The 107,845-nt window shown below is 41.6% G+C and overlaps 8 protein-coding genes and 3 long non-coding RNA genes across 13 annotated transcripts; 7 read left to right on the top strand and 4 right to left on the bottom strand.

The window, feature by feature from the left end:
* The first annotated feature begins 1,234 nt into the window (after positions 1–1,234).
* Positions 1,235–15,436, top strand: LOC133956945 (rhamnose-binding lectin-like). Its single transcript, XM_062392315.1, is given in 18 exon segments — positions 1,235–1,302; positions 1,938–1,970; positions 2,069–2,128; positions 2,461–2,596; positions 3,711–3,820; positions 3,914–3,958; positions 4,065–4,197; positions 4,314–4,417; positions 12,165–12,239; positions 12,675–12,707; positions 12,806–12,865; positions 13,196–13,331; positions 14,589–14,615; positions 14,617–14,693; positions 14,787–14,831; positions 14,938–15,070; positions 15,187–15,300; positions 15,418–15,436. Coding segments are annotated over 18 exon segments (1,371 nt in total). The 5' UTR covers positions 1,235–1,271.
* Positions 5,382–5,893, top strand: LOC133956806 (uncharacterized). The gene is made up of 3 exons (XR_009921173.1): positions 5,382–5,458; positions 5,539–5,716; positions 5,799–5,893. It is a non-coding gene; the product is annotated as an uncharacterized LOC133956806 (long non-coding RNA).
* A 4,153-nt stretch (positions 15,437–19,589) lies between the features above and the next one.
* Positions 19,590–20,860, top strand: LOC133956805 (uncharacterized). The gene is made up of 4 exons (XR_009921172.1): positions 19,590–19,633; positions 20,301–20,333; positions 20,432–20,491; positions 20,824–20,860. It is a non-coding gene; the product is annotated as an uncharacterized LOC133956805 (long non-coding RNA).
* A 285-nt stretch (positions 20,861–21,145) lies between these two features.
* Positions 21,146–22,816, top strand: LOC133956943 (L-rhamnose-binding lectin SML-like). The gene is given in 7 exon segments (XM_062392314.1): positions 21,146–21,183; positions 21,969–22,001; positions 22,003–22,073; positions 22,167–22,211; positions 22,318–22,450; positions 22,567–22,680; positions 22,798–22,816. Coding segments are annotated over 7 exon segments (453 nt in total).
* A 9,237-nt stretch (positions 22,817–32,053) lies between these two features.
* LOC133956940 (uncharacterized) lies at positions 32,054–44,535 on the top strand. The gene is made up of 22 exons (XM_062392312.1): positions 32,054–32,158; positions 32,778–32,810; positions 32,909–32,968; positions 33,269–33,404; positions 34,678–34,787; positions 34,881–34,925; positions 35,032–35,164; positions 35,282–35,385; positions 35,514–35,535; positions 37,969–38,020; positions 38,123–38,207; positions 38,343–38,449; positions 40,467–40,482; positions 41,542–41,616; positions 42,176–42,208; positions 42,307–42,366; positions 42,563–42,698; positions 43,677–43,786; positions 43,881–43,925; positions 44,032–44,164; positions 44,281–44,384; positions 44,476–44,535. The coding sequence occupies exons 1-22, from the start codon at positions 32,128–32,130 to the stop codon at positions 44,499–44,501; spliced, it is 1,656 nt and encodes a 551-aa protein (XP_062248296.1). The 5' UTR covers positions 32,054–32,127; the 3' UTR covers positions 44,502–44,535.
* Positions 44,536–45,127: 592 nt separating this feature from the next.
* lrrc47 (leucine rich repeat containing 47) lies at positions 45,128–51,288 on the bottom strand. Its single transcript, XM_062392235.1, has 7 exons — positions 50,689–51,288; positions 49,579–50,034; positions 49,381–49,497; positions 49,074–49,189; positions 48,349–48,451; positions 48,101–48,190; positions 45,128–47,170 (listed from the first exon to the last, which is right to left on the bottom strand). The coding sequence occupies exons 1-7, from the start codon at positions 51,256–51,258 to the stop codon at positions 46,946–46,948; spliced, it is 1,677 nt and encodes a 558-aa protein (XP_062248219.1). The 5' UTR covers positions 51,259–51,288; the 3' UTR covers positions 45,128–46,945.
* Positions 51,289–52,274: 986 nt separating this feature from the next.
* On the top strand, positions 52,275–82,448 carry cep104 (centrosomal protein 104). Its single transcript, XM_062392507.1, has 22 exons — positions 52,275–52,389; positions 52,904–53,022; positions 53,142–53,306; positions 53,544–53,682; positions 54,814–54,876; positions 58,050–58,126; positions 58,582–58,762; positions 61,779–61,934; positions 62,062–62,283; positions 63,303–63,521; positions 64,593–64,760; positions 66,205–66,378; positions 67,881–68,057; positions 71,236–71,436; positions 73,016–73,111; positions 73,330–73,417; positions 74,273–74,345; positions 74,429–74,537; positions 74,659–74,797; positions 75,991–76,058; positions 78,470–78,557; positions 80,383–82,448. The coding sequence occupies exons 2-22, from the start codon at positions 52,910–52,912 to the stop codon at positions 80,511–80,513; spliced, it is 2,847 nt and encodes a 948-aa protein (XP_062248491.1). The 5' UTR covers positions 52,275–52,389; positions 52,904–52,909; the 3' UTR covers positions 80,514–82,448.
* Positions 60,684–63,200, bottom strand: LOC133957080 (uncharacterized). Its single transcript, XR_009921186.1, has 3 exons — positions 63,135–63,200; positions 61,729–61,916; positions 60,684–61,245 (listed from the first exon to the last, which is right to left on the bottom strand). It is a non-coding gene; the product is annotated as an uncharacterized LOC133957080 (long non-coding RNA).
* Positions 82,449–82,673: 225 nt separating the features above from the next.
* On the bottom strand, positions 82,674–84,946 carry b3gnt7l (UDP-GlcNAc:betaGal beta-1,3-N-acetylglucosaminyltransferase 7, like). The gene has a single exon (XM_062392508.1). The coding sequence runs from the start codon at positions 84,658–84,660 to the stop codon at positions 83,425–83,427; it is 1,236 nt and encodes a 411-aa protein (XP_062248492.1). The 5' UTR covers positions 84,661–84,946; the 3' UTR covers positions 82,674–83,424.
* A 2,249-nt stretch (positions 84,947–87,195) lies between these two features.
* c7h1orf174 (chromosome 7 C1orf174 homolog) lies at positions 87,196–92,940 on the top strand. Of its 2 annotated transcripts, none has more exons than XM_062392512.1 (4): positions 87,196–87,517; positions 89,404–89,475; positions 90,058–90,429; positions 91,390–92,940. In XM_062392512.1, the coding sequence occupies exons 1-4, from the start codon at positions 87,509–87,511 to the stop codon at positions 91,528–91,530; spliced, it is 594 nt and encodes a 197-aa protein (XP_062248496.1). In that variant the 5' UTR covers positions 87,196–87,508; the 3' UTR covers positions 91,531–92,940. The 2 variants fall into 2 exon arrangements, with proteins under 2 accessions (XP_062248496.1, XP_062248497.1); XM_062392513.1 differs by lacking the exon at positions 87,196–87,517 and adding an exon at positions 87,745–88,746.
* dffb (DNA fragmentation factor, beta polypeptide (caspase-activated DNase)) lies at positions 92,238–98,054 on the bottom strand. 2 transcript variants are annotated; one of them, XM_062392511.1, is made up of 7 exons: positions 97,865–98,054; positions 96,414–96,540; positions 96,102–96,287; positions 94,731–94,810; positions 94,464–94,637; positions 94,019–94,119; positions 92,238–93,436 (listed from the first exon to the last, which is right to left on the bottom strand). In XM_062392511.1, the coding sequence occupies exons 1-7, from the start codon at positions 97,952–97,954 to the stop codon at positions 93,187–93,189; spliced, it is 1,008 nt and encodes a 335-aa protein (XP_062248495.1). In that variant the 5' UTR covers positions 97,955–98,054; the 3' UTR covers positions 92,238–93,186. The 2 variants fall into 2 exon arrangements, with proteins under 2 accessions (XP_062248495.1, XP_062248493.1); XM_062392509.1 differs by having other exon boundaries at positions 97,720–97,967.
* Positions 98,055–107,845: the final 9,791 nt, after the last annotated feature.

The raw sequence follows: 107,845 nt of genomic DNA, 5'->3' as shown, positions 1-107,845 counted from the left end.
GAAATCCTGCATGCTTGAAACACCTCGTGGAGGTCATTGTCTTGTCACTCTCATGTTGTCCTCTATCATAAGGAAGTTAACTGCAATTTCCAAAAAGCTACACGTCACACAGGCAGTGGAAAGGTATCAAGTGACATTTCCTGGTTCCTACCTTGTCTTCATTTAATATTAGGGTGTGTATATTTATATGTTTCATTCAAACAGGTTTCTTGACAGGAAATTCTTTACAGACCATGAGAAAGAAATGAATGCTCTTTCTATTCAATTCAATACGATTTGAATGGTATAGTGCCCAATCATAATATATATTATCTCAAGGTGCTTTACATAGAAGATCTTAAAAACTATAGAGAAAGCCAACAGTTTCCACAATGAGCAAACACTTTGACGACTGCAGAGAGAAAAATGGGGAGGAGAGGGGAGATGGGTGGAAAAGAGGGGCGAGAAGAGAGTTAAAAAGATCGTTAGTGACATGGCAGAAGCGAGACATATATATATATATATATCTATAGATATAAATATATATGAATAAATCAACCATGAAACCAAAATAAAAAACAATTTTACACTGTAGTTAAGAATCTATTGATACAAACAGCTGAGGTGTTCTCAGAAGGTGGCTGGGAAATTTCCAATCTGACTGGTTTTTCTTAATAGTTCTATTTCCTGGACTGCAACCAACCAGTCTCATTGAAGATCCATAGCAGTGACGGAAAGTCTTTGGTTTCAATGAATCTACCAGGAAGTCGAGGGGTAAAATAGAGAGAGATACAATAGGTGCTGCAGAGTATTGCAAGAGCAACAATTTACCCAGAGCATATTGTTGCAAAATGAGAGAAATTGGTTTATTCGCAGAGTTATTTCTTCTGTTCCTTTTGAACAGTGAGACTCAGATCAAATACTTTAAACAGTTCATTAAATAGTCCCACAACCACATGGACTGAAACAATCATGGGGACTAACTCATTAAAATATGACTCTGCAGTCTGTGTACACCTTAAATAGAAAGGGGACTCCATCAAGGAAGATAGACTCAAAATTCTAAGGCCTGCATGGGGGAAGAAAGCAGATTAATCAGAGATATCATTGAGGTCATTCTGGTAAGGCTTGAAAAACCTTCCTTTGCCAGGAAATCATCAAGAAACATGCAGTTGCATAAGACCAAGCACTTTTTTTGCTCAAAGGGGCGGAGACAGTTGTCCACCAAGCACAATAAATACAGGTGAGGCTGTCCCGTCACCATCATTGCTTGGACGGGATCTTCCAAAATCATGCTCCACTTCCAACTCAGCACCACACTGTGTGAGTACACATCTGACCAACTAGAAGAATAATGATGTGGGTTTTGTTTCTGCTGTTTCTTAAGAGGCTTGGAACTTTGTGATAGGAGTCACTTCTCCTGAGGGAACATTTGATCCACACAAAAAAGCCTGATGGAAGGGCTATATAGTCGAATCAACATTTTTTCAAAAGCGTTTCCCATTGACATGAATAATAAATGTTCTTTTACTACTAAAAAACTACTGTATTCTGCTTTTTGACCAATTGTAAAAAACCCTTTTTTTTACAGTTTACGTGTTGTGTATTTTGTGTGTGTCTGTTATGAGTTTACAATGGTGGTCTATGGGGGCAGGTTATGAAGGTGATTGGTAACTAACTTGCTACCAGTTGGATGTAAGCTGACTTCCCTTGCTGCCCTACTGCTTTTTTGGGATGAAAACGTTTTCATCCATGTGCTTGTTGTTAGCCAGGGTTGTAATTGTGTATTTGTTTGGCACAAATGATTGGTGTGTCGCTTTTTTCCTATTGTTTTTCTGGGAGCAGATTTTTTATTAGTCAATCCAAACCTCATTATCTTTGAGATCTTAAGTAAGTCACTTTGTAACTTATGCTTGTGTTTTTTTCTGATACATTTTGACCATTTGTTTCTTTTCCAGTGCTGGCAACAATATGTTTGTTCCAGACAACAGGTAAACAAATGAGAGACTATGTTCTAACAATGAATTTAATTTCTTTATGTGCCTTGGACACATTTCAATTTGTTCTTTCATATCTATTATTTCAACAGTCTCCATGGAGACAGTCATCACCTGTGACAATGGCAGTAATGTCCAACGCTTGAGATGCGGTATGAATCTTCTATATCTTGGTGTCCACAATCAATATCACACTTGTTCTTGGAGGCCATAATAAACACACTCAGCTATTGTCCAGGCATTGAAACATTTCAAATGTTGCACATTAACAGTGGCTATTAATCTGCAAAGTATTTACGTGTCTATTACGAATGTCACTGAACCCCAATTATTTTTTTTGTTTAACACACAGGTCATCATGATAATGAAACGTCTTATAACCTCATAAATTATGACCTTTACATTTTCTGCATGTTTTAACCAAATGTTTGAGAGCCCATTTGTTTATTTCAATAGTTCATAGGGTGACTATATTTCATGACAGATACCGGAGTGGTCCGTGTGGACGCAGCCCTGTACGGACGTTCAAACAGGGAGACCTGCAGTGAGGGCCGACCTCCACAACAACTTGCCAATACAAGCTGTTCTCAAAAGGGCACCGTGAATGTCTTGAAGAATAGGTACTCATTTCATTAACATCTGAATTTCCTGTCAAGAAAAATAGATTTATCTGTTCTTCCTTATAAATGACTAAGTTTAAACCAATATTCACGATTGAATGATCATGTTCAATAGTTGTTTTCATTTTGTAAGATGTAGATGCTCTTTGGAATATAATTGTGTAACCAACTGCTTTTATGGGAGTTAGATAGGGAGGTACTGTAGGAATGAGGAAAGTGAATAACTCCATTATGGGAATACTCATGGTGTGAGGGAAGCCCCTTGAGCACCTTAAAGGATGAAATAATGGTGTGTATCCACAGCCTGGGTCGGCTCATCAGGAAGTAATGTTTGGAGTCTACCTACACTTCAGCCCAGAGAAGGAGGAGTAATGATATTAATGTTGATGCACAATTGAGACAGTTCTGCTCTAATGAAGATTTCCCTCCCAAATTATGGGCCTGATCATCAGAGATCCCAATTAAAGAGTGATAAATAATACTAAATATCGACCACAGTCCTAAACACCGCAATTATTTTCCGGCTTGGTAAATCACATTTCACACGTTTTAACACGTGAAATCCTTCAGCAGATCCTATGTGTACTGTAAATGTACGTGAATGCTGCTGCCAGTGAGTTAATGGTTCAAAAATATCTCAGGTTCTTGGAAAGAATAGACCATTCGACAACATATCATAAGAATTATAGGTTTTTACAATACATTAAGAATGAATACTCTGAGAAATTAACGCAGCAGATTAATAGGGAAGATAAACGCTGTGGCTGTTACCCATTTAAGGGCACACCTCCTTCTGAGGCTGCATTTGAAAGACAAAGGTGTCATAGGAGCATAACTTGGCTGTCCTATATCAAAGGCTCTTCAAAAATGCATCTTTCCATTCCTAAGCCATGCAGGTTCCATCAATAGCTGCCCTGTGGACACCATTTACTGTGCGTTTGGTCTCGTTGTGACCACATTTTTTGAAAACTTTGAAAAACGAGTCTTCACCAATGCACAATGAATTCTGGGATAGGTTGGGCAAGGAAGGATCCACCCGCCTGAGCAGTATCTGTCGCCTCACACCTTCCTTTGCTTTTGCTTTGTGCTAAAAAAACACGCTCTTCTCCTAAAGGTGTGATGGCAAGAAGGTGTGTGAGATAAACACAAATATCGTCCGTACCTCTGACCCCTGCTTTGGAATCTACAAATATCTGGAGACCAACTACACCTGTGTCCCAGCAAGTCAGTCACACACCTGCACAAAGCCAATCACAACTCAAAGCTGTAAATACGTTTGGAAGTGTGATGTCTAACGGATTTGTGTTACTTTAACAGTTCGTGTTGTTGCATGTGAGGGGTCCTCGGCACATTTGTTCTGTGGTGAGATTAAAACCAGTTTTCTACTTTGCATTTATGATGGTCAATGGATGAGCTATATCGAAAATTTCTTGCCCTACTTATTGCTTCTCTACTTTCTTTGTGTCAGATGTAGGGCAGGTGATATTGGTGATAGGAGCTGACTACGGACGCCATGACCAGACTACCTGCTCCTACAAACGGACCGAAGCTCAACTTAGGAATGTGGACTGCTCCGGGCCCACTAGCAAGGTTGCTGACAGGTACAGTTGTTCAGCTTTTACTAAATACAGTATAATCATTTGCAGACGGAGAGGCTGTGATAATAGATATGAAAATGCATCACCTCAAAAACACATCTGTTCCTCTGCATCCACAGCTGTAATGGGAAAAACAGCTGTACTGTCGATGCAAGCAACGGAGTGCTTGGAGACACATGTGTAGGCACTTACAAGTACCTGGGGGTGGCTTACCTGTGTGAATGTAAGTCGCTGTATGTCCGGAGAGAATCAATAATACAACATTTGCGAAGGAAAAAAAGACGTTTAATAGATAATTGATTGTTCTTAATTGAATTTTTTTTTTCTTTTGCAGATCCTGTGTAGACTCTTGACATGTAAACATGCTGAAATTACATCACAATAAACATTTGCAGAATAAAATAAATGTGTCACCGTCTGATTTTGTCCACTGGCCTGAGAAAAAAACTTGCATCACCCAAGTCTTTTCAGTTGAGTATTCTAGAACACCAATATGGTATATTTAGGCCCATACAGGTTGTTCATGTCACGACTACGTCGAGCACTGGGAAGGAAGATATAATTTCCCATTTTTTACTTTCTACAATCAATTTTAAATGTAAAGAATGGGTCATATAAGCAAAACAAAACAAAAAGAACATATGAAACTACCATAATTAGCACATTGGACAGCTACTTCAGAATGCCTTGTCTTTCTCCTTTAGTACTTAAACACTGTGTTGTAATTAATAACAGGACTTTGATGAGTTTGTGTCGGAATCTTTCTATTAGAAGGAGAAACCACAAAAGCCTGGAAAGAGGAACAGTGACAGGTCACATGTCCGCCAGTTGCTACTCTAAGTCAAACTGATTGACCTGAAGAGTTTACTTTACCCTCAACATTACAAGTTAATTCACAAAATACTCCAAATACAAAACATACTCAGATATAGTACGACTACTCCCAACATTTCAGTTTCTTTTGCCAAGTACATAAAATATCTTCCTCTGATAAAGTTAACATTTTCTTGGCTTTTTGAATTTATTCTCTGCATTTACTTGTTATTCTTGTAATGCAAAAGGAAAAGGTTCTTCCTCTCCTAAGTTTTCCATTTGAGTGTCTTTAAACTAGTCTGATTACATTAACTCCAGTAATTTGAACACTTGCAGTCCCTCATGTTGCTCACACATGTGCTCTTTGTTTAGCTTCCCCCGATTGATAAGCAGAGAAGAGAAGATGATCCTGTCAAGCCCATTCCTCGACCCAGTGCTACTCCCAGTCCATGTAAGATATGCATTTTAATCACATATTGTTAACAATCTGAGCTCCTTCTCGTTTAACACCTATCAATGCTCATGTCACAGCACCTGAAGGGAGAGCATAAGACAAAAGCCAGAGGGCAGAACACGACGGAACAGTATTCAGGTGAGCACCATTTATCTGTTGTGCACTTTTCATCACTAAAGTTGATCACTAAAGCTGGAGAGAAGATTCAAGACGTTCAACTTCATCATGGAAGTCAAGACCAACCTGAAACAAAGAGTGAGAATAATTTACCACAGCCTCTGTGCATGAAACCACATGTAAAACCTTTGTGGCGCTAACAGTTCTCTTCACATTTCAGCAAATCAAGCATGAGCTGTCAGCTTTGTCCTAGAAAGACCACTCACGCTATGACTGCTGTGTGGTTATCATGCTGTCCCATGGGACTAAGGTAAGAGCTGTGCTGCATTTAACCACCATAGTAATCGTTGTTAATAATATTAAAGAACAATTTATGATAAAAGTTGGTGCATCTCCCTCAGATTACCCTCAAAACAGTCGGTAGGTGATTTGCTGGTGGACGAGGTGGGAAGTTATCATCTTAATCGGAAACCTTGTTACGATTTTTACTTCCTCTGGATCACATGTGTCAAACTCAAGGCCTGCGGGCCAGATGTGGCCCGCCTGATCAGATCTATTTACTATTAGAGCTGGCCCGCCAGGAGTGTAATGCTAGCCTGGATGCCAGACGAACGTAGCCCCGCCCACAACATTTGAGGTTGGGAAGTTCGGTCTGGAGTCGCTCCGATGGGGAGAAATTATGCCCGGTTCAAAAGTGACTGGACCAATCAGATTGTCAGGGCGGGCTTTATTCGATGATTGAGAGATGATCAACAGTAACGTAATCAGACACGTCATCAAAGTGCGCTTGGGTTGAATTCGTATTCAACAAACATGCCTGCCGCTGGAGAGCTGAGATGTTGAGATGCTGCCATTGAGTCTGTTTTAGAAGACATCGACAGCGCATTCATTTTGAAAGAGGAACAGAGAAAGCGGAGGCGACGCCAAAGCGCTGCGCCGCCCTAATCCCTATCGCGCCGGCGATTGGCTGTTCACACCGGACACTGAAGCGACACTGAACCGCCGGGCAGCGCTAATAATATCACCCGTTGATCCAGTAGTATTCAAGCATTTACTTACTTGTTGCTCCAACATTAAGCAACAGCGTCTCAACACGTCTTTTTTGGTGTTGTCTTTATACAACATGTGCCGAGGATCATACCCCTTCCCCCCTCCCCCCTCTCTCTTTTTATCTTTATCCCTGCTTGTGTGGCTGTAGTGGATGGGGGACATTTAATAATGTCATTGGTAACTCACAATGCGTCACCTAACATACGTCACATACTACGTTGCTCTGATTGGTTGTAGGTCTATCCAATTGAGACAAGAGGCATTTTTTTTCTGGTTCCATTGAAACACGCCCCATAATCACAGCCCAATGGAGCGGTATCAGACTCACATTCTTGAGAATTCCTGAGGGTTCATGAACAGGTCGGGATGGGGCACGTGACAGTTCTAGACCAATGGCTGGGGGGGTTGTGCGGCTCTCATTGGCTGATGAGTGGGCGGGTCAAGGGTGATTGACAAATCCCAGAATGCACTGCCTGTGTGTCAGCACGTCGATCGCGACCTGCGAACGCTATCCCTCTCCCCAAAAAATTGGTGGGGAGGATCCGAGAAAGGTTAAGGAGGAAAACGTCACAAGTACACCAGGAGTCATTGTGTGGCAAAGCCTTGAAAATGGAACATGTGATGAGCATCATGACATTAGCGGTTAACTTTATCAGAGCCAAAGGTTTAAATCACCGCCCGTTCAAGTCTTTTCTGGAGGAGTTAAATTCAGAATATGGTGACTTTTTTACATTACATTACATTACATTTAATTTAGCTGACGCTTTTATCCAAAGCGACTTACAATAAGTGCATCAACTCCGAGGGTACAGACCCAGGACAACAAAAAATTAGGAAAGTACAATTTCATCAAAATAAAGCAAAAGTACAAAGTGCTATAAGTCAGTGCCATTGTAAGTGCTACTAAAGTGTTAGTTTCAAAGAGTTGTGAGTTGTTGTGTTTTTTTTTTTTTTTATTCAAGGTAAAGTCGGAAGAGGTGTGTTTTTAGTTTTCGGCGGAAGATGTGTAGACTTTCAGATTTCCGGATGTCGATGGGGAGCTCATTCCACCATTTAGGAGCCACTCGGTTGCTAGCCATACTAGCAACTCTGCCCTATCACACAGAGTTGCTATGGCTAAGCCAGGGAAAGGTGCTGGAAATATTTTTCCAGTTGCGTTGGGAGTTCTGTGAGTTTATGGAAAGCAAAGGGAAAGGCACAACAGAGCTCCGAAATAAAACGTTTCTGTGTGACATCACGAGCCACCTGAATGCGCTCAACCTGCAGCTTCAGGGGCGGGGCCATGTCATCACTGACATGTACGCTACAGTGAGAGCTTTTAAAACCACGCTGCGGCTGTGGGAGACGCAGATACTGCAGATAGAGCCATAAGCAGTTAATGAACCAGATTTTATTACTTTTATATTTATTTAAGTTTTATTTATATTTCAATTATTTCCTAATTAATGTTGTTTTATCAGCAATACTCTGTAGGCCTTGTTAGTTCCAGGTTCAATATGTGCACTAAGGTTCTTTCAATAAGTTTTCAATAAACGTTGAACCCTTCTGGCCCTTGACTTGTAGCAATTTTTTAATTTCGGCCCACTGTGTATTTGAGTTTGACACACCTGCTCTAGATAGTCAAGTTTGATCGTCTTCTCGGTGCTCCCCCAGGGCCGTTACCGACTCCGGCGGGACCGATCCGAGGACCTCACTCATGGGCGGTGTGTACAAAGGGCAGGGCCTCAGCAGCCTGTGAAAACTTTGAGAACCTGCTGCTTTTGCGGCTGAACAAAGCCTATCGGTAGTGTTGTTGTACATACAGGAATTAGTCCAAAGGTCTCAAGGTCTCTTCCAATAAAGGTTATTGATAACATTCCACTGAAGTTTTACTTTTTGCACTATTACAATACTTATTGGCAACTAGTTATCATGTCTTCCACTCCATGAAACGCATGTTAATGCTCAGTAGTACACATATGGTACTTTAATGTGTTTACATAAAAAAATTCCCCTTACATTACTTTTACTTTTACACTTTAAGTAGTTTGGAAACCAGTACTTTTACACTTTTACTTAAGTAAAAAGCTTGAATTGATACTTCAACTTCTACAAAAGTATTTTTAAACCCTAGAATCTATACTTCTACTTGAGTAATGAATGGGAATACTTTTGACACCTCTGCCAATCATAATATATATTATCTGAGATGTCCTGTCATTTTAGTTTGTTAATTTTAGTCTCATCAGTGTGTTTCCTGTTTTATTTTGTAGTATCTGTCCCTTGTGTGTGTTTCGGTCTTTACTTCCTGTGGTTGATTGTCATGCCCAATCCTCATGTGTTTCACCTGTGCGTAATTGCCCCTTCCTTTCCTCTGTATTTAAGCCTCTGTGTTTCCCTTTGTCCTCGTCGGTTTGTACTTGTGGTTGTGCTACTCGTCTCTACACGTAGTCTTCTATAGGTTTGTTTTGTACTGCTGTCTCGTGCAGCATTCCCCTGCGGATCTTCTGTGTTCCTTGTGCGCCTTGACGCTCAACTTCTGCTCCTGCTCACCAGAGTAATCACCTGTGTTTTTCATCCCCGGGTTTTTGACTTTCCAGTAGTCACCGGTTATGTTTTTGTCTTGTTTAAAGACCCCTTTTATATTAAATACACCTTTTTGTTATAACCTCTGCATCCTGGGTCCATCTCCTCCACCAAACCGTAACAGAACAAACCAACCAAACTATTGACCCAGCAGAGGTTAATTTATTTTTTGTTTATTTTGAGTGTCTGGTATACGAGCTGGAGGATGGATCCCAAGACCCTGCGGAGACCCTGAGGGAGATCTTGGTAGTGGAGGCCTGGCTGAAGGATCGACCGTGGGTGAGCCACACGGTGCCATACCTCCCGGAGGTGCAGGAGAGGTTGAGGAAGCTGCGCAGCCATACAGTCCCTTCCTCTAACCCGTTTTTTGGAACCCGCCTGGCTTTTGGTGGACCCCGCAGCAGTGTTAATTTTGGCAGCTATTTTTGATTTAGTCTTAGTCTTAGTCTTTTGACGAAAATGCATTTTAGTTTTAGTCACATTTAGTAATTTTATCCTTCTTAGTTTTAGTCTAGTTTTAGTCGACTAAAACAATTCAATTTTAGTCTAGTTTTAATCACATTTAGTAGCCACATTAAACTCCTTTTCTATAAAAACATATAGCTGGAGCCTAATAGCTAAAAAATATATATTTAATTTTAAATGTGAAAACAAAAAGGGAGAGCAGGTCAGACTGGAGGCGGACACAGAAACTTCAGTTCGGTACAAACCAACTGCAGCTTCTGCTCTGATCAAGAAGCTGAGGTGCTGATCTCTGATCAGCTGAGACCAGAGAAACTCTGTTTTCACTGTTTCCATAGTTAAGAGGCAGTGAGTCACTGTGAGGCTTCCTCGCGTGTTCTAGCCATAGGTTCTAGCTCTGATCTTGTGTCTCTGAGCGACTGCGGGGGGCAGAGCCTCGGGACCGGTGAGCTCTCTGGGAGCACACAGACTCACTCGCCCGCTTCTGATACTTCATGATGGCCTGATACGATGATGTTAAAAATTATTGTGACTTAGTCAATCACCAACATTTTCGTCTCGTCAACGAAAGTTAAAAATAGATTTAGTCAGTTTTTATTTTCAAAGATCCGTTTTCGTTACGTCTTCGTCTCGTCTTCGTCATGGAAAAAGGGTCGTTAACGAATATATTTCGTTATCGTTTTCGTCAAGGAAATTAACACTGCCCCGCAGCCTGCAGCAGAGGTCTGCGGTTGGTGGCAGAGGTCGGAGCAGTGCCCCCGCATCTCCAAGGCCAATGTATGCTTCTCCGTTTTGACGGACACGGACAGATAGGACCGCCTTCTCCAACGTGGAACGCCCTCTCCGTGCCTCTCCGCGGCTCCTCGGAGAGCTTTTCGTGCAGCTCTCCTTTTTCTAACTACACGTCGAAATGGCGGAGAGCCCACGGATAGCCCTTGGCTGTGATTGGTCCACTAACACCAGGATTTCGGAATGGAAACTTCCTGTTCCATTCCCTACATCACAATAAACCAAAATCAAAACTAAGACTCAATGATTAATGTGACAAGTGTGTTAAGCCAGAGGCGTTGTCCGGCTGACGGTGGCTGGTTAGAGCACTTACGGCATGTGTGTACGGTCACATACGGTTATAACGAACTTTCATAACGGGGCTAGCGGGCTAGCCACCATGCTAACTGCGGTGGGAACAGCGCAAAAACCCGCTGACTTTAATCCCACGGCTCATGACACTGTTTCTCAAACACCGTCAGGTTAGAAGCAAACACTTTAGATCGATACTAACTACCGGTAGTAGTTAGTATCGGGTGTCCCTGCTGACTGTGTGTGGAAGCTGGGGGGAAGCTAGCTGCCTCTGTGTAGCTTCAAGCTGTTGCAGCTGTTGAATTAGCAACGCAGTTCGGAAACAAGACCGGGGAACCGCTGCGTTAAGACACGATAACATAAGCATTATGACCCGCTGGGTGTCACTTTATTCAGCAAAAACTGTCGCGTCATCAACATCCTTTTTCTGTTAGTTGTCATCGTTCACTGTGTGAGGAGCCGGGAGGACGTAAATAAACCAGCGTGGACTTCTTCTATATACCTCATGAGGTAGGCTTCTCTAAGCTCGACTTCAGTTGCGCCATCTACTGTTCTGGCGGTGAATTGTTTTCACAACAAAAAGGCTCGTAGAACTATAAATCAAAAAGGGTCCGTCCGATCCGTCCGTCCGTCAGTCCGCAACGGACTCGGAGAAGCATACAGCATATAGTATTTAAGGCCAATGTATGCTAGCATATAGCCTTTAAGGCCAGCTCGCAGGCACCACACTCCAGCCCCAGCCGTAGTCCTGTACGCTGGAAGCGGCGGGGCCTTTTGGGGACCCCGCAACCTCAAGGGGTTAACTGTGGCGGGTTGCGGACGTTGGAGAGGGGGGATCCACAGCAGAAGCCACATCCAGTTCCGACTGGGCCCAAGCCAGACCCAGTCCCTGCTCCGCACCGGAGGCCCCTAGCTGATGTCTCTCGCTCTCCGACGTCAGTGGTCCTCACAGCGTCATCTGTTTCAACGCCTGCTCCAGTGCCTGCTCCGCGCCGGAGGCTCTCAGCTGACGTCCCCTGTGTTTCGGTGTCGGAGATCCTCACACCGGCGTTTGCTCCAGTGCCTGCTCCGCGCCGGAGGCTCTCGGCTGACGTCCCCTGAGAGAAATTGGTTTATTTGCAGAGTTATTTCTTCTGTTCCTTTTGAACAGTGAGACTCAGGTCAAATCCTTTAAACAGTTCATTAAATAGTCCAAAATCCACATGGACTGAAACAATCATGGGGACTAACTGCTTAAAATATGACTGCAGTCTGTGTACACCTTAAATAGAAAGGGGAAGGAAACAGATCAGAACAGGAAAAAACCTTCCGTTGCCAGGAAGATGAGTGCAGAAATCATCAAGAAACATGCAGTTGCACAAGACCAAGCACTTTTTTTGCTTAAAGGGGCAGAGACAGTTCTGCACCAAGCACAATAAATACAGGTGAGGCTGTCCCATCACAATCATTGCTTGGACGGGATCTTCCAAAACCATGCTCCACTTCCGACTCAACACCTCACTGTGTGAGTACACATCTGACCAACTAGAAGAATAATGATGTGCGTTTTGTTTCTGCTGTTTCTAAAGAGGCTGGGAACTTTGTGATAGGAGTCACTTCTCCTGAGGGAACATTTGATCCACACAAAAAAGCCTTTTTTAAAGTTTACGTGTTGTGTATTTTGTGTGTGTCTATGGGGCAGGTTATGAAGGTGATTGGTAACTAACTTGCTACCAGTTGGATGTTAGCTGACTTCCCTTGTTGCCCTACTGCTTTTTTGGGATGAAAACGTTTTCATCCATGTGCTTGTTGTTGTAATTGTGTGTTTGTTTGGCACAAATGATTTTTTTTTTTTTATCAATCCAAACCTAATTATCTTGGAGATTTTAAGTAAGTCACTTTGTAACTTATGCTTGCGTTTTTTTTTCTGATACATTTTGACCATTTGTTTCTTTTCCAGTGCTGGCAACAATATGTTTGTTCCAGACAACAGGTAAACAAATGAGAGACTATGTTCTAACAATGAATTTATTTTCTTTATGTGCCTTGGACTCATTTCAATATGTACTTTCATATCTGTTATTTCAACAGTCTCCATAGAGACAGTCATCACCTGTGACAATGGCAGTAATGTCCAACGCTTGAGCCGCGGTATGAATTTTCTATATCTTCGTGTCCACACTCAATACTACACTTGTTCTTGGAGGCCATAATAAACTAACTCAACCATTGTCCAGGCATTGAAACATTTCAGATTAGCACATTAACAGTGGCTATTAATCTGCAAAGTATTTACGTGTCCATTACGAATGTCACCGACCCCAATTATTGTTTTTGTTTAACACATACGTCATCATGATAATGAAACGTCTTATAACCTCATAAATTAGGACCTTTACATTTTCTGCATGTTTTGACAAAATGTTTGAGAGCCCATTTGTTTATTTCAATAGTTCATAGGGTGACTATATTTCATGACAGATACCGGAGTGGTCCGTGTGGACGCAGCCCTTTACGGACGTTCAAACAGGGAGACCTGCAGTGAGGGCCGACCTCCACAACAACTTGCCAATACAAGCTGTTCTCAAATGGGCACAGTGAATGTCTTGAAGAATAGGTACTCATTTTATTAACATCTGAATTTCCTGTCAAGAAAAATAGATTTATCTGTTCTTCCTTATAAATGACTTAGTTTAAATCAATATTCACGATTGAATGATCATGTTCAATAGTTGTTTTCATTTTGTAAGATGTAGATGCTCTTTGGAATATAATTGTGTAACCAACTGCTTTTATGGGAGTTAGATAGGGAGGTACTGTAGGAATGAGGAAAGTGAATAACTCCATTATGGGAATACTCATGGTGTGAGGGAAGCCCCTTGAGCACCTTTAAGGATGAAATAATGGTGTGTATCCACAGCCTGGGTCGGCTCATCAGGAAGTAATGGTTGGAGTGTACTTACACTTCAGCCCACAGAAGGAGTAATGATAGTAATGTTGATGCACAATTGAGAGAGTTCTGCTAATGAAGATTTTCCTCCCACATTAAGGGCCTGATCATCAGAGATCCAAAATAAAGAGTGCTAAATACTACTAAATATCGACCACAGTCCCAACCACCGCAATTATTTTCCGGCTTTGTAAATCACATTGCGTGTGCTAAATTAAAATATTTGCATCTCCTCCTCCCATTATTTTACGTACCCTGGTAAAAACGGCAGATATTGAATTTTCATTAAGGCAAACAAACTAAATGGATAGCGCGTGTTATTCTGCACGCAATCCTCAGTGGTCACCGTTAGTAGATCAGTTTGCATGTTTTTTTTCGGGTGAAATCAAGTTTGCACACGTTTTTACACGCGCAATCCTAGCAGTGAGTTAATGGTTTAGTGTCACTCTGAGCTGTGAAAAAGATCTCAAGTTCTTTGACAGAATAGACCATTCAACAACATATTACAATACATTAAGAATGAATACTCTGAGAAATTAACGGAGCAGATTAAGAGGGAAGATGCACGCTGTGGCTGTGTCCCATTTCAGGGCACACCTCCTTCTGAGGCTGCATTTGAAAGACAAAGGTGTCATAGGAGCATAACTTGGCTGTCCTATATCAAAGGCTCTTCAAAAAGGCATCTTTCCATTCCTAAGCAATGCAGGTTCCATCAATAGCTGCCCTGTGGACACCATTTACTGTGCGTTTGGTCTCGTTGTGACCACATTTTTTGAAAACTTTGAAAAACGAGTCTTCACCAATGCACAATGAATTCTGGGATAAGTTGGGCAGGGAAGGATCCACCCGCCTGAGCAGTATCTGTTGCCTCACAGCTTCCTGTGCTTTTGCTTTGTGCTAAAAAAACACGCTCTTCTCCTAAAGGTGTGATGGCAAGAAGGTGTGTGAGATAAAATATCGTCCGTACCTCTGACCCCTGCCCTGGAATCTACAAATATCTGGAAACCAACTACACCTGTGTCCCAGCAAGTCAGTCACACATCTGCACAAAGCCAATCGCAACTCAAAGCTGTAAATACATTTGGAAGTGTGATGTCTAACGGATTTGTGTTACTTTAACAGTTCATGTTGTTGCATGTGAGGGGTCCTCGGCACATTTGTTCTGTGGTGAGATTAAAACCAGTTTTCTACTTTGCATTTATGACGGTCAATGGATGAGCTATATCGAAAATTACTTGCCCTACTTATTTCTTCTCTACTTTCTTTGTGTCAGATGTAGGGCAGGTGATATTGGTGATAGGAGCTGACTACGGACGCCATGACCAGACTACCTGCTCCTACAAACGGACCGAAGCTCAACTTAGGAAGGTGGACTGCTCCGGGCCCACTAGCAAGGTTGCTGACAGGTACAGTTGTTCAGCTTTTACTAAATACAGTATAATCATTTGCAGACGGAGAGGCTGTGATAACAGATATGAAAATGCATCACCTCCAAAACACATCTGTTCCTCTGCATCCACAGCTGTAATGGGAAAAACAGCTGTACTGTCGATGCAAGCAACAGAGTGCTTGGAGACACATGTGGAGGCACTTACAAGTACCTGGGGGTGGCTTACCTGTGTGAATGTAAGTCGCTGTATGTCCGGAGAGAATCTAAAATACAACATTTGCAAAGGAAAAAGCTGCATGGTATGAAAAAAAGACGATTAATAGATAAATGATTGTTCCTAATTGATTTTTTTTTCTTTTGCAGATTCTGTGTAGACTCTTAAACACAATAAACATTTGCAGAATAAAATAAATGTGTCACCGTCTGATTTTGTCCACTGGCCTGAGAAAAAAACTTGCATCACCCAAGTCTTTTCAGATGAGTATTCTAGAACACCAATATGGTATATTTAGGCCCATACAGGTTGTTCATGTCACGACTACGGCGAGCACTGGGGAGGAAGACTTAATTTCCCATTTTTTACTTTCTACAATCAATTTTAAATGTCAAGAATGGGTCAAATAAGCAAAACAAAACAAAACAAAAAGAATATATGAAACTACTATAATTAGCACATTGGACAGCTACTTCCAAATGCCTTGTCTTTCTCATTTAGTACTTAAACACTGTGTTGTAATTAATATCAGGACTTTGATGAGATTGTGTCGGAATCTTTCTATTAGAAGGATAAACCACACAAGCCTGGAAAGAGGAACAATGACAGGTCACATGTCCGCCAGTTGCTCCTCTAAGTCAAACTGATTGAGTTTACTTTACTCTCAACATTTCAAGTTAATTCACAAAATACTCCAAATACAAAACATACTCAGATATAGTACGACTACTCCCAACATTTCAGCTTCTTTTGCCAAGTACATAAAATATCCTCCTCTGATAAAGTTCAACTTTTCTTGGCTTTTTGAATTCATTCTCTGCATTTACTTGTTATTTTTGTAATGCAAAAGGAAAAGGTACTTCCTCTCCTAAGTTTTCCATTTGAGTGACTTGAAACTAGTCTGATTACCTTAACTCCAGTAATCAGAGCTTACTGAGCAGAAAATGGTAATGAACTGAAAAAAGGAGGATGCCTCACTCTCTCCCTCTCTCTCCCACTCAAACACACACTGACAACATGTCAGATTGATGATCAGCAGCTCCAGGAGGAAATCCTACCAGCGTCAAAATCATTATGGATGTTTTAATGGCTAGTTAAAACATCCATAATGATTTTATCGTCATCCGCAGTTAGGAAGGATCCAGTATAAATTTGGTAGATGCCGCTTTCAATTTTGCACGTTCACACAAGAAGCACAGCATTTTCGACTGCACCAGAGATACACCCCCCCTGTAATTTTCACGCCACATTTGGTAAAAGACCAGCCCCAGTAAAAAATAACAAAATGCCTGCTGCAAAAAAAGTAATGTGAACAATAAAGGATTGATTAATGTTGCTGCTTTCTGTGAGTCATCGGAAATTTTCACCAGCATACCTCATGTCACAGTCTGGTCATTTTATGCAAACAGTGAGCACAGAAACAAGTGGGATACAATGTGACTCCACAGCTGCTACACTGTCAGGGGGTAGAACCATTAGAGAGGAGACCTCCAGCTCACCAGCAGTGGCAACTCTTAAAACAACAATTTTATTGTATTCTGTATGAGCACAAATTGTGTTATTTGATGTGCTACCTCTGAGTTGTGACTAACGGAGCTGGTCTCACTCACTGCACTTTACCCTGATCTCCAGTAGAGGGTGTTTGTGTGTCAAAGAGTAATCACCGTCTCACAGATACTGTTTAAGTAGCCTCTATGTGTATTGTGGTTCCCTCCGCTACCACCAGGGGGCTTAATGGAATTGAATATGGTTTATTTTTGTTTGCAGTTCAGTGACCTCACAACAACACATACGCTTTCTACTCTGGAACTAAGACTATTCTCAGGTTCTCTGGTAATTTAAAAAAAAAACACAAAGCTGTATCATCATATTCTCTCATATTAAAGTTTTTTTTTAAATCCATACATTAGTCAAAGGGGATTGACCCACTAAAGAAACATAAGACAAGAGGAAAACATTAAATAATTCAAATAAGGTGCAAGTACAAAGCAGCAAATAGGTGTGTTTCAAATCAGATGCTGTCACAGATGTTGCTGCAGTAAATTGAAAACCTCAAATTAAAAATAACATTAAAAAAGTTAAGTCTCTAACAATGTATTAGCTATTCCGTTTGAATGATTATTAGGGGGTGTTGTTCGTGGTAAATCCTGTAATAAAGTAATTGAACCTGATGTACTACAGAGTTACTCAGGGATAAGTTATTAATTATTAACTGTATATGTATATTTTATTCTATTTTACAGAACCATTCTCAGTCAGTTCAGTGGATTCAGTCATTCATCGTAGATGCATATTCATGCTGAAGATTGTAAATGTACTGATGCTCATCATCACTCAATTCTATATAAAGAGCCAAGAACTGTTTACAGCATCTGATTTCACTCTCTTACTGTCGAGGATAAAATGGTCCCAGTGGTTCACAACATTTTAACATCCAACAATCTCCAACAGAGGATAACGTAATACTTTAATACTGAGTATTAACCGTTTGTATGCCTTATTGTAATCACAGTGAATTTCCTTTCTATTTAAAAAATCATTATTTAGGTGGAAACTGTAAAGCTACCTCAACGAAATACTGCATGGTTGAAACACCTCGTGGAGGTCATTGTCTTGTCACTCTCATGTTGTCCTCTATCATAAGGAAATTACCTGCAATTTTGAAAAAGCTACACGTCACACAGGCAGTGGAAAGGTATCAAGTGACATTTCTTGGTTCCTACCTTGTCTTCATTTAGTGTTAGGGTGTATATTTATATGTTTCAGTCAAACAGGTTTCTTGACAGGCAATTCTTTACAGACCATGAGAAAGAAATGAATGCTCTTTCTATTCAATTCAATACAATTTTAATGGTATAGTGCCCAATCATAATATATATTATCTCAAGGTGCTTTACATAGAAGGTCTCGAAAACTATAGAGAAAGCCAAGAGTTTCCACAATGAGCAAACACTTTGACGACTGCAGAGAGAAAAATGGGGAAGAGAGGGGAGATGGGTGGAAAAGAGGGGAGAGAAGAGATTTAAAAAAATCATTGGTGACATGGCAGAAGTGAAACATATATATATATATATATATATATACATACAGTGAGTAGTGGGTGACACATACTGAGAAAAGAAGTTTCTCAGTTTGTACAGAGAGGTTAACAATAAAACAGGAAATGAGACAACAAACATAACTCTATATTTCCACTCTGTGACGCCCGTAGATTTCCATATTGCTGCCATCTCCTTTAATTGACTGACAGAGACCATTGCATTATTGCTGAAGAAGTTTAAACATGTAAAATTTAAATTAACCATGAAACCACAATAAAAACCAATTATACACTGTTGTTAAGAATCCATTGATCCAAAAAGCTGAGGTGTTCTCAGGTGACTGGGAAATTTCTAATCTGACCGTTTTTTCTTAATAGTTCTATTTCCTGGACAGCAACCAACCAGTCTCTTTGAAGATCCATAGCAGTGACGGAAAGTCTTTGGTATCAATGAATCTACCAGGAAGTCGAGGGATAAAATAGAGAGAGATCAATAGGTGCTGCAGAGTCTTGTAAGAGCAGCAATTTACCCAGAGCATATTGTTGCAAACTGAGAGAAATCGATTTATTCGCAGAGTTATTTCTTCTGTTCCTTTTGAACAGTGAGACTCAGATCAAATACTTTAAACAGTTCATAAAACTGTCAACCAGTTCCACTTAGAGGAGCAACTGACAGACATGTGACCTGTCACTGTTCCTCTTTCCAGGCTTGTGTGGTTTCTCCTTTCATATAAAGTTTCCAAGACAATCTCATCAAAGTCCTGATACTAATTTCCACGCAGTGTTTAAGTACTATAAGAGAAAGACAAGGCATTTTGATGAATCAGTCCAATATGCTAATTGATATATTCTTTTTGTTTGGTTTTGCTTATTTGACCTATTCTTGACAATTAAAATTGATGTAGAAAGTAAAAAATGGGAAATTAAATCTTCCTCCCCATTCTTTTTTCTCAGAATTCTGAGAAAAAAGTCAGAATTCTGAGAAAAAAGTCAGAATTCTGAGATTAAAGACAGAATTCTGAGAAAAAAGTCCGAATTTTGAGTTTAAACTCAGAACTCACTTGTTTTTTCCACAGTGGCCCTAATCCTCTTTCGTAGAGGTCATTCTGGTCTGGCTGGAAAAAAACTTCCTTTGCCAGGAAGATGAATGCAGAAATCATCAAGAAACATGCAGTTGCATTAGATCAAGCACTTTTTTTGCTCAAAGGGGCAGAGACAGTTCTCAACCAAGCACAATAAATACAGGTGAGGCTGTCCCGTCACCATCATTGCTTGGACGGGATCTTCCAAAACCATGCTCCACTTCCAACTCAGCACCACACTGTGTGAGTACATATCTGACTGACAACTAGAAGAATAACATGGGTTTTGTTTCTGCTGTTTCTAAAGAGGCTTTGAACTTTGTGATAGGAGTCGTTTCTCCTAAGGGAACATTTGATCCACACAAAAAAGCCTGACAGAAGAGCTATATAGTGTTACTATGTATTTCATACTTTCTGATCGAATCAAAAAAATTTAAAAGCGTTTCCCATTGACATGAATAATAAATGTTCTTTTACTACTAAAACTACTGTATTCTGCTTTTTGACCTATTGTACAGTTTGTTTTTGTTGTTTTTTTACAGTTTACGTGTTGTGTATCTGGTGTGTGTCTGTTATGCATTTACAATGGTGGTCTATGGGGGCAGGTTATGAAGTTGATTGGTAACTAACTTGCTACCAGTTGGATGTAAGCTGACTTACCTTGTTGCCGTACTGCTTTTTTGGGATGAAAACGTTTTCATCCATGTGCTTGTTGTTAGCCAGGGTTGTAATTGTGTATTTGTTTGGCACAAATGATTGGTGTGTTGCATTTTTCCTGTTGTTTGTCTGGGAGCAGATTTTTTATTAGTCAATCCAAACCTAATTATCTTGGAGATTTTAAGTAAGTCACTTTGTAACTTATGCTTGTGGTTTTTTTCTGATACATTTTGATAAGTTGTTTCTTTTCCAGTGCTGGCAACAATATGTTTGATCCAGACAACAGGTAAACAAATGAGAGACTATGTTCTAACAATGGATTTATTTTCTTCATGTGCCTTGGACGCATTTCAATATGTACCTTCATATCTATTATTTCAACAGTCTCCATGGAGACAGTCATCACCTGTGACAATGGCAGTAATGTCCAACGCTTGAGATGCGGTATGAATTTTCTATATCGTCGTGTCCACAATTAATATTACACTTGTTCTTGGAGGCCATAATAAACACACTCAGCTATTGTCCAGGCATTGAAACATTTCAAATGTTGCACATTAACAGTGGCTATTTATCTGCAAAGTAATTACGTGTCTATTACGAATGTCACTGAACCCCAAATCTTTTTTTTGTTTAACACACACGTCATCATGATAATGAAAGGTCTTATAACCTCATAAATTAGGACCTTTACATGTTCGTCATGTTTTAACAAAATGTTTGAGAGACCATTTGTTTATTTAATTAGTTCATAGGGTGACTATATTTCATGACAGATACCGGAGTGGTCCGTGTGGACGCAGCCCTGTACGGTACTCATTTCATTTACAACTGAATTTCCTGTCAAGAAAAATATATTTATCTGTTCATCCTTATAAATGACTAAGTTTAAACCAATATTCACGATTGAATGATCATGTTCAATAATTGTTTTCATTTTGTCAGATGTAGAGGCTCTTTGGAATATAATTGTGTAACCAACTGCTTTTATAGGAGTTAGATAGGGAGGTACTGTAGGAATGAGGAAAGTGAATTACTCCATTATGGGAATACTCATGGTGTGAGGAAAGCCCCTTAAGCACCTTAAAGGTTGAAATGATGGTGTGTATCCACAGCCTGGGTCGGCTCATCAGGAAGTAATGGTTGGAGTGTACTTACACTTCAGCCCAGAGAAGGAGTAATGATATTAATGTTGATGCACAATTGAGACAGTTCTGCTCTAATGAAGATTTCCCTCCCACATTAAGGGCCTGATCATCAGAGATCCCAAATAAAGAGTGCTAAATAATACTAAATATCGACTACAGTCCTAACCACCGCAATTATTTTCCGGCTTGGTAAATCACATTTCACACGTTTTAACACTTGAAATCCTTCAGCAGATCCTATGTGTACTGTAAATGTGCGTGAATGCTGCTGCCAGTGAGTTAATGGTTCAAAAATATCTCAAGTTCTTGGAAAGAATAGACCATTCGACAACATATCATAGGAATTATAGTTTTTAAATACATTAACAATAAAAACTCTGAGAAATTAACGCAGCAGATTAAGAGGGAAGATAAACGCTGTGGCTGTGTCCCATTTCAGGGCACACCTCCTTCTGAGGCTGCATTTGAAAGACAAAGGTGTCATAGGAGCATAACTTGGCTGTCCTATATCAAAGGCTCTTCAAAAAGGCATCTTTCCATTCCTAAGCCATGCAGGTTCGATCAATAGCTGCCCTGTGGACACCATTTGCTGTGCGTTTGGTCTCGTTGTGACCACATTTTTTGAAAACTTTGAAAAACGAGTCTTCACCAATGCACAATGAATTCTGGGATAAGTTGGGCAGGGAAGGATCCACCCGCCTGAGCAGTATCTGTTGCCTCACAGCTTCCTGTGCTTTTGCTTTGTGCTAAAAAAACACGCTCTTCTCCTAAAGGTGTGATGGCAAGAAGGTGTGTGAGATAAAATATCGTCCGTACCTCTGACCCCTGCCCTGGAATCTACAAATATCTGGAAACCAACTACACCTGTGTCCCAGCAAGTCAGTCACACATCTGAACAAAGCCAATCGCAACTCAAAGCTGTAAATACATTTGGAAGTGTGATGTCTAACGGATTTGTGTTACTTTAACAGTTCATGTTGTTGCATGTGAGGGGTCCTCGGCACATTTGTTCTGTGGTGAGATTAAAACCAGTTTTCTACTTTGCATTTATGACGGTCAATGGATGAGCTATATCGAAAATTACTTGCCCTACTTATTTCTTCTCTACTTTCTTTGTGTCAGATGTAGGGCAGGTGATATTGGTGATAGGAGCTGACTACGGACGCCATGACCAGACTACCTGCTCCTACAAACGGACCGAAGCTCAACTTAGGAAGGTGGACTGCTCCGGGCCCACTAGCAAGGTTGCTGACAGGTACAGTTGTTCAGCTTTTACTAAATACAGTATAATCATTTGCAGACGGAGAGGCTGTGATAACAGATATGAAAATGCATCACCTCCAAAACACATCTGTTCCTCTGCATCCACAGCTGTAATGGGAAAAACAGCTGTACTGTCGATGCAAGCAACAGAGTGCTTGGAGACACATGTGGAGGCACTTACAAGTACCTGGGGGTGGCTTACCTGTGTGAATGTAAGTCGCTGTATGTCCGGAGAGAATCTAAAATACAACATTTGCAAAGGAAAAAGCTGCATGGTATGAAAAAAAGACGATTAATAGATAAATGATTGTTCCTAATTGATTTTTTTTTCTTTTGCAGATTCTGTGTAGACTCTTAAACACAATAAACATTTGCAGAATAAAATAAATGTGTCACCGTCTGATTTTGTCCACTGGCCTGAGAAAAAAACTTGCATCACCCAAGTCTTTTCAGATGAGTATTCTAGAACACCAATATGGTATATTTAGGCCCATACAGGTTGTTCATGTCACGACTACGGCGAGCACTGGGGAGGAAGACTTAATTTCCCATTTTTTACTTTCTACAATCAATTTTAAATGTCAAGAATGGGTCAAATAAGCAAAACAAAACAAAACAAAAAGAATATATGAAACTACTATAATTAGCACATTGGACAGCTACTTCCAAATGCCTTGTCTTTCTCATTTAGTACTTAAACACTGTGTTGTAATTAATATCAGGACTTTGATGAGATTGTGTCGGAATCTTTCTATTAGAAGGATAAACCACACAAGCCTGGAAAGAGGAACAATGACAGGTCACATGTCCGCCAGTTGCTCCTCTAAGTCAAACTGATTGAGTTTACTTTACTCTCAACATTTCAAGTTAATTCACAAAATACTCCAAATACAAAACATACTCAGATATAGTACGACTACTCCCAACATTTCAGCTTCTTTTGCCAAGTACATAAAATATCCTCCTCTGATAAAGTTCAACTTTTCTTGGCTTTTTGAATTCATTCTCTGCATTTACTTGTTATTTTTGTAATGCAAAAGGAAAAGGTACTTCCTCTCCTAAGTTTTCCATTTGAGTGACTTGAAACTAGTCTGATTACCTTAACTCCAGTAATCAGAGCTTACTGAGCAGAAAATGGTAATGAACTGAAAAAAGGAGGATGCCTCACTCTCTCCCTCTCTCTCCCACTCAAACACACACTGACAACATGTCAGATTGATGATCAGCAGCTCCAGGAGGAAATCCTACCAGCGTCAAAATCATTATGGATGTTTTAATGGCTAGTTAAAACATCCATAATGATTTTATCGTCATCCGCAGTTAGGAAGGATCCAGTATAAATTTGGTAGATGCCGCTTTCAATTTTGCACGTTCACACAAGAAGCACAGCATTTTCGACTGCACCAGAGATACACCCCCCCTGTAATTTTCACGCCACATTTGGTAAAAGACCAGCCCCAGTAAAAAATAACAAAATGCCTGCTGCAAAAAAAGTAATGTGAACAATAAAGGATTGATTAATGTTGCTGCTTTCTGTGAGTCATCGGAAATTTTCACCAGCATACCTCATGTCACAGTCTGGTCATTTTATGCAAACAGTGAGCACAGAAACAAGTGGGATACAATGTGACTCCACAGCTGCTACACTGTCAGGGGGTAGAACCATTAGAGAGGAGACCTCCAGCTCACATTTCCTGGTTCCTACCTTGTCTTCATTTAGTATTAGGGTGTATATTTATATGTTTCATTCAAACAGGTTTCTTGACAGGCAATTCTTTACAGACCATGAGAAAGAAATGAATGCTCTTTCTATTCAATTCAATACCATTTTAATGGTAAAGTGCCCAATCATCAGAGGTGTCAAGTAACGAAGTACAAATACTTTGTTAAATTACTTAAATTTTGGGTATCTACACTTTATATATATATATACACTTTAGCATTTATTTTTCAGACGACTTTTTACTTCTACTCCTCACATTTTCACGCAAATATCTGTACTTTCTACTCCCTACATTTTTTAAATAGCCTCGTTACTTACTAAGTTTGGCTTGTTTTCATTCCGGTTTATCATCGTTCAAAAACACACACAAAAATTCGAATCAGGCCATGCATTCGAATCAGGCTGTACAGGTAATGATCCTTCCGCAGGTTCACCTACGGAAACCTTGTTACGAATTTTACTTCCTCTAGATCACATGTGTCAAACTCAAGGCCCAAGGGCCAGATGTGGCCCGCCTGATCAGATCTATTTGCTATTAGAGCTGGCCCGCCAGCAGTGTTATGCTAGCCTGGATGCCAGACGAACTTAGCCCGCCCTCAACATTTGAGGTTGGGAAGTTCGGTCTGGAGTCGCTCCGATGGGGAGAAATTATGCCCGGTTCTAAAGTGACCGGACCAATCAGATTGTCAGGGCGGGCTTTATACGATGATGGAGAGATGATCAACAGTAACGTAATCAGACACGTCATCAAAGTGCGCTTGGGTTGAATTCGTTTTCAACAAACATGCCTGCCGCTGGAGAGCTCAGATATGGAGATGCTGCCATTGAGTCTGTTTTAGAAGACATCGACAGCGCATTCATTTTGAAAGAGGAACAGAGAACGTGGAGGCGACTCCAAAGCACCGCGCTAATCCCTATCGCTCCGGCTCTTGGCTGTTCACACCGGACACTGAAGCGACGCTGAACCGCCGGGCAGCGCTAATAATATCACCCGTTGATCCAGTAGATTAAAAGCATATACTTACTTGTTGCTCCAACATTAAGCAACAGCGTCCCAACATTGTCTTTCTTGGTGTTGTCTTTATACAACATGTATACTTTATACACACCCCCCCCCCCCCCCCCCTCTCTCTTTTTATCTTTATCCCTGCTTGTGTGGCTGTAGTGGATGGGCAGAGGGGGACATTTAATAATGTCATTGGTAATCCGGTGTGAACCCGGCGTTAGTAAATAACTCAAAATGCGTCGCCTAACATATGTCACATACTACGTTGCTCTGATTGGTTGTAGGTCTATCCAATTGAGACAAGAGGCATTTTTTTTCTGGTTCGGTTGAAACACGCCCCATAATCACAGCCCAATGGAGTGGTATCAGACTCACATTCTGACTAGAATTGTGAGTATGACCACGTCAGGCTAGTGTTATGCAAGTTCTCAATACAAAATGAATATTGAGAATTCCTGAGGGTTCATGAACAGGTCGGGATGGGGCACGTGATAGTTCTAGACCAATGGCTGGGGGGTTGTGCGGCTCTCATTGGCTGATGAGTGGGCAGGTCAAGGGTGATTGCGTGGGGAGAGCGTGGCCTAGGGCAGTGATTCTCAAATGGGGGTACGCGTACCCCTTTGGGTACTTGAAGGTACTCCAGGGGGTACTTGAGATTTTTTTTTAATATATTTAAATTAGCATCCATTCAAAAATCCTTGAAATTTTTTTATTTAACAAATATTCAATAAAATATAAGTGTAAGTTCATGAACTAAATTTTATATTCAGTAGGCTTTTCAATTTAATTATCATAAAAAAACAGTCTCCCCCATACCGATGGTTTGACCCAACCTGGCACACGCCACCTGTCATCGCCTGTCATCACCTGCCTTGAAAACTTCAACAATGGAGTCGAGTTGAAGTGCAGCAGCAATGCTGCTGAAACACGGAGGGACAAGCGCCAAAGAAGGCGAAACCAGAGCAGAGAGCCTTCCCTAAACAACACCGTGAGAGCTTGTGCCTCTTCGGAGGGGCGCTAAAACGTAAAAGTTTTCGGTTGTGAAGTTAATGATTCATAACAAGAAGTCCGCGTCTCTACCGGTACCCTTTCAAAATAAAAGCATGTAATACAAAAGCGGAAATGAAATTGTATGACCTTAAAGCGAGCAAATATTTCACAATAAAATAACAGAAAGACGCTTCAATAATATTAACAATAACATAGATTGGGTTATTTTCACTTTTAGTTTTTTTCTGTGGGGAGAGATTAGCCAACAGTGGCATTAAGCCACCACTTCTTCAGCGGTATCTCCAGACAAAACATGAAAGTCATGTTGGTAAGCCACCTGAGTTTTTTAAGAGGAAACTTTCTGAATTCAGGTCATCTCAAGACACGATGCGAAAAGCCTCCCCGAAGCAAACGGAAACAAGCTACCTGTCAGTATTCTTTTCGATCCTTAAAGAAGATATTTTAAGATATATTAAAAGAATATATTTTGAGCTAATCTTTTATTTAAAACCAAGTTAATGATTTATTTTTTGGGAAGAAGTGTTTAGCTATAATTAAGTTCATGAGTTCAGTTTGAGAACATATCTTTATTATGATCCCAAAAGAGGTCACTTTAAGTTGATAATTATTTTGAGGTGCACAAATCTTTATTTATAATGAGATTATAATAAAAGTCTTTAGTTATTTTTATATCTTTTTATTTCGAAATAGTTCAAGAGAGACCACTGCAAATGAGCAATGTTATGGACATTGATGGAGTTTTAAATTTGAATGTGTCTAGTTACAAGGCTTAATAAATCACATTACATCTTTCTTTCAACCAAAAATGCTTTGCGCTGGTTAGGGGGTACTCGGCAGAATTTTTTCTTCGAAGGGGGTACGTCACTGAAAAAAGGTTGAGAACCACTGGCCTAGGGGATAGAGCGGGTGCTCTGCAACAAGAAGGTTGCCGGTTCGAATCCCACTCTATCCCAACTGCATGCCTAAGTGTCCTTGGCAAGATACTGAACCCCTAGATGGCCCCTCATAAAAGGATGAGTGTTCTAAAAATGTAAGTCGCTTTGGATAAAAGCGTCAGCTAAATGTAATGTAATGTGATTGAAAAATCCCCGAATGCACTGCCTGTGTGTCAGCACGTCAATCGCGACCTGCAGACGCTATCCCTCGCCCCAAAAAATGGCTAAACGAAGGGTGGAATTTGAAAACAGGAGTTTTCAAGACAGGTGGGAGCTGCGATGTGCGGTCAAAAGAGTGGATTGGTGGGGAGGATCCGAGAAAAGACAAGTACACCAGGAGTCATTGTGTGGTAAAGCCTTGAAAATGGAACATGTGATGAGCATCATAACATTAGCGGTTAACTTTATCAGAGCCAAAGGTTTAAATCACCGCCCGTTCAAGTTTTTTGTGGAGGAGTTAAATTCAGAATATGGTGACTTTTTTACATTACATTACATTACATTTCATTTAGCTGACGCTTTTATTCAAAGCGACTTACAATAAGTGCATCAACCCGAGGGTACAGACCCAGGACAACAAAAAATTAGGAAAGTACAATTTCTTCAAAATAAAGCAAAACTACAAAGTGCTATAAGTCAGTGCCATTGTAAGTGCTACTAAAGTGTTAGTTTCAAAGAGTTGTTAGTGTTGTGTTTTTTTTTTTTTTTTATTTAAGGTAAAGTCGGAAGAGGTGTGTTTTTAGTTTTCGGTAGAAGATGTGTAGACTTTCAGATTTCCGGATGTCGATGGGGAGCTCATTCCACCATTTAGGAGCCACTCGGTTGCTAGCCATACTAGCAACTCTGCCCTATCACACAGAGTTGCTATGGCTAAGCCAGGGAAAGGTGCTGGAAATATTTTTCCAGTTGCGTTGGGAGTTCTGTGAGTTTATGGAAAGCAAAGGGAAAGGCACAACAGAGCTCCGAAATAAAACGTTTCTGTGTGACATCACGAGCCACCTGAATGCGCTCAACCTGCAGCTTCAGGGGCGGGGCCATGTCATCACTGACATGTACGCTACAGTGAGAGCTTTTAAAACCACGCTGCGGCTGTGGGAGACGCAGATACTGCAGATAGAGCCATAAGCAGTTAATGAACCAGATTTTATTACTTTTATATTTATTTAAGTTTTATTTATATTTCAATTATTTCCTAATTAATGTTGTTTTATCAGCAATACTCTGTAGGCCTTGTTAGTTCCAGGTTCAATATGTGCACTAAGGTTCTTTCAATAAGTTTTCAATAAACGTTGAACCCTTCTGGCCCTTGACTTGTAGCAATTTTTTAATTTCGGCCCACTGTGTATTTGAGTTTGACACACCTGCTCTAGATAGTCAAGTTTGATCGTCTTCTCGGTGCTCCGCCAGGGCCGTTACCGACTCCGGCGGGACCGATCCGAGGACCTCACTCACGGGCGGTGTGTACAAAGGGCAGGGCCTCAGCAGCCTGTGAAAACTTTGAGAACCTACTGCTTTTGCGGCTGAGCAAAGCCTATCGGTAGTGTTGTTGTACATACAGGATTTAGTCCAAAGGTCTCAAGGTCTCTTCCAATAAAGGTTATTGATAACATTCCACTGAAGTTTTACTTTTTGCACTATTACAATACTTATTGGCAACTAGTTATCATGTCTTCCACTCCATGAAACGCATGTTAATGCTCAGTAGTACACATATGGTAATTTAATGTGTTTACATTAAAAAATTCCCCTTACATTACTTTTACTTTTATACTTTTATACTTTAAGTAGTTTTGAAACCAGTACTTTTACACTTTTACTTAAGTAAAAAGCTTGAGTTGATACTTCAACTTCTACAAAAGTATTTTTAAACCCTAGAATCTATACTTCTACTTGAGTAATGAATGAGAATACTTTTGACACCTCTGCCAATCATAATATATATTATCTGTGATGTCCTGTCATTTTAGTTTGTTAATTTCAGTCTCATCAGTGTATTTTCTGTTTCCTGTTTTATTTTGTATTATCTGTCCCTTGTGTGTGTTTCGGTCTTTACTTCCTGTGGTTGATTGTCGTGCCCAATCCTCATGTGTTTCACCTGTGCGTAATTGCCCCTTCCTTTCCTCTGTATTTAAGCATCTGTGTTTCCCTTTGTCCTCGTCGGTTTGTCCTGGGTCCATCTCCTTCACCAAACCGTAACAGAACAAACCGACCAAACTATGGACCCAGCAGAGGTTAATTTATTTTTTGAAAAAGTTTATTATTTTGAGTGTCTGGTGTACGAGCTGGAGGATGGATCCCAAGACCCTGCGGAGAGCCTGAGGGAGATCTTGGTAGTGGAGGCCTGGCTGAAGGATCGACCGTGGGTGAGCTACACACTGCCATACCTCCCGGAGGTGCAGGAGAGGTTGAGGAAGCTGCGCAGCCAAACAGTCCCTTCCTCTAACCCGTTTTTTGGAACCCCGCAGCCTGCAGCAGAGGTCTGCGGTTGGTGGCAGAGGTCGGAGCAGTGCCCCCGCATCTCTAAGGCCAGCTCGCAGGCACCACCCTCCAGCCCCAGCCGTAGTCCTGTACGCTGGAAGCGACGGGGCCTTTTGGGGACCCCGCAACCTCAAGGGGTTTTCTGTGGCGGGTTGCGGACGTTGGCGAGGGGGGATCCACAGCAGAAGCCACATCCAGTTCCGACTGGGCCCAAGCCAGACCCAGTCCCTGCTCCGCGCCGGAGGCCCCTAGCTGATGTCTCTTGCTCTCCGACGTCAGTGGTCCTCACAGCGGCGTCTGCTCCAGCACCTGCTCCAGTGCCTGCTCCGCGCCGGAGGCTCTCGGCTGACGTCCCCTGTGTTTCAGCGTCGGAGATCCACACACCGGCGTTGGCTCCAGTCCCTGCTCCAGTCCCTGCTCCAGTCCCTGCTCCAGTCCCTGCTCCAGTCCCTGCTCCAGTCCCTGCTCCAGTGCCTGCTCCAGTGCCTGCACCAGTGCCTGCGCCGCGCCGGAGGCTCTCGGCTGATGTCTCTCTTTCTCCGACGTCAGTGGTCCTCACAGCGGCACCTGCTCCAGTCCCTGCTCCAGTGCCTGCTCCGCGCCGGAGGCTCTCGGCTGACGTCCCCTGTGTTTTTCGGCGTCGGAGATCCTCGCGGTGCCAGCTCCAGTTCTTGCCCCACGTCCGGGGTTGAGGTCGGAGCTCTTGCCCTCTGCCCCTGACTGGTCTTCGGGCCACCTGCTCGAGGAGCTCCCGTGTTGGGCTCCTAACCGCCCTTCCGAGCCTCAGAACTCTGCCCTTGAGCGGCCACGGTGCAGCCCTCCCGAGCCTCAGAACTCTGTCCCGGAGCGGCCACGGCGCCATCCTCCCGAGCCTCAGAACTCTGTCCTGGAGCGGCCAAGGCGCCGCCCTCCTGAGGAGCTCCTGTGCTTCGTCCCTGGCCGGCCTCTGGGCTGTCCACCTGAGACATTGTGCCAGGTTCCTAAGCGGCCGCAGTGCCGTCGGCCTGAGACCCTGGGCACCTCCCGGATTCCCTCCTCCGGTTCCCCCCTCCCACCCGTCTCGGTTATGGACCGTCTAGAATCCGGTCCTTGATGGGGGGGTACTGTGATGTCCTGTCATTTTAGTTTGTTAATTTCAGTCTCATCAGTGTATTTTCTGTTTTCTGTGCTACTCGTCTCTACACGTAGTCTTCTATAGGTTTGTTTTGTACTGCTGTCTTGTGCAGCTTTCCCCTGCGGATCTTCTGTGTTCCTTGTGCGCCTTGACGCTCAACTTCTGCTCCTGATCACCAGAGTAGGCACCTGTGTTTTTCATCCCCGGGTTTTTGACTTTCCAGTAGTCACCGTTTTGTTTTTGTCTTGTTTAAAGACCCCTTTAATATTAAATACACCTTTGTGTTATAACCTCTGCATCCTGGGTCCAGCTCCTCCACCAAACCGTAACATTATCTCAAGGTGCTTTACATAGATGGTCAAGACCTTAAACTATAGAGAAACCCAACAGTTTCCACAAAGAGCAAACACTTTGATGACTGTAGAGAGAAAAATGGGGGGGAGATGGGTGGACAAGAGGGGAGAGAAGAGAGTTAAAAAATTGGTTAGTGACATAGCAGAAGCGAGACATGTGTGTATATATATACACAGTAAGTAGTGGGTGACATGTCCTGAGAAAAGATGTTTCTCAATTTGTACAGAGGTTAACAATAAAACAGGAAATGAGACAAAACATAACTAGATATTTCCACTCTGTGACGCCCGTAGATTTCCATATTGCTGCCGTCTCCTTAAATTGACTGACAGAGACCATTGCATTATTGCTGAATAAGTGTGAACATGTAAAATTTAAATGAACAATGAAACCAAAGTAAAAAACAATTTTACACTGTAGTTAAGAATCTATTGATACAAAAAGCTGAGGTGTTCTCAGGTGACTGGGAAATTTCCAATCTGACTGGTTTTTCTTAATAGTTATTTTTTCTGGACTGCAACCAACCAGTCTCTTTGGAGATCCATAGCAGTGACGAAAAGTCTTTGGTATCAATGAATCTACCAGGAAGTCAAGGGATAAAATAGAGAGAGATCAATAGGTGCTGCAGAGTCTTGCAAGAGCAACAATTTACCAAGAGCATATTGTTGCAAACTGAGAGAAATTGGTTTATTCGCAGAGTTATTTCTTCTGTTCCTTTTGAACAGTGAGACTCAGGTCAAATCCTTTAAACAGTTCATTAAATAGTCCCACAACCACATGGACTGAAACAATCATGGGGACTAACTCCTTAAAATATGACTGCAGTCTGTGTAAACCTTAAAAAGAAAGGGGAAGGAAACAGATCAGAACAGGAAAAAACCTTCCGTTGCCAGGAAGATGAGTGCAGAAATCATCAAGAAACATGCAGTTGCACAAGACCAATACATTTTTTTGCTTAAAGGGGCAGAGACAGATCTCCACCAAGCACAATAAATACAGGTGAGGCTGTCCCTTATCCATCATTGCTTGGACGGGATCTTCCAAAATCATGCTCCATTTCCAACTCAGCACCACACTGTGTGAGTACACATCTGACCGACAACTAGAAGACTAACGATGTGGGTTTTGTTTCTGCTGTTTCTTAAGAGGCTTGGAACTTTGTGATAGGAGTCGTTTCTCCTGAGGGAACATTTGATCCACACAAAAAAGCCTGATGGAAGGGCTATATAGTGTTACTATGTATTTCATAGTTTCTGATCGAATCAAAAAAAATTCAAAATCGTTTCCCATTATCATGAATGATAAATGTCTTTTACAACTAAAACTACTGTATTCTTCTTTTTGACCTACTGTACAGTTTTTTTTCCGTTTTTTCAAAGTGTACGTGTTGTGTATTTTGTGTGTGTCTATGGGGGCAGGTTATGAAGGTTATTGGTATCTAGCTTGCTACCAGTTGGATGTAAGCTGACTTCCCTTGTTGCCCTACTGCTGTTATTGTTGTTGTGCCAGGGTTGTAATTGTGTGTTTGTTTGGCACAAATGATTGATGTGTCGATTTTTCTATTGTTTGTCTGGGAGCAGATTTTTTTTTTTTTTATCAATCCTAACCTAATTATCTTGGAGATTTTAAGTAAGTCACTTTGTAATTTATGCTTGTGTTTTTTTTCTGATACATTTTGACAATTTGTTTCTTTTCCAGTTTTGGCAACAATATGTTTGTTCCAGACAACAGGTAAACAAATGAGAGACTATGTTCTAACAATGGATTTATTTTCTTTATGTGCCTTGGACGCATTTCAATATGTACTTTCATATCTGTTATTTCAACAGTCTCCATGGAGACAGTCATCACCTGTGACAATGGCAGTAATGTCCAACGCTTGAGCTGCGGTATGAATTTTCTATATCTTTTTGTTCGGAATCAATACTACACTTGTTCTTGGAGGCCATAATAAACTAACTCAACTATTGTCCAGGCATTGACACATTTCAGATGGTGCACATTAACAGTGGCTATTTATCTGCAAAGTAATTACGTGTCTATTACGAATGTCACCATGCGTCATGATAATGAAAACGTCTTATAACCTCATAAATTATGACCTTTACATTTTCTGCATGTTTGACAAAATGTTTGAGAGCCCATTTGTTTATTTAAATAGTTCATAGGGTGACTATATTTCATGACAGATACCGGAGTGGTCCGTGTGGACGCAGCCCTGTACGGACGTTCAAACAGGGAGACCTGCAGTGAGGGCCGACCTCCACAACAACTTGCCAATACAAGCTGTTCTCAAAAGGGCACCGTGAATGTCTTGAAGAATAGGTACTCATTTTATTAACATCTGAATTTCCTGTCAAGAAAAATAGATTTATCTGTTCTTCCTTATAAATGACTTAGTTTAAATCAATATTCACGATTGAATGATCATGTTCAATAGTTGTTTTCATTTTGTAAGATGTAGATGCTCTTTGGAATATAATTGTGTAACCGACTGCTTTTATGGGAGTTAGATAGGGAGGTACTGTAGGAATGAGGAAAGTGAATAACTCCATTATGGGAATACTCATGGTGTGAGGGAAGCCCCTTGAGCACCTTAAAGGATGAAATAATGGTGTGTATCCACAGCCTGGGTCGGCTCATCAGGAAGTAATGGTTGGAGTGTACTTACACTTCAGCCCACAGAAGGAGTAATGATATTAATGTTGATGCACAATTGAGAGAGTTCTGCTAATGAAGATTTTCCTCCCACATTAAGGGCCTGATCATCAGAGATCCCAAATAAAGAGTGATAAATACTACTCAATATCGACCACAGTCCCAACCACCGCAATTATTTTCCGGCTTTGTAAATCACATTGCGTGTGCTAAATTAAAATATTTGCATCTCCTCCTCCCATTATTTTACGTACCCTGGTAAAAACGGCAGATATTGAATTTTCATTAAGGCAAACAAACTAAATGGATAGCGCGTGTTATTCTGCACGCAATCCTCAATGATCACCGTTAGTGGATAAGTTTGAATTTTTTTTCCCGGGTGAAATCAAGTTTGCATGCGTTTTTACAAGCGCAATCCTGGCAGTGAGTTAATGGTTCAGTGTCACTGTGAGCTGTGAAAAAGATCTCAAGTTCTTTGACAGAATAGACCATTCAACAACATATCATAAGAATCATAGGTTTTTACAATACATTAAGAATGAATACTCTGAGAAATTAACGCAGCAGATTAGGAGGGAAGATAAACGCTTTGGCTGTCTCCCATTTCAGGGCAAACCTCCTTCTGAGGCTGCATTTGAAAGACAATGGTGTCATAGGAGCATAACTTGGCTGTCCTATATCAAAGGCTCTTCAAAAAGGCATCTTTCCATTCCTAAGCCATGCAGGTTCCATCAATAGCTGCCCTGTGGACACCATTTACTGTGCGTTTGGTCTCGTTGTGACCACATTTTTTGAAAACTTTGAAAAATGATTCTTCACCAATGCACAATGAATTCTGGGATAGGTTGGTTAGGGAAGGATCCACCTGCCTGAGCAGTATCTGTCGCCTCACACCTTCCTTTGCTTTTGCTTTGTGCTAAAATGATGCTCTTCTCATAAGGTGCGATGGCAAGAAGGTGTGTGAGATAAACACAAATATCGTCCGTACCTCTGACCCCTGCTTTGGAATCTACAAATATCTGGAGACCAGCTACACCTGTGTCCCAGCAAGTCAGTCACACACCTGCACAAAAACCAATCAACTCAAAGCTGTTAATACGTTTGGAAGTGTGATGTCTAATGGGATTTGTGTTACTTTAACAGTTCCTGTTGTTGCATGTGAGGGGTCCTCGGCAAGTTTGTCTTGTGGTGAGATTAAAACCAGTTTTCTACTTTGCATTTATGACGGTCAATGGATGAGCTTTATCGAAAATTACTTGCACTGCTTATTTCTTCTCTACTTTCTTTGTATCAGATGAAGGGCAGGTGATATTGGTGATAGGAGCTGACTACGGACGCCATGACCAGACTACCTGCTCCTACAAACGGCCTGAATCTCAACTTAGGAATGTGGACTGCTCCGGGCCCACTAGCAAGGTTGCTGACAGGTACAGTTGTTCAGCTTTTACTAAATACAGTATAATCATTTGCAGATGGAGAGGCTGTGATAACAGATATGAAAATGCATCACCTCGAAAAACACATCTGTTCCTCTGCATCCACAGCTGTAATGGGAAAAACAGCTGTACTGTCGATGCAAGCAACGGAGTGCTTGGAGACACATGTGTAGGCACTTACAAGTACCTGGGGGTGGCTTACGTGTGTGCATGTAAGTCCCTGTGTGTCTGAAGAGAATCTATAATACAACATTTGCAAAAGAAAAAACTGCATGGTATGAAAAAAAGACAGTTAATAGCTAAATGATTGTTCTTAATGAATTTTTTTTTTCTTTTGCAGATCCTGATGTCACTCCTCATGAGTAAACATACTAAAATTGCATCCTAATAAACATTTGCAGAATGAAATAAATGTGTCACAGTCTGATTTTGTCCACTGGCCTGAGAAAAATACTTGCATCACCCTTGTCTTTCCAGTTGAGTATACTAGAACACCAATATGGTATATTTAGGCCCATACAGGTTGTTCATGTCACGACTACGGCGAGCACTGGGGAGGAAGACTTAATTTCCCATTTTTTACTTTCTACAATCAATTTTAAATGTCAAGAATAGGTCAAATAAGTAAAAAGAATATATCCAACTGCTAGAATTAGCAAATTGGACTGCTTCATCAAAATGCCTTGTCTTTCTCGTATAGTACTTAAACACTGTATGGTAATTTATAACAGGACTTTGATGAGATTGTGTCAGAAACCTTCTATTAGAAGGAGAAACCACACAAGCCTGGAAAGAGGAACAGTGACAGGTCACATGTCCGTCAGTTGCTCCTCTAAGTGGAACTGGTTGACCAGAAGTGTTTACTTTATCCTCAACATTACAAGTTTATTCAAAAAGTACCCCAAATACAAAACACTCAAATATAGTACTACTACTCCCAACATTTCAGCTTCTTTTGCCAAGTACATAAAATATCTTCCTCTTATAAAGTTCAAATTTTCTATGCTTTTTGAATTTATTCTCTGCATTAACTTGTTATTCTTGTAAGGCAAAAGGAAAAGGTTCTTCCTCTCCCCTTGAGTGTCTTTAAGCTAGATTGATCATTTTATTACAGTTAATCCAGTAATTTGAACATTTGCAGCCCCTCATGTTGCTCACACATGTGCTCTTTGTTTACCTTCCCCGATAGATGTCGGTAAGCGGAGAAGAGAAGATGACCCTGTCTAGCCCATTCCTCGACCCAGTACTACTCCCAGTCCATGTAAGATATGCATATAAATCCCATATTGTTAACAATCTGAGCTCCTTCTCGTTTAACACATAAGGGAGAGCGGGGTAATTTGAGACTGTTGTGTCAAAACAAATTGAATCAGGTAGAAAAACTTATATCATACATGTTGGTGAACTTCCAACATATAAAACCATGTGATTGATGCTAACTGAATATTAGCCTGAATTGCTAAGAGATGTTGTTTTTTCTAAAACGATGGCTGTGGGGTAAAGTGGGACAAATGCTGTGAAGCACGAGTTAAGTTTAGTCTTAAACATATTCTAGTGTTATATTACATTATATATGTTTTATTTTTAATGTCATAAACATTGTAGAAAAGCCATCATGCCAAGAAACTATACACCAGGAAGACAACCTGGGGCCAAACACCCCTCGCAGAGATGGAGAGTGCAGCTGCTGAGGTCATGCAAGGAAAGAAGTCCTTAAGAAAAGCTGGAAGGGATAGAAATATTGATAAGACAACCCTCAAAAGATTCATAAAGAAAAAAGAGAAAGGGAAAGTAAAATCAGTAGCCTGGGGTGCAGTAGCTGAGGCAAAGAGAATATTCACAGATGAGATGGAGGAGGAGCTTGCCAAACACTTGAAACAACTAGCTGACCAGTTCCATGGCCTTGCTCCAGTTAAGTGCCGTGAACTGGCATTTGAATACGCAGAGAAAAACAATATCCCTGTCCCTGCCAATTGGACAGAGAAACAATGTGCAGGTAAGATAGGGTGTGCAAGAGATCACATGAATCATTATAATCATAAATGTGCTTAATTGACCAATCCCCATTATTCTGTTACTAGTCCGATATTAGTTTTGAAATGTGTGGTTGTCAATCTAGCTGTCAGGATTTTAACTATTACAACATGTTGAAGAGGCAGTGGTCTAGTGGCAGAAACTTGGACTATGGGCAGAGAAGGTCTCTGGTTCGTCTCTGGTTCGACTCCACGGAGAAACAACAACAGACGAACCTGGATTGATCTGTCCAAAAATCCAAGAGTCTCCCTACCCTGTCTAGTGCCCCTGAGCAAGGCACCTTACTCCCCCAACATCTGCTCACCGAGCGCCGTACATGGTCGCTCACTGCTCTGTGTGTCCTTCACCAGATGGGTTAAAAGCAGAGGTTCAATTTCCCTACCTGCATGAGTATGCCTGTGCATGTCTGTGCATGTGTTTGGGACTAATAAATGCATCTTAATCTTAATGTGTTGTTATGGTAGTTTTAAAGTGGATAAAGTAAGTGGATCACTTTACCCCCTTGATTTTTCTGGTCTTGTGTCTCACTTTACCCCAGCTACGGGGTAAAGTGAGACACAAGTCCACTTTTTTAAAAACAATCATATTTTCACTGCCCTTTTTTCACACACTTCCATTGCTAGGAAACATCCTGAATTAATGTGAAATGTGTAGATTTGACTGATATGTCATTTTAGCTTGCCTAGAGGGGAGCAAATGTAAAAAATGTCTCACATTACCCCGCTCTCCCCTATCAATGCTCATGTCACAGCCCCTGAAAGGGAGGGCATAAGACAAAGGCCACAGGGCAGAATACGACGGAACAGTATTCAGGTGAGCACCATTTATCTGTTGTGCAATTTACAAACAACAGAAAGACAAACACCGCTGTACAATCTGTAGAAACTTCCCTTTTCCTTTTACTCCCCACACCAGGGCTACAAAATGGACGCCAGCCCATGTGGACACTGCCCCATCATAAACAACGTGGAGTTTGATCCTCAGAGCGAGCTGAGCAATCGTAGAGGCTCCAACATCGACTCCGAAAAGCTGCAGAGAAGATTCAAGTCAAAACCAACCTGAAACAAAGAGTGAGAATTATTTACCTCAGCCTCTGTGCATGAAACCACATGTGAAACCTTTGTGTCGCTAACAGTCCTTTTCACATTTCAGCAAATCAAGCATGAGCTGTCAGCTTTGTCCAAGAAAGACCACTCACGCTATGACTGCTGTGTGGTTATCATGCTGTCCCATGGGACTGAGGTAAGAGCTGTGCTGCATTTTACCACCAGAGTAATCCTTGTTGATATATTACATTTCATTTCATTTAGCTGACACTTTAATCCAAAACGACTTACAATAAGTGCATTCAACCATGAGGGTACAGACCCAGAACAACAGGAATCAAGAAAGTACAATTTCTTCAAAATAAAGCAAAAGTACAAAGTGCTATAAGTAAGTGCCATTTAAGTGCTACTAAAGTGTTAGTTACAAAAGTTGTTTTTTTATTATTATTATTCAAGGTAAAGTCGGAAGAGGTGTGTTTTTAGTTTTCGGCGGAAGATGTGAAAACATTCTGATGTCCGGATGTCGATGGGGAGCTCATTTCACCATTTAGGAGCCAGGACAGCAAACAGTCGTGATTTTGATGAGGGTTTAGCTTGTAGTGAGGGAGCAACGAGCCGATTAGCCGAAGCAGAGCGGCGTGAACGGGGTGGGGTGTAACGTTTGACCATGTCCTGGATGTAGACTGGACCTGATCCATTCACCGCATGGTACACAAGTACCAGTGTCTTGAACCGGATGCTGGTAACCAGTGAAGAACAATTCATTATAAAAGTTGTTGCCTCACCCTCAGATTACTCTCATAACAGTCGGTAGGTGATTTGCTGGTGGACGAGATGGGAAGTTATCATCTTAGAAAACCAAAATGACACCCAATGCTGTCACAGATGTTGCTGCAGTATATTGAAAACCTCACAGTAAAAATAAAATTAAAATAGTTAAGTCTCTTACAATGTATTAGCTATTCCGTTTGAATGATTATTATGGGGTTGTTGTTGGTAAATCCTGTAATAAAGTAATTGAACCTGATGTGCTACAGAGTTACTCAGGGATAAGTTATTAATTCTTAACTTTATGTGTATATTTCATTCTGTTTTACAGTATCATTCTCAGTCAGTTCAGTGGATTCAGTCATTCATCATAGATGCATGTTCATGCTGAAGATTGTAAATGTACTGATGCTCATCATCAGTCAATTCTATATAAAGAGAATTCTATACTGTCGAGGATAAAATGGTCCCAGCGGTTTACAACATATTAACATTCAACAATCTCCAACAGAGGAAAACGTAATACTTTAATACTGAGTATTAACCGTTTGTATCCCTTATTGTAACCACAGTGAATTTCCTTCATAATTTAAGTGGAAACTGTGAAGCTAATTCAAGGAAAGACTGCATTCTTGAAACACAGTGTGAAGGTATTTGTCTTGTCACTCTCATGTTGTCCTCTATCATAAGGAAATTACCTGCAATTTCCAAAAAGCTACACGTCACACAGGCAGTGGAAAGGTATCAAGTGACATTTCCTGGTTTCCTACGTTGTCTTAATTTAATATTAGGGTGTATATTTATATGTTTCATTCGAACAGGTTTCTTGACAGGCAATTCTTTACAGACCATGAGAAAGAAATGAATGCTCTGTCTATTCAATTCAATACAATTTTAATGGTATAGTGCCCAATCATAATATATATTATCTCAAGGTGCTTTACATAGAAGATCTTAAAAACTATAGAGAAAGCCAACAGTTTCCACAATGAGCAAACACTTTGGCGACTGTGGAGAAAAAAATGGGGAGGAGAGGGGAGATGGGTGGAAAAGAGGGGCGAGAAGAGAGTTTAAAAAGTAGTTAATGATTTGGCATATTATATATATACAGTGAGTAGTGGGTGACACGTCCTGAGAAAAGATGTTTCTCAGTTTGTACAAAGAAGTTAAAAATATACAAAGATAACATTATATTTCAACACTGTGAAGCCCGTAAATTTCTATTTAGCTACCATCTCTTTTTAAATTGGCTAACAAAGACTGTTGCATTATGGCTGCACCAGTTTAAACATGTCAAATGAAAATGAAAATGAAACCAATATAAAAAACAATTTGACACTAGTTAAGAATCTATTGCTCCAAAAAGCTGTCATGTTTTTGAAAGGTGGCTGTGAAATTTCCCACCTGACTGGTTTTCTGAGTAACTCTATTTCCTGGTCTTGCAGACCAACAGTCAGACTGGTTGGTCTTGCAGTGACGGGCAGTCTTTGTTATTTTTGAATCTTCCAGGAAGTCAAGCGTTAAGAAAAGGAGAGGACAACAGGTGCTGCAGAGTCTTGCAAGAGGAACAATTTGAGTTATTTCTTCTGTTCCTTTTGAACAGTGAGACTCAGATCAAATCCTTTAAACAGTTCATGAAATAGTCCAACAACCACATGAACTGAAACAATCATTGGGGCTCAGGCACGTGCAAAGACGTTTTGGGGGGCAGGTGCTCAAACCAAAAAAAAAGGGCACCCATTGCCAAAATTATTTGTGAAATTAAAAATATGTTAGGGTTAGGGTTACTGATGTGATTGGCTCCTCTGGACCAGGTAGGGTTACTGATTCTCCCTCATATGTTTTACTAGTTGATGGCCTGATCCAAGATAAAAGGGGCTGCTACCCTGAACTGCTTGATGCAGTTCCCTGTCCTTCTGCTTTTGGAGTCTCTCTTTTCTTGGCATTATGCTGCAAATTTTGTAAATGAGATAAATCAATGTTATCAAGAGTTACTTACCTAATCTCTATAAAGCTGATAACACAGTACACACATTTTTTTTTACTGTTTTCTGACAGAGTTGACGCATGAGCAGCATTACACTAGTAATATACCACAATATACCTCACCAGACTGTCATGTAGTTCAACTTAAGACCCAGCTTGTGAGCGCCGTGGAGCATGTCGGGGCGAAATTCTCACAAGAACTCAAATAAATGCCCTGCCAGATATCAAAACACATTTGGGGGGTATTCATGACATAGAGAGTATTTTTTATTCTTAAATATTGATGAATGAAGAAAAAATTGGGCTCCAGCAGAAGGGCACTTTTCTTCTAGATTCTAAGGCCTGCATGGGGGGAGAAAGCAGATTAGACAGAGATAGCATTGAGGTCATTCTGGTCTGGCTGGAAAAACCTCCCTTGACCAGGAAGATGAGTGCAGAAATCATCAAGAAACATGCAGTTGCATAAGACCAAGCTATTGTATTGCTCAAAGGGGCAGAGACAGGTCTCCACCAAACACAATAAATACAGGTGAGGCTGTCCCGTCACCATCATTGCTTGGACGGGATCTTCCAAAACCATGCTCCACTTCCAACTCAGCACCACACTGTGTGAGTACACATCTGACCAACTAGAAGAATAACGATGTGGGTTTTGTTTCTGCTGTTTCTTAAGAGGCTTGGAACTTTGTGATAGGAGTCACTTCTCCTGAGGGAACATTTGATCCACACAAAAAAGCCTGATGGAAGGCTTCAGTGTCAAGATATATTTCATACTTTCTGAGCAAATCAACATTTTGTCAAAAGCGTTTCCCATTGAAATTAATAAATAAATGTTATTTTATTACTTAAACTACTGTATTCTGCTTTTTGATCTATTGTACATTTATTTTAAGTTTACATGTTGTTTTCGTTATGTGTGTCTGTTTTGGGTTTAATATGGTGGTCTAGGGGGGCAGGTTATGAAGGTTATTGGTAACTAGCTTCCTACCAGTTGGTCGTAAGCTGACTTCCCTTGAAAATGTTTTCATCCATGTGCTTGTTGTTGTGCCAGGGTTGTAATTTTGTGTTTGGCACAAATGATTGGTGTGTTGCATTTTATGTAAGTAACTTTGTAACTTATGCTTGTGTTTTTTTTCTGATACATTTTGACAATTTGTTTCTTTTCCAGTGCTGGCAACAATATGTTTGTTCCAGACAACAGGTAAACAAATGAGAGACTATGTTCTAACAATGAATTTATTTTCTTTATGGGCCTTGGACAAATTTCAATGTGTTCTTTCATATCTGTTATTTCAACAGTCTCCAAAGAGACAGTCATCACCTGTGACAATGGCAGTAATGTCCAACGCTTGAGCTGTGGTATGAATCTTCTATATCTTTTTGTTCGGAATCAATATCACACTTAACCCTTCTTTTTACAAACGTCATCATGATAATGAAACGTCTTATAACCTCATAAATTATGACCTTTACATTGTCTGCATGTTTTAACAAAATGTTTGAGAGACCATTTGTTTATTTCAATAGTTCATAGGGTGACTATATTTCATGACAGATACCGGAGTGGTCCGTGTGGACGCAGCCCTGTACGGACGTTCAAACAGGGAGACCTGCAGTGAGGGCCGACCTCCACAACAACTTGCCAATACAAGCTGTTCTCAAAAGGGCACCGTGAATGTCTTGAAGACTAGGTACTCATTTCATTAACAACAGAATTTTTTCTGTCGAGAAAAATGACTAAATTTGAATCAATATTCAGGATTGAATGATCATGTTCAATAATTATTTTCATTTTGTCAGATGTAGATGGGAATTGGAATATAATTGTGTAACCAACTGGTTTTATAGTAGGTAAATAGGGAGGTACTGTAGGAATGATATTAATGTTGATGCACAATTGAGACAGTTCTACTCTAATGAAGATTTTCCTCCCACATTATGGGCCTGATACTGATGCCAATTGAAGAGTGAGAAATTGCGAGTGCATTTGAACGGATTGTGCGTTTGGTTGGCGGGTGCGTTGTGCAAATGATAACAGGTGCAAACATGGTAGTTGCAGTGGAATTTAAACGCGTTTTAGCGAGCGTTACTGGTTTGCGCCCTGGAGCATTACGGTAGAACAGAGTGACCGCAAGCTCAAAGGGAAATTTAGTGTCCATGGAATTGGAGGTGTTAGTGGAAGATGCAAACAAGCATGTGGAGATCCCTCTGGCCAATAGTGAGCAGCAGGAACAGTTCACTTCCTGTGGCACGAGCGCTCAGGCGCACACGCGGCAGCAGGTCAGCGCTGTACACAAGCAAAAAAAAAGGTTAAAAGAGGTTTCAGATAACTTGTCTGTCCTATATCAAAGGCTCCTCAAAACTACCTCATCCCATTTCTGAGCAGAGCAGGTTCCATCAATAGCTGTACCCCATTACAGGGCCCGGCGCCTTTGAAAGACGCGGTCTATCCTGCCCAAGAAGGAGGTGGTGTTCATGGATTTGCTTTGAGTTTGGTATCGTTGTTTGCAGGCACCACTATCACTTTGCAAAAACGAGTCTTCACCAATGCACGATGACTGCTGTTATAGGTTGGTTAGGGAAGGATCCACCCGCCTGAGCAGTATCTGTCGCCTCACACCTTCCTGTGCTTTTGCTTTGTGCTAAAAAAAACACGCTCTTCTCATAAGGTGCGATGGCAAGAAGGTGTGTGAGATAAACACAAATATCGTCCGTACCTCTAATCCCTGCCCTGGAATCCACAAATATCTGGAGACCAACTACACCTGTGTCCCAGCAAGTCAGTCACACATCTGCACAAAGCCAATCGCAACTCAAACCTGTAAATACGTTTGGAAGTGTGATGTCTAACGGGATTTGTGTTACTTTAACAGTTCGCGTTGTTGCATGTGAGGGGTCCTCGGCACATTTGTTCTGTGGTGAGATTAAAACCAGTTTTCTACTTTGCATTTATGACGGTCAATGGATGAGCTATATCGAAAATTACTTGCACTGCTTATTTCTTCTCTACTTTCTTTGTGTCAGATGTAGGGCAGGTGATATTTGTGATAGGAGCTGACTACGGACGCCATGACCAGACTACCTGCTCCTACAAACGGACCGAAGCTCAACTTAGGGATGTTGACTGCTCCGGGCCCACTAGCAAGGTTGCAGACAGGTACAGTTGTTCAGCTTTTACTAAATACAGTATAATCATTTGCAGATGGAAAGGCTGTGATAACAGATATGAAAATACATCACCTCCAAAACACATCTGTTCCTCTGCATCCACAGCTGTAATGGGAAAAACAGCTGTACTGTCCATGCAAGCAACAGAGTGCTTGGAGACACATGTGTAAAAATTTACAAGTACCTGGGGGTGGCTTACCTGTGTGAATGTAAGTCGCTGTGTGTCCGGAGAGAATCTATGATACAACGTTTAAAAGCTAAATGATTGTTTTTAATTGAATATTTTTTTTCTTTTTGCAGATCCTTTGCTGACTCCTGACATGTGAACGTTCTGAAATTACATCACAATAAACATTTACAGAATAAAATAAATGTGTCGCTGTCTGATTTTGGCCTGAGGAAAATACTTGAATCACCCAGTTCCTTCCAGATGAGTACACCAGAATACCAATATGGTAGATTTAGGCCCATACAGGTTGTTAGTTCAAAAACATCTATTTATTTTATTGTACAGCACTTTGGTCAACTCTGGTTGTTTTTTAAACGTGCTTTATAATTATACTTGATACAAACCCTAAATGAAGCCCTGAACAAGTTAAAATCATAACTAGTGTTTACTGCAAATAATTCTTTGACCAGCAGCTAAACATCTGCTGCAGAGGAAGGGAGTGTGTGGTTAATGGATTCTGTGCCGGCCCAAATTCAGATGGATTCAGCTGTTTATGCCTAATCCTGCTGACACAGGATTATGAATAATGTAGAATGAGGGAAAACAGAAGCATTTAAGAATTTATTCAGCCAGACATTAACTGCTGCTGCTTAAAGGGGAAATACCAGGTGTTGATGAAGAGATGTAAACAACTTTAAGTAATGTGAATATCAATGTTGGGTCGTCAGTTTGTAAATAATAATACAAAAATAACAGTATTTAAAAAATGTCCTACTGATCAAGTGGTAGTGAAAAAAGATTTTTTTCTTTAATTATAATAGCATATGGTTAAAAAAGATGCACATTTATCATACAAGTGATGATTACAAAGTAAAAGCATGTTGGGTGAATTCAGGTAATGTGGGACACCCACTCTTCAGTTGGATTATTTCCTGTTCCTACAGTCGATGGTTCCAACACAATCTAAGATTATTGCTAAGGACATAAATGTGTCATAAACAAGACAAGCCTCCTAATTGCTATCAAATCATGTTGGTGACGTATTCAAGCAACCAAAAATGCATCGAGTTTAAAAAAAATTGAATGATCATGTTGGACAGCATTCTTGGTGTAATCTGGGACAGTGAAGTTCTTTAAATGGAAGACATATATTAAGGAACTTCCCGAAGTAAAAAGAAAAGATAATTATCAGACAGGAGTTAACTGAAACTACAGTCTATCCCTGTCAGTTTTAAACTTATTGTTTACTAACTAGCACATAATCAGTTTGCTCTCTGGCACAGATATGATCCATAAAACAGTCTCTCCTGTGGACTGCAGCCATTAGTTTCACCAAACGTGTGGAGAACACAACAGTGATCGATGATGAGTCTCTCACCGGCAAGGACTCTGTTCCTGAGTAGCCCCAGTAGAATGGTGAATTACGGAATGAATAATCTCATACCTGCTGTTGATTGAATTTGAATTGATTTATTTAAAAATGTACCACACCTTTAACAGAATGAATTAATTCAGAGTTTATTTATTTAGGCTTGGGTTCTTTAGAGAATAAAGAATATACATAATATACACATTATATATACATTAAGCTTTCTTTCCTTTTCTCATAATGCTTTAAAAAAAAAATATTATCCCAGATTCTGGCAGAATTGTCTTTTTTGGCACTGAGAAAAATTATAGTTGTGTCATGTCTCCTCTGAGTATGAGATCTCCAACCTTTCTTCTAGTGCTGTTAGAGAAGATTACCCAAATTCACCCTACATTTTGTTCATGTTGTAAAGGTTCCATGATGAAATCAATGAAGCCTTTATTAGCAAAACTATTTATGAATGTGTAAAAGAATCTCCAAATGCTTTATTTTTTGTGCACGTGGATCTACAAATCTGTACCTAGAATTTGTGTAAACAGATTTCAAAACGTGTAAAAACAACCTTTAAATGTGTATTTAAAATCTTTGTGTGTGTATAATTGGATTTGCAAATATGTACAAAATCCATGTGTGTGCGTAACTGGATTTGTACAAGAAAATATATGCAAATACGTATTCAGAAGATGTGCAAAGAAAATACCATCAAATAGGTATTCAGATTTGCAAGCGTACTTATATCTGTAACTCTGAAAACAGATCTGTAAACGCATAAATGAGATGAAGAGCCACCTAGTGGGATGAAGGCTGCAGCTCCAGAAAACACAGAAAAATCTCAACACATATTCCCAGATCTGCCACAGCACAAGTGTAGCAGAAATCACGTGTAAAAAAACTCTGCTCAGTCGCCGCCTGAGTAGAAACTGAGGACGTATCTGTACTTTGAGCTCTTTAGGCAAAATACTCTCTCTATATATGCTTTTACAGATATGAATACATTGCAAATCCCATACTTATTTGAAGACATTTGCCTTACACATTTAAAATCCAACTTTTCAATCCGATTGCACACACGAAATCTGAATACGCATTTGCAGATATTTATTTGCAAACGTCCAAATCCAATAAAAGACATGGATTATGAATACATGTTTGCAGATTTCCTTAGTACATCCTTGCAAATCCAGTTACACACACATTTTAAATACAGACGTCGCAGGTCGTCCACAGCACGTCTACCAAACGATGGTCAAATTGCTGACGTCGCTGGAGGAGAGGTCGGTCTTCGACGGGTAGACGACCTTCAGGTTCCCGTCCTGGTCGACGGTTCGGACCTGCTGGACGATCAGTTCGCTGGAGGTCTCGACGCTGGCCGCCGGCTCGGGCGGGCCTTCCCCTTCCCCGTCTGACCCCGCCTCCTCGCGATGCTCCGCTGTGAACTTGTTCAACTCTGCCATTTTCTGAGATGAAACAGAAAACAGCCTTTAGACGCCTGCGTGTGGTCTGGGGTTTCTTGCCTCTATGAGATAAGAGTGTAACAGTACATGGCTTTGTGTCCTGGATACACTGCATTTCATGTCTGAGATTTGGGTCCAAAATAAACACAGAGCATCGAATGAACACAGGCGGAGGAGGGAGGTAGTGGCCAAAACAACCACAACACAACCCACTCCAGCGTGAATACACTCCACTTCCAAAGCCTAGTTTTAATGATAAGTATGGACATGTCTAGTTATATTGATTGGAATAATGAATTTAGTATTTTTCTGTGCACCTTCATTTCAATTAAGCATTTAGGACAAAAATGCATTGTAGTGTGAGAAGTACTCGAGCACTGTGTACTGCTTATAAGGGAGCATATGGGAGGGACTCACGTCTTCTCATCAGTTTAATCTAAATCTTCAGTGTGGAAAAGCCACAGTGTTTTCAGTTTCCTTAGTGAAACTAAAACACATTAGGAGCTCTTTGATGACCTCTACCTGCAGGTAACAACATCTATATATCATATATATCAGTCCTTTTCATAAGCTTGTTTCCATTTTCTTAAAATTAGGTGTGAGGCCCTTTTCAGACCTGGTAAGATAATCCGTCCTGAGAAATCCATATTGAAAGGATAGTTCACTGAAAAATGGAAATTCACTCATTACCCAATTACTACTATGCCCATGGAGGGGTGGGTGAAGTATTTGCACTCAGTGATGACCAATTGTGATTGGATCACTCAGGACCGGATGTTAATACCAGGTCTGAGTCTCACTTCCACACTATGTACCCATGCTGTCAATGCTGCTTGCCTTTGTCCCAAGTTGCACCTAGGAGTTCCTGTCAAACTCAGTCTGTAATGACAGAAAAATAAAAAATGGAGAGGAAGGAGAAAAGGAGAAGCTTACTATGATCAGAGCGTCCATAATGTCTTTACAGGTCTGCAGGCTGGTTGAACTGGTCACTTCCAAAAACAACTCCTTGGTAGTCTTCTTGATCTGTAAAGAACAATCACATGATCATGTTGTTACACCTATGATATAATGAAAAGAGAAAAAAGTTTTTGGGTAACAGTACAAATATGTGGCTAGCATACGTATATGATATCATATGATTAAACATGAAACCCTCTCCGAGAAGAAGAAAACACACACACCTTGGTGTTCTCACTGTTGGTAATAGGTGGGAATGAGATCACACGTCCCTCTGCGTCTACCAGGCAGGGATAGAAGGCTTTTCCTTGCAAAAGCTGCAGGTATCTGTAAAAGAAATGAGAGACTAGCTGACAGGGACAACATTTTGAAAAGAGATGCTCTCCATCTCTGACAGGGATGGAAGCCGTAACACACAGTTAAGATTCTTTAATTTTTGCAGGTTTCATTTAAGCCGTTTTATGACAGGTCCTGAGGAGGATTTCCAGAGAATTGGGTCTGGACACTTTCTCCGCAGTTTGCTTTTCACTTAAGCACAACACAGCGGGAGGTTTCTGCTCAGACGCGTTCACAACAGAAAACTAATTCTTCGCAGGCAGGCCGAGGCCAGGTGTGATCATGTTAATTCACGTGACTTTGTTTACGGCACATCTACACCGGCTCTAATCACCACAGACCCTCTTGACATCTTCGTCAGATGTTTCCTCTGTATGTGACGAGTAGTGCGGTTTAAAAAAAAAACAGAAATCAGACTAAAGCTGTGGTTCGATACACCTCTCCTGCCTTCATGCGCTCAAACAACAATGGCCGTATACAGACTACATGACAGTTTTATTTTGAAAATGAGAGTATCTATAAGGTTTTAACCGAAGAGCGTCCCAATTTACTCCAGAAACAGCCGGAAACTGAGAAGATATCGAACTCTTGCTGTACGGTCGGTTGTACTAACTTGTGGAGGCCAGTAACATTCTGCCGTTTCTTCTGCTTCCTCAGCTCGTCGGCCTCTAGGTGGAGGTGTCTCATCAGCTCCACCGCCGTCATCTCCTTCCGGCCCAGTGACACAATCTGTAGGACATCATGTTCTTGAGTGACAATCCCAACGCACCACATTGCAACTTAAACATAGGAACCAGCAGACTGTTCTTTCTGTCATTACAATTCTTTGATTTTAAGCAAAGGAGATATATGTTACTGTCTGTGTGGCCTCAAAACTGATTACTCAAAAATAATGAACCAGTATTTCTGCATCTGCATACCTTTAGCTGGGTGGGGGGTTTGACCTCGTACGTCAGGGGGCCTTTGAGAAGCTGCACATCATGAGTTGCAATGGTTGCCGTGGTCCTTTTACCACACAAATCGTCGTGAAGCTTGGTCTAGAAAAACAACAGGGAAGTCTTTTAGGTTATTATCAACACGGCCTGCGCTCTGCCACCGTGTGAAGGTCTTGATCTTACCTGAGCCACGAGGAACCGTTTGAGAGAATTCCCAGACTTCAGGTTCATGCCTCGGACCACGCAGCACACCAGGTAGGGCCGAACATCCTTAACTTCCGCCATCACTTTGACCGTGAGCGCTGTGGGCGCGTCCGAAACGTGGAGAATCCTCACCACCATCTTGTTCAGTTCTTCCACCTCATCGGGTTCGTCTGCCGCCTTCTTCTTCCTCTGCTGCTGCCTTTTCTTTTTATCGACATTGCGTCCGCCCTCTGCATCTCCTCCTTCCTCTCCCTGTCTCCCTTTTCCTTTTCCTCTGAGGTACTCGAGGATCGACTTGGTCTGGCAGCCGTTGACCATCTTTTCGAGGCGTTTGTCGTTCAGCTTGTTGCCTTTGAAGTTGATCTCCTTCAGCTTGGGGCAGTCGCTCAGATCACACGGGATTTCCTTCAGCTTGTTGCCAGAGAGATCCAGAACCTGGGAGGACAGGAAAGAAGAGGACAAGACCGAATGAGTTTGGCACCATGTGTGGAAACACAACGACACACCAGAGAATACTGCTTTAAAGGGTGCCTGGATACATTACTGTCCAGCAGGGGTGTATCAAAGAACTTTGGGGGGCAAAGAAAACACAAGCTGAGGGGGGGCCCTACACAATTGTTGTGGCTGTGAATAAAAGTAAGATATTCTTTGAGGCTATAAAAGAAAAATAAACTGTATTTTCACTTTGTCAAACAAACAAACATGGTTGTTCTCTTCTGAAAGAGTCAGTAGGTGATGCACAAACACACTTTCTCCTCTTGTTTTTTGTATCTTATTAGTGATTTACACACTTTCTTAATCCAGTAGTAATACCCACCCCTCCCAGGTCTGAGTGTTGGGATTTTGAATAAAAGGTGACAGCCCCATTGAGTCAGCTCTGCCTACCTGCCTTCCAGTCTCCTGGGTGGGGGTTACCCACCAGACTGTGTTTAAAGGTCTGACACTTGAGGGGATACATTGTATATTACCACTTGTTAATCATCGTCAGCTACAAATAAAACTATTCAACAATACAAACGACAGCTCCTCTTAAATTCGGCGTCACATTGATGCACCCAGGGCAGTGTGGGGCTGTGCTCTTCGGCCCACCTTCAGAGCAGACAGCTTGTGAACATCTCCGCTCAGCTCCTCGATGGCGTTGTCGGAGGCCACCAGGGAGCTGAGGAGGTCCAGCTTCTCCGAGTAGAGGTCCGCGGGGAAGCGGGTGATGCGGTTCTTGGAGACGTTGATGGTGGAGAGCTTGGTGCAACGGCTCAGGCCGGCAGGCAGCTCCTCCAGGCTGTTGCAGCTCACGTTGAGGGTGTTCAGCTCGCTCAGCTGGGTGATGCCCTCCGGCAGAACCTGCAGGTTGTTCACCGACAGGTCCAGGACCTTCAGGGACCCCAGGAGGCTGATGACGTCCGGGAAGGAGGCGAGCTTGTTCCTGCACAGGATGAGGCTCTGCAGGGTGGTCAGCCGCCGGATGTCCTCGTGGATCTCTGTCAGACTGGGACACTGGCTCACCTCCAGGTAGTTGAGCAGCGTGAGGGAGTAGATGGACCTGGTGAGTCCGCCATGAGAGGAGATCCTCGTGTCCACACCGGGACCCTGTAAAACCAGCTCACGCCTCCTCTCTGTCTTAGCTTTCTCTATCTCCGGCCAAGTCTCCATGTCATCCATGCTGCCTCGCTCCGATGACTGTGGTGAACACTGTGGACCACATGATTTCCGCTTTCCCCTTTCAAAATACAATATTATTTGTGTCTCAAAATAACCATGATCATCGGTAGGTGTGATGATGAGAATGAATATTACCAAGAGTATCATTCAATTACAGCATTATGGGCTCTTACTAAAAGTCCCTTTGTAACTTTACTTTTAGTATCTTCTCATATTTAGAAGAATTATTCTATATTTTAGTTTTTAGAGTGATGAAATCAATACTCTAAAATGAAACATATATTGAAGGGAAATGAAAAGGGAAATTGTTTATTTACAAGCGTGTGTATACAAACATTGCAGCAAAAATACCAAGCTTAAGTGACAGTGCAGTTAAATAAGTCATTGTGGAGATTAATAAATATGAATTATACTGTCTGGGTCCCGAAAACCATTAGAACCTTTCTCAGTGGGTATGTTAAAATTATAATCAACATAAATATATAGGAGAGAAAACAAAACAAGACTAAACAGTTTATTGATGCTCATAAACGTTGTATATTTGTTAAATTCATATAAAAATCCTGTGGAGTATTGTATTGCCATTCTGCATTCCTGGTTGTTAAATTTGCCATACAGAGTCAATGAGTTTAGAAGGAAGTCTATGACACAATCTGGGAAACAGTAAACTAAAGGGATTTGAAAGCTCAGTTACACGTTGTAGCTTTATTTTGCTATCCAGTTTTTACTTCCTGTGCCATCATCACCTGATTGGACGTTTAGGTGTTCATGACTCAGAGGAAGAGGAAGAAGTAGTAAAAACGTGTCAAACAACGTTTTCTTAATGTTTATCTATATCAACACCGCGGTAAGGTGTAGTCACAAGCGAAATCAACCAGAGGTTTGAGTACGTTTAAAGAAAAATAAGCAATTATATCCAAAACCATAATTACAACTACATCACCCACAACCCCCTGCGACAGGTGGGAACTCCCTCCACTGCGCATGTCCGCAGGAGTTGTTGTCAGCGGTGGTTATGGAGATGAGACGGCTCCATGAGCTGTCAACTGGTCGGTGATGTTCGGGAACAGATTTCTGTAAAAATAAACGTAAGGACGCGTCTCTCTAGTCCAACTCGCTCATCGACACCAGGTAAGGCGTGGTGCGTGAGAGTTGTCAGGACGTTTACTGGATTGGGTTCAAAACAGCTGATACAGACAGCCACTGTAAGACTAGCTATGATCGCAGGAGTGAAGGGTTAGCAGCGGTTAGCTAATATCCGCTCAACACGCTCATGTAAACAAGGATGAAGTCTGTGTTTTACTAAAGGACCTGGTGTTTGTCACATCTATGGACAGTTTATATTCTCTACAGAGAACTGTTGCTATAATGCTGTTGATGACACGCTCAAAATTATTGTTATCGTTTTATTGCCCAGCCCCGTTACTTTACTTATAGAAACATAGTGTTTTCACTCGGACACATTTCTTAAGTGTTCAACACAAGTTTCAAACTGGTTCCTACACGCTGAGAACTGCATCTCAGCATCATCTTTGTATTCTAGGCTGTGACTAATCGAATTTCCCTGCATTTTCAGATATTAACTATCAGATATGGGGGAAAAAACACACATTTCTTGTTTGTTGCTTCTGTCGGTGTCCATCAGAGAGAGATGCCAGGGAAGATAGGATTCACTGTGGTCAACTCTTCAAGTCATGAGGGCAACTTCACTGCCAAGGAGCTCATGGTCCATGCACCCACAGCCACTGGCTGGAGATCCAGCAGGTAATAAAATGAGTTTTTATGAGACAGAATTTTCTTAGATTGCTCCTGATAACAAAAGAACAAAAAGTATTTATTCCTCTTCAAGAAACTCAACATTATGTGAATCAAATATTCTGCAGGCTGTGCTCTTACCCTCAACACGTCACTCTCCAGCTGGTGGAGAGAAGTCGGGTGAGGAAGCTGCAGCTTCTCGCCCACCAGTACCTGATCCCAGCTAAGGTGGAGTTCCACATTGGAGACTCCCTCCCTGAAACCAGCTCTCCAGGGCAGCTTCGCAGACTCGGGTGGGACGCAGACTGAGTCACGCTCAGTTTTCTCTTGTATATTTTTTAATTTGTGAGGCTAGATGGTTGAGGGGATTGGAATTTTGCAGTTGTCGTAGTTCAAGCGATCAAATGACCAGTGTAACCTGCTGTCTCTTTTTTTTCTGGAAAAGACTTTAAATAAAAAAAAAAACACAATAATAAACTGTACAACAGCACATTAGTTGAACTGAAAGCAACACTGTGCTCTCACCACAGGTATGTGCCTCTGTCAGACAATGAGAAGACGGGCTTCATAGCTCGGGAGCTGAAGTCGGTCTACGTTGACGCCATTGGAACTTACCTGAGAATAACCTTTCATAAGAACCACGTCAACAGCAACAATCAACACAATCAGGTACTGGGTCAAACTGTAGCAATGAACCTACACCACAGTTCAACTGCCTATAACTTAAGCTAGTCATAGAATGAGACAGATTTCTCCACTTCTAGTTAAGGTGGTGACATGAGACAGTGGATATGAATCTGCTGTAAAAGTGCATGATAGTTACATTATACTAATTACTGCTTTTTTAAATGCTCATGAGAAGGAATATCCTGAAATCATATTGCCAAACTTCATAAGTTGCATTTTCAAAAGTGCTGAAATAACAAGTCCTAATCATTAAGTTTATTTACAGAAAACTGAAAGTCGATTGATTCCTGTATTGAAATCAATCAAATGTCCTTTTTAAAAAATTTACTGCTGCTCGTAGTTTAACAAAAACAAACCACAGGTCTAATATCACACCAATCCTTGCGTTCCTTCACTGGGTGCCTCGTAAATTCAGGATTGATTTTAAGACTGGCTCCTACTTTCAATTTACAGCTCTTGACTCCGTACTTGTCCTTGTTAGCTGTCCGAGGTCAAGGCTGGCGTCTCAGGGTGACAGGGCTTTCTCTGTCAGGGCCCGAGGCTCTGGAACTCCCTGCCTGACGAGATTAGACTTGTCAACTCACTTCCTATCTTTAAATCACTGCTCTATACTGCTGAAGATTATTATTTTCGTTACAACAACCAGTCAGACAGAGTTCAAAAGTGATGTTCAGGATCCCTCTGACTTCCAGATGTTTGCTGGTCGCACTTTTAAAAAACCTAATGATTTATTTCCTTTTCTTAATTTTATACCCTTGTAAACTCAATATCTTTATTTAGTTTTTTCTTTACTGCTTTCTCCATTTTTAGAGAATTATCTGTTTAATCTGTAATCGCGGAACCCTAATTCATATTTTGTATTCTCCATATAAGGCTGGTTTTATTCTGTTTTCTTAATACTGTAAACAATTTCTATGAAAAGACCTAAAACAACATGAGTCTCTCTCTCAGCCCCTCCCTACACTGTGTGGGCCCCCAAAACCATTAGAACCATTCTCAGTGAAATGACTCCACTGTGAACCTCCCAGTACTCACCAATTAATCACCCACATTGATTTTATTCTCTCTCTGTTTCCTTCATCCACCTCACCAACATCTTGTCTATGATTTCAGGTTGCTTTGGTTGCCATTAATGTGCTGGGAGATTCTTTGGATGGCAATGCTTTAAACACAATTGTAAGTGAGCAAAAACACAACTCTCCTCACCACTGAATGCACATCTGCACAGCAGCACTAGGTGGCGCTGTTGCATTGTTTTTTTTTGGTGAAATCTTGCTTTGTCTTGTGTCACTCACAAACTGCTGGATTGATGTTTCAGCATCCTTTCAATGTCACAACAGCCCCTCAAATGTGCAAATCTTTATTACAGATTTTATGTCATTCGGTTATTCTTCATAAAGCCTGGTTTTTAAGGATCTGTTTTTTCTGTGCTGGTGCATTTCATTCCCGTAATAAGATAAATAAAAATGTTGCTGGGGATGGACAAAATTGTATGAATACTTTCCTTCTGTTTTGTCAATATTATTGAGAACCGAATAACCCGGAATAATGTAAAATGTTAAATTCGTTACAGAATTGCTGATTCAGTGTTGATTCATTCTAAGATTAGATTAGATTGCGCTATGGAGAGAATGTATTGATGACGTCAAATTCTTTAGACGTCTTTGGAGAAACCTATATAAAGTAGGTGTGAACATGTATACACTATATGAATACATGTTTACCTGAATGGTGTGTGTATGTATGTGTGTGTGTGTGTGTTTGAGTAGGAGAGTGTGTATATGTGTCAGGAATGTGGTAATGAGACAGAAAAGGAGGGCAGTATGTAATCACACAGGAGGCCTTTAGTTAGCCAGTGTAATCAGATAGTTCTGCAGACGGACAGGTCCGGGAGAAGAGAGAGCCCCTTAAAACATGCAGACACACACACACACACACACATACACACACACCACACACACATACACACACACACACACACTTATACACACAGAAATAGAGATACAGGAAGACAGGGACACACAGATTCCAGTGAACAAGCTGTGCTTTGTTGCCCCATTAATCCGACTCCGAGCACCTCCACCGGTGATCACGCATGGAGGTCGGGTTCCATCTCCTATATCTGCGTCATGGACGGAAGTTGTGTTCATTCAGAGGAGGAACACTGTGTTGTGGATACAGAGAGCGTAAATATTTTCACTTTAATGGGTCATTTCACCCAATTTATGGAAAAAAGGACAAGGGTGGGGGGGGGGGGTCTGGCCAAGCAAAATATGAAAGTTGATGGCAAGCAGAAGCTTTCTAGTTGACACAAAGATGCTGGAGCTGCGGTCATGGCCTCCATTCACGCAATATCACACCTTTTCTCATTTAATCCCCATTTTTTTAACTTGTAAAGCCAGTTTCCAGAATTTAAATGACATATAAAATGCACCCAGATTTTTCTTTTGAGGTTACCTTTAGATTTTGGTGACATGGCAGTGTAATAAGCCTGTATCACAGCCGATGTGTGGAATAGACGAAGTAGAAAAACACATAAACAATTGCTTGATTCTGCTTAAGTGTCAATGTAATTCTTGACAGTGTGGCAGTCGACCAGTATACACATGAGCTAAATGGAATACAGCCATCACAGGTTTTATGGTTTACACCAGTGCTTTTCTTAATTTCACAAATCAAAAGTCCATCCAGTGAAATGCCCAAACCCCGACTGTCATAAGAGTCTTTTCTCTCCCTCCTTCCCCCCCGCTCCCGCTCCAGCTATCATTCAAGAAGTGATTCACTGACAATTTAATTGATAGGAAACTCTCCACACATATTTTCTTTCATTGTTGCTTTTGGAAATTATTTTTGGGGAAATATATGTTGCTGTTGGATCCTTTTTTAAAGCACTTTACAAACTTAAAAAAAACAGAATTCCACTCTCCTCACTATTTGGGCGGGTGACCAAGACTAACATCTCAAGACCTGGACCATTAAACCAGAACTATATGTATGAACATATACCACCAGTGAGAAAATACCCAAACTATCTTCCTGTGTTTTGAATATGTGTAATTTGATTAAATCGGGCCTTTGAGAGGTAATTTAAGAAGTTGACATTAACATGACATGAAACAAGTGCTTATGGCTAAAGCGAAACCATCAGATTAAATCTGTGTCACTGACAATGTGACATTTACTATAGGTAAGTTACACATGATTCCATCAGTGAACTGTTAAACACCTGAGCAAGCCTGCTGGCTTGAACTGCTGGAAAGTTATTTGAAAGGTTAACACACAGTTAAAGCAAATATTATTTTACCCCATCGTCACGCACTCTTTTTTATTTCAAAATTCGAACCTTTGAGAGGTGACACATTGCATGTTTACACTCAGTGGCTTATTGGCCAATGGACGTACAGGGGATAATCCTGTTGGGCCTCTGCATTGGTTGTTTGATGGACTGTCAAAAGAATCCCACAGTATTTGGGCCGACCCTTTGCGACCCTTACTGTGTGCCTGTCACTGGGAGTGATCATGAAATCTCACTGTGTACATGCTGCAGGAAATGACTCAAGCATAACCAAGCGTAGACTAATGCAAATGTAGTGTTATCAACATGTGATCAGCCCACGCAGACACAACTTGAGCCCCATCCCACCTTCAGTCAGCAGGTTCAACTTTTGATTTGCTTACTTTTTCTCCTTTAGATTTCAGTTTTCTAATTCAATGAAGGATAATGACATACTGTATGATAATATGAGATTTCTTCGCAAGCTTGCTCCATGATTTCAATACCAGTACAATATACAACTTAATAAAAAACAATATAAAACAATATTAAGTATTTCAAAATCTAAGTGAAACTAAAGTGTGAAATAGATACAGAGTGAATGTAGAATATTTGCCAATAGGAAGTAGTTATGACAATAATAATAGGACTAAAATATATTTAAGTATATTCATTAATTGCCATGCACATAAAATTATGCTAAACATGGTTATATTGCACATGAATAGGAATACTGCACATAAAATTATGCTAAACATGGTTATATTGCACATGAATAGGAATACTGAACATGACAAAAACAAGGTAACATTGTAGATGTTTGTTGCTACTTATTACTTAATGGTTGGGATTTGATTGAGTGAGTATCATTGGCTTACTGGTCCAGGGGTATTTTTGGTGGAGTCTTTCGGGCTGATGCTCACGTTTGGAAAGAACAGTGTAATGGTCAGTTGGTAAAGTGGACTGTCATCTTAAAATGAATGGGATTAGACAGCAGTGGTCGGGTCTATCAGAGCACAGCATTATAAGAGTATATGTGCACGTGTGAGTAATTTGTCCATCTGTTTACCCCCAGCCAAGCAGAGAGCAGCTGATCGACCACTACCTCAGTTGTACTCAGCAGGAAGCTGCCTTGGACACAACCTTCATGGGGTGAGGCCAGGCCATTGAACCCTGGTTTCTTTGTCTTGTGACAATAACATTGTTCAACAAAGCCATTTAGTGTGGAAGCCAACCAAGCCATTCAAGGTCACTTGCATTCGAAGACAATGCAGGTGGCAGCCCGGTGCAAAGAGGAAAACACATTTCGAAATAAGTTATTTTGGCTTTAATGTATCAACCCCCCCAGAGACGCTTCACCTCAGGGTCTCGCTCTCTAGGGGGTCGGCCCTTGTTTTTCTCCTTTGATCAGGAATTGCACAACAAAAGGCCATTTGAATGATAACGACATTTATTCGATGCTGGCATTTTCTAAAATGCATTTAGCCACTAAGTCAGCGATTCTGTTTTTCAACATTAAACATGTTTCATTATGAACAGAACAGAGCAGTATCCTTAATGCGTCATGTTTTAGAGTCTCTAATGTTTCTCTTTATCTTTGTGTTCAGTCTCACACCCAGCAAATATGAGTCCTTCTCCCCCTTTGACGACCTGGCTTTCGAAATGTACCAAGACCCCCAAGTTGCTCACCTCATCCGTCTCATGGACCAACAGAAGCAGGACATGGTGCAGCAGGAGAAATACGAGCAGGCCAAGTATCTGAGACAGGCCATCGCTGACCTGCAAAAGGTACTTTAGCTGCCGGGGGTCACTGACACCAAGAAAAGTACCCCACGAATACGAGGATGTGTTCTTACTGCAGTGACATATTCCAGCGTCTTTGTGAATTACTAATGGACGAGAAGAATTTCAACAGATAAAAAAAGTACTTAACATTTCTCACTTTGCCCAGATAAAGCAAACATAATACGGCCTGTTGATACAGAGCTTGAGAAGTTTGATTTCAACATTTGACAAAGTGAAGGTAATTCCCTCCCAGCTCTACGGCTCCATTCTGTCTAAAGGAAGAGCTGCAGCCATTAAGTCGATCAAGTGATTTGAAAACAGCAGCGTTTTAAGGTCAGAGCGTTGGTATTTATCTACGGCAGTTACATTGTAGTGTTAATGGGATTTAGAGAATGTGTCTGTTTGAGGACAAACAAGTACACCCACCCACCCACACACACACACACACACACCCACACATGCACACATTGAATATATATTGATTTCCTAGAGACTTTAACCCTAGTTACTACTTGCCTTACCCTAACCCTTACCCTAATCTAACTTAACCTTGACCTAAACCTTAATGTTAACCTACAAACATGTTTTCATCTTAACATTTACTGATCTAAGTTATGGGGACATTCTTTTTGCCCCCATAAGGAAGACAATTCCCCATAATGTGACTCTGAAAACAGATTTAGGTCCCCGCAATTTGAGTAATACCTGGACCACACAAGTGCGTGTGCACACACACACACAGAATTGTCCTACTTACTAGTATATTTTGGCAATCCCAAGATAACACTGGGATCTTTCCAAATATTCAACCATTATTTGTTCAGACTACTTAGTTTTCAGTGACAGTTAATGGTTCGTATTGCCATGGATGACCACCATCAATGGACATTTACATACATACTTATACATAGGTAAATTGTTTTTTAACAACAATAAGTAATACATGTTAGGGACATTTCGTAAAAAAAAATCCAGAAACATCAGGTTAAATTGGATTTCTTAAAAAAAGCCCTCATGCAGACCTCGTACAATAAACTATGGCAAAAAAGCTGTGAGAAATGTTTTATGGAGGTGAGGAAATAGTCCAGGTCCTGATCTGTTGTGAGTCTTGTTTTCTTTCTCCTTCTCTCAAATCATCCAGTGTAATTTCCCCGCTGTTTGTAACAGTAGTTGTTAAACATTGTTCAGATTCCTGTTACAGACCCTCTTTGTATACCGCGTTTCCGTGGTGACCATGAATTGTTAATAAACCCGACAGCTGACGGTCCTTGGGTAGCGTCTTTCCCACACCCAACTACGGGCTTTTCTGTAACAAGATAGGACACACACACCGGCACCTTGTTGGCATGGTGTATTAGCATTGTGGACAAAGTAGTTGCCAAGGTGGTCATGCTGAAAATCCCTTGTCATCGCCCCCTCAGGATATCAGGGGATGGTTCATGGTGTTACATGATATCTACAAACAAAGAGAGGTGACAGGACAGAGGGCCAGGTTTTGCCGCACTGGGTTTCTTCCACCTTATACTGTCCACCCTTATCGATTAGGGATTCAGAAATCAGAGAGGGGTTATTGTTGGAAATCCAGCTGCCGTGGACGTTGCACCTACAGTTCTGTCCAGAAGAGAGGAATCACAAGGCGCTGCAGCTGAGACTGTCGCTTGGCACCTGGCTAGCAACTTAATTCAGCTAAATGGAATTTCCTCACAAAGAAATTACGAGTTTGACTTACTGGAAGTTACTGTCAAATTTCCACTCAGTAAAGCTCAATGATTCACCATGTGGCACACACACTGTTATTTCACTCCAGGGATAAATGATTGTGTTTGGGGCAGAAATGCCCATGTCGTGTTCAAGTCATTGCCAGAAAGCTCCTCTGTGGTTTCAAAGGTTAAATCTGGTTTATTTCAACTTGAATTATCTCAGATATTGCTACAATAACATTGTGTTCACCAAATAAATTGGTGAGATAAGGGAACAAGGTGACAACAGTACAGTGAAGTCAAAGGTGGAACAATTAGAGGGTTCAACGTGTACAAGCTGTCGATTTAGCCTGAATATCTTAGTCACTTTATTTGGAGGCAATGAAAAAAGGTGAAAGTGAGGACACCTTAAATAATAGTCTCTCACTGAATAGGAAAACTGTGCAGGACTACAGAAAGTATAAGAGCTCTAAAAGGAACCAGGATGACAGCCTGTAAAAAGCAAAAAACTCTCAGTGTGAGTAGTGTTACTAAAATAAATAGAATCTTTGAACTTGAGATATCACTGTGGAGTGAACCTCATTTCCGGTGATATCGAGTTAGAGTACAAGCACAGAAAAAAGAGGATGAAACAAAGGAGAATCAATAACAGTGACAGAGTCAGTTACACTAAAAGAAAAGGCAGATTTCCCAAGTTCAGGGTGAACTTGATGGACATGACGTAAAAGCCAGTCAGTTGATGAAGGCCATCTGGATAAAGTCCAAGGTTTTAGTGCTGTGGAGGACCTACACCCAAAAAAGGAGAAAAACAAAACAAACATTGACAAAAGCCAAATAAACAACAGTACACAACATAGAAGCCGAAAGGAAGAAGGGACAGCGCAGGGTCATCAGAAACATTTTCAGGACCCAGGACTCCAAAGGGGTTAATCTTGAAAACAGATCAAATATGATAAAAAAAAAGGGTGTAATCTTTTAACAAAATACAGTGCCAAGGACAAGACCAATTGTTAAAACCAAGCAGGCAAATTAACAGTGTTAGTACCTTATTTTTCTAATTGGGAAAACAATGGTTCTCTATGCAGTTGATCTATGAGCAGGAGGTCGACTCCCTCCTCTTAAAGATATTTAGAGAAAATAATCCCTTAAATCAGCAGCCCCAGGTCAAGGTTTCTGTCAGTAGGTGCAAACTGATTGCAAACCAAGACCTTGTGAGACTGACAGTTCCGCTCCAAGGTTTTCCTGTGTAAACATACAGTGAAAGCTTACTGGGTCACTGCAGGGCTGCCTTAACCTCTACATGTCCTGGGCTCTTCCAGGTGGGGGAGCGCTTGGCTCGATATGATGTGGAGAAGCAATGTGCCATAGAAAAGGAAGACTATGACCTGGCCAAGAAGAAGAAGGAGCTGATGGAGGAGTACAGGAGGAGCGTCTACCAGCAGCTGGAGGACTGCAACCTGTTGGACACAACAATGGTCCGTTACCAGCTGGTGAAGTGGGAAGAATCTGTTGGATTGGATGTATAATGCACAGTTCAAGGCAGGTCTGATGTGGACGTATTCTGCCTAATTGAGCTGTTCTGTCTGTCAACTCTGTCACCAGATCGCAAGGGCAATGGATCCACCCCCTCTCCCGGATCCCCCCCCTCTGCTGCCTTCTCCGAGTCACTGCTCAGTGCCCGTCAAGCCCCTTGTGTCCACAGACACATATAAGAAGGAGAAAAAAGCGAATACACCTCAGAAACAACAGTCAGCCACAGAGGCTGCCAAACAAAGCTGTCAACGTGACAGCCCCAGCACCCCCGCTGCTGGACCCAAGATAGATGTAAGTGCATTAAAACATATTCCAACACCATAAGACATGTTAAACACTTGTCCAGTACATGCATGGTCAGGGATGACAACCCCATTCTCCTCTAATGAAGGATCCAGTTGTTGACGGCTCTACTTGTAGCTTGATCTGCTTGAATGAACTTGTTTATAGTGGTTTATAATCCAACCCACTGTAGCAGTTTGGGAACACGTGTCCAGCATTAAGCCTCTGTTGTGTTGGAACACAGCAGACAGGGAGATTGTGACCAGTGGGGGCTTTTATGCGTTACTCACCACCTATTGAGACCGGCCCTACCTCAGGTTTAGGTTTCACTATTTAATTAAAAGAGTGCAACAGTCGGCTGACTTCAGCGGCTTCCAACCTGGCGTCATGGCAGGGCTTTGAGCCTTCCACGAGGCAACAGGGTGCCAGTTGGCCCGGGGCCACAGGAGACAGTGCTGCCTGGATGGAGCTTGGTTTTGTGTAGAGGGGAGTCTACAATCATTTGAATCATGATGTTGCACAATCGGCCTGTTGGCTGATCACATGCTAGTGAGAGTTAGTGAAAAGATCAGGGATAAAGGTGATGAATTTTTCAAAAGGTTGGACAGGCTTGAAAGTGTAGATCAGTTTTCTCTGAGCTCTTGAACTCGCAGTTCTCCCGAGTATGTACCATAGTGTGAGTTGACAGATACAAACTGCAGTAGCTGTTAATTCAAATGGAGACTAAAAATTAGCAGGTAGTCTGGCTTCCTGTCACAGTCCAAGGTCATGCAGACTGAGATTAGGTTAATTGGGGACACTTAATTGTTTGTCTGTATGTTGGCTCTGATACACTGGTGAGTGTCCAGGGTGTAGCCCACCTCTCGCCCAGTGTCAGCTTGGATTGGCTCCAGCTCCCCCAGTGATCCTCAAAAGGATAAGCAGAATAGATAATAAATGAATGGATGGGAAATTTGAAAGTTTAAATGATCATATGCATGAAATGTATATACAAAGCTTCAAATACCAATGGTGTTGTCATGCTATAGCAGTCGACCAGTTCGCCTCATGATGACAGGCCGCTGCCAGCCCAGAAGAGGAAAGAGCAAACAGTGGAGACCATCCAGAGTCCTGCAGAGCAGCAACCCGCCAACCCTCAACCCCACAGGAGCCCACCCAGCTCCGAGCTGAGCGGAGAGCCAGAGCCCCTGACCGAGCAAGCCCAGAGAGAGGCTGGACTTCCAATAGATGTTTATGGAGAAAGCGTGGTAAGAAAAAGAAAGAGAGGAAAACATGTCAAGTTATGCAAACTAAGGTTTTCCTCTGAGGTACTGTATGTAGTAGTATGTACTACTTATGCTCCCTTGCTGAAGAAGCTCTTCTTCTGTGTCCATGTCTTTATTCTTCTCTATCTCTTTCTAAAAAAGCTACTCTCTGTGCACTGATGGGTTATTTCATGCACCTGCAGTCTATTGGCACTTGTCAGGTGGATGGTGGAACTCCATGCCAAGGCATTTATTTTTAAAAGCTTGCCATTGGTTTTATCTGAGTTTCTTTGCTGGAAACATTGACCTGCAGCTACTGGAAACAGTGTTGCTGAGAGTGGAATTTGGTGGCTGTAAAACCGAAGCTATCAACTAACAACAGGTTGAAATGTGGTGCAGAGCTGAGGGGACCTACAGAGTCGGATGATCATTTTCTCTCTGGGTTTGCCACTCTGCACACATGAGTCATTTGTTTTATTGATTTTTGAAATGCAGAGCTCCATCAAAAGTTTTAATCGAAATTAATATCAGACATTACAAAGCTTTTTTGGTATATGATCATTATACAGTACATGACACTGCTTAGGACACTTCTATACACTATGTTTATCTCAGAGATATGCAAATAGGACAGCAGGAATACAATTCAATTCAATTCAATTGAAAACAACTTTGTTTGTCCCCTTAGGGGACGTAGATCATGTCAGGACAACAGGTAAAAAAGAAAGAAAACAACGATGACATCGATGCAATGTCCACGTACTAAGTAAGAGAAGTCAATATGACTGTAAAAGTCCGGTTAACAGGATAACAGCCGTGAAAACTGTTTTGTAAGAACGAAGATAAATACTGAATGATTAAAGTGATCAGAGTGCATTGAGGTAAGTAATACAGGCGTAAATTATGTACAGTTAAGGTGAATTAAAAATATATATACAGGACCAGGAAACAGCAGATGAATACCTTCTGTTGCATATGCATAAACATATATGCAGCAGATAAATATATATATATACAGATTATAAACAGTTCAAGTGAAAGAAATCTGTGATATAAGTCTCTATTTTCTTCCAGGTGGCCTGGGCATATTCTAAAAGTTGGTCCCACCGAGAAAATGCTCTGCTGGCTGTGCACAAGAGGCTTTTGGAGGTGTCCCCCACCACCCCCAAGGAGGAGCTGAGAAAGATGATAAGAGCTGCAGTCCTCCTGGTGAAAAAGGCCCTCCAGGATAAAGTGTCATCGGTGATTCATTTCCTTTAAAGAAGATTCAGTTGCAGTGAAAGCTTTAAAAGCTCGAGTGACGTTTATTACTGGGTCTTTGAGTAGCGTGGGCTCCCTACTAATTGCGTTTTTGTAGATATTCAAGAGTTTTTGGTCACTAGAAATATTCCTCCATGAAAATGTATGGCACAGAAAGGAAGACATATACGCCCCAAAAGAGGAAAAACCCAACAAACCTGACAAAAACCACACAAACAAAACAAAAAAGTGGCTGAAAAGAAGAAGGGACAGTGCATCAAGGGACATCAAAGACATTGTCAACTTACATTAATGACATTGAGATCTCAGACCATGCTAGACCAGACAGGCCCCTTCCGAAGGGCCCGGGCGCCGTCATCCCCAAGGTCAGCCCATAAGGGGTTCCAGATATTATAAAACTTGAATGCTTTGTCTCTCAGTGAGAAGCTTATCCCTTCCAGAGGGATGAGTCCTCCAGATCAAATGTGAAATTGTGGGGCCAATGTCCAGTACCTAATGATCTAATCTGATCTCCTGGTTGGTGCTAAACAAAATCCCCTTCACAGGCTTAAATGAGTAGGGGACAAGGTTCCCTGCTGTGAATTGACCAGGATTCAAAAAACAGCTCCCAGTTGCAATTAACATAAATCTCCTGAAATACCATTTCACAGTGAAAATATGAATCGTCACCAGTTTTCCAACTACTACATATTTTGAAAGCAAAGGGTGGACCAGAACCGAAAAGCAGCCCTATCAAGGAGGACTGGATGTGTTCGGTTGGTCACCATCAACATTCTCCATAAATCATGTTCTCTGGATTCCTGTTACAGAACAGAAGTAACGTTCATGTTTTTAAAATATAAGCACACAATCACACATGCAAACACCCAACAGTGTTCCCCCTGTACCATGTGCAAGCCCAGTTCCCTCTCCCAGAGCTGGCTTCCTTAAACAAACAGTTTTGACAAGGATGGCCTTGTAACCTTGCCTGCAGCTTGTATGAAATGGGTAGCGCCGCAGTAATTCTCCTGATTTATTTTCTTTGATAAATAGAATGATCCATTAAATAATTAACTGGTTAATTTTAGTCTTCACAGAAGTGCTTCAGTTGGAGTTCATGTTGAACACAACTCTTCTCTGGCTTCTTCAGGCTGCATGTCACACATTTACATCCTGGCTCCATATGTAGCCCAGGGTGTTAAAATGCTGCTAATACAATCAAACTATTCTCCACTGTCAGGTTTAAAGGTCCCATAAGCTTGTACCTAAGTGCAAAAATATTTAACATGCTCCGACAGGCTCCATTCTCCATCAGCATACTCCAACCAACTTCAATTGAACATGGCTTAGTCCTGCTGGCTGACACCACCCTGTTTGGCTGACACTAATCTGTTTCTTAGACAGTCTACTACATTTTGAGTTAAATGTCCACTGCCTCTCTCTTCAGGTCCTCCAGGCCTCCTTGATGCTGCTGCGGCTAATGCTGAGCCAGCTGATCCCAGGTCTGGGCTTAGGCCGGTCTGAGGTAATCCACTGCGTTGAGCAGACCTGGCCCGACCTGCTGCTCAGGACTGGAGACCCAGCCAGCCGCCTGCGGGCCGTGGTATCTGCCTTCATACAGGTAGCTTCTTGTCAGTCGGACCAATTTATCTCCCCTTAAAGAATACCATTCCCCCCACGGGCACAGTCTTTTAGACATTAGAGATTGTATCTTACAAGCAGATGAATGTGATGGCGTGGTCAAAGGTCAACGTAATCTCACAACACACATATTTTTACCTTAAAGGTTAGCTATAATGATATGTGGAATTATACCATCATGCAATGTTTTTTGCAACTGAACTGGTTGGTGGAGGCATACAACTGCCAGGTTTTTATTTGATCAGGATTGTGACATGCAAATAAAATGTTTGTAGCAAGCTCCATGTTGTTTCCCTGTCTGCCCTGACTGCTGCCTTGTGGCCTTTAACTGCTACAGGGACATTTGCTCAAGTGTTAGTCATTTGTTCACTTTCCTGTCTGTGTGTGCAGAGCATGGACTGTAAGTGCAGGAATAGTCTAACTGTGTAAATATTAAATTTAGCTTCTCAACACTCTTTACTCATCCTTTAGGAATCTGTTCTGACCTCGATTAGAACAACAACTGAAACACTAAACGTCTCATTGTATTTCAACGAGAAATTTTTTATTGTGTGTGTGTCATAGAGTCCAAGTGATACTCAGTTCAGAAATCGATATAGCGGACACCAGTCTTTTTATTACAGTGTGTAGCCTGTCGGTGTGTGGGTTGTTTATTGCTGGTCCATTTGTGGAGATGATATGTTTTGCTCTGTGTTTTATTATTTATTTTCACCCATCCCTGTGTAGGGGACTACAAAGGGTCTTCTCTCTTGGTTTGAGCTATATCTATACACTATGTGTTTTAAACATTTCTTATGTTTTTTCTAAATTATATTCTACAAAAGTACTGATATGAATACTGAGGAGGTAAAGGGGAGCAAAGAGCGCTGTCCCCCTCTTTATTTTCAATCTCTTTTTTTGTCAACCTTTGAAAATAGACTGGTTGCTGAGATTTATTTAGCATTATTCATTATATGATGTTCACCTGCACACACAAATCCTTTATCTGCACATGTCGCCCTCTCTCTCTGTTATTTGATGGTGGTTGCTGAGAGAGGATGGCAGAATTGACTGTGTTTCAAGGGGGATGCATTTTTGGTCATTATGCTTTAAAGGGGCTGGCGTCCCCCCTCCTCCCCTCATACAATCAGCTGAATTATATACTGGTTGGTGTAAAGTGCGTGGTCACACATAACCTCCATTCATTCCACTCACCTGATGACAGGTCAAATATCCAGCAACTAGGGGAGCTTTCTTCTGTCATACTTTAACTGTACACTTGGGTTCTCTGTGATAACTTGTCTCTCTGCCAGATGTTTGTGTTGAACGACAAACTATGTGTGTAGTATCACACATAGTTTGTCTGTTGTCTGCAATGATGCATGATTTGCAGTACATTTGACAGCATGCTCTCTCTCTCTCTCTCTCTCTCTCTCTCTCTCTCTCTCTCTCTCTCTCTCTCTCTCTCTCTCTCTCTCTCTCTCTCTCTCGTCCCTCTTTTAGGAGATAGCTGTTTTGAAGGATGTCCGGGCCTTGCAGGTAATCCCCGCTGACCTAGTGAAGGCCATCAAATTCAAATCCCCGCCTCGTCTGGCTCAGAGTCGTGTGGAGCTGCTCGAGAAGCTGCTCGCTGAACTGGGCACAGAGAACTCTGGCTTCACCCTGGACAACGTCATGACGGTAAAAAACTAAATGCATCTCTCCATTCAGCAGGCATACATCAAGGTGAATTTCTATTACATCTGGCCTGGCGATGAAGATGTGACTGTCTGACAGGAGAGCGGCCCCTTCCTGAGACACTGTGACCAAACCGGCTGTCAGTAAAAGCTTGAGTCAGCTGAGTCAATGTTGTCACCATTGGCATCCAGTCTGTGTCCATTGCCCTTGTCCTCTGGTTCCCAGCAGTGATCTAATATTTACATGCAAACTAGCCAACTGTTGACATGCTGGTCAGGACAACAAGCAGCCCTGTCCCCCCCGCTCGGCTTTACAACCGGCCCTCCGCCCATCCCCCTCCATTCAGCCCCCCTCCTCACTCTGCGTGGCTTTTGTCATTGAGAGCAAATTGTTAGGTTTGTCCTCTGGGTTCCTCTACCTTCTGAAGCCAAAGCCCCACAGGTGGCTCTCGGAGTTCTGTTTGTGCACGCTCGCTCTGCGCCCGCCCCCTCTTTTGTGTTGGCCCCTTCCCATGTTTGCTTGGAAAACATAGAGTCTAGATGGAGATGTGACAGGGGGCCTGCATTCTATTCAGCAGCTCGCATTCTCCCCTGTCCTGACTTTTACTTAAACCGGTTTGATGAGAAACATGTTAGAAGCACCGGGTTTAAAGTAAACTCAGCTCCAGGAGGGAGAAATATGCTCCCTGACCACTTTATTAGGAACACCCGCACACCTGCTTATTCATGCCTTTAACCATATACTTAACATTAATGCATGTAGGCATCTCACACCAAATGCTCACACCAAATATCAGAATGGGGGAAAAATGTAGTATCTGAATTTACAAGAAGTGTGGTTTTTGATATCAGACAGAGTTTGTGAAAATGTTGATCTCCTGGGATTCTATTGCACAGCAGTTTCTAGAGTTTATTTCAGAATGGTGCCATCATGGAAAACAAAACCTCCAGTGAGCAGCAGTTCTGTGGACGGAAATGCCTTGTTGATGAGAGAGGTCAGAGGAGCATGAGCAGACTGGCAGCGGTAACTGCGCTGAGACCAATCGGCTGCAACAGTAGAGGACCACGCCATGTTCCACTCCTGTTGGCCAATAACAGAAATCTGAGGCTGCAGTGGACAGGGGCTCAACAACACTGGACACCTGAAGACTGGACTACCATAGCCTGGTCTGATGAGTCTCGATTTCTGCAGAGGTTGCCGATTTTTAGGGTCAGAATTTGGCATCAGCAGCATAAAACCGTGGACCCAGCCTGCTTTGTGTAAACAGTCCATGCAGGTGGTAATTTAGCTGGTATAAAGGTGTGTGGGAAAGGTTTTCCTGGCACTTTGGGAGCTTTAATACTAACAAATCATTGTAGTTATTTTGCAGAAATGATGTGATACAGTCATGGGAACATGGAGCACTATTGGTATAAGTCACTGGAATCAGATCAGATTTAGTTCCAGTTCACAGCAGATTATATTCCTTGTTACCTTCATACTCTTTGCACATCACTCAGGCTTTATCAGCCGATCGAGCGAGAAAGATCAAGGATCTAAAACGTTTTTACAACATTGTGGATATTTGTCCACGGTGTGATGGCTGATGTTAAACTCTCATGCAAACTACCAAACCAAATCTGATCTGCATGCTGGTTTATAAGGTGTCTATCAAGATAAAGCAGGAACATGTTGTAGCCAGGCAACGTTCAGTCAGACAGTTTAAAATGTGTGTCTGGAAAATGTCTACATACTATAGTGTTAGCCCTGCTACGGCTTGAGCATTTTTCCTTTTTCCTCCGCTGTTTCCTGGGTGATCCGCTCCGAGACGAGGACCCAGAGCAAAACAAAGAGGGACGATTGAATTTTTGGTAATTAAAACGAAACAGGGCTCTGCAAAGAATAGAGAATAACAGAAAGCTGTTTCTGCGACTATGAAGCGAGGGATGGGTTTCCTTTTGTACACAGTTTACCTCTGGATGTCTGGCGATAATCCCATTGTGTTGTGATTGTCTTCACAGAGATGATGTGGTATCGTGGGCTCTTTTTACATCCCTATGTGCACTTCCCCTTGAGGACTTCCTCAGCTGTTTGGCATGTGGAACCAGAATGCAGATATCACAAATATTGCTTCATTAAACTTTGTCTGGTCTGTAAAAGAAATGCACTGAAAATATTCTCGTGTCCCCAGAATTCTGAAATTAAAGCTCAACTGTAGAAAACTAATCTTAGATACAGGTAATATAGATTGCTATTTAGTAAACAACAGTGACACTACCCATTTATATATAGATATATAGCACATACCCTTCTTATACTCATATTTGTATTATATGTATACCATACCTGTCTACATTCCTCTAAATGCAGATATGCAATTGTGGCTGGTGATGTAATATGTTGGGGGGGTCTGAATGGCAGAGGCAACTTTCATGCATTTTGCATTTTTCAGAGAGATGTTTCAGGGCTCACACCCTCGCGTTGACCACAGTACCTCTGTGTCGACACTTTGAAACAGCTATCAGGGGAAGCAATAAAAGGCCGTGAAAGCTCCTCCTGGATCACTTGCCGGCCGCTGGTTCTGTAAATCGACCGAGCTCCTTTATCCTCTTTTTTTTTTGTGAGAGGGTATTTTTGGAAAGAAATTACCAGATTTGCCGTTGAAAGCGATTGTTGCCCTTGAAGTCACCATATGTTTGCTGGTCAGCTGGCACCGGAAGCAACTCGGCGTCGACCAATCACATTAAATTAAAAAAAGAAGTAAATAAAGAGCAGCCTCAGATCCTGCGTTTGCCAAAAGTTTACGGACCCACAGTCACTCTCATTTGGCCAAGATTTAGACAAAAATTTACCAAATACAATTTAAAAACACTCTCCATTGAATGCTCACAGGTGCTTACGTGCTATTTTCTCATTTTTTTGTTCTATTTCTTTCCTTCTATTTTATTGCCTGTTCCATTTTCCATCGCATTCTGGATGCTGCAGTGAATTTCCTCTGCAAGGGATCAATACAATTCATCTAATCTTCTCTTATCATAAATTGCAAAGTATGTTATGTTTTGAAAGTTTTTCCTTCTTTTGTTTTTTCCTTAATCTTGTGTCTATGTTTAATAGCTCCGACCAGAGGTGAAATTGTTGTGAATTGCAGTTAATTCTGTCTTCATGTTCACATGTTGACAGAAAACCTCTTCTCCTCTTTCAGTTCTGTGCCGTGTCGCTGAAGCACACTGCACCGCCGGTTCGAGAGGCGGCGCAGCGCATCGTCTTATCCATGTACCAGCAGCACAGAAGTGCCATTCTCAGCTACCTTCCACGCAGCGATGATCCTGAACGCAACAGCTTCCTCTACAAAACCCTCTTTGATGGGTTTGCCAAAATTAACGGAAAGCTGGTAGAGACTCAGGCAAGTTTTTCTTTTTTTTCTTGACTGCAAATGAGGCTTTTATTGGTACTCGACATCCACCTCACTTACAAGGGGAATTTTATGAATAACAAAAAATCCTTCATTTCTATCTAACAAAACGTTACATTTCTGACATGTATATGAGTGTCTACATTGTGTGTTTTTAAACGTTTTATATCAAACTGCTGGGCCGGGGGCAGTGTGGATTTTTGTATTCAAAAGGGAGCAGGTGGTAGGTGGACAGAGAAACTGGTAGACAAGCTTTTAGGAGGAGAGTATATGACATCATGTCTTTTGGGTTTTTAACAGTCACAACTGAGAGGAGGTGGAGTTTCATGTTGCACAAGAAGCTAATTCTCTCTGCAGCCAGCTTTGCCAAAGCCCTCATAGGCAGTCTTCTCTTTCTTTTACTTATATGGTTAAACAAATTACGCGCACGAGATGCAAACATGTACCGTACCTGGGATGTATCAATAATAAACTTTATTCATATAGCACCTTTTAAAACACAGTTACAAGGTGCTTTAGTTAAAAATACAAAATTTGAAGTAAAACAAACAAAACGTTTGGTGAGCAGGGCCTTCGCTGAGGACAATCGATTCTAAGATTTACTGGGAGCCAATGAGGTGAAGTCGAAATGGGAGTAATGTGATTTCTTAAGGCAGATTTGGGGTGAGGAGTCTGGCTGCTGCATTTTTGGACGAGCTGTGATTCATGTAGAGTCTGTTTGCTCTGTCAGGTGATGAGAGAATTGCAGTAATCCAAACAAGAAATTAAATGAAAGCATGAATGACAATCTCTCTGGATATAAACATGACAATCTTCCTGAACTGCAAATAAGCACGATCCGAATAGCTGTGTTTCTTTGTTTATGTAACCTGCTTATTCAAGGTGAGGTCATTGTCAAAAATATTTACTTTGTATTTGAGTGAATAGGGATGATACAAAACTGGAATTGTTCACATTTTCTTGGTTCGGATCCCAGTTTGCATATTCCCCTGTGTCTCTGACTCTGGGGTTAGGTTATGTGAGAGTGGATGGTTGTTGCTCTCTGTATGTCGGCCTTGTGATAGGCTGATGACCTGTCCAGGGTTTTACATTTACATTACATTACATTACATTTCATTTAGCTGACTTGTACCTTGCATCTCATCCAATTTTGGCCGGGATGGGCTCCAGCTCCCCCACTAACCTTCACGGATAAGTAGAAAATTAATGGATGGATTTGTTGCTGTGTACCAGTGTCATCACAATGCAACCAGTAATGACGACAGCCTGTGATCCAAAGCTGGCATAGTGCAATATTGTTTTTCCATGTGACTGAGCTTAATTTCTCATTGCCTTTATAAGAGACCCTGTCTTCTCATTACGTAGTGACAGTTGTTGCCAACCCAACAACACCACATCACTGCAGCTCCTAGAGCTTTACGCTGTGCAGCTTTCAAAGTATAACGACAACAATGAAATGAAAGCTGCTGTGTTGTGCAACGATATGGTTATAAGAGAGGGATAGCAGTTACATAGTCATGGTAAAATTATTCTGACTAAGCGGCTGATGGTGTGTCACTTTTCCCCCCAGACGTTGAAGAAGGGAGGTGGTCAGCAGGAGGGGCAAAAGGAGAAGGAGGAGATCCACACTCTTCAGGAGCAGCTGGCTGCCTTGAAAGAGATCACAGTAGGTGGAGTTGCCTTCAGACTGCGATGACATCACCTCTTGTAATGGCTGCTAATGTGTATTAATTGCTCCACATGGAATTGAGTCTTGGGAGTTCCACCATTTCTCAAAAACGTCTTTGTTTGAATTTAATGTTCATCGTTTATTAGAGTTTAATTTTTGTGACAGCATCTCTGTTTGGAGCTCTGTTCTCATGACGTCTCTGTCTGTTTGTGAAGGAGAGAAGCAATGAGGGCACCAAGGAACAACTGACCAAGAAGGAATCCCCCAGAGTTGAGAAAGAGTCCCAAAAAGCAGGCAGAGCAAGTATGTACATTTAAAATGACTTAAATAAGTAATCACATATTTATATACTGTACACCACTCTGTCTGATCTGGATTGTGTGAAAGCACCCAGGGGTATTGGTACAAAAGAGCAATGTGATATGAGCACATAAGCCTTTAAATGCTGACTTTCCTCAATACAGAATGTGCCATGCATATACTGGTTCACCATACACAGTGTATAGGCTCCTCTTACACGTGCACCAAGCCTCATTCTGCCCTCAGGAAAGTCCAACATGGACTGAAACATTTGCACTTTTGCATATTTGTTTCACTGCCTGTAATCAACTACAATATATTTGTAATATAGACATTTGAAACAAAACATCCATTGCAAGACAATTTAATAATACCTAAGACATGGCAGTAACAGGGCTGTACCTGTGACACAGAAAAATATCATTAAAGCTTTTGGATTACAAATGTCATTTTTAATACATCCAGCTACAATGTTTTCATTTGTGTGTAGTTTACTCTTAAGTGTTGTATTATTACCTTTGCCCTAACATCTTCGAAGCTTGACATTAGGGAATAACCTGAGGTCTGATCCTTATTTATATGTTTTTTCAATTCTGTAAAGTTTGTTTAATTTCTGTATATTTTGCTGGTACTTGAAATGTAAGGAGAGAGGGAAGAAAAAAGCTAATCCTACATTACAAGGTGCAATCTGGTCCGAGGCCATTCAACAAAAAGAGCCTGCACACTTATGCCACTCCGTCCCACACAGAATTTTATTCAAACAACTTTTCCATTCAGAGTGGGATCTTCGTCAGGTCCTTTAAATGTAGGAAACCAAATGTCTTGACAAGTAACATATTCTGTCTTTTTCATTTCCAGCTGTCAGCAAAGTCCCACAGAACAAGATAACAGACCGAGTAGAGGTCCAACAATCTAGCAACTGTCTGGACAAGTAAGTAAAGACAATGTCACATCAATGTGATTCTCTGGGCTTTAGGGTATTAACCCAATCTGCATTTATATGCTCTGTTTCAGCTTGTGTATATTCTGTGGCAAAAAGGACGAGTCATACACAGAAGATGGATTGGACCTTCATTATTGGAAACACTGTCCTATGCTGCGGCGCTGCAGTGAATGCAGACAGGTAGACTCACATTCACAAACGGTTTATCACCTTTTGTAATCCTCTCAAACAAAATCTGTTTAACCCCACCTCAGTAATACAGCATGAAGACATTGTGTGTATTTCTGCTGTGTGTTCACAGGTAGTGGAGATAGCCAGCCTCACAGAGCATCTACTCGGTGAATGTGAAAGCAATTCCAAGTTCAGTCAATGTCGGCGCTGTTCAGAGGCCGTGGCTTCTGAGGATCTGACTCGCCACGTCCAGGGTCCTTCCTGCAACTGTGAGTCATTGCTTTACCAGTGGGTTGGATAGGGTTCTAGGGTTCTAGGGTTCTGGGATCTAATGGTGAGCCTGCAGATTGTAACCAACCCCTGACCTCACCTGTTCCTTAGTGGGTATGAAGACCCTACGGTGGCCTTCAGGTGACATAATAACACAAATGGTCAACTCTTGAGCCACTGTTTGGTATGTGTACAGTAATGAAAACACTATGATTCTTAACTATGTTTTAAGAACGCACTTAAAAGCTGCAGTTTAGTCTCTGCTCAGGTCCCAGTAAAACATGTCCATGTAACATTTTTATGTACACCTGTGCTTTTCCTACTGTGACATATCAAAATGTCTGCTGTGAAAAAGGCCGATATCTGATTTCCATTTGAGAAAGAACATCAGTGTGTGTTGTTGTTGTTTTTGGGGGCTGAATAAGTAAACAATGTTTTATTACATTTAGTTTAACAAAAAGGTTATTTACTGTTTTAAAGAAATCTCCCCAAAAGTGACTATTCTTACATTTCTAAAACGCAGATAGACTGAACTATGTTAATGTGAATATGCCTAAAATATTAATACAGTTATATATTTGTGGCACCAAAGAAAGCCCCTAAAAACACATGATGAAACACCAGAAGAGATGCTCTTCATTCATTTAGGTACTTTTCCAAGGTATTAGGTTTCAGCAGTGTTTGAGCAAAATACCAAACCCTGTAACCACTATTTAGTGTCTGAAAGGTGAGGCCAGCTTCTCTTAGAGCATCTGCTGTTTGTGTTTACCAGAGGAACAGACCTGAGGGTTAATGGGTACATCAACACATAGCACTGACTTGCTTAATCAGTGCTATGTGTTATGAGAACCACCTTGTTTGAATAATTTTATATAAAAAGCCAGACAATACACCACGTGGTTTACACCACATCACCCATATGTTCCCATAAATAATTGACAGCTGCAGTGAGGCTTTTGTGTTGCCAAAACTTCAAGCTTGTCTCGCCTCTCTTGATAAGTTTGATAATTTGTATTTAGAAATATGAATTGTAAGTTGAGATCAACAGTTTACCATTCTCCCATTCCTCCAGGGTATATGGCATTTTAAACTGTTCTCCTTCAGTGGTGTAATTTCATCATTTTCGGTGTTAAGGGCTCTTTTGCTGTAATTGTATAACGGGCTGCTCAAAGGTGTTGTGTTTCTGTTCCAGCTCCCGTCTCCGGTAAAGGCTCCAACCACTGTCCTTTGTGCCACAACAACTTCATGCCTGGGGAGGAGGTAAGACGTATAAGATGCGTATCCATGTAGGAGATCCAGCTGTACCAGTTATGCCACCATCATCCCAGTTACTGCTGTGTAGCTATGGCTTGATTTAGGAAAATTTGTGTTCCCTAACCTTTATCTTAAACTGATCACTGCGATATAAGCAAATAGAATGAGAGTGCATACCTCCACCAAGGCCCAACAGTCTATTTGTGAAACAACTTTTAAATTCACTATATCTAGGTTTTTATGTGGATCTGGATCAAATTGCACACACTCATAATACATTAATAGTCCGAGAAATCAAGTCAAATTTGGAAAAATTTCTAATATCTCACAATGTTAAAGAAAGTCAAACAAAATTTGCAGATCCCCCGCCTGATCCAGATCCACACAACAATTGCGTGTGTTTTTCCTTGGGTCATGCCCTACCCCTCCACAATATTTCAAATTGATTGGGTCATTTTTGTGTAATCCAGCTAAACATCAAACAAACAATGAACACAGACAACATAATCTCCTTGGCGGAGGTAACAAAAAGGACAATAAACAAAGCTTGTTTAGTTGCTTCCCAGGTCATTAAATACTCAAATTGATGAGGACAGGAAAAAGAAGCTGAATGTCGTAAAGGTGAAGTTCGATAAAATGTTTTCACTCAGTGCGCTTTTCTATTTTCCCTCTTTTATATCAACACAGAAACTAGAAAGCCTCTAATATGAGGCCTGAGCACCAAACAGGTGTGGAGGTAAAACACCACCACTGTTGGCCTTTTAAAGACTTCAAAGGAAGGAGAAGCCTTTGTTCTTACTGGGCTGCTACGTTTGTCTCAAGATCAAGTAACTTCCATCACATTCTTCACATTCCTGTAGAATTCAACAGTGTGGCTCCGGAAGTAAAAAATCCCATTCATTTACTGAATAGAGATTTTGCTTATCAGTCAAAACGCTATATGAAATGCTTTATACTCAAATATTACTAATTACTATTTCCAATATATTGCAACACTATGTTAACTAAATGTTTAGATTCGAGAAGATGCGCTCTGGAAGTTGTATGGAAAGGGTTAATTTGCAATGTTTTCTGGGATGCGTAGTTCCTTCACTCTTATAATCATTATGTACCCATTCCTGTACCTTTGCCTTTTATGGTCATGATTCCTCACGTAGTTGGTCGGCCTGGTTCTATGTTTAAAATATTTTCATACGGATTTTCTAAAACGTCAGTAGAGAAAATGAATGTGAATTTTATTAACGGAACCAGAGCTGTTCTAAAAGTTGGTGGTCGCTGTTCCGCTCTATTGTTTTAAACTGAGAAGTAAAAATAGTAATATTCTGATTAGCTATTAATTGATGAAACAATATACTTTTGACACGAACTATAAACACTGGACCAATTGTTCTCTTGTGGTCAAAGAAGTTGCAGATAAAGTCGTTTGATTATTCAACAGGTAGAACGTCTGAATGAAGAAATGCCATCAATGTGGGTAACTCCAAGATATGAGCTTTAACTGACTCTAGCTTTATGTTTTATATTACACAGAGACAATAGTTTACTCTTATCTTGCATACGGCTCACATTTCAGCTCTCCTGAGGCTGCTCATCCGTCCCTAATGCTCGGTGTCTGTCCCCTTTTTTGTGACGGGAAAAAGTAGAATGAATGTGGACTGCACCGCTAAAAGATGTAACCACCGTGTCTCCTCTCATTTGTCTTTTCCTCTGTCTCTGTCTCTGTCAGTTTAATGAATCATGCAACTCGTCTTTAGAGGAGCCTCTCTCCCCACCGGTACCTCGGATTGGGAACTACAAGGACTACAAGAATTAGTGGGCTACATTTAATGCAATATCTTCTTTACTTTTGCCATTTTATACAAATGACTGATTGGATGTGGTCAGATGAAAGTCATATTGAACATTCTAAAGCCACACAGAGCACTGCATCCATTGAGTGTTAAATCAGCCTCTTTGCCAGCAGCCATTTCAACGTACAGCAGTCAAAGAAAAGTTGCACCTGACTTACACAAGACTGAACCTAGCTGGAATTAAGCCTTAAAGTAAATATCTGTTTTTAGTGGTTTGCTGTTCAGCCACTTACCAATGATGTGTACATGTACATATAACAGATTAAAAGAGTATATCAAGGTTTTCTGTGAGTTATAGCTAATCTGCGCTCTCATTCAGAAGCTGAATCACAACATGCAGTCTGTCATCTCACACATCCTTAAAAATCTTGCGAAGAAGAAGAAACTAACGGAAAAGTCACACTCTCGCTGCCAGAGCTCGGAGAGCAGACCCAATGAAAGACAACAGTGTTAGTGGGAGGGAGGGCGGCCATTCGGGCAGTGACTGGGCCCACAGTCACCCGTGGTCGTCCCAGTCGAGAGGGCATGAGGAGCGGACTCACTGAGCTACTTTTGTCCCTGATCCAGGCCTGGAAGGCTCACCTCATGGGCAGGGAGGGCTGTAAACAAAACTCACGCAGGACTGCGGTGTCCCAGAGAACCCAGCCAGCACAAGGTAAAGCATTCATACGCCCCCCTCTCACACCTACATCCCCAACGCCGAGTGGGAGAGCTATAGAAAGTGCCTATGCTTGTTGGCGAAATTTTATTTTGCTGCTTTTCCTCTATGGCTTCCTGCCTCACAGCCCAGGAGGAGCTGTGCAATAATGGTGCCAGATGTAATTTGGAGGCAGATGTAGTGGGCGTTTGTGTCTCCATGCTTAGTGATATTTCCCAGTCATGGTAGTGGCTGTATGCAGACTGTTAATAACAAAAACCTTGTACAGTCAAAATATATCTCAAGAACATATTACAGTGACTGCTGGTCTTCAACATTATCACACGCTTAGACCAATACTGACAACGGATAAGTCATAATTCTATGATTTTCATTATATGACACGATTGACTATTTTTAGCAACAGTGTATTCACGTTATGTAATTGCCTTTGTATAAAGCAGTTTTCATCTTTACAGAGAGAATCTTGCCTTTAAAATCCATCGGCATTGTGGTGAGTAGATAATGAGTGAATTTTGCGTGACAACATCACAGACGAGGACAGTTAAACACAAACAGTCAAACTATCAAAATCTCCCTGCATCTAATGAGAGCTTCTTAAAAGCTAATGCCAACAAATTATGACTAAAACTTTAGTACTCAAATGGTCCATTTGCAACATTTCCACTGTTACAGATCCAGGAAGGTTGGATAAAGGTTGACTGAGTCATTAAGTCGTTAAAACTCAATAACCGTGGACACGCAAGTCCTTAGGTTTCATCGTGAGGAGCAGGTGCACACACTGACATACATGTGAGTGAGTGTGCTTTGACATTTTTCACTGTAGTCATGGTTCAAAGTTGTTAATTCTGCTGACATGACGATTCCAGCTGCAGTTCTCAATGCTCTGATTTAGTGGCGTTGTCACCAGTCTTCACAACGGCCAGTTTCTCTTTCTACTTATCCTTAATGGCACGTTTTCAGTCAACCTCTCTTTCTATTCATGGCTGGTTTGGAACTCACCACCGATTTGTCATCCTCCCACCACAGTTTGTCTGTGTACCTCAACAAAGGTCTTTTGTTGTCAGACAAAATGTGGCTACGAGCCTGAAAGATGATCAGTGAGACGACTTCGTTGCAGGTAGAGATAAAATTGTATTCCTGTCTGGAGGGGGACCAGAGTGGGTCTGGTGTGGGTCTAAAGGGACAATGGCTCTGCAGGGAGCGGTTTACTTATCAGGATTTCCCCCAGGAAATAGTTTGATAGAGGTGATGATCCCCTCTGATCGTCTGACACATCTCGTCACACACTCAATAGAGTTAATAGATGACGGCATTAACAGGAACCACGCTCATTACATGTGTCCTATTTCCTTATAGAAAGAAATTATGAATTATTATTCGATAAAACAAATTCTTAGAAAAAATCTAATACAAATAAAGAGATCATACTTGAATGTTTATGGAGTATTGATCAAAACCTCTGGATCTGTTTACTGCTCTGTCTGTGATTTTGACGTTTTTCTGATTCTACTCTGAGACTGAGAGTTCACACTTCATCATCTTACTGTAGCGCAGGTTTAAATACGCCTTGTGATAGACTGAGTGACCTCACAGTACAAATCTCCTGATGTCATGAAACCTTCATGTTTATAGTCACATAACAGATAACACAGTCTGTTTTGTTTCTTGGTTAACACAGTGTCAGAACACAGGGGTTTATTCAATGTTCTTGTAAAGGTTTACTGGAAGAGTATCATTGTGCCTGTGTGTGTGTGCGTGCGTGTGTGTGTGCGTGTGTGTGTGCGTGTGTGTGTGCGTGTGTGTTTGTGCGTGTGTACAGGCAGGGCTGTCGGAGGAGCCAAGCTGAAGCAGGCCTGGTCGGTCGGGGCCAGAGGCAGACCTATGGGCAGAGGCAGTCGGATCCCAGCCCTGGCTCCTCTGGCCAGAGGACATTCGCAGGGGAAGCGATGAAGCTGGTTCCACAGAAGCACCTCTGGGGACATCCCCGCATCACTCGAGTAACTCCACCCCACTTCCACAGGTCCCTGTTCCCATGCTCTTGAATAAAGCACTTTTAGAAATGGCATAGGACGGCCTCCAGATGTATTCACAGACATATGCAACAGGATTTTGAAGGCCAATCCCCGGCTTTTGTTTGAAGCCATTAATATGCTAGAACTTTTTAAGTCTACCAGAAAAGGGAATACATCTGTCTTATCGGCATATGTACAGTCTGGCATTACAACATGGTATTATATTCACTTATTAAGACAGTGTAGATTTACCGTATTATCTCTTCTTAAATTCTTGTCATGTATTAATCAGTGACAGAGAATCAACACAGAGGAGAGATGACAGGACTCTTTTATCTAAAGTCTGCAGTGTCTTGTAAATGTGCTGACGTCGCTGTTTTAACAGAGAGGGAACCGTCAGGGCGAACCACCGCACCACCATGTCACCCTGTATCAGTATATGGTCTGTATTTACCAAAACACGACCGATAGCGTATCTACGTTATACCCCGTATGTTTGGTAAACATGCACGACGCGGAGCTCCACACCCTCAGCCCACAGAACAGGCTTCTGCTTATGAACACGTTGTCTCCGAGCCCCAGCTGAGATCATCTCCATGACGTCAGCGTGACACCATCGGGGCTAGACGAAGTCTTGACGAAGCTAGACACAGAGACACCCAAGACATTTGTTTTCACGGGCTTGTAAACAAACATGTTTTCCGATTTGCAGCTGTGTACGAGCGGTTTAATGTCGCTTTGAATGTGAACTTGTTATTGCATCACGGTCAAAAAGGTGCTTTTCATCAACAGTGGTGTCTGAGCATGCTGGTCAAAACAGCATATAGGGGAACAAAGGATTTCCAGAAAACGTTCCCATGCTTTTAAGTTGGGACCTTTACATAGACAGCGTGACATCGATCAATTCCTCAGTGATGATGTCATCATTCACTGACACTCAGCCACAGACGATGATGCCGTCTGTTACGCGGAATCGCTCCTCTGCTTGTTGAAGGAGTAATGAGAGGAGAGGAGCGACCAGGTTCAGTTACAAGCACAGGACTCTTTCCTCTGACACACGCTAGCCGACTACGCTTTGGTTCTAAAGCCGTTGTTGACCCGGTGTAGCTTTACCATCAGCTGCACACTTTGATATCTGTTTACATTTTTCTTTTGGAGTCAGTTCATTCAGGACTAAAGCAGCACTTTGCCAAAGGGACAATTCTTTCCTTTTCTGCTGAAATTAAGACTTAATGTATTCTTCCTCTTAATGCCTTTACTGACAATCCTGAGTAGAATGCTGGTTTCTGTGCTCTAGGGTTCTAGTGAGAGACAGAGTAGGCCTTTTCAACGTAACAGAATTTGAAAATTTGAAAAGAAGATGGAGATGAATATACGATTAAGAGCAGCACGTATTCTGCTGGATGTGGCAATGGTTGACCGGCACCATTTCAAGTGCTTCGATGGCTTTAAACTGATTTCAACCAAAATGTCCAGTTAATAGTGTACTGCTATTCTCTTACTACTGATGTACTACACAGGACTGTGACAGTGTTGATTGTAGTATATCTGTGGTTCAACAACCGTTCACGCAGAAATAACAAAACGTCTGTGAGTCTCTGAACTGACTTTTAAAAAATGGTTTGCAGTGGTGTCAGATTTTTATATATATGATACGAGTATGGACAGTTTGTGTGTGATAGCGTCAACTGTTGTATTACTACACAATCAACTATTCCAATGTAGCTGGTACATAACCGAGTATATATTTGGTTTCTAATTGGCCAATCGATCATATTGGCTTTAACATGCTTCTGTAGTCTGTTGCAACAGTGGATATTGAATTGTTTTATGATTTTATGTTTATGGCATTAAATGACTATTTTTCTGAAAATGTGAGTGTATTTTAAATTTTTTTTTTAAAGCATCACAAAGCTGCACTGCAGATGTCATTTCACATGACTGAAGGTTTCCGGTATCATCTGGTGAAACACCCGATGATACACAAAGAATATACAAACACACACTTGGTGAAGTAATGTCCACTCATCTGCAGTGAAATCATTTCCTGGTGATACGTTGCTCTCCAGCTGTTGGCCGCCAATGACACACCCATTCATTCTGTATTTATAAATTTGATGGAGAGACTCCAGCTTTATTTACACTATCATACAGAAATCCACAGTTTTACAGACCAGTTTCTTTGGGGTTTTCTTTTGGCCTGTCTCTGAAAATCAAACACAAGTTAATCAACACTTGATAAAAAATAACAAAAAACAGGTGAAATAAAACAATATATTAACTTAAATTCAGATCATTTAGATATTTTTTTTTACAATTTCAAATATACCCTCTAAGATAATCACTCAGCTATAATGAGCTGGTTTCGACCCGTGCTGTGAGTCCGAGTCGTTTGTCTTGGACATCCTGAAGTCACAAAATCACAATAAACTCAAGTGTTTCTCTTGAGTCTGGTGTTTTATTTCATGGCAATGCCTCTGTGAGGACACTGGAGGTCAGGTTTAAGACACTGGGACCAGGAGACTCCACTTCGAGATGGCACAGAAAATCAGAAACCTCTAGAGGCCTCCCAGTACTGTTTGGACACTGTGTGGTAGTGGTTTTGAACATGGAAAATCACAGGAAAATCACAGTGGCAAGAAATAGGTTCGTGGAGAGGAAATGCACCCTGCACAACCACTGGATTCATTTTGTATAGATGAAGTTGTTTGCCTGGTGACAACCCCAATTCCATTCATTGAAATGTGTAAGGATCATCATGTATGAAGACCACACGATGCAACATACAAAGTCCAAATTCAGTTCAGCTTTGGTCACTTGATATGCTCGAGTAGATTTAACCCTGACAGTCACACGGAGGTCCTTTGCGCGCACACCAGGTCCTCTCCGCGCACCACGCTCCACATCCTGAGCAGCTCCGCCGCGCTCAGCTTGTGCACCACTATGAGATTTTTGTAAAAGCAAGGCTCGCTGTTCATGGGGCTCACCCTGCGCCGGGTGATGCCGAAGGTCCTGAAGCCCGGGTGCATCTGCGGCGCCAAGCGGAGCTTCTGAAGGCACATGCCCAAAAACACGTCGTCGATGGGGTACAACTCCTGGGCCTCCGAGACCACGAAGAGCCTCCTGGCCAGCGAGGAGGACATGAGGAACCCCCCGCCGCCCACATAAGGCGGGTACGGCTTATCGTACAGCTCTTTGGGGATGTAGTACTTGCTCTGCCTGTTCCGGATGGGGATCGCCTTGGAGATGGTGTCCCCGACGAACAGGTCGGCGTCTTTGCGCTCCTCCACCCTGAAGCCGATCAGCTCCAGCAGGTTGTGCGTGTTCACAAAGACATCGTCGTCCCCCTTGAATATGAACTGGACGCCGGAGCAGTAGATGCCAAACCATTTGAGGAAGTTGACCTCCTTCAGGGTCAGGTTGAAGAAGGTGTCCATGAAATCCCACTGCAGGATGTCCCCGTAGATCCGGTCCTCGTACTCGATCAGTTTCTGGAGGTTCTTGGTGTCCTTGCCGGTCGTCGGACTCCCCAAAAGAAACAAAGTTTTGATTTTCTTTCCGTCGATGGTTTGCTCCTTGCCCCAGGTTTTACGCACGGCCTCCCGCCGGTCGTGCTGCTCGATAACGGACTTGACAACCATGAGGAGGTGCACGTCTCCGTCCGCGCATTTCTCCGGGTGGTTGATGAGCATGGGGAAGTACCTGCAGTGCCTGTGCAGCACAAACTGGTGGAATCTCGGGTCCAGACGCCGGAACCAGTCCTGGTTCTTCACGGACGCGTCCTCGCTGCAGTTGAGAACCTGTGCGTCCCAGGACGCAGGAGTCCCGTTCAAAACCCGCTGCGCGTCCAGCTCCTTGTGGAGCACCGGGGCTTCCGAGCTCCCAACAGCACTTTTCACGTCTCCCTTCTTGAATGAGAAGCAACCGGAGCCGCACCAGTCTGCGTCCCTTGCGTGTTTAACCCCCAGTCCGTCCTTCTCCGCCAGCTTCAGCTTGTGGATCATCAGAAAAGAAGCAAAGACCAGAGAGAGGCTCAGCAGCGGCTTCAGCAGACCGAGTCGCTTCCTCCGGAAAAGGTGATCCATGGCTGTCAGCGCTGCGCCCCGCAGAGACCTTCACAAGCGGGACCCTTCATAGTGTTTCACAGCAGCGCGTCCGAGGGGAGTCCACCACCACCGCTGCCCCTTCTGAGGTGGACACCGCAAGATGCGTCCTCGGCTACGTGAGAGCGCTGACACTGGAGTGGCCCCGGGGCCCCTGCTGCCCATGTCCCCGCGCTGCGGAGTAACACATCGCCTCTCCTCTTGATGTGTGTCCCCGGGCAGGTTCTCTATGAGTGACTGAAGTGAGCTGCAGGACAGACCCACGTCTTTCTCACCCACAACTCCCCCACTGCCACATATCTCCTCCCCCCATCATCCCCACACTCATCTGCATGTGACAAACACCTTTCTCTCTCTCTTTCTTTCTTTCTCTCCTTCTTTCTTTCTTTCTTTCGTTTCTATACAAAACTAAATACAAATTTGATTATTTCTTTCTTTCCTCTATTTTTTCTTTCTTAAAAAACGATATAAGTCCTACGTTTTCTTATAATCTATATAAAAATAAAGATTCTTTATTTCTCTTACAAACAATATGAAAACTTACGATTTCTTTCTTTCTTAAAAAATAGTATCAGCCAATAGGCCAAAGACAATGTAACATATATGATAATAATCATGGTAAATCGGGCCACAAATAGAACTTAATACAAATTAAAGAATGTTACAATTAAATAATTTATTAAACATTTATTGGAAATGTGTAATAGGCTACTATGGACAAATCCAATACACCAGAGAACATGATAAATATTGCCATTCACCAAAACCAAGAGCACGTCTTCACTATTCAACATTTTCGAAAAAACCTTAAATGTGTTTTTAGATTACAAAAAATAGAAGGGGTCTTTTTTTTAGATCTATATATTTATAGAATTCGACTAAAACTATCAATCAATATATGACAATCATAGATATTTGCTGCTATATTGATCAGTGGGTATGTGATCTGGATTTGTATTTGTTCACCTGGTGACTACATGAGGAACAAGTGATCTGCAGGTGGAACCGTCAAACTTTCCATAACTTTCGTAAAAGAATCAAATAAAAATCAAAGGGAACATATATCGGTGTTATCTAGACAAGGAACAATTGTAACGGTCCTTTGATTAACCAGAGGGTTATATGATCTCGCCAGTTGATAGATCACTGAACGCTTGGTTCCTCATTCTGCCCCCAGGTCACATAGGTCACCCACACAACAGCTTCTTTCACCCCCGCCCCCCCTCTCTTCTCTAATAATTAAAACTCATGAGCTTTTCTTTGTTGTAGCCCCCATCTTTTAGTATCCTGTTCAGTCTCTTTGTCTAATCCCTCATTAAATCTAATTTAAACTGCTTCCCATTTAACCGCGCTTGATTTCACCCTGATTATGTCTTTATGTTAATATCATCTCTTTTTCTTTTTTTTATCTTATTATCTCTTTCATATATTTAGATTATATCATTGCACTTCCTATCCTTGCTTTTAATCTATACTTTGCCATAATTATAAAGCACTTTGCTTCCCCCCTGTTGTTTTGAGCGTACATATAGATATCTGACTTGACTCAAAAATAACAGTTTATTTGAAAATAAAGTATAGTGCTGTTGTGGCTCTGCAGTATTTGTAAATAGCATGTTTATATATATATATATATATATATAACATGTTGCCATGTTGTGGCATTTTAAAAGGCACTCACCGCCATCTTGCGGACATTTCTTGTTATTACATCTGGCTACTGCCCTCTTCATCCTCATCAGTTCTGTCACTTCACACAGCTTAGTTAAATCATAACGATAAATTTACATTGATGTAACCATGAACCTGTTCATCACTGGTAACTGGAACCCCACAACAAGTATTCACAGAAAATGGAAAAGATGAGGATCCCTGAATTAAAACAATCCATTGTAGTTCTTATTTACTGTTATTGTAAATCACATTGATGAGGATGAGGTAATATACTTTTTTCTATTTCTTTTATCAATACATTTTCTCCTCCATTATTTTATTATCTATTAGATGATGATGATGTCATCATCATCATCATTTCGCCGCGCTGGTTCAGGGGTAAATGATGATGATCTTCACACACACACACACACACACACACACACACACACACACAGGAGATTACGTGCTTGTGTGTGTGTGGCCGCAGCGCTTCACGGTTCTTCCCGGCACAAGCTGCCGGTGCGAACAGCCCAAGTATTTAACATTGGCCAGGAAAGGACTGCGTCCCGCTATCTGAAGTTACCTGCTCGCGTCATGAGGTTCTCAGAGCGGAACAGAAGTTTCTATGGACAGGACCAGTGTTCCATTGAAATGACTGACGTAAACATACTGACTGTGTATTGATCCATAGATCTGTCTGTCCTGTCTGTCCTGCAGTTTTCAGATATCAACTAATAATGTTGGTAGGCTGCTGATGACGTAGTGAGTGGTGTCCTAATTCCCAGGGGGCGATTGTCTACCTCCTGTGGCTTCTTCTTTGGAAGACCCCCCCCCCCCTTCCCCCGGCAAAGGGCTCTTCTTATTTACGGTTAGGGTCTTCTCCATACACAGTCCAGGGTTCGAGTCATCCAGTGTTTAAGGTGCGGAGGAGTGGGAACGAACTGACCCCCAACTGAACCCCAGCAGCAGGAAACACGAAACCCAGTGAGGCGGCTCCACTGACACACTCACGCACACACACACACACACACACACACACAGCGCGGAGGTAGCTGCGCCACACAGCCGTGTAGCGTTAGCTCAACACCGCTGCGAAACTGAGCTAAGACCGAACGAGGAGCTGGAGCCTTAAATACCGAGTTGGGAGAAACACCGAAGGACAGCCCGGCGGACGATGCACGAGGTGAGCGTTTGGCCGAGCCGACTGAGACCCCGCTGACCAGGAGCTGCTGTTAGCTTGTTGCTCTCTCGTTGGCCTGCTTAGCTTGCGTTTAGATGACCTGTGTGAGTTGATTATCGGACAGTGGAGCCAGCTCCTGGGAGATAACAGTTTGGCGTCGGTGTTCCCACACACACACACACACACACACACACACACACACACACACACACACACGCACTTGGAGGCTAATTCTCGCTCCACGTGATATGACTTGTTTATGCTTCATACACCTCTTGCCGCCATGTCGTATGTGACGAAACTTTATAGGGAATTTGATATCTAAACGCTCGGGAACCTTGCGGGACATACGATGTTCTCTTAACAAATTAAGTGCGAACTTTGTTTTATTAACTTCAATTCGGCTCAACAGGAGAATGCCTGAGAGGGTTTAATGAGACGTGTAAAGGGAATAAAGCTCAGAGGTTCATGGAGGTTTTGAGTCGTGGCTAATGAGTAAAATTGCCTATTTGTGGCAGGAGTTCGGTCGGCAGATAGTTAGGGCGTTGTTGGCGGAGGAAAAATGACTGAGATGGAATTCAATGCATTATTGTTGTTGTCATTATCATTTTTAATAGTAAAACATCCAGTGTGGCCATTTAAAGATTGTGTCCAGGGCAAAAGAAGCTGTTGTTTCTCGCTGGAGAGGCTGAGGCTGGCTGGGTGACAGGTTCATGTGTGGAGGATATGACCAAGAATGATAACAAGATACAATCGTTCATATCAGTCGACATTGATAATTATCACGATACATGTCACATTCTTATTTTTGTGAAGTTTAAAGACTCACTCTTGCTCCTGAGTGAAGGTTGTGTTTTTTTTTTTTTTTAAATCTCAAAACATTCTACAACTCTGAGTTGGATCAATAATGTGTAAATCCTCCTCACAGTGTCTGCACAGTGCTCAGTCATTGTATCTATGTATTGTGTAGAACAGAGGACAAGATGGTGAACACCCCTTGTGTGTTTGAAGGTCTTCCGCACTAACTTGATGTCAAAGTTCCCAGCCCCCAGCAGATCTCAGGGATCACCTGCGGATATGAGGGACCCCCAGCGTATGTCAGGGTCATATCGTCAGCTGGGCTCCTTGGTGTCATGTGATGTTTGGGCCTTTTAATCACAAGCCATCCTGAACTAGTGAAGGCTGGTCAGGGCGTGGGGCCCAGTTGGGGTCTTTCCTCCTGATCTGGAGCGGTAAGCTGCAATGTTCTCCAGGAGTTTATTGGAAACACAGTTCTAAATACCACTCTCTTTTAGAGGGAAACTAAAAGATCATCTTGCTGATAGACGAAACCTTATCATCAACACTCCTTCATGGTGGAACTTTATGATCAAGGTTTGCGTGCGAACGTCCATGTGTTCAGTCACGCTCCACAGCACGTCGCTCACGGTGCCGCCAGGACTTTAGGCTGCCGTAAATCACTGATTCTTCTTTATTCAACACATATTTCTCTCTGAGTAAAGAAGGAAGATATATGTGTCCCTTCATCTCTTCACTTTATTTTCCTGGGCGGGTCACCGCATCACATCAATAGTATTCTTAACTCAACCTACATGACTATGATTATCTGAGGCAGCCACTGGAAGTACTCGTACTCTCTATGTGTACACAGGCCGTGTTCATGTGTTTGCCGGAGCTGGTACACTGCAGTAAAATACTTCCAAAATGTTGATGCTCTTAAAGCTGGATCAAAGAACCAAATGTGCAGTTAATGGATGTTCATGCTCTCTCTGACAGGCCTTTGTGGACTGTGATATCAGTCAATCTAAATGCCTACCTCATTATATACAGTTGTTTTCATAAAGTGGTTGATATAATATATCAACAAACCACATTATGTTGCTTTGCAGATGCCGGGTCAACATGGCAGCTTGAAGTCCAGAAAGAGGAAGAGCAGCTCTGAGGTCAAATGCCACGGGAAGGTTTGTGTCCCATAGTTCGATGTATGCAGGAGCGAGCAGCCTTAACAAAGAGCATGTGAAGACAGCCATCATGTGCAACAGTTTCTTAATGAAAATATCTTGAGTTAAATTATGTCTTTCCTCAATGATCAATAATATGTCTGATGGTTTTTCCTGAATTGGATCATTCAAACTCATTATACTTAGCAACTGCTAGGGGCTGTATGTGAGACCACAAATGTCCAAGTAATTTGCTCGGTAAAACATTTTCAGAACTTAACCTGCCAGCCTCCTAGTAAAATATAAAAGTTAACAATGAGCTAGTTTGCGTGTTTATGTTTCTAACAGGAGACGGACATCAAAACAAAAACAAAAATTTTACAAATATGTTCTACTTGCCTTAGCATTTTGGACATTTTCCTGTTGTTGTGAAGACGTTTGACCTGGAGGACCTCCTGCTGCCTTATTCATATGTGAAAGACAAACTCCAGAAAATGTCCAGACCCAATTTTCAGGACAAACTCCAGAGTTCATGTCTGAAAACGACTATACAGTTAAGTACATGGCCTCATCCTAACGCTGGCTTTCATCTTTATGTCACAGGTGTCTGCTTCCAGGAGGAGGTGTAGGAAAAGCTCAAAGACACACTCTGCAGCAGCGAGCAGCTCCTCAGTCAGTGGTCACAGCAAAGCAGTCGGCAGCCCGAGTAGTCCCTCTCACATCAGCTGTGAGTGCCACCAGTCCCCTGGCAGGAGGAGATGCTCAGCGTCTCCAGAGCTCGAGGGACAGGAGGGCAAAGAGAACGAGCTGAGGACGGGGCTGGACGTGGACGGCTGCAGACTGAACAGCACCCAGGAGAAACAGGAGCGCGAGGAGATGGATTATGAAGAAACCGGCAAAGACCTCTTCCCCGATGACGACAGCAACCAGATTCTGCCTGTAGAGCAGTTCTTTGGAAACCTGGATATTGTACAGGTGAGGCGTTTGTTTACCTCAGGGACTGGGACCACCTGCAGCTCAAATGGATTGTTGCTTGAAATCGGTTTTACTAGAAGCCGATCCCACTGACGACCAGTGTAGAAGGATCTGTGTCAAAGATACAAACTAGCACTCACATCTGTAGTCAAGTAAATCTTCTACACTTTGATTTCATTTTGTAACCACACATGCTTCGCTGACTTACAGATAGTAGCTGATGCTCAGTGCATAAGAAACACTTTTAGGCACATTTTAGAAGCACTGTAAATTTCAAGATGAGCTGAAATCACCTTTGCCAAAAATGCTAACAGACAAACAGCAATAAAAACATTATCTCCTTTGCGAAGCTGAAGAAAGGACGTATACTACATTGAACTGCATTCATGCTGTTGAAGAATAGTATTCTTGTTTAATTATACCTATACATGAAATATGTTAATTTGAATCAAGTATTCCAGTGTCAAGATTCAAGATTAATTATTGTCAAATGCACAACCATAACAATGAAATGCTTGAGTCACAGGCTCTCTTCTAGCAATGCTCAAGTAATTACAACCAAAAAATATAAAATAGAAATAGTATAAAATAGAATATCAACATTTAAAATAGAAAATAAAATATATCTAAATATATATAGTTACAGATAAAGAGAGAAATAAAATAAAACAACAATAGTGCAATTTGTGCAGTAGTGAAAATATGCAAATATGCCACGGCATATTTTATTGCGGTTCACAGGAGTTTAAAAGTGTTAAGGCCTGGGGGATGAAACTGTCTCTGAGCCTGGTGGTGCGGCCCCGGATGCTGCGGTACCGTCGGCCAGACAGCAGCAGGCAAAAATGTTTATAGCTGGGGTGAAAGGGGTCTTTACTATCTCCTCTGCATTAAATCTGAAGTTTGATATCTTTCTATTTTTTATTCTACTGAATTATCTCCAAAATGTACCCTTTTCTACAGGACTTTCCTGAAGTATCGTCAGCCACTTCTGCCTCCGTCCAGAGGAAGCACAGGAGGCGACATTACTACGCCCGAGAAGACAGTGATGAAGAGGAGGTGGACTGCAGCAGGAAGACCGAGGAAGCATTGAGTGATGAGTGACAGCACTGCTGACTTAATGAAGTTATGTCTGACGAGGGACATTAAACCTCTCGGCACTAAAGAAAAAGATGCCAAATGACACTTAATATGGGCGGATTCAGCCCCAGCCTGCTTCCATCACCGTGTGCTATAGTGATGTGTAACAGCTCAAAAAGTTCAACATCACACAACCAGTGTTTACTGGTAATTCTGACTGGTAAACAGTTTCAGGGGCACTTGATGGTAAATTTCGAAAAGTCCGTCCACATGCACAAGAAATGCCAAGTTGTTTTCTAACCAGAAAATTTGGGCTGATTCCTGAAAATTTAATTTTCAGCACAACAGAGTAGCACTTGTTCCACTTATTGCTCAATTTGGGCTCCCACCCCCCGGGTCAGTTGTATCTGGACTTTACCTGGAGGGTGTGTTGACAGGGTTTTATTTATAGAAATCTGTCCGCACAATGTAATTTATGAAGACCTTTTTGTTTTAGATTAACGTTGAGAAAGAAAGTACAGTGCTGACTTAAAAAGACCACATTTTACTCACAAATCTACAAATGACAAGGTATAAAATACAAAATGCAAAAGTCACAGGAAAAGATTTCACACTGTATGAATGTGATGAGGAAAGAAGGAACACACACAAAAGTACAGCTTCAAAATTACATCATTTAATATCATATATTCACTTTTGACATTGAATGTTACATGAGTAGTTTTCTGCAGAGAACTCATTGTTCACCAAGTGTCTCATGATCCTCCTTAATTCATCTTCATGTGCTCAGTAATTTGTGGCAGCTTATTAAGACAATTGCATCAGTATGTGTCAGTCGATGCAGCTAATAATTTAAACTGACATGCTTTCTGTTTGGTTCACATTTGTATAAATAACTAAATTATGTAAATGTTTAAAAGAAAAATATGATTTAAAATGTTTGAGGTTTCTGATACAAAGTCATCAGTTTTGTACCACAACTGAAACTCTACCTTGAAAATGCCATGTAGCCCTTCAAATGAGAGGTTTACAGTAAAGAGTTGTCTGTTACAAATTTTGTATATACCTGATTGTTCTGACTGCCCAAGAAAATGTATATATATTTTTACAGCCCTATTTATGCTAAATGCTTTTCATATTCTTCTATGCAACTTTTTTGACTTAACGAATGCCTTGTACAGTAGAGTGCGAATACCCTGACGGGTTCTGACAAATTATGTTTGGGTCGGTTCATGTTGGCTGGGCTGTCATCTTGATTCTTTACCACTGCACATGTCTGTACTCAGGTATAACATCGAGCTCGGGTCGGGTTCAGACACACTAAACAGGGTTCAGACAGAAAATCAGCACTCTATTGTACAGTGAGCTGCCATTGTAATCAGTTCATGCATTGTGCCAACACAAAGATCAAATAAATGTTTTTCATGATTTCAAGTGAAGTGGGATTATGGCTCGTGTCTAACTAACCTCTGTCAGTCTGTGTTAGAGCTCTGCAGGGTGCACTGGTTCAGAAAACAGATTATCAGGATAACGAGGTAAAAAAAAAAGGTCCAGTCACCATGCGGTGGTCATCTGGCTACACGGACCTGAGATCATTATTCACAGACTTCTTTAGTGTATTGATAAACACTGTCATCACAGCTCATCAACATGAATAATAAACAACTCCTTCAATGCATTTTAGCTCAGGAGCCTCTTCCTGCCTCTGGCCCTCTGATTTCCCTTGTCTGTGCTTCTGGCGGCTCTATACATCTTCTTGGCGTCACACAGCAGGTTGTGAGCTCCTTTCTTGTGGCACACGATGTGAACGAGCTTCAGGTTTTCCCTGGTGAACAGCAGGCGGTAGAAGTAGGTCAGGTTGACGTCGGCGCTCTTGTGATTTTGCAGAGCTTCCAGCAGAGAGGGAATGATCGTCCTCTTCTTCTCTATCCTGGGCACAAGACGAAGGAGGAATGTTAAGTGTGGCCATAAAGCAGCTTACGTACTTATAGGAGTCATTAACTATCATGGCTGCTTCATGTGTTATTAGAACATTGATTAGTTTAAAGATTAAGTCATTGCACACATCATGAAATACACATTTAAAAGCATATTGTAATACCTAAAATCCACTGTCTGTACAAATATAACATCTCAAACAAAAGTGTCCGAAATTGTCAAATGCATTTAATTTATCCTATGCAATGAAGAGAAATGTGTTATTGATCTACTTAAGTTAAGGAAAAACTTGTCTTTCAGTGTATTTAGACTTTAATACTTAACATATAAGATAATATATTGTGTGCGCATAATGTGACTGAATTAGAATTGACTTCAGTTGTCCAGCTGCCCGTTACATTGTGGATGTTTGCAGCTCAAATTTCACTCCACAGAAATGTGATTAAGTTGCCACAGACTGACTGTTAATAGCAGGCAGGTAGAAAAAGGCAGAGATCCTAAATGGTGTTAATACAGCAGCCACAGCCAGCAGGAAGCTGGGCCTGCTCTTCTGACTGAGCTCAAAGTGTCCAACCTGTGGTCCAGATTCCACGTGCTGAATATGATCCGGCTCTCTCGGCTGCCGTAGGGATTGATGGAGTGGAGAGACGGACACACGTCCTGGTCAAATGCTCCCTGAGGACACAACAGAGAGCAGGACAGCTTTTATGCATTTCAACATTGGGCCTTTTATACAATAAAAAACATACTTTAAGCTAACGAAGCAGGCAACACTATGGCTGATCTTGTTTTTCTACGAGGAGCAGGGGCGGGGCCACATCAGTATACTCAGAGATCCCAGTCACGAAATGGTGAAGAAATGTGACATTTTTGAGGAACAAATAAGAGTTTCAGGGGGTTTTAAGCAACAGGAGTGGGAATTTAAAAGATCTTTCAAAAATCCGTTGGGTGTTTGGTCACATGTTGATTGTATGTTCATCCAGGTCTGGTAAACTTGTGTGTTTTTAGTCCTCTGTTACCTGGCAGGTAAACCAGCCTTCCCGAGTGCAGAGGCGATCTGGCGCCTTTCCCGTCCTGTCAAAGTAACAGCCGTTGTATCCCGCTGCTTTCAGCTTTTCTACCAGACATGTTGATGCTTTCAATAACTCAGCCTTGACTTGGGCACTCTGAACAGATTTGGCAGCGTCATCCACCTGAGGACAGAGACCGAAAAAAAACCACCAAACAAGCTGTTAGATGTTATGCCAGAGCACTGCTGGAAGAGGAGTCATTGTTCGTTGTCCTACCTCCTTCATGTAACCTCGTATCCGGCTTCCACAGTTAAACTTCATGTAGGCAGACTTTGTCTTGAATCGAGTGTCGACGCCTGAAAATAAAACCCAACTTATCAACAGGCTCCAGTGCAGACAAATTTATATTGACCCATTTCCCATGGTTTCATTAGTTTGATCACCTTCCTTCACATTGTACTAATTAGAGAATTATTTGTAGGTTAAATATACAAATAAATTACTTTTAGAATAATGTTACCAACACACTCAGAGCTGCGAGTCCTAAATGTGATAATATTCGAGTCCAGTTCTGCACTGCAATACAACATGAATCATGGACGAATCAAAGTAGCTACAGAGGAGGAACTGGTCATGTCACTGAATACTGTGGTAAACCTTTAGACTCTACTGGCAGATGACAGATCAGATAATAACTTGGAGTCGATCAGTGTCATGAAAAAAGTTAACAGAAGAAATTCTGGCCAACGTGATGACTATCAAGTTTTTACTCTTTAGACTAATCCGGTCTGCTGACATTCTGTTTAAGTAGCTTAGATACTCCCTGCTTGAAGAGATTTTATATCTCAATGGGACCTTCCAGGTTAAATAAAAGATCATTTAAAATAAAATAATTAAATGAAAATGCACATTTCCGCACGTCCTTATTTCCGTAATAGTTTTCATAAACAACATTAGCATTTATTCAACCTGGCGGGTGCATGTGATTACAGGTGTCGACAGCTTCTCAGACTTCAAGTGCAAAACGTCACAGGAGCTAATCTCCAAAGCTGTCGGGTGCAATGTCCACCAAACACAAGAGCTGGAGATTTTTGATTTGTTATTATTTCTTAGAGCCTTTTGTAATATAGCTAGAAAAAGCTTGGAGCATAAATGTTAGTTTTCATGAGGTTCTATATTTCTCTATTATCAATATGTGCAAGCTTATCCAATATGTCATTTCATTCAGCTGTGTGCAATATCCTAATGTCTGCTTTTACCATATTAAATCATATTACTAACATTTTATTAAACTTTAAATAGCTTTTATACCTACTGAGGAAACCATAGCATTCTAAATTACATTGGTGAGATGGCTGCAATGTAATATTGTTCTACTGTGCACTTGCCTTGTGTACGGTGTGACTGACAAAGTGAATCTCTCTTTAGAAATCTAGTTTTTCTCTCTATAAATATAACTACACATGGCAACAACTCAGGGAGGTAACTGCATCTGTGTTGTAGCAGAAAGCAGCAGGGGGAAGAAAACTGTTAGTTTGTCTCTAAAACTTCCAAAATCAGTGTGAACTGGCAAGTGTTCTTGTTATTAAAACTGAGGGAATACTGTTTTGTCACTGTGGCAGAAACATGCAGCAGCAGTTCACTTACCTTTGAACCATTCTTCATCCTCCTCTCTGCTCTCCAGCTCCGATCTGTCCTCCAGGTTCTGCAGCAGGTCGGACAGGATTTTACGTCTCTTGGGAGACTGCTCGTCAGACAGCAGGTCCTTTGCTGCTTTGATGAGGCCGTCTGCGTGTCGGTCTGTGTTCAGTAACTGGCCGATGTCACACACAACTGAAATCAAAAAGCACGGGGGTTATAAGGTTCACTATCATCCTGGCTCGAAATCTACAGTTGAAGCATTTGTCTTTATATATATATTTTTTGATGTGTCTGAGAGCGTTTAGATGTTTCACCTACCCCCGCTCCACGTCTGCTCTATGGAGAGAAGAACAAGTTCAGTGTGGTCCGGTAGAGTCGGGAAAAACTCCTCCGTCACTTCTGTCCCATCAGAATGCAAACAAACGTGAGCACCGACCAGCGGCACCTGGGTCGTGGAAGACATGATAATAAAACAATAACAATGAGTGATGCTATTTCAGTTCAAATAACGATTCACTTTTCAATATATACATCCAGTATTTTACATATATTTAAACACTGTATTTTATCACAACCACTTTGAATACTGTAATGCCCATGTGTATATATTTACAGAAAACATGTGACACAAGCCTGTCCAGATGTGGGGAAGTACTCACACATCTGTCAACTATATTGCTATGAGAACTTCTGACTACTTGTGGGATTTTTTTTACACATAATCTGTCCATGTGAGGACAGTGATGATCTGCATATCTTGTTTTGTGTTGCCTGTGATGCAGTCTCCTCTGATTAAATTGCTCTATTTATCTTATATTAATTCAAAAGAGAGAGGACAAGCACACAGTGTCTGGCCTCCAGCACATACTGAACAAAGTCACTGTGACAAACACTTGACAACAGACAGACATTGGATCTGAGGGAGGTCAGTCATGTGTTACACCTCCTCACTCTCCTTTCCACGATGCATAAGCAACTTATCAATGTATGTTGGACTTTTGGTTTTATCATCATGTGCAACGTTTGATATGAAAGGTCCAATTTATTTGAATGTATCTTTGCTGTAAATGTGTGTTTTATCACTTGGTCTGGAATTTAGAAAACTGCACATTGTGAGTACATGTATTCACACTGATCTATGGTTTAGTATGTGCGTGTCTGTAGTTGTTTATAAATCAATATATGTCTGTGTGTGTATGTATGTATATGTATTCCTGTGTGTGTGTTCCTCCTCTGTATTCTCTTCCAGCCTCTCTGACCTGCTCCTGTGCTCTTGTAGTGTGTGTTAGTAGAGTTGAGTCTCATCGGTGTGCAGGGGACTGTGACGTGTCAGGAGAATGTGAACATGGCTGCAGCGGATCTACGTCGTCTGTACCGAGCAGATAACAGACGATCATCTGGAGAAGCTTCACACTGGACCCCGAACGGGACCAACACAAACCAGGCCTGTGTTTACCGAGCAGCGGTTAAACTCCTATGTTCGGTGACTGTCAACGTGTTGAGTCCCTCTGTGGAGACTAAACCAAACACCTGGGCTTCTCCTGTTGTTTTGGATTTCTCTCCTTATTTCCACCGAGCAGGCACAGGAACGGGCGGTGCGGGTGTCAAAAACAAACGGACTCACCTGTAATGTCTTGCAGGCTTTTTTCATCAACTCCTTCAGATCCTTGGCTGCAACTCCATACTTTGTGTTTTCACTAAAACTCCGTATTTTCACCGGTTTACTTTTCCTGAAGAACCCAAACATGTCAGTGACTTTTTGTACCTACCGCTTCCTCTGCCTCTTCCTCTTCGTCTTCCTCTTCCCACAGAACACATGCAGCGGTAGTGTGCTGCTGCCCTCTAGTGGCTGTCTTCATCTGTCGGTTAGATTTCTGTTGATGTGGACAGAGATGGAGACAGTATTCAGATGTGTTTTAGCACAGCTACACCATTCTGCATTACATTAATACTGAAACACAACATTTGATGGTCAAAGCTACGAGGGAAAACCAATGCTTCACCATAAATATATGTGGTTTACTGTTTCCTTCCAACTATAAGTTTCAAGTATGTTGGAGCCATTTGTAAAATATTTGTTAAATAATTATTAAATGATTAACTGACCAGCTTGATTTGTTGAGAATAGGCATTTTCACATATGCCTTGCAGCCTGTGCTTGTTTTGTTGTTGTTGAATCTACAGAGCGGAGAGCACACAAAGTAACTGGACTGCGGAGTTGTTTCGGATTTGGATTGGAATTCAGCCATCACTGCTCAGGGGAAAACTGGAGGGAGCTGGACTGAATTGCCACCAGGCTGCAATGACCATCGACTGCCTCACTAACAGACAGTAGTATGTGTGGCTTTGTCACTGTGTGTCTGATGTGGTGGTTTGCAACACAGGAGTCATAACTGACTTTGCTGACTGGTGTGAACATAATCACCTTCAACGCCACCAAGACAAAGAAGATGGTGATTGACTTCCAGCTAAAGTCAATCACCATCTGAACATCCGGGGCTTGGACATTGAGATCGTGGGCGGTTATAGATACCTGGGTGTTCACCTCGACAACAAACTGGACTGGTCAACCAATAGAGACCTGTACAGGAGAGGCCACAGTCAAGGACTGCTGGGATTGTGGATGCACTGAGAGGAACAGAAAAAGACTGAACCAACTGGTTAGCAGAGCCAGCTCCTGGACTGCCCTCTGGATTTCACTGAGGAAGAGGGTGAGAGGAGGATGTGGGCAAAGTTGAACTCCATCATGGACAACACCTCTCACACGACACTGTGGAGGCCCTGAGCTTCTCTTTTGGCAGCATCCTGCTGCACCCACAGTGTAAGGAGGAACACGGCCGCAGGTCCTTTATTCCCACTGACCTCAGACTCTACAACAGATCCATCACATTCAATAAATACTTGCGTTTTTTCTCTCTCATCACAATCTACATAGGACTTACACTATTCTATTTTTTTTTACACTATTTTGCACATCAGTATCCTCTTCACACTCCCTGTTTATCATAGCTATATCATGTAGCACATCATATCATATTTAAAAAAATAAATCTATATCGTATATTCTTATTTTGCTCATTTCAGTATCACCTTATGCTTTTACCCTCTGCAATCATCCTGTACCACTGCACTTTACTGAAATACTTTTTGCCTTACTAACAATATTGTAGGGAAGTTTGTTTATGATGTACATATTCTGTATTTATTTTATTCTGTTTACTTCTTTTATGTTTTTATTCTCTTGTCTATCCCATTCTGACTTTTTTGCTGCTGTAACAAGGGAAAGTCCACAGTGTGAGATTAATAAGCCTGTATTGCCCCAATGTATGCCCCAATGCATGTTTGGCCTGCATGAGAGGCAAATGATATTGTCTAAGGGGACTGATCGCAAACAAAATAGTTTATAGTACTAGTGATACTAGTGATATTATAGTTAATAGTTCTGTCTCTGCCCCTGACAGAACACTTTTTGTGTTAAAGTAAATTTAAAGATGAGGATGAGAGCATGAGAATCAGTGGATGACACTTGTTAAAAGGATGATATAATGTTTCTTAGACTTCAATATCTTGTTTCACAACAAACATTTCATTAATACACACTTTACAAATATAATTTAAGTTTTTATCTTGTACTGTTGTATGGAGGAGCGTCACTGTGGAGGAACGTGACCATCACCATAGCAACTGATGCAGCACGATGGGATATACCAAATGAAAGGTTTAGAGGGTTAAAGACGACCTTTGTTAAATACTGTTCACATATTTATTCATAGGGTAAATTCATTCTTTGGATGATTAGATTCCTCAGATCCTCAAATACTACGGTTCATATTGTTTTTTACTCTTAAACACTCCTGATGAAACTACTGATTTTCTCGAGTGACCCCTCTGCACGGAATAGTAGCGTCGATTTAGATTTCAATATGGCGCCCGCTGGTTTGAAAATCTAGACGGTGGAAAAAGACAATATTCACCTTTAACAACTCGGCGGGACAATGTTTGGCGGAGGTTATTAATCCTCCGGAGAGAATGGTACAAACAGAAGACACGGCCACCATGGCGGACGGCTGGAGAGAAGTGTTCGAGAGAGGCCGGCTGGTTCCCCCACCCAGCCACACGGTCCGCCTGGCTGCGGAGAGCCACCTCGCCCAGTCCCACGGCTTCCAGCTCAGCCTCAGCCGGCTCACTGCAGCTCAGCTCCCGCAGGTGACAGCTCTCACACACCGCTGAACGCTCGCTGGGATGCAAATTCAGTGATGGTTAAACACACACATGCATTAGGTGCGGGTCTGAAGTTGTCACGTAGTCAAGACCTCGCCTAGATACTCCATCATACGTCACTGTGTGTCTGAAGAGATCAGGCAGAACTCCATACAACAGGTTATTACATGTTAACTTCCTCCACATTTGATCAAACGTCAAATGGAGTTAACAAGTGTTGAATACGAGTGTGAGCATGTTGTGGTTCATCTTTTAAAGGGTCAGTGTGTAGAATGTAGTGACATCTAGTGGTGAGGTTACATGCTGCAGCTGAATACCCCTCAGCTCACCCTCCATTTCCAAACATGAAGGAGAACCTGTTGCAGCCTTCAGTTGTCATAAAAACTCAAAAGGTGTTTAGTTTGTCCAGTTTGGGCTAATGTATAAAAACATGGCTGCTCCTGATGTAAATGTAAAGTATGTAAATATGAAGGGCTCATTCAAGGGTAAAGAAAACATCAATTCATACAATTTGGGTGAAACACACAAGTAAAAACCACACTCTGTTGAATTTATATTGATCCCTTTCATCTAAATCTTAAAGACTGAATCTTTAAATTCAGCTGAGAGATCCCCCTTCACAGTTAATCCCAACATGTGTGACATCCACTGATAATAAACATTAAAGGCTTTGCAGAAAGGGTTAATAGATGCACTGTATGCAGGGAAGTGTATTTGGATGTTGAAAGATCTTGACATAAACTAATTTTAGGTTATTTGTTGGGAGATTGGTAATGTAAAGGCGTCTGGGAATGGTATTAACCTGTGACTTATCTATTATCATTAATATGAATTCGATTTGACTCACTAAAGATACAAAATACATCAATGAAAGGAAAAGAAAAATGTCTGTACCTTTTTATGTGGAAAATACTTTCCTGGATCTGCCCTCTGATCCAGATTCCCCCCAAAGTTCTATTGAGTTCATCTCTGACCCACACTGCATCCTCCCACCAAGATCCATAGCATACTGAGAAGGTTTCTTTTGTGTAATCTTGCATACAAACAAACGGGGGGGGATAACCAAAGTTTAAGACTAAATTCAGAATAAATTGCAGGTTCTAATATTCTCTATATTGATGTCTTCCCCTTTTAGTCACTAGAGATGCCAGAGGCGGAACAAGACGTGACCTACCAGCTGCGGGCGACCCTGTTTGATCAAACTCACCAGCACTTCTTTGGGAAAACCTGGAAGAGTTCACCCCAGAAGATGAAAAACACCAAGATCTCCTTCAATGAGGTAAGTAAAGTAAAGTCAGTGTGCATTCAAGCCAGGATACCCTTCATTTAATGAAGTCGTTATTTAATCAAAACCAACTCTGTAGCTCCACCACTCATAGCTAAATGAGCAGAGATGAAGGGGATGTACAGTGCTTGTACAGACCTGGTACCAGTGCGTTTAAAAGAAAAAACACTCATATAATGTACTTTACCAGCTGGATTTTTCAAATGCTTGAAGAGATTTCTCATATTTTAACACTAGTGCCACCCCAAAACTGAAGTCTATGGTATACATCACTGTTTCACTTGTGGAACTTTCCGTGTGAACTATTGCCAAATTACTGACATTTGACATTTCTCCTTTACTGCTCTGAAACCAGTACAGTTGCAGTTTTATCCAGTTGATACTAGTATACTATTAGGATGTGATATCAGATCGGTATTGAGCAGTAATAGATGTATTTTTGATCTTTGAAAAAATCCTAAGATATTGTTTATTTCAGGTTTAACAATCAACCCCTCCTTCTCTTTCATCTGGACTGTCTCAGTATGCTTTGATCAGATTTAGTTGACTGTCATCAGAAGCAAACAGCCCCTCTGGGGGCAGGGGCAATAAGGGTAAAATTCCTATAGTATGATTTATGTAATTTCATTCAGTAGTATCAGCAGAATGCAGGATCAGGAGGATTACAATAGATAAAATAACCAGACAGCCATAAAGGAGTCCTGCTCACTGATTTGCAACACTGCCCACAATGAAACTAATGTGTTCCAGTATATATAAAGCAAAGAGCTGTCATGGTGCAAATTGTATAGAAAAACCTCTCACAGTGGCGGATTTAAAAAACACATCAATGGGAAAACAGAGTTTGACACAACAGGGGAAATTACATTCTGCAAAAGTCCACAGAGGCCGGAATCAAATCAGAGTTACAGGTTGTGATGATTATCACAGCTGAGTCACCACGATTTCCCCCAAACTCCTCAGACTTTAAAAGAAAAAGACAGTGAAAAAGGGGATTTCGTAAAGGCCCTTCACACCCACAAGTTTCACTTACTTGACCCTTCTGACCTCTGCTCAGGTTAAAGGTAGATGGAGTTATGTGCCTGAGCTATGTGACGTTACTTGTAAGATGTAACTGCTGGGACCAGAACAGGTTTAACAAAACCAACAGGAGGGTCATTCAAACAGTCTGTGTGCGCTGAGTCCCAGTAGCACAGTCCGAACAAAATGTCTAAACCCACGGTCTGGCCAAAAGTAAACATGAAGTTGGAGTTGGTAGCTTGGCTCCTGGGGAATGAGACTCTGCTTTATCAAACATTTCTATCATAAACTTCTTTCACTGCTCTTGCACTCACCATAGTTAAACAGCTTCCCTACTTCCCTGATTTTACTTTACATACCAAAGTCCACACAGTTTGAACTCTGCATGTCTGAAAGTCACTGTGTTTCCCTTGGTTCCATATATAAATGATTTTGTCTGGTTAAACTACTACATCAATATCAGCTGGCATACGCAGTTTAGAGAAAAAAGAGTTGGTAGACCCTTTAAAAAAGGCAATAGACTCTTTCCCATGTCCAGTAGAAGATGTGTAGATATGCTGTTGCAGCTCAAATAAATGGAAGTATGGCTTAGCCAAAGTTGTGTACGGCCATTAATATATCATTTTGTAACTGTACACTTGGCTTTCCGTTTCACTACGTTTTGGACCAGATCAAACCATGAAGTGAGATGCGATGTCACTGTGTGGAGACTTGTTTTGTATTTTCTATTTGATCTCAGCTTTCTCAGATCTCACACACCCACTGAACACATATAATTAAAAATCTGTAATTGATTTTGAACCAACCAGCATGATGTTGATATGGAAATTTGAAATTTAATGGGTTCCATTCTTATAATTCAGCCTCTGTTAATGTGTTCACAGTTGTAAGTCGTTAGTGTTTAAACAAGTGAACAATTACAAACAGCTCGCCGCCGCTGCCATCCTTGCAGGTTTTAAACTTTAACAATCAACAGGTTCCAGCCCTGCTAAGAATCAGTGGCAGCGTGTTCGCAGCAGATGGACACAACGTGTGAGAAGCCCAGTGAATCTGAATTGGACCATTTGGTTTAACTGCATTCAATCAATCACCTTAAACCTCACAACTGAGTCGTGTGGAGCCTTCGGCCACAGCTACATTCTGACTTGAACTAAGTTACACTGCAGCTCACTGAGGCCGAGTCAAAACATTATCATTCATCCATTTTACAACACATACTGTCTTCAGTGTATTGCAGGCTGAGCTCAGTCTGTACTGCTGATGGATTAAAGGTCAGTCTCAGTAATAATTGCTGTCCTGAAGATTTTGAGAATCAGGCTGTGGAGCTTTAGGGACCCAGTGTATTACAGTTACAAAAATTTAGTTAGATTACCTTTTTATTATGATTTAATTAGTTAGTCAGTAGAGGGGCTGGGGTGCGGTGGTTAGCTCTGTCACTACACAGTAAGAAGGTTCTCGGTTCAAATACCCTTGACCTTCTGTGTGGGGTTTGCATGTTCTCCCTGTGTTTGTGTGGATTATCTCCAGCTTCACACTCCAAAAGCTTGCAGATTGGTTCATTGGGGATTGTAAATTGGATTTATAAGTGTGAATGTGAGTGGCTGTTTGTTTATGTATGCTTGACGGTCCCAGGGTGTATCCCACCTCGCCCAATGCTAGCTGGGATGGCTTCAGCCCCCCTACAACCCTCAAAGCTATACACAATGCATGGTTCATTAGAGAAACAAATAAATGGGACCGCTTTTCACATTTTTGACATGTAATTTTATTTTTATAAAGTGATATAAATTGTGTGTATGTGCAAACTAGGTTTTTCAATGTTCACATTCACTTTTAATATTTAGTCACAACTGCTGCTCTAACATGATCCACCAGCCACCTCCTACTTAAAAGGACATGGAATTGACAGATATCTATTTAGTTATTTGATCAATAATTTCACTTTAATGAGTAAATGAGCTTTTGCTTTTGGACTGTCGGTCAACTTAAACAGTTTGAAGACATTCCATTTCCCTCATTTTTGACAGGCATCGTTCATAATTTGCTTATAGCTTAACATTTTCATCAAACAATTGAAAAAGCAACTGACAAATGAATGTGTAACAAGAAAATGTTGAGAAGCAGCAGGTAATGCGTCTTTGTGGAAGGTTGCATTCTGACAAAAATCACAGTAGAGTTAAACTGCTTATTAAGAGCTGTGTTATTGTTTGTATGAGACCTCTGGTCAGGATTGCATTGCTGAGAGCAGTGTTTGTTGGCTCCATTATAATGAAACACAGGAAACCATTAGGACCTCAGCCCTTTAAGGTTTGCAGAAAGATTTTGTGCAATTACATGTCCTCACTGATTTTTCCTTTGATTTAAACCCAATTCTTGCAAGTGGTGATATCCTTTCTGCTAAGGCTGAGCTTCCCTTAACAAACAACAGTAAAAACTAACTTGTAGCTTGACTTGGGATTTGAATTGTAATGTTCTTCATCATGTTAGTCAGTGTGGAGGAAGTTGCCCTGCAGTAACATTTAAATGTGCTGGCAAAATCTTCAGTCTCACTATACTTTTTTTAATCTTTTTTCTGGTTTTCCCGACCATGGTTCTTTGATTCTTTTCTCCTCTGTAATCATCATTAGACAAAGGGAACAAAGATTTTTTTGTGTCAAAATATGTCATGTACTATTTGAAAGATGTTCTTTGATGATGAAATTTCTTTTTACTTTTGCAAAATCAAAAGAGAATGTCGCAGCAACAGAGGTCTGATATTGAAATGAGCCACAAGTCAGGTTATCTTGATTGTATCCATTCATCTTGAAAGGATTTCTTTTGTTTAGTGAAGCACCCTCTGGTCCTGTGTGTCTCTCCTGACTTGTTTCTTGTACAGTTAGTAGAGCTGAAATTCAAACAGACTCAGTGTGGTCCACAGCTTTTCTAGTCAGATGTGTGGAAATGAGATCTAACGGGGCAAACCCGTTGCACACACACCAGACACAACGCATCTTTTCTGCATTGTCTATTTTGTAAATATAAGTTTATATGTGTACTTTTTTTTATAAAACCTCTTTTCAATAAGAAATAGATGCCAAAACGCTCAGATTGTCGAAACACAAGCTTGCACATTCAAAGTTTACGTCAATAAAACGCTTACATCTTAAACTGCCAGAGCTTTTATCGATTTCAGGAATTGTCCGGTCAGAGAATTAGGCCACAAAGTTATGAGCCTGATCAGAAATTCAACACCAGGCTGTAATAAAGTTTGGGAAAATGCACTGGACACATTTCAGTTGGGAATATTGCAGTCTGATACCCAGCTCAATAAAGCCTCAATGATGGACGATGCTGTACTGTATTAATCAACTAGTAAGCCCCTGTGGTCCTTGGGAGAAAGGAAACAAGGGCACAAAGTCAATTAAGGTCGCAGCCAAACAGTAAACTGATGTGTTACCATGTCTCTCTCCACTGAGTTAGAGGTGGATTTCATTTTGGAGGATAGAAAATAAAATAAACCAGGTTCTTTCCGCCCTTTTGTCTATATCATTTTCTTCATTTGGCAGCTGTCCTTCATTCAGACTTGTTTTTTTCCTGGATGATAATCAGAAGCCAGAGGCCGGGATCAAATAGAACCAAACAGAAAGGCAGTCCTTTGACAGCAGGGTCTTGGGGTTCAGTTACTCAGGACTCAACACTTCAGGAGGCATTCCTGCCATCACAAGACTTTAACATCGATCATCCGGTCGACAGATGCAGTCTCGGTTCGAAAATGTTTCCCGATGTGGTCTTATGACTTGAAAACCCGACTGCCAGCATCGAGTTTAGCACGTCTTCCAAATCATTTTGGTGTTTTTTAACAGATAAGCGGGAACAGCTGGATGTCTGTGTTCTCTCTCAATCAGATATCTGAAGGTCTCTGCACACGGTGGGTGGAGGCCAGTCACCCACTGCTTTATGATCACATCAGAGCTCTGCCGAACTCCTCTGTAGCTTCCAATGTCAGAAGATGCCTTAACTGCTCACAGTATCAGCTGCTGTACAAGGATTTTTTGAGAAAACTCTTGTTTTTTAATGGGAAGAATAGCCTGAGCTGTGGCTGGCTGCTCAATGCAGAGTGTTGCATACGACTCTTTTACAGCGACACCAATGAGTCACAGCTATGGCACATTCCGATTTCCAGTTCTGTCACCATCTGCTTTCTCTCCTTTTCCTCCGCTTGATGTTATTTTGATCGAACAATCTCTCAGAGTGTACGGCTTTACTTTGATCCGCCATTATAGTCATAGCCTGTATTCAAACCCACTTGGTTTCCCAATAAGCATCCAAATCCCATTATCCATCCAGGGTAATAATATAAACCACATCATATCCTATCAGGATGATAAAGTGAGCCTGGCCCTGTCTGTGTCGTGCCGCGAGAGCTGCGCCGGCTTTTTTTATTGGATTTGGCCGGATGCACTCGCATTTATGCCGGTGTTTATGAGTTGCAAATTGCTGTTTGATATCCAAATAATGTCAGAGGAGGGGGGGGGATTCTCCCCTGAGTTACAGGGCTGCAGTCAAAATTGTACCCCCCACAACCCGCCTTCCCCCACCCGGCCATGATGGATTGGGTTTAATATGTGGCGAAAAGCAAAGATGCGCAGTAATTAAAGAGAGGAAGAGAGATGGCTCGTCGAATGGTTTTCTCGCTCTGTGTCTGTGTTTCTCTCTCTTCCCCGCGCGGCTGAAAGGCAAGACGTCTTGACAGAGTCTACGTCTGTTGCGTTCAGTGTCTGCCGCTTCTCACTGTTGTTTATGACTCGTCAAGTCTGACTTTCTAAACTTTAATTTTGAAAGTAGGGCACACTGTATTATGACAACTCAACGTGTTTTTCAGTGCTTCAGTGGTTGTATTGTCTTTTTGAAAGCTGCTTTTATGTACATATGTGCTGCAAGTAGAGCTCAATAGTGAGAAGTCCACTGTGAAAATGTAGGCCTTTGGTTGTCTTTTTGTTTGGATGCACAAAGGGAAATTTGGGCTGTTGTAAATTCCCTTTGACTGGTTTCTGACACTGACTGTGATACTAGGCCAGTTTGTCATACCATAGGCTTTATACTTCAAGCAGTCAGTCTACAGCCTGTTGACTAATGTCATTTATTTGATGCTGGTACAAAGTCTGTTAGCTCTTAAATCACCCAGACCACACATACTCTTTCTCATCCGTTCTCCCATCTTGTCTCAGACTGTCTGTTCAAATAT

The sequence above is a fragment of the Platichthys flesus genome, chromosome 7, assembly GCF_949316205.1.
Source record: "Platichthys flesus chromosome 7, fPlaFle2.1, whole genome shotgun sequence".
Lineage (NCBI taxonomy): Eukaryota > Metazoa > Chordata > Actinopteri > Pleuronectiformes > Pleuronectidae > Platichthys > Platichthys flesus.
This window is presented reverse-complemented; position numbering and strand designations above follow the sequence as displayed.

Coding starts and splice junctions, on each gene's coding strand:
- LOC133956940 (XM_062392312.1), top strand. CDS start 32,128: ATGCTCCATTTCCAACTCAGCACCACACTGT. Junction 34,926..35,031: donor CTCGGCAAGTTTGTCTTGTG/GTGAGATTAAAA, acceptor TCTTTGTATCAG/ATGAAGGGCAGGTGATATTG. Junction 41,617..42,175: donor CCAACTCAGCACCACACTGT/GTGAGTACACAT, acceptor TTTCTTTTCCAG/TGCTGGCAACAATATGTTTG.
- lrrc47 (XM_062392235.1), bottom strand. CDS start 51,258: ATGGATGACATGGAGACTTGGCCGGAGATAGAGAAAGCTAAGACAGAG. Junction 49,190..49,380: donor AACCCCCCACCCAGCTAAAG/GTATGCAGATGC, acceptor GATGTCCTACAG/ATTGTGTCACTGGGCCGGAA. Junction 47,171..48,100: donor TTATGGACGCTCTGATCATA/GTAAGCTTCTCC, acceptor GTTTCATCTCAG/AAAATGGCAGAGTTGAACAA.
- cep104 (XM_062392507.1), top strand. CDS start 52,910: ATGCCAGGGAAGATAGGATTCACTGTGGTCAACTCTTCAAGTCATGAG. Junction 58,127..58,581: donor TTGGACACAACCTTCATGGG/GTGAGGCCAGGC, acceptor CTTTGTGTTCAG/TCTCACACCCAGCAAATATG. Junction 58,763..61,778: donor CCATCGCTGACCTGCAAAAG/GTACTTTAGCTG, acceptor GGGCTCTTCCAG/GTGGGGGAGCGCTTGGCTCG.
- b3gnt7l (XM_062392508.1), bottom strand. CDS start 84,660: ATGGATCACCTTTTCCGGAGGAAGCGACTCGGTCTGCTGAAGCCGCTG.
- c7h1orf174 (XM_062392512.1), top strand. Junction 89,476..90,057: donor AGGTCAAATGCCACGGGAAG/GTTTGTGTCCCA, acceptor TTTATGTCACAG/GTGTCTGCTTCCAGGAGGAG. Junction 90,430..91,389: donor GAAACCTGGATATTGTACAG/GTGAGGCGTTTG, acceptor CCTTTTCTACAG/GACTTTCCTGAAGTATCGTC.
- dffb (XM_062392509.1), bottom strand. CDS start 97,842: ATGTTTGGGTTCTTCAGGAAAAGTAAACCGGTGAAAATACGGAGTTTT. Junction 96,288..96,413: donor AGAGCAGACGTGGAGCGGGG/GTAGGTGAAACA, acceptor TTTTGATTTCAG/TTGTGTGTGACATCGGCCAG. Junction 94,638..94,730: donor TACGAGGTTACATGAAGGAG/GTAGGACAACGA, acceptor CTCTGTCCTCAG/GTGGATGACGCTGCCAAATC.